At 37.0% G+C, this 144,179-nt stretch overlaps 4 protein-coding genes, 1 non-coding gene and 1 pseudogene across 13 annotated transcripts; 1 reads left to right on the forward strand and 5 right to left on the reverse strand.

The window, feature by feature from the left end:
- Nucleotides 1–804: 804 nt before the first annotated feature.
- Nucleotides 805–1,890, reverse strand: LOC122290978. The gene has a single exon (XM_043098635.1). It carries the CDS (start codon nt 1,888–1,890, stop codon nt 805–807), a length of 1,086 nt encoding a protein of 361 aa, XP_042954569.1.
- Nucleotides 1,891–31,711: 29,821 nt separating this feature from the next.
- LOC122290980 lies at nt 31,712–34,441 on the reverse strand. The gene is made up of 3 exons (XM_043098636.1): nt 32,727–34,441; nt 32,555–32,642; nt 31,712–32,461 (listed from the first exon to the last, which is right to left on the reverse strand). Exons 1-3 carry the CDS (start codon nt 34,439–34,441, stop codon nt 31,712–31,714), a joined length of 2,553 nt encoding a protein of 850 aa, XP_042954570.1.
- A 3-nt stretch (nt 34,442–34,444) lies between these two features.
- LOC122290981 lies at nt 34,445–35,299 on the reverse strand. The gene has a single exon (XM_043098637.1). It carries the CDS (start codon nt 35,297–35,299, stop codon nt 34,445–34,447), a length of 855 nt encoding a protein of 284 aa, XP_042954571.1.
- Nucleotides 35,300–55,611: 20,312 nt separating this feature from the next.
- Nucleotides 55,612–64,872, forward strand: LOC122290982 (annotated as a pseudogene).
- Nucleotides 64,873–72,207: 7,335 nt separating this feature from the next.
- Nucleotides 72,208–105,483, reverse strand: LOC122292158. 9 transcript variants are annotated; one of them, XM_043100385.1, is made up of 9 exons: nt 105,241–105,479; nt 102,639–102,685; nt 101,550–101,908; nt 91,609–92,121; nt 91,308–91,457; nt 90,689–90,775; nt 87,554–87,613; nt 86,968–87,452; nt 72,208–73,005 (listed from the first exon to the last, which is right to left on the reverse strand). In XM_043100385.1, exons 3-9 carry the CDS (start codon nt 101,899–101,901, stop codon nt 72,322–72,324), a joined length of 2,331 nt encoding a protein of 776 aa, XP_042956319.1. In that variant the 5' UTR covers nt 101,902–101,908; nt 102,639–102,685; nt 105,241–105,479; the 3' UTR covers nt 72,208–72,321. The 9 variants fall into 9 exon arrangements, with proteins under 9 accessions (XP_042956319.1, XP_042956316.1, XP_042956318.1 ...); XM_043100382.1 differs by having other exon boundaries at nt 102,596–102,685; XM_043100384.1 differs by having other exon boundaries at nt 102,639–102,688.
- A 6,601-nt stretch (nt 105,484–112,084) lies between these two features.
- On the reverse strand, nt 112,085–112,191 carry LOC122293099. The gene has a single exon (XR_006237156.1). It is a non-coding gene; the product is annotated as a small nucleolar RNA R71 (small nucleolar RNA).
- Nucleotides 112,192–144,179: the final 31,988 nt, after the last annotated feature.

The following is a 144,179-nucleotide window of genomic DNA, read 5'->3' on the forward strand; positions in this document are numbered from 1 at the left end:
CGGGAGCCAAACTTATATAATGATGATTATTTGAGTGTACATCATGTAAATTTGTGTGTATATATTATGAAATTTGTTATTTATAGTTAATATAATTATAGATGTAATTTCATTTCATATTTACTCAATATATGTATACCAAAGAATTATTATCAAATTAGACAATTGGTCATATTAAAATTTTCAATTTAAGTAGATAAGAAATTATCATCCTTTTCTCATTCATGTATTTTTTAATTGAGAAAAAAAGAAACCGATTGGAAATAATTAGGAGAAGATATAAGAATAACAAATAATAAGACTTTAAAAAGGACATTTTAAATTTAGAAAAATGAAGACTCTTGAGTTTTTTTTTTTTTTTTTGTATGCACATGTATAGATATTCATATTACGTATAGGCCAAAATCTTGGGGTTTTTTCAAACTAATTATCTGTTCCAATCTCATAGATTTTTGGGGTCTATTTTTTATTTTTTTAATTATATATATAATTTTATAGATTATGGAGGCAAATTTTTGGATTTTCAAAATAACGAACAAACTTTCTGCCTATCGTTATGGAACTCAATAATTAATTTAGATGGAAATGAAAAAGAGTTTACTTAATTTTTGGAACTCAATAACGAACAAACTTTCTGCATATCGTTATGGAACTCAATATATATATATATATATTTAAGGATTTTAAGAAATTTTAAACTTTTCTAACTAATTATAAAAACAAGTTCAATTTTTTTTTTTTTTTTGAATCAAATAGATCATATATTGATGTAAAAATGCAAAGACAGATAAAATACTGTCAACATTACATAGACTGTTCTAACTGTACAGTCGACATAACCTGCACTGGACCATCTTCCATCCAGATTTTCTCATTCTCATAGTCTAAAGCTAACTTTGCTAACTGGTGAGCAGCATAGTTGGCCTCTTTGTGAACAAAAACAACTTGCCATTGAGGCCAAGTTCTTAACATACTTCGAGCATCATAAACTAGAACCCCATAATCTGCACTAATCACCTCATCAGAGTTCACTGCCTGAACAATGATCTGAGCATCACCTTCAAACACCACCCTTCCCAAGCCCAAATCAGCACAAACTTCCATTGCCCTCCTTAAGGCCAGGCCTTCTGCCATCACAGGCTTTACAACTGGCTTGTGGCTTGCACACACACAAACCATTATATTCCCTTGCTCATCTCGGATAATAATGCCATAGCCTTCTCTATTGAGTTTAGTACTAACTGAAGCATCCCAGTTTGCCTTCAATGTTCTAAATTTTGGTTTTTTCCACCTTATGTCTCCTCTGTCACTCATACTATTAGAAGGTGCTGCATCTGTGCTTGTTAATGAACATAAAAACAGATTTCTATCTGCAGTAGCTGCTATCACCACCTGTTGAGGGCTTTCTAAATCTTTTCTATGCACAAAGTAGTTTCTCCTTAGCCAGATCCTTCGCATAATAAAACAGACCAGCTGAAGTGAATCCACATCCAGCTTAGAACATAAAGATAACCATAGAGTACTAAAGTCAGGGAAGAAATTAGGCCACTTGTGTGTGGGACAGCTTGGCATGGCCCAAACATCACTAGCTGCGAGACAACACCATATTACATGTAGTGCAGACTCAACTTCTCTCTTGCAGATAGAACACAAGTCAACATCAACAACCTTTTTGATTGCCAGATTTTGCAAAGTAGGAAGAGCATTGTGAACAGCTTTCCATACAAACAGCTTAATCTTCATAGGGACATTTAGAGACCATAAATGCTTCCAGTCTATCAAACCAGTTACAATACTCGAGCACTCCCCCTTCATCTGTCTGACCAGAGATTGTTGTAGGTAGTATGCACTTCTCACAGTGAAAGTCCCATTTGCAGTATACCCCCACATCAGTTTGTCCTGAGCCCCAGTTTTGCTTAAGGGAATCTGACAGATCTTCTCCACCTCTTCCTCATGAAATAACAGATCCAGCACTTCCTTCTTCTATCTGCATTCCCCTTCATCAATCAACTCAGAAACAGTTGGATCCCTGCTAGAACAAAAAATGGGAAGCTTGAGTTGTAACAGCACAGCATTCTTAACCCACTTATCATTCCAAATACTGATACTAGAACCCGACCCCACTCTCCAGAAACTTCCTGCCTTGATCAATTCAATGGATGACCATAGGCTCTGCCACACCAGAGATGAATTAGTCCCCTTCTTTGCATTCAGAATAGAGCCCCTCTTAAAGTACTTCTGTTTTAGGAGTTGTGCAACCAGGGAATTTGGATTATTGAGAACTCTCCATACTTGCTTAGCCAACATGGCTTTATTAAAAGATTCCAGGTCTCTAAAACCCAAACCCCCATCCTTCTTAGAAACTCCCATACTTGTCCAAGACTTCCATTGAACTTTCTGTTTGTTATTACTACTTCCCCACCAAAATTTTCCCATCATCGAATTGATTTCCTGCAGTAGCTTCTTAGGCAACTTAAAAATACTCATAGTATAGGTTGGGATTGCTTGAATTACTGCTTTTAGTAGTACTTCCTTTCCAGCTTGTGATAGGAAAGTATTCTGCCAACTTGAGATTCTGGTCCAAATCCTTTCTTTAATAGATCTGAAAGATTGGTATTTAGACCTTCCAACTGTAGTTGGTAGTCCTAAATACCTCCCATAGTTGTTATCTGCTGATACTCCTACTGCATTAACAATCTCCTGCTTTTTGTCTATACTAGTATTTAAGCTGAAGAAAACAACTGTTTTTTCTCGGTTCAAACACTGTCCAGATGCCCTCTCATACACTTGAAGCAATCCTTGGAGCTTTTGCCACTCCTCAATAGTTGCTCTACAAAAAAGCACACTATCATCAGCAAAAAAGAGATGACTAACCCTCATCCCTCCTCTAGCAGCTGCAACTCCTTTAATCTCCCCCTTATGCTCAGCCTGAGTTATCAAGGCACTTAAACCCTTAGCACATAATATAAATAGGTAAGGAGATAGTGGATCTCCTTGCCTAATCCCACGTTCAGGTTGAAAAGATGCCCCAATTTTTCCATTTATCAAAACTGAGTAGCTGACAGTAGTGATACATTCTATTATCAACTGCATCCATCTCTCTCCAAATCCCATTTTTGCCATAATAGCCTTTAGAAACTTCCATTCCACACGGTCATAGGCCTTAGACATATCTAACTTGATAGCCATCGAGCCTATTCTTCCCTTCTGCTTTATTTTCATAGAATGCAAAAGTTCATAGGCAATTATCACATTATCAGTGATAAGCCTATTAGGGATAAAGGCACTTTGGTTGCTTGAAACAATAAGATCCAGAACATGCTTCAACCTGTTAGCTAAGACTTTGGAAACCAATTTATACACAACATTACAAAGACTAATAGGTCTAAATTGGTTAACAATAGAAGGGTCTTTTACTTTGGGAATCAAAGCAATGACAGTAGAATTAATCCCCCTATCCATCCTACCCCCATTAAGAAAGTGTAAAACAGACTCACTAACCTCATCCCCAACAATATGCCAATAGGATTGAAAAAAGTGAGCATTAAACCCATCTAGTCCAGGGGCCTTCAGAGAGGACATTTGTTGTAGAGCTACTTCTACTTCCTCTCGAATGAAAGGTTTCTGTAATCTGTAATTCATATCCTCTGTCACCCTTTTGGTTATGCAGTTCAGACAGCAACTAAGATCTTCATAGTGGGCCTTGTAGAGCTAAAAATGTCTTTAAAATACTGAGTAAATGCCTCTGACATTTCTGAATGACTCTCCCATTTTCGACCTTGCATGTCATGGATAGCTCTAATCTGGTTCTTCTTATGCCTCTGAGTTGCACAGAGGTGAAAAAACCTGGTATTTTTATCACCAGCCTGATACCAGTTCACCTTAGCTCTTTGCCTCCATTTAATATCTTCTTGTTCTAACAAAATCTCCAGTTCTTTCTGCAAGTTTTTAACAACATCTATATTCAAAGGTCCTTCCACATCTTGCAATTTCCTGAGTCCTTCTGTTTTTTCCAGAATTTCCTTTGCATAGTCCACATTCTTTCCCTTATTCCATCTCGTGAGCACTTGAGCACAAGCCTTGAATTTTTTCTTAATCTTTCCCCACCCATCCTGCCCACATGTCACCTTTCTCCACTCTTTTCTAACAACATCCTCCCCTTCCACATCCTTAGTCCATTTAGCCTCAAACATGAACTTATGACTTTTAACCATGGTTGGGAAACCAGTTCTATAACAGGTCAACAGAATTGGTCTGTGATTTGATCTTCTTGCAGCTAATGTTCCACAACTGACCTCTTGAACATGTTCATCCATTGAGAATTGGCTATTACACGATCTAGTCTTTCCTTTGTGTAGTGAGGGCCTTGTTGTCTATTGCTCCAGGTAAACAAACTCCCTTTCCAGCCCAAATCATGTAGATTATTGCAATGCACTGCATGCCTAAATTCCTCCATCTGTTTTTCAGGTCTTTGTTTGCCACCCCATTTTTCATTTGAAGCCAATATCTCATTAAAGTCGCCCATGACACACCAAGCTTGGTTAAAGCTTGGTCGAATCATAGAGAGTAGATTCCAGGTACTGCTTCTTTTACTGGTTTCTGGATGACCATAAAATCTTGTGCAAAACCATTGCTGCTGATCCTCCTCCTCAGTAACTAGCATATGGATGTGATGCTGTTGAGTTAATGAATTACTCACTTCCTTTTTATTGAGTCAAGTTTTGATGTTCTTAGTTTTGTCTCTATGAGAAAAACTAAGTTGGGTTTCTTTTCTCTAGAATCTCAAGTTACTCCTCTCAACTCAAAACAACCTAATATTAGAAAATTAAAATCAAGACGAGGAAACTTTAGTGTAGAAGAGGACACTATACTAGTACGGCTTTACTCAATACTAGTTTGGACCCGATTAATGAGGTTGATCAATCTAAACATTTATTTTGTGTTAGAGGACATGAATACTATGAGGAAAACAAATAATCCACTTCTTATGAATGGAGTGCTAGCTCTCTCACAAATAGTTGGTCAATCATCCAACATGCCACAAACAAGTTTTGTGGGGCCTTAGCCCAAATCGAAGGAAGGTTGACAAGTGGGGTTACTGAGCATGATAAGGTGAACAAATAATACCATCTATGTCTCTAGTGATTAAATTGTATTAGACATTTTAACTAATCTCATTTAGTGATTTTTTAGATTGGGCAAGCAAATGAGCTTGTTGGGGGGGATTTTCCCCGAAACCTCAGGCCGAGTCTAGGTAACGAGAGCGCTTCTCCTAAACCACTAAAGGCCCGAGGAATCGAGCCCAACACTCCAAGGCCAGTGCCCGCCATGTGCCTCGGTGGCCCATCCAAGGACCCTTGACCCAGACAAGGCGGACATGGGCACCGAGTTGGGGACGAACAACAGCTTAGGAAGTACTAGAAGCTATTCAGATAAAGAAAGAGATAAACATGCCATCTCGATGGGACTACACATTTAGGCATCGCCAGGAAGCCATGTTGCATTAATTGTTTTACTAGAGGGCCACGCCACATTAAATAAGATCCACTAAGAGACACCCTCGCTCAGTTGCAGCTCATGGGTCTCTGACCCTGAATGCAAGTATAAAAGCATTCCCCAAGCACTGAAACAAGGGTTGGGCTCTCTAGACTCAACATACTATAACTATCTCTCTATTTCTTCCTTCGGACCCCATTGACTTAGACATCAGAGGCTCCTCCCGATCAGCACATCGGCCGCTGGGTTCATAAATTTTTTTGTGTGTGTAGGGCCCAGATCGAAGAATCGAGTTGCCTGGGGGTTAGGCCCAAAAGGGTATGAAACACATCCTTAATAGTTGCGCCATTTATGGTATTCAATAGGCTTTAATGTGTCATTCGTACGCTAGCGAAAACCTATCCTCAGAAGGCTCGGGGGTGGAGCAAGGCACTAAAATAGATAAACATGCAAGTGATGGCCACAGAAGCAACGTAATCGGAAGGAACACATGAGGCGACACATGGCAAAGTGGCCGACAAACTATAAGAGGCTAGAGGAGGAGCCTGAGCCACGCAGAAAAGGTAGGAGACATCAACTATCCTCCCACCCTCCCAGGAGTGCATCCCTGTAAAAGACATGACAAGGGATGAGTAATCACTCTGGAAAGCTGAGGCGAATGAACCTTTGGAGTTGGTTCTACTAAACCCAAGCCAATTGGAGGCAACTACTAGAATCGGCACTGGAATGACTGCCGAGATGAGGGAAGCTCTGCAATAACTAATTGTGGAGCATCGTGATATCTTTGCATGAAGTCACGAAGATATGCCAGAATTTGACCCCACGGTCATGCAACACCATTTGAGTGTAGATCCTAAGGCCAGAGGAGTGAGACAAAAGCATAGGAGCTTCAGCGCCAAAAAGAACGTCTCCATCACCTCAGAGGTCGACCGCCTACTCGCAGCAGGGTTCATACGGAAGGCACACTACCCAGATTGGCTATCTAACGTAGTACTCATGAAGAAACTAAACGGTAAGTGGATAATGTGTGTAGATTTCATGGATTTGAAAAAAGCTTTCCCGAATGATGTTTCCTTCTTCCCCGTATTGACCTCATCGTAGATTCGATGGCTGGCCATTGCATACTTAGCTTTATGGATGCTTACTCTAGGTACAATTAGATCCACATGAACCTGGATGACGAGGAAAAATATCGTTCATCATAGACTGAGGGCTATACTGCTACTCTGCCATGCCGTTTGGCTAAAAAAATGTAGGGGCCACATACCAACAACTCGTCAACTGAATGTTCAAAGACCAAATCAGAAGAAATGTGGAGGTCTATGTGGATGACCTATTTGAGACGATTCAAGATGAAGCTAAACCCCGCCAAATGCGCGTTTGGGGTGGGTTCAGGAAAATTTCTCGGATTCATGGTGTCGAAAAATGGGATTGAAGCCAATCTCAAAAACATGGAAGCCATCCTAAACATGCCTCCTCCTTCGAGCATTAATGACGTGCATAAACTTGCTCGCCGAGTGGCTACTCTTAACAGCTTTGTGTCACGATCAATGGATAGGTGCTTGCCCTTCTTCAAAGTGTTGAACAAGGCCCAAGACTGGAATGAAGAGTGTGATGAGGCATTTGCTGTGTTTAAGGAGTATTTAACTAGTCCTCTGTTGCTTAGCTAGCCTTAGTGCGGGGACACATTGATCTTGTATCTATCTGTCTCCCCGCAAGTGGTCCCCTTAGCCTTAGTGGGAGACGATGGTGGGGTTCAAAGGCTGGTTTACTATATCAGTCGAGCTTATAGAGGGGTGGAAGCCAGATACACCAGCATCGAGCAGCTTGCCTTTGCCTTAATAATCGCCAATCGGAAACTTAGACCCCATTTCCAAGCCCACCAAGTCAAAGTCCTCACGGAGACCCCCCTAAGAAAGATCTTGCAATGACCGGATGCCTCAAGCCGCCTTACCAGCTAGGCCATGGAACTGAGCAAGTTTGACATCGAGTATGCCATACACACCTCCTTGAAAAGGCAGATGTTGACAAATTTTGTGTCAGTGTTCACTAGCTTCACTAACGAAACGGGATATGCACAACCCGTGAAACCCTGACAAGTCTTTGTCGATGGCTCATCTTGCCAATCTAGAGGGGGAATGGGAGTGCATATCATCACACATGAAGGCGAAGAGCATGGCTATGCCATTAAGCTAGCATTCCAGACCACGAACAATGAAGTAGAGTACGAGGCATTATTCTTTGGCATAACTATCTCAAAGTCTCTGGGCTCCAAGGAAGTCGAGCTTCAAGCTGACTCCCAGGTAGTGGTTAGCCAAGTGTGAGGAGAGTTTGCGACAGAGAGTGAAAAATTGAAAAAGTACCTGGCATTGTTGCAGGCCTAGCGTGCTCATTTCAAACACTTCTAGATATAGCAAATTTCGAGGGCTAAGAAACACAAAGCAGACATATTGGCAAAAACAGCATCCAAACAAGAAGCCGCTCCAATACTGGAATCGGCCATTCTTAGAACCACAGAGATGCCAACCATAGGGATTGAACTACTGGAAATCAGGCCATCAGTGCCGGAATGGGCATTGGACATCCTTCGGTACCTAAATACCAATGAAGTCCTCAATGATAGGCAAAGAGCAAGGAAGGTCAGGTACCAAATGGCAAGGTACATCGTAGTTGATGGTATCCTATACCGGAGAGGATACAACACTCCCCTATTCAGGTGTATTTCAAGCGCACAGGTCCAACATGTGTTGGCAGAGATATGCGAGGGAATTTGTGGTGACCTCGTTGGAGGAAGGATATTAGCAGGCCGGGAGATGCAGGTGGGATGGCTGCACACCATGAAGGATACCGAAGAATATGTGCGAAGATGCAAAAAGTGCTAGGAGTACTCTTGAATCCTCCATCGCCCACTGGAAAACTTGACGCTAATATCCTTGCCCTGGCCCTTTGCCTAATGGGGGGTCGACCTTGTGGGCCCCTTCCCCTGGGCAAGTGCGGGGTAAAATTTGTAGTGATAGCGATAGATTACTTCACCAAGTGGGTCGAGGCCGAGGCATTCGTGACAATTACGGCTAATAATATCACTCGTTTCCTATGGAAGAACATCATCTACAGATCCTGTGTGCCCCACATCATCATTTCAGATAACAGGAGGCAATTTGACTCCGACCACTACCGAGATTGGTGCTAAGACCTAGGGATTAGGTTTTGGTACTCGTCCCCAGGACAACCCCAATCAAACGGCTAGGTAGAAGCGACCAACAAAACCTTGCTACGAATACTAAATAAAAAGTTGACCTTGCTACGAATACTAAATAAGAAACTGAGTGAACAAAAAGGAGCTTGGGCAGAAGAGCTTCTGGCAGTTCTATGGGCATACAAGGTGACCATGAGGATGCCGACAGGGGAAACCCCGTTTACTCTAGCGTATGGTCACGAAGCCATGCCCGGTCGATGTAGATATCTCAACCTACATGGTACAACATTACGAGCAACACTCCAACAACCGACATCTCAAGGAACAGCTTGACATGGTGGGAGAGAACCGAGAAGAGGCAAAACTGACAATGGTAGCTTACAAGAAAAAGGTAGAGTGCTACTTCAACTAGAGGGTGCACCAAGGTTGTTCAAAGTGGGGGATCTTGTGCTAAAGCAAACAGGAACAACCATGAGAGACGAAGGCAAACTAGGATTGCAGTGGGAAGGCCCCTATGTGTAGTCACCAACAACCGCCCCGGGGTTTATTAACTTCGGGACTTCTAAGGGAATGAGCTACAAAACCTATGGAATGCCAAACACTTGAGAATGTTCTACTAATGAAGGCTCTATGATATATATATATATATATTTATGAACAACTTTAGTAATCACTGTGTACTTACTATTGATGAAAGAATGTGAATATTTCAAGAATTAACATGTGCCAAAATGAGATTCTTGTCAACACGTGACCCACACCGATAAGATCCATAGCGGCAAAGTATCGTCCCTGCAATGTCAACGGGTGGGAGTAGGTACAATCGCAAAGTGCCCGAACAAACTACCTCCACATGTGGGTTAATAGGCGAGTCAGGCCTCGTGCTAACCCTACCTCCCTCTTGGGGGAGAGCGAGTCCAACCTTAAGGTTGCTCGAAAATTACCCCGTCTCCATCTTGGCTAAGAAGCAGATGGCCCCTCGGCCCTCAAACACTTGCCTCCCCATGGGGCACCAACGAGATGGGTGTAATGCCAAAGGGCTGCTTAATCTTTCCCGCGGCAGAGTGTGGGCCTGTCCTCAATAGCCCGAAACACTTTACCTTCCTCGTGGGTGTTGACTGTTTGGAGCGGGTCCAGTCTAAGACTACTCGAACAGATTACCTCCTTACGGGGTGCTAAATGGTGAGATGAGCCAGAGGCCATCTTGACCCTCCCGGAGGAGAGTGGGTCCAACTTAGAGGTTGGCTGAACATTACCACGTTCTACTACGACGAAGAGTGGGCATAACACTAGCCTGACCCTCACTCCCTTTGCCTGCAACGTCAACGGGCTGGAGTAAAGACAGTCACAAACTGCCTGAATAGACTAACTCCATGTGAGGGTCAACAGGCGGGATTAGTCTCGGGCTAGCCTGACCTGCCCCATGAAGGAGAGAGGGTCCAGCCCTAAGGTTGCTCGAACATTACTCTGTCCCCTCATAGTGAAGGGATGATTACCTCATCGGGGGCCCTAAAGGGGATGGTGTGGTTTGAGGCGCTCCTACCCGTCCCTAGCGGAGTGCGGGATAGTCCTAAGACTACCCAAACCAACTTCAAAAAGATTGTCTCCTCCAACAGATAACGTCTCAAATCCTCTCCACACATTGGCCAAGCAGATCAAGTTTGCAAACTTTAGTGACTATTTACATTGATTACTTTGACTTTTGCAGAATCAACAAATGGCCCCCCTCGCCAAGCGCAAGGGTCCACGAGGTGAGCCTGATCTTACACACAGCTCAACCTCCGTTAGAAAAATTGAGCGAGTTTAGTCGTACATACTGCTTGGCCCCCCTCGCCAAGCGTGAGGGTCAAAGAGGTGAGCCTGATCTTACATACTACTCGACCTCAGTCAGAGAATTCCTACAAATTCCCCACGACCTTTGGGGAGTTTCTAGACAAGATTAGCCTCAAGCGCCACCTGACATCACCAGGCGCAAAGGTCGGCCATCCAAGTTCGGCTTCAATAGGGTCCAGCTAACACAGGAGCAAATGGGCGAACAAGGTATTTGGCTCAGCGGGGTGCCACCCAACATGTGGAATGGCCCTCACAGCATAAGAAGTTATGCACTTGTAAGGATAAAAGAAAAGTATGAAGCCCCGACAAGAGATCAATGTACTACCACCCACGAGGGGCTCATGCGGAGCACATACATGCGAATCGTAAAGGGACGATAATATTGAAGGCATAAATAAAAAGACATTTTATTCATCAACCAACAGAATGCTTGCAAAAAGGAAGGATACAACACATTAGCAAGAAACATACAAAGGGAAAGAAGTCAAAATAATCCGTAGGTAGGGTCAAAGTCAATAGGGTACACAAAGGTATCGTCAGCAAAAAGAGTTGGCGTTAGAGGGTTGGTCGAAGGCGCACCACCCAAGGAGAGGCACAAAAATCCACTAACAGTCAGCAGAGCCACCTCCATTGCCACTAGTCGAAGACCCTAAAACCTCCAAACCCTCACTTCAACTCTTATTGGAGATGTACAGAAGCTCGAGCGTCCCTTCCTCCATGAGGACTCCTGACCCAGGTAGGCACGAGGTTGTGAACCCGGCCCAACTCGTCCCGCCTAATGGGTTGAGACGTTGTGAGAGACTGGGAACTACAAGACAAGTCCTAAGATAGGGAAATCCATTGAACGATGCGGCTACAGAGCTTGACTTGTGCCACCACTACAGTGCCTTTCCACATAACTAGGGACAACACATATCTTGACGAACCACCCCAGAAGCTCGTAGGCCACCCATAAGAAAAAGGGTGGGTTAAATTGACAATGCCTGACAGCTCAAAGCCAACGGATGGTGGCTCCCTCCCCTGAAGGAAAACCCTTCCTACATCCTTCAATTGCTTTGGCATCAATCCTCGATGAACCCTCCCTTAAAAGGCCCGACACGAAGTCGGAGAATCTACCAAGGTAGGGGCATTGCAAAAGCTTGGCTCACTCAAAGGGTAAAGAAGAAACCCAAATTTTGTACAAGTTAAAACGGAGATGTGACTAATTCCAGCCACTAGGAGGTACCTTATATAGGCAACCCGTGGAGTTGCACTCCCCTTCCCATGTCTGGGGAATGTGCGTAACCTGCCACCTGTCACGTCCAACACGACACCCGCCACATCATCATTAATACCCTAGGGCATGGATTAAGTCAGGAAGGGTACAACGGGGGGACCTCGACGCCCAACCACTTGGGCACATGGGAACCCAAGTGTGACATGCTAGTCACCACACTAACCCGGCGAATGATAAGACCCCTACTCTACAGACCTCAAACGATTCAAGCACAGGGGGAACACAAATGACACTAAGGTACAAAACAAAGCATAGAAATACAGCAACCCGTGAAAGCAAATAAATCCATTACAAACTAGAGGTGCAGGGCCCACCTAAGAAGTCGCAGGATCCTCCTTGGACTCAACAGGACCTGCCTCTGGGGAATCCAGAGCCGCCGGGGGCTCAATCTAAAATGCGCTAGGGGCCAGGTCCAACCCTACTTGAGCTCTCACCTCTAACGCCGTCGAGCTAGGTGTTACTAAGTCAAGGTCCAATGACGACAAGTCACCCTTGGGGTTCGAAACAAGTAGCTCTTCAGCATCTTGCTACCTGAGGAAAAGCCATGCTAACACGCATCATCCTGGACCTGCCACACCCGTGATAACTCCAACCGCAACTCTGAGAAATGGCTCCTACCTCGGCGTTTGCGCGTCTCTTGCTTGGCCCTTACAGCCTTAAGAGACTTCCACCTCTTTGAAAGAGACTAAGAAATCTCCAGGAACTTTCTCTCGATAAATCAGAGAGATGCATCGGCAGAGTTGCACTTCCTACTCAGCTCCAAATTTGCGACCTGAAGCCTCTCAAGCTCCTCTGATTAAAGATTGAACATCTCCTGAAGGCTTTCCCTCATGCTTGACTCGTGTCCAAGGTCTTGATAGTACAAGGAAACCTTAGCCTGGGATCTCTATAGGTCAGACTCCATGTAGTGTATACTTTGGCACAAGTTAGCGAGGGATCCCTCTAGCTCCTTCTTGAGTTCCCTCTCGACTCTAGCACTATCCAGGGCCACACGAGCCAAGGAGCAAGACTTCCCGTTCCTGGCTTCCAATCTCTCTTGGTCATCCACCGCGAAAGCCGACAGTCGGTCCGTGCCCAGTTACAAAAACATCTAGTAGAACTGTGAAATAAACATTAGGATGACAAAAGGTAAAAGGACACATATCCGAAGACGAACCTTGGCTAGGAGGGGCATCGAGGGCATCTACAAACTCCCCCGACTCTAAGGTCTCCTGAGTAGCGTCATCACCAATGCAAGTCCCCGCCGCCTGGCGCCCCGCACTCACTACTCCTGCCATCACCTCCTTAACCCACGACATGGCTTGCGCTACCCCTTCCTAAATCCTGGCCTAGACCTTTGAAGCAGGGCCTGCAGGGTGAGTAGCAGAAACACCAACTTCGGGTAGTCGAGAGGATGCACTTCGCGACTCTCGAGAAGAAAGGTGCTGAGGGGCCTTGGGAAACAAGGCCTCATGACTCTACCCCCCGGGTGAGAGCACAAAAGAACCTTCAATGCCAGGCTAGGCTGAGGAAGGAATGCTCGATGCAGCGCTCGAGAAGTCGACACCTGTTGGAGAAGGGACGTGACGGGCATGCAGAGAAGAGATCAGATCCTCGTGACCCCACGAGTAAGGAGGTGAAGCGCCACTACCCTCTGTTGGGGGTGGGACGGGCCAGCGAATTGATATCCCAACTGAAAATTTTCCATAGGGGGCTTGATGTCGTCGTCAAAATTTGACGCAATAGGAGAACTACCCCGAAGCCTTTTTCCTTTCCTTTCCGCTGGAGGGTTGGCAGAGCGCTTGCAAACCGGACAATTGGTCGGCTCTAGCAGGGTGGAGGTAGTGTGGCGCAATGCCGTATGGGCAGGCAGGTATTGTTGTAGGCTGTTAGCGCTCAACAGAGCGTTCGTCCAAACATCTTCTTGATGGGCAGTGGCCTAGTTCCATGCAATCTCCATTCGACGAAGCTCTTACGGGGTCACCAATGATCTCACGAGCCTCTCCTCCTACATGACCCCCGAGTTTGTGTGAGCCGGAAAGTCTTGCCGAGCAGCCTACCCTGGAGTGTACTCCCACCCGATGCCTGACATGAAGAAGAAGTGCTTGAACCACAAGGTCCTCTTGTTATATTTCTATTCTAGGTTAACAAAGGCTCGAGTGGAACCAAAACTGTAAGTTTTCCTGCTCCTCTTCAGGACATGATGGGTAAGTAAGAATTCTCGGTCTGTGAGATTCGGCTAAGCCTCCCTGGCTTTCTCCAATGCACATTGCCAGATAATGCAACACCCTACGAAGGTCCTCTAAGCGTTGGGGTGAAGCTGGGTTGGCACCACGCCCACCATGCCTAACACATCCCAAATCAGACAATAGAACAACAGTTGCAGACCATCCAAAAACATAGAGGGAAATAGTGCGACCTTGTAAGCATACCCATCAGGATCCACGACCCCCTTACCTGGTCGCAGAACCTCAAAAACTATACCCTTTGGCATGTCGTACCCTCACATCAGAGCATCCAAGTCCTAGGAAGTTGTCAATGATTGCCACAAAGGAGCTTACATACCTCTGCATTTCTATCGAGGTCTTCGAAGGTCCTGCCCTCGTCGGGCTGCGAGAAGGACTGGGGGGTCTAGCTTACCTAGAGACCTTTGAACCTTTTGGGGCCGCACAAGAGGGAGTTTTGGAAGCTATTGAAAGGAAGAAAGGAGGAGACAAGCACCGAAAATGAAAAAGTTTTAACAACACACGATGAGATGTGGTACGTTAACACGGAATGATCTGCACCCCATCCTCCCACCTTTTCCAATGATTATATACGCGCCCAGGGGAATGGTTCAGATTTTGGGATTATGGGAACCCCTATGCTATATTAAACCAACGGATTTGAAGCACTAGGAAAGGATGTGACAGGAGCCGCTGGAGATCATCAATGCAGAGATGACAGAGCAAGAACCATCAAGTGCATGGAGAAACTCGTTGGAACGTGCCATTACCAAAAGAAGGGGTACTGTCCAGCCGCATCAACAGGGACCAACCGTAACAGGACATGTGAGAGAATAGCTGAATTGGCACATTACGATACCAAAGATACAAGCAACCTCGATCAATCTATCGAAAGGTTAGAAAAATAAGAATCTGTAGAAATTCCCACCGAACTGTTTTGGTAGGAATTGACAGGGTAATTGTTTCGGGGTGATTTTTCTCGAAAGCTCAGGCCCAAGAATACAGGCCTAGTCCAGGTAATGGGAGCACTTCTCCTAAACCACTAAAGGCCAAGGAGTCAAGCCTAACACTCCAAGGCATGTGCCCGCCATGCGCCTCGGTGGCCCACTTGAGGACCCTCGACCCAAACAAGGCAGACACGGGCGTCGAGTCGGGGACGGACCGTGGCTTAGGAAGTACATGAAGCTGTTTAGATAAAGAAAGAGGGAGACATGCCATCTCGATGGGACTCCACACTTAAGCATCTCTAGGAAGCCATACCGTATTAATTGTTTCACTAGGGGGCCACATCGCATTAAATAAGATCTACCAACAAACATCCCTGCTCAGTCGTAGGTCATGGGTCTCTGACTCTAGACGTAGGTATAAACCCAACCTCCATGCACCGAAATAAGGGTTGGACTCTCTAGACTAAGCATACTATAACTATCTCTTTATTTCTTCCTTTGGACCCCACTGACTTAGGCATCGGAGGCTCCTCCAAGTCTCCACATCGGCTGCCAGGTTTGAGATTTGTTTTGTGTGTGTAGGGCCCAAATCGAAGACCCAAGTTGCTTGGGGGCCAGGTCCAAAAGCGTACGAAACACGTCATCAATAGAGCTGTACCGAAGTAATAACTCTACCACATTTAACTTCCTTCCTGTTGGACTATTTTAAGGCACCATCCAAAATAGAAACAAATTGTGGCTGAATGAAGGATGAAAAGTAAGAGAAGATTAGTACCCAAAGAAGATCATGTGTCCAAGTTTAGATTTATATTTGAAGACACCACGTCTCGATCCATACATGTGGATTTGGAGAGTCCCATTGGAAAGAAGGATGAAAACAAAAGCAAAAGAGACAAGATAATGCAACTTCCAATCTTATTGACTTGGTGAATACGATGAAATAATAGAGAAAAAGAGCAAATGGAGAAGATGAGAAAGAGATTATCTGCCTAAAAAAAGTGAGGCTTGAGTTGGACCAACAAAGAGAGGAGAAGGAAATTATGAGGATGGACACCTCACGTTTAGCTCCAATGTAGCAAGAGTATTTCCATTGCATCCAATTGAAAATACTTAATAAGCAAAGGTCTATAAAACCATGACTGGGTTTGGCATGGGCTGCAAATAGGGGTGAGTTCGGTCTGGTCTGGAGAGGTTTTGTGGACCGGACCGGACCTAGTCGGTCCAGGGTTTTCCCACCCTAGACCGGACCGAACTCCCTCAGGACCGGTCCGGTCTGGAAGGTCCATTCGGTCAACAATTGACTTTCTTTTTTAATTTTTTAATTTTTATTTTTATTTTTATCCAATGACATTTTGTTTAATACTTATGTAATTATATTGTGATATATTTAATATATAAACATATAGTATACTATTATATATATATTAGTAATACACTAATACTATTAGTCTATTAGTAATAATACTATAACTAATAACTATATGTAATAATAGTAATAGTGATAACTATATATGTAACTATATGTAATACTAATAACTAATACTATTAGTCTATTAGTACTAATAACTATACTAGTACTAATACTATAACTAATAACTATATGTAATGATAGTAATACTATATGTAATACTATATTAAATAATAGTAATAATAGTAATACTCTTATTACTAATACTCTATGTAGTTATAGTGATTTAATACTAACATATTACATATTAAGCTAACTATACTAATACTATTATAAATTTACAAATATATGATATATTATAATTTATACTATAACTTTTATAATATGTTAATACATTAATATATATACTAGTACTATATATATTTTTTTGATCGGTTATACTAATACTATATATTATAGTTAATAGTTATACATTAAAGAATATAGTAATACATTGATACTAAATATATATAGTTATAGACTTATAATGATTTAGTTATTATGAATTTATGATTAGTATAAATAATACTATATAATTGTATTAGCATTAGACTATTAGTAATTCAATTTGGCTATATTATATTAGTAATATTAGTTATGTTGAATCAGTTAGTTAGTATAACTATATTCTACACTATTAGTATTAATATAAATATTAGTATTAGTTATAACTATATAGCCTATATTAGAAATGAGAGTCTTAGACTATATAATAGACTAATAGTATTAGTACAACTATATAAGTATATTGTATAGCTATATATTAGTTTTAATTATAGTGATTAGTATAACTATATAATAGTAGACTATTAGTATAACTATATATTAGTATTAGTTATACTATTATGGTGATTTAGTATATTATAATTTATATATTATATTTATACTATAACTCTTATAATATATTAATATATACTAGTACTATATATTATAGTTATATATTAAAGAATATAATAATACATCCATACTAAATATATATAGTTATATTTCTAGTAAATTAGTTATTAACTTATTATGATTAGTATAACTATATAAATTATAATAGTATTAGACCATTAATATAGCTATATATTAGTAATACTAGTTATGGTGAATTAGTGCTTTAGTATAACTATATAAGTATTAACTATAATGATTTATATATATTAATTAAATATAAGTATAGTGATAATTAAATTATATTAATTATAGTGATAAATATACTATATAGCTATACATAGTATTAATTATAGTGATTAGTATAACTATATAAATTATATAATAGCATATTAGTATTAATAGTAGACTATTAGTATAGGTCACTATAGCTATTGTTGAAGTATTAGTTATAGTGATTTAGTATAACTATATTAGTATAAGTATAACTATAGTCTATATTAGACTATTAATATTTTTTTAATACCATATATAATTATATAATTAATTATATACAACTATTATATAAATAATATATATAAATAATAATTTTTTTTTAATTTCCATTTGGTCCGGTCTGGTCCGGTCAAAAAATGACCGGTCCGGTCGGTTTATCCAATTCGGATCGTCCGATTCTCAGCCCTAGCTGCAAATGAACATTTTTTGAAAGGCACAATACATCCAGGTCTTTTTTTATTCTTTTTTGTAAAGAAAACAAGCAAAATTGGCACAATAAACTATGAGTAGTTACTAACCATATGGAAGCTGCCACTTTATATTTGGATCATGAGTTATCTTTTTTGAAATTGTGAGGGTGGCACACTAAACTACCTTGTATGAATATTGTGGTGCATTTTGGATGTATGAATATTAATTGCCACGAATGAATATTGTGGATGTATGTATACAAATTGTGAGGCTTCTGTTGTATACAAATGAATGGGCAATATGTATGTATGGGCTATATATATGCAAATGAATAGAATGTATATAGGTTGTTGCATGTTTGACCACAATTTCTTAATATTGAATGGCATTCAGGTCTGTATATCCTTGTAGACGTGCAGGAATCCGAACTACTATATAATTGGCTATGTTAAATTGAAACTAAGTCTGAAATATGATTTATTTAATAAAATGACAAGTGGGCCGTACTTGAAGTTAAATAACACATCCATACTTAACTGCTCATATAAGTTATTGGAATTAAGGTTATATCTTGTACAAAACAAGAATATAATACTAAGCCAAGCATAGTGAAATGTAAAATACAAGTACTTAAGATTAATTGTATATTAGCCATAAATGTGTGATCATATTTGATTGGAGTTTAGAATGAAGTCCTCAATCTTGAATGTGATGGTGGTGTTGAATAAAGTTCACAAATTCATCTGTATGCTCATGGGACAAAGGATCTTGGGATGTTTAATCGTTTTGTTCATAAACAAAGTCTTCTACTTGAACATATGAATGTCGTTCATATGCTACGATCATATTATGCATGCCAACATAATTTCCTTTAGTGTTTGTTGATAAAAAAATCGTGCAGGTTAGCGTATAATTGCAAATCGAGCTTGAAGCACTCCAAATGTTCGTTCTACATCTTTTATTGCTGATTCTTAAGCTACAACAAAATATTTCTTTTTATTTCCATGCAGAACATGAATTGTTTTGACAAATATCGACCACGAAGGATATATATCATCATCAAGATAATATCCCATTGAGTAGTCATTTCTATTTATTGAGTAGTTGACCTTGGGAGCAGGTCATTCAGCAAGCTCTCTAAAAATAGAAGAATGTTCTATGACATTAATATCATTATGAGAGCTTTGTAATCCAAAAAATGTATGTCATATCTTGAGATTGTATGACATTACGACTTCTAAAATTATCGTTGGTTCATGAATGTGACCACAATACATTCATTTCCATGAACTTAGACAATTTTTCTATTTCCAATGTATGCAATTAATACTCCCTAACATCCTAGGAAACCCACTATTTTCTCCAATTGGGAACAATCTAGCAATGTCGTTGTCATTTGGTGATCTCAAGTACTTGTTAGAGAAGATGCTAATGACAGCCACAAATTTCTTCAAACACTCAGTTTCTGTATTTTTTGCAATCTTAAGTATTCATCCACAAAATCACCAGATACTCTACAAGCTAATATTCTCATGACAACAATTATTTTTTGAAGGGAGGAATGCCTAGCTAATTCTTCCAGCGGGATCTCTTCTTTGGACGAAGTATGGTTTATATGCTTCGACTGTGACTTGAATACACAATAAAAGAGGACGTTGCATTTGAAATCTCATACAAAATACATTTGAAGGATATATGGGTGATCCAGCAAAATAATCCAAGAAAAGGTGTTGGTCACCTTTAAAATAAATTATTCGAATGCATATATGGTGCGGGATAGATTTCGGACGCAATGTTGAGCCTCTTTCATTACCCAAGCGTTCTTCTTCCATAGCAAGACCTAAATTTAATGTCAACTCATCGTCAGACGATGAAGAGTCAAATAAGTCAAAGACAGGATCCATAAGAACTATATAGAAAGGAGAACTAGAACAATTGTGTAAATAAATGGAACTGAAGATGTTGGTGAAACTTTATGAATAAATGTGTTATTTATGGCTAAAATTATGAGCAAACCAAAGATATATTCTCAGAATATACTCAAGAATATATTGAGAATATTGTTTCACAATTATCAAAAATAGATATTCTTAGAATATGCCCAAGAATATCTTGAGAATATTATTTCACAATTATAAAAAATAAATATTCTCATAATATACTTTGAGAATATTTTTATTATATAATATATTCTTTTTATTTCTTGAATTTATATTTTGGTTTAGCTTATAAATCCAAATTATCTTAAAATGTGACATAATTTATATGAGATTGTATGGGGAGATATTGCAAATATCTTGAGGATATCATTGGTAGTTAGGGAAAATATTTGAAATGAATAAAAAATATTAAAAAATATAATATTTAAATGATATAAAGAAAAAATAGATAAGCTAATGTATGACATATTATAAAAGTTAGTACGTAAAATAAATAAATAAAAAGTAGATTTTGGTGATATATTTTAAATGATAGGACGAAGAAAGCCTTGAGAATGCTTGCATCCTTTCGAGAAAACACAATGGAGAAAAGAAGAAGAAGCAACAATGGGAGAGATTCATAGGGGTTCGATGTCGTTCTGTGTATATATTAGCTCGGTGGTGTCATAGTGGTCGGCGAAGAGGAAGGAGAGCCATCCTCTCATGAGAACTTGATCCCTCACTCCTGAGAACTCGATCGCTCACTCATCTCCTCCTATCCAAAATCCATCATCCCCAACTGATATTCCCTTGATTGCTCTAAACATCTCCTCTCAAATCAATGAAAAACTCACCCCTTCAACCTTTCTCCAATGGTGTGCCTAGTTTGAAGCTCTTTTAATTGGGTATAATCTCCTAGATTATGTCACCAGTGACAACCCTTTTCCTAACCACACTGGTACCTCCACATCCTCCATTCAAAAACCTCAATGGGTAAGGAAGGATAAACTCATTCTCAGTGCCATTCTGGCCTCTACCGCCACCACCATCACCCCCTTTATCTCCGTTGTGAAAACTTCTCAAGAAGCATGGAAAAACTTCAACACCATGTATGCTAGCAAATTTTGCATGAAAGCAATGCAAAACAAATGGCTGTTGCGAGATCATCTATTGAGACAGAGTATAGAGCCCTTGCAAATGCGGCATCTGAAACCATTTGGCTTGTTGCACTATTCACAGAACTCAGGTTTTCTCTTTCCTCATTACCAAAACTACTATGTGACAATTTGGGCGCCACACAACTCAGCTCCAATCCTGTCCAGCACTCTAGAATGAAGCACATTCAAATATATCTTCGTTTTGTTCGTGATATGGTTAAAAAAGGAACACTTCAAGTCCATCATGTCAATACTCAAGATCAACTTGCAGATCTTCTCACAAAATCTTTGTCACGGCAACGTACAGAGCTTCTTCGAAACAAGATTGACCTTGCCGATGGCAACTCTACAGGGGCATATAAAGGATGATTCCACAAATCAAGCCAAAGATGACACAACAGGAAATTAGCTGCAAATCAAGCTTGTAATAGTCACCAAATGATCACAAGAATTGATTTCTGTAAGAGTTAGCGTTTTACAGCCATGTTCTTTGCTTTCCTAGAATAGAATCTGTATAGGTTATATATATACTATACAAAACAACGTATCATGTGAGTTGCACAGTTGGTTGCTTTCGAACATAATACACATTTTGCAAACATTTAGATTCCATCATACCAATATTCACAAGCTGCTATAAATTAAAAATAACATTCTCGTCAAGTTCATGCAGGGATGAGTGTAGTTAAATATCTAGTTTTTTCTCTGTTTATAAGTTGAATCTGGATGTGTCACTTCCATTCACTTTATTTTAGGTTTACTTTAACTTGTATAAATCCACGACTTATTTTAATTTTGTATGAATTTTTTTTTCTCAATTTGTCATTTGTCATTTCTTTTAATTTTATTTCTCATATTTTTGCAACTGGGCACATTACGTGCATTGCACGTTGTGCCCTTACTAGTGTGTGTGTGTATATATATATATATACCAGCAAAACATTGCCAACAATATGAGTTGCTTAACAGAGTTGGGATAAATGTTTTTGTCAGCATCAACAACATGATGGCCTGCGTAAATTTGATTCATGATCTGGTCATCGGACATGGTTAACACGCTCAGATTACGTACCCTTGAAAGGTTGATCTGCTGTAACTAGCATCATCTCGTTGCTGGCCATGGTGCTATTGGCTGCTACAAAGCTAGAGCGATTTGAGGAAGAACAGAAAACTTGGGCAGTGCACATTGAACAATTGCGTGCATGGCATATTCATAGCTATAGGAACGGGTAAATGGTGCGAGTTGCAGCATTTGAACAATATATGGTCTGATCATTCCATGCAACATGTACATATTACTCTTATTCAAACTACTTTCCCGCCGTATCATCTCTACGAACGCTTTTGAAACCATTCGATTTGATATATGCGGTTCCAATAACTCCGTTGAGAACTGTTTGTCACAAAAGATATTTTTTTGGGATAAAATTACAATTTTCGTCCCAAATGATTTGTATTAGTGCGGTGCTTGTGATAATGAAATGGCATGCATCCGTGAGTGAGAGTACCGATAAAGAACTAAAACATGAATTTTCAATTTAATAAGTATATATATTTTTTCTTTTTAGAAAAGGAAATGATGTCAGACACTACAAGAAAAAGCGTTTTTTTCCCAAAGAGGTATGTTGTGGGCAAAACTATGCATTTCGTGGGAAAAATGCTATCCTCACAAAATTCTCCCGTGGGAAGTTCGTGGCATATAAGTTGCCGAAAAAGGTATTATATCCCACGAAAACTTTACTTCGTGGCAAATAGATACTTTTCTTCACGGTGCATTCCGTGACAAGAGCCTTCACGAACTCGTGGCAAAAGGCAATTCAATTTATTAATTGCTCATGGGAATTGGATACTTCCCATGAGAGAAGTTTGTGGTTATTAGTATTACCCACGAATACTATCCGTGGGTTATTTTTGGACCCTCACGTCTGTACTACATGTCGTATGTTTTTTCCCTACCAAAATTTGCCCGTGGAAAATGTGTAAAGGCCATGAATAAAACTCGTGGAAAATATGAATTAATATTTTCAGGTTTTCATTATTCGCCACTCACGATACTTGTGGAGAAAAATATAATCTCCATGAGCATGTGTACGTCGGGAATTTGGATATTATAAATATTTGCAGAAATTTTTGCGCATGAGAAGTAATTAATTTACATGAAGGTTCTTCGTGGGAAATAGCTTTAATTTATAATAAACAAGATTATCTTTTTCCACCAATGTTGTTCCCTGGGTAAAAGTGTAAACATTGTAGGTGCCACTAAGAGGCCCGGTCCCGTAGATAATGGAATTGAAAGCCTCATAACATTTCGCAACAATTTGTACATTACTTTAGGTAAAAACCTGTTTCCACTACTTCAATTGGGTGAGATTATGGCACATATACTACAAAATACAGTCAGATATATACAAATAACACAATCCCATAATTCAAGTTATGAATAAACATTCTTACTATTCCACTGTCCATTTACAACATGTTGGAAATACATTACAAAATGTTTACCAAATGGGAAGGACAAGAGGGCCGTGATCAGCATGGTTATACTACATTCCATACTAGAGAAACTTGAACCCATATTACAATGTTATTTACTTTCCCCCTCACACAACTTGGCTCAACATAATCTTCCATAATAGCATCATCAACATTCTGTGAACCTGATCTTCCCAGCTGAACAAATGACCTTGTTTCCTCTTGTCCACACATAAAAGATACTTGAGAAGAACCTGAATAAACATGTGTACAAATAGACTAGACTTAGCTATCAATAATCTTAGATTCACATTTCTTCAACAAATCTCAAAAAATGCAACCTAGCCATAGCTATTGTGGTGTATATATATATCTACATCTTAGTATAATATATACTACCCCGGGATTTACAATATTTGGACCTCATGCATGTATATGGTAATACATACATCAAGTTAAAGACTGGAAACCTACAATATTGAATGAATTTTCCATAACAACTCAGGGAAAATAAAACTGAGTTTATATTACCAACTCCATCCAATACATTTTTTCCATAGAAACTGTCACATTTCTATGATCCTGTTATGTCACTTCCTGTAAACATGGTATACATTAAAGTACAAAACCATGTAGATGCCATATATAAGCTAGACATTCAAATCTCTAACCCTCAATGTATGTGCATGTTGTGTAAAGGCCAGAGCGGAACATACCATACTCAACAATTAATTTTGACACAATGTTACAATTATACAAGTGCTCCTGATCATAAGCTCCACCCCATTGAAAACTTCATTCTTTTGGTATCTATCACAATACCAAAAGAAGCTTCCAATCCATTTTCAGATTTCACCAATAATTCTAAACATGTATTCTTGTCCTTTTTCTCACTCATATCCTATATACTTCTCATTTGAAAATATTTCATTAGATAAACACCCTGGTAACTGAAGTAACAAAAATCCTTCAGGCTTGGCTGTGTCTAACACCATTAGATTCGACTCCTGACCAGACATTTTCTTGTATATTAACAACTGAACAATTGTATCCCAACTCTCCAACAAATGGTGCCTGCAGTATTATTTTCCCTATTCTTTTCCTGTCCCACAATCTTGAAGGTACAGAACTCCAATGATTGCTAGAGTTATTAAATATATAACTTACAATCATCTACCATTGCCTAATCTAGGAGAATGCTGTATTTTCACCCTCAGTTATCAAAACTCCCTAGGTTCTGCACAATCCTCAGATTAACTTTAACAAAACCAGATTACCACCCGTTCATGATCAATTTTAATCTAAATTCATATCAGCACATTGACATCTTATTATAATCCAGATGTGAAGATGTATGATAGAAGAATTATGAAAAACATTGTTTGGAATTATACTGCCAGCCATGTGTATATTTTAATACACTTGGCGACAGCTATGATCAATAAAATTAGTGTGCCTTTGTTTGCATCCAGCTATTTATTCTCCCAAATTGCCCAGTCAAGTATGGATCTATTCACATATTATAAACAAACCTATATTATGCATGAAGAGATAGGTATAACAACATCTTGATATTAAGCTTATTCAATAAACACTAGTTATCAGAAAGAAACTATTTACCGGCACATAACCATTTTGCACATATCCAGTAATATGTTGATAAATTCCGTTTTTGGTCATTTCCATTTCAACTGTGACCCTTCAGCTGCCTTCCATCACATAACTGCAGTGTTTTTTAACCCTAATGGAGGCAGCTACCTTAATGCTCAACCATTGTAACCCTGCAACAAAAAAATACAAAGAAGTTCAACTTCCCGGATATGTTTCTTGAGTCCGATAATTAGCTTTTCAAAACTGCGCTACATACCAGTAGGTAATAAGATCAGATATGAAAGTGACTGACTCACATTCTCAAAAAAATTGGACAGTTGCGTGAGTATCACCAAACCTGTAAAAGCTACTTCCAACTAGATTTAATAGTTATATATAGAGTAAACACAAAATAATGCTGTTAAAATGCTATAAAACCCAACCCTTTCAATGCCAAAACACCCCAACCTTCCCATACAACCCATCAAAAAAGTTGGCATACTTAGTAAAACTGCCATCTCCCTATGGGGAACACAAAACAAAAAATATCCCAAAACTTTTGTGATCCAAAAAAGTTAGAACCAACTGAGAGATGCCTAAGCATCTCCTTGAGTCTCTTGTTGAGACTCCCTACTTGTCCCCAACTGTGATGATATCATATTCAGTTGTTTGTCATGCTTAGAAAAAGCATTTCTAAGAGCAACCATATCACCCAAAATTCTCTCTAGTTGTGTCTTGTAATTGTCTGCACTATTCTTGATCTTTTCATTCTCCTCGGCCAAACGTATAAATGCCTTGTTCTTTTTCAGCGAAGGGCTGGGATCTGGAATGACTGAGTGGCCTAGCCCTTGTGCATAGCCTGATTTGAATCCTAACACCTCTTTGAAAACCTCGGCTGCAGCTTCATCACCATCTTCTTCTGATTCTGCCTCATTCAACCGCTCTATCATAAGATTCTAAATTTCCAGAAACAAAATTATTCAAACATTTCAGTGTATGAGGAATCAAAGGATTAATTAACTGAAAATAACACAGGATAAGTTAACTCACATAATTATGTTCAGCTGCTGCATTGATCCATTTACCCTTCTCCCTTGACCAATGTGTTTCTTTGTAAAATGCTATCATATTCGGTGCCTCCCCACTCTTCATGAACAAAATATATGTTAATTTTAGCTCAAGTACGGATATACAAAATTACACAACCTATTTTAATGAAAGTTTGTCTTACTTTCTCTTCCAATATCCTGACAAAGGATTTCCTTCCCCCCGTATGCTTAACCTTCTGTTTTTTTCTATTATTAGTGTTTCTATTCGACTGTTCCTGAAATAATTCACAATAAATTAATTATTTCAGCTCTGACACAGCTTACAGTACATTAATCAACTCAAGCTATACAAAAACATCATTATGACAATCAGGTATTATAGGCAGATTTATTCTAAATACTCAAAATCCCCTACTTCCCCCCCATCAATACAACTCAGGTTGTACCTTGAATGAGCTACTGGCCCACCTTGAACATAGCCACTCCCAAACATGTGGCTCCACCGACGATTTTCGACCAGCTAGTGCCTCCTCGTGTGATCCATATTTCTTATAGTGCTTGTGTAGTTCATAATGGTATGCGTTGTACTTGTCAGCAAGTGCGTTTACCACAGCTTCGCGATGGTTTTCCTTGGTCCAATCCAAAATGAAATCTGCCTGCACATGCACCAACATCATATCACATGGTTGTCGCTACTCTAACAAACATACATTAAACAGAAAATTAACTCAAACTTTGTGAAACTGCACATTTTGGGTAACCCTTACTCTAACACGATTGATAAGCTCATGCTTGTGCTTGTCGGGAACCACACTCCAGCTAGCATTCTTCATATCTGCATGTACTTTCACTATCCAACTCACTCGACTACTGAATACATTGGCATGTTCGCATGATGGACCCCTGTGCCCATCCTTTATATTTACAGGGATCTTGCCCAACTTCCGTAGCTGTTCAAATGCTGTACCCTTTGCAGGCCCTCTGCCTCGTTTTTTTATGGGTGGACCTGTAATATAAGTGTTATTACATTGAAATTATCAACAAGCGTTAGGAATCTGGCATTATACAAAGCACGCTCAATTAAATCCCAAAGTCTTTCTTTCTACATATATAAGACTTGAAAATGCCAAACCTGTGATGTCTCCCCCCTCATTTCCGTCTTGTTGTACAACATTCCTTGCGTCCTCTACTGAAACTTCTGTTACTGCTTCTGGTGCAGCATCAACTATGGGATCCTCCTCATCCCTTAGGCCCCTTCTCGAAGGCAGCACATCTGAAACAGAGGCATTTTGGCTTGCTGCTATCCGAGGTGGCCCTCGGGGTAATCGTCCCCGACGTCCACTTTTTAGGGGTGGAACTGTAATCAAAGTGGCGAATTATTATGTACTGAGCAACAAGCATATTTGACATGCAATATTAAATAGCATAAACTTCGAATGTCAATCTTTCTGCTATATTATAGAAATGGGCCTAACCTCTGATGTCTCCCCCATCATTTCCAAACTAGTCTACAGGTTGCATTACCTCCTCTACACCCACTTGTGTTACCAAATCTGGTGTGGCATCAACTATGGGGGACAACACTGCTGGAACATTTTCAATTTGGCTTGATGAAGTCCTACATGGCCCTTGGGATCGTCCCCTCCGTAAGCTTTTTATGGGTGGACCTGTAATAAAACTCTTATTAATTTATTACAGGTTAACATTCATCATTGAGTATTCATTATAACTAGCAATAACTGGCTCAGGACTTTCTTGATAAATTAAGGCTACAAAATGCCAAACCTGTCACGTCTCCCCCCCCATTTCCTGACTGTTCTACAGTGTTGTTGACGTCCTCTACAGCCACTGGTTGCACTACTTTTGGTGCAGCATCAACTATGGGATCCTCCTTATCCCTTACTCCCCGTGTTGGACGCAGCACTGCTGGAACTTCTTCGGTTGGGCTGCATGCTATCCGAGGTGGCCCTCGGGGTAGTCGTGCCCGACGTGAATTTTTTACAATCCAAACCATTAGGTTAATTGACTGTAATTACAAAATCATTTCATCAATGCAAGCTGTCTCATAACCCATGGTTAGTGCAGTTTTCGCCACTATCAAACTTGTTATAGTTTAGTTTTTTCGTACTTTTATACACTTCTATTTGCAATGACCAACAATTACATACGATAACAGACCAATGACTGGGCAAAATCATTGTTTAAAAAAAAAAACCAAGTATTTATTGCACTTCAATATAGGAATGCTGAAACACTTTACCATAGCATATTAACAAATTTGAACAGCAAAATATCAACATATAGTTCAATATGGACAGTGATCCAAACAGATTATCTTATAAGGTATGACTAAATATGGTTGCAATATTTAGGAAAAACCTTAAACTGTTATTATTGGTGTCAAGTTTTACAAAGTTCAGCTTCATAAACACTTTTGTATCATCAGTTTCAACAGCTCCTGCTAAGCAAATGCTATACTCTTTGCCTTTATCAGAATGCTTGCAATGCATATTTGTTATTGAAGATGTCCTAACCTTTTGGCAAAGTAGATCTGTCATTCCTAAGTTAAGGGCCAGATTGGAAGGGAAATGCCATGATTTTGTTGAACACGGTTTCTACCACCCTACTCTATACCTTCTATCAACAAAATTTTTACAGTAGATAAAAGAAAGCTGCTGTCTTTTTCAAGTTCATTGTTATAAAATGGATACCCCAGCAGGAAAAGTTATTCCTGCATTAAATGTCAAATCTAGCTGAGTTTCCAGTTTGTGTAAATGTTTTTACATTCAGACTGACTCACAGATCTATGTATGTTTAGAAAAATCCCTTCTTTTAACACAGGAAAACTTACATAGCTATAAACAGGAAAATCAGGAATCAGCTGAACAAAATAAGGCTGGGCTGAGTGTAACTATGTACCTGTTCTTGGGTTCAGTTCTGGTAATCCTCTTGTCACACTGAATGAACACGATGTTAATTCTGTAGGTCTGAAAATCTGATCCCGTGCAAAACCAATGGCTTTTGGGATTGTGCTTTCAGACACTACCCTCTTCTCGGTGCTTCATTCTTCAGCCAAGACTGAAAGTTCTCAATAGGTTTTTATTTGACAACCCTCTGGTACCCACGAAGCTGTGATGTAACTGGGCAGCTGTCACTTCAGCAAAAAAGTGTGGCGCGGGTTTTGTTAATTTTTTTGGAAGCTGAATTCCCGCCTCTAGCAACTCATCAATTGGTTTGAGACTATGTAATAGTTTTATTTATTTCTAATTTATGTTAATGTGCTTCAGGATTTTCTCTTGGGCTATTTGTACATGTTTCTGTTAACAAACAAACCCATACGTGTAATGGAGAAAGTTTACCTTTGTAATTAATATCTTATTTGTAACCTAGCTAGTATGTAGGGGACACATGGGCCAAATACGTGTAGGTAATGCATGCCACATGCATCCCAGCCCTCAACATTTGCCATTCAAATGTTAAATTTTTTTGCATGCCAATTGTGGCCCACGTGTACAGACATTATGGGAATGTACTCTTGCATGGTCCATTTCACATTTGTACCATAGTAGAACCCAATTAACATGAATTGGGCCTATTGTTTTGGACACTATATGCATAATGGTAACAATAGTTTCCATTTTCTTCTGTGTTAAATACAGGCCTGAACACGAATAACATTCTAAACTCTTACCTGTGTTCTTGTTTACGCATGCCCCATTGATTATATAGTCTTGCCCTGTTATTTGCATATGGTTTGATTACGTTCATGATCTCTGTGTATACAATGTTAAAGGATTGATTACGTTGGCCATTCTCTTGTATACAGTGGAAACATATGCATTACCCCCAATGTTGAAATGGCAATGATGATTGGATCATTACCTCCAACGTTTACTGGGATATTATGTCCTTAAAAACAAGTACTTTTCTTGCCCAACATTCTGTACAAAGTTTACTGCCACTGCAATATTGTTTGTGGATGTAAGTTATTCATATCTTATTTGCATCACAAGCCAAACCAATGTGATCTCTTCATCGTACATGTATTGTTTTATGCATACTTAGTAACCTCCCTTTCATGCACTTTTACTAATGTTCAGCTTAGAATATTCATACTAGCCTCTTCACAATATTATATCACTCTGCCAAATTAATTGTTGCACAGTTCCAATTCAGCCTTATTCCATAAATCAGTACGTCATTTACAATTATGCTGAACCATTCTTGAATAAGTTTGATGCTCTGCTTTGGCGTTGGTGGTATATAATGTGCCATATATACCTTGCTTCATGCACTTTTAGTTATAATCATTTGGATTATATTCCATTCTGCAAAGCAGTGTTTGAATATGTCATACTTACAACAAATATGCCGTTAAGATATTTGCTGGTCCTTTATATATGTTTGATTGAGTGGCTGGTGTATGGTGAACTATATAGGATGATGATTAATAGGAGTCTCTTTCTTGTTAGTTGGGTGTTGATATGCTTTCTATCATTTTTGTATATGGCTGCTCCCCCATAAGCCATTCATGACACCATGGTAATCATATTCCAAGGTGTAAATTAAAGTGTTTGCCTAGTTACATCAGCTAGGGATTAATGTAACTAATCCCTTCTGCGTTGTATCACATTCATTAACTCAATGCTTGGGAGTATGATTCATATCATTTAGCTACCCCAACATATCCTCTGCCAATATTGCTAACTACTGGGACAAAGTTGGGCTATATTAAGGAGAATTGAAATACATGTATGTTAATTTACCTGTAACACCCATACCGATTGGTAAAATCCCTTCTTTTAATAGGGACATTTTAGGTGATATAACATCTTCCAAAATATACTCATGCACACTGCCACTACACACTACTTGACGACAACCTTATATCAACTAAATATCCTGGGCAGAAAGCCAAACAGTTTTCAATACATGAAATATACTGTTACATAAGTACCATAATTAGACTACAGATTCCTTATAGTTCAATATCAGGTACGTCATAAACAGGCAAATCATTACAAAACCAACCAAATGCATCACCACATAATATGCAAATCAGTGTAACATGAGCATTTAATATATCACAAAAGTCAGCCTTAAATGCATATTGTAAACCAACTGAATAACAAAATGACCTCACATGCTGAACCACATTATCATTTGTCTACTCCCTTGACACATGCATTGTTGAAGTGTGGAGATGGAAGGGCACAAGTAGGTAACCTCACGCATTGTCTGCAAGGATAATCATTTACACCAAGTCAGGCCACAATATAATTCATCCTAAGTTAATATATACATGTTTGGTTTTTATGGAAATACTTAATATTTAACATAATAAGAAAGTTGAATATGTGATAAGGTACTGCTTTAATCAACTGAAATACATGTCTGGTCGAGTTAAACTCTCTGAACTCTTTAACTTAATGAAAGCAATAATGATGTTAAGTGACCAACCACATTCACAAGAATTATATAGAATATAATTCTTTCCACAAGTGCATGCTGTTTATAACTAGAAATCAAGTGTCATATTTAGTACCATCATTATCCCCGTCATCTATGTTCTCCATCCAAAAAATCATTGTTTTGCACGTCATCATTATCAGTGTCCTCATCATCACCTATTGGGGATAATTGTGATCTAGATATGGTTGATGGATCAACTGGTAATTGCTCTTCCCCGACCCGGGTCAATGGATTGAGAAATCCATCATTTTCATCAACAGGATCATAGTTCCTAACATCAGTGTCACTATCGTCTTCTGCGTCAACAGTGGAGGAATCATCATCATCATCATCATGGAATTCTGATGATTTATGCCCAATATTGTAAACATTCCTAGTTGATATCTTGTGTACTGCATGCCAACTTCCCCCCAAAGTTGGGTCCTTAATGTAAAACACTTGCAATGCTTGGGAGGCTAGAGCGAAAGGCTCATCTTTATACCATTGCCTCAAAGTATTGACACTTGTGAAATGATCCCCAACTTGTATCCCTCTTCTCTTGTCGCCAATGTCCCACCAATCACATTTGAACAAGAAGCACTTACGCCAACCCATGTAGCGTAATTCTATGACCTCCGTCAACTGGCCGTAGTAGTCAACAGGGTTACCTTGATGGTTGCCATAAACAACAACCCCACTGTTTTGGGTGAGTCGACGCGTTTCGAGGTTCTTCGAGTGAAACCGAATTCCATTCATGATACAGCCATGGTATGATGCGACCAGTGGATCTGGTCCACATGCTAATGCATATATGTCATCTGTCACCTCGGGAGGAGTCATTGCATGCAACTCCGCAATCTACATTGAAATTAGACAAATGACTTCAGAATCATGTTCATGCTCCTTTTCCATTAAAGGGTATTGTTTATATTTAAATAAGGGAAATCTTACGCGTGCTCTAAACCATGATGGGAATTGACTTTGGTGCCTATGCTCGAAGTTACTCAAGCCCTCTTCCTTCATCTTGTTATAATGGTCACTACAAAAACCAGAATCGATATTAAGTTATAAACTTACAATAAAAGACAATTCCAAGTTAATAACATCACGAGGGTGCACTTACTCTATATAGTGCTCAATCTCCGGGCAATTATTAAGCACGTACCACTCAGCCTTGGACAACACGGTACCAGGCAATTCAGATATTTTTGCCCCACCTAATGGGCGAACCTTTTGGGAGAAAACAGATAAACTTGGCTGTTGGGAGCATAAACCAACATCAATGTTCCTTTCCTCTCGGTTATGTCTAGTCTCAATATCATTAAGGTACATAGAGCAAAATGTCAAGCACTCTACGTGAACATATGCTTCAGCAATGGATCCTTCTGGACGAGCTCTATTGCGAACGTACCTCTTAAACTTACCCATATACCTCTCAAAGGGGTACATCCACCTGTACTGAACAGGTCCTGCTAGCAACGCTTCGTCTAGTAGATGAATAGCAAGGTGCACCATGATATCGAAAAATGCAGGTGGGAATATCATTTCCAGTTTGCAGAGAATGATGGGGATATTTTTTTGAAGCCGTTCCAACACTGTTTTATCTAGTGTTCGAGAACATAATTCTTTGAAAAACAAGCACAACTCTATTAGGGCTCGACGCACATTAGCAGGTAGGAACCCACCAATTACAACCGGCAACAAGTATTGCATGAATATATGACAATCATGGCTCTTCATTCCCATTATTTTCCCGTCACTAACGTTGACACACCGGGCAATATTTGAGGCAAAACCATTAGGGAATTTGACGTCTGCCAACCGAGCACAAAGACTCCTTCGCTCAGTTGCATTTAACACGTAACATGCACACTGCATAGAAGTACGATCACCATCATGTTGTAGATGTAACTCTTTCCTTAGTCCAAGATGTTCCAAATCCCTACGCGCATTGGCAGTGTCCTTACTTTTGCCATCAATATCCATCAAAGTTCCCAACACATTATCACAAATGTTTTTCTCAATGTGCATGACGTCCAAGTTATGTCTTAATCCCAAGTCTAACCAGTATGGAAGCTCAAAGAAGATACTTCTTTTTGTCCAATTAAGTTCATTGGGCAAACGTTTCCTCTTCTTTGAAGTAGATTTACCAAACTGCACATCTGAGACCTCATTTAATTGTTCCAATAAAGCATGTCCTGTGATCAATTTAGGTTGGAGACGGTTTTCCTCCTTACCATTAAAAGCATTTTTTTTCCGTCTCCAACTATGATCTACCTCCAACCAACGACGATGGCCCATATAACAGTGTTTTTGGCCATGAACCAACCACAATGAATCTGTTTCAGCATTACAAGTAGGGCAGGCCATCTTACCCTTTGTGCTCCAGCCGGAGAGATTAGCATATGCAGGGAAGTCATTAATAGTCCAGAGCAATGCCGCCCTCAATACAAAGAATTCTCGTTTGTATGCATCATATGTACGAACTCCCTCTTCCCATAATTCTACCAACTCATCTATTAGTGGATGCATGAACACGTCAATATCATTTCCCGGTGCCTTTGGTCCAGGGATTAACAAAGACATCATCAAGTATGGATCCTTCATGCATAACCAAGGAGGCAAGTTGTAAGGCACAAGTAGCACCGGCCAAATACTATACGGCTTGCTCATGTTATTGAATGGGTTGAACTCATCACTCGCTAAACCAAGTCTGACATTACGAGGATCTTCAGCAAATGAGGCATGCTTCCTATCAAAGTCTTTCCAGACCTGTGAATCTGCCGGATGTCTCATGTGGGTGGTATCATCAACACGCTCTGTTTTATGCCACCTCATGACTTAGGTAGTCTTCTTTGACACAAACAATCGTTGCAACTGCGGCTTCAAAGGGAAATATCGGAGGACTTTTTTGGGTAACCTATGTTGGGTAGATGTGCTTGAGGCCCACCTAGATGCATTACATTTAGGGCACTCATCCTTCTCAGCATTCTCTTTCCAAAATAAGGCACAATCATTTGGATATACATGTATCTTTTTGTAACTAAAGCCCAAACCACGTTGTAATTGGCGAACCTCGTTATATGAGGTAGGGAAATGTGCTTGAGGAAATGCAGCTTGCAACAGCTTGATAACCATGTCAAACGACTTCACAGTCCAACCACCAACAGTCTTTATATGAAGCAACTTGACTATGAATGATAGCTTTGAGAACTTAGAACAATTTGGATAGAGTGGCATTTTGGCATCATCTAGCAACTCATCGAAGTTAGGGGGTATTGGAGTATGAGCGGTGTGTCCTTGGGGAACTCGGTCTGCTTCACCTTCTGGACTAGAGGAATTGTCCATGAAGGATCCAACACGGATGTCATCTAACATCTCGTCGACATCATCAATGTAGTCATTGTAGGAATAGTCATCAATACCCTCTTCATCCGACAATGTGGTGTATTGCAAAGTTTCCTCCTCGCCATGGAATATCCATTCTGTATAAGATGTATCTATCCCGACAATGAACAAATGATCCTCAACCATAGAGATAGGATGGAAAGATCGATTTCGGCATCGCTTACATGGACACCTAATGCAGTCTCTCCCCGGTGCACGGGCCTTCGCCATATCTATGAATTTTTTTACGCCCTCAGCATATTCGTTGGAACGCATCCTATCTTCAATATGCATCCAAGCCCTATCCATCTGGTAACGACACAAGAAATTGTACAAGTTCAGAAGGATATGAAAGAATTCTTGGTAGACTAGAGAAAGTAGGAACGATTATAATGGTTTGGGGGAGGGAAAACTCTTTCATCTCAGAAAGAGTGGCAGAAGTTAGATGCTGACTATTCAGATCACATGAAAGCCTCATATAGTTTAGTAGATGAGGTCCAATTGACTTTACCTAAGAGAATTGGTTCAGGTAAACTCAGGCTAATGAATATAGGTTTGCTTCTATGGTCATTTATTCACGGTCTAAGTTGGACAGTTTTTTAAAATTGTGTGATCACATTAGCTAGGAAGTTCTATGGTGTTAAGTTAGCTAACGTGCTTACTTCTGGGCCGTCCAAATGTTTTTTTCCAATTTACATTTGAAGGTAGCACACAGAATGTCTACCATACAAAAACATTTAATTGCGAGAGTTTGAGGAACCATATGAACTGAAATACGCATTAATTTCTGGTATAAAAAGATGGTGAACGGCTTATTGCTTCCACTTAGTTCCAAGAATTGGCCCTCTAAGCTATTGGGTTTGCAAAAAATGTTTTTACTGGCTTTTTTGTATACATAGATGTATTGATGGTGTTATGACGGACTTGCATGGGGAACAAAATTTCTGTAAGGTATGACTTGTATTGTTAAACTTATGTATGAATAATCCCAATTAGAGTGTAGTGGTAATCAATTGTTGTTGTAAGGGAGAGCAGGTATTTGATTTAAATAGATTTCATATACAATGATCAGTTTATTGTACCAACATGTCATAATAGTATCAAATACAAACTTCGAATTAAAAATGGTTAGTGTAATTGTTCAAATGGAAAAAATTAATAAAAAACTATATTAAGGGAAAATAATAACATTACACAACATTATGGTTTTGTCTAATCCAATGTGGAGTGATGAATAGGGAGGTATTAACATTTTAATTGAAAACATGTATCTATCAACAAAATTCTGAAGATGGCTTTGAATAAACCCCATAATTAGTATGATATCATGTGAGTATATAGAGACCCAAAATTCTGAGAGCCATTCTTGGGAAACTTACACATAACTGGTGTTCTGATTAATAAAAGTATCAGAAATCTGATTATTTAAAAAGATAACCAGGTTTTTTTATATAAGCAAAATAGAGGGGTGGTTATTACATTCTACCAATGGAAGGCATCATCCCCCTCATTTCCAAACCACAAGGCCGTGAATATGTAATAAACACACGCCGATCGATTTATATATGGGGGATACATTATTAATTTAATCTAATGTCCAGAATCAGTCCATTATATGATTAAGACAAGACTGTTAAAGCAGAGAGAGGTTTGTATCACAAAAATAAAATTTCGTTGATAATTTATTAACCTTGACACCAGTGATTTTGACATTGGATTGGGTACCAACTGAAAAAGCAACTTCAGTACTGCTCTTTCCATGCATCAAGGTTAATAAGTACTACAAGTTCAACATCCTGTTTTGTGGCAAATAATTGTGGCATTTAACCTATTTATTTGGAAACATCCAAACATGCTCAATCATTTGCCATATCCTATCAATAAAATACTTGATAATTTGGGGTTGCTATCATCTAGATTGGTGGTTTTTATATGGGAGTGTGGCTATCATCTATCACCCATGAACGGCTATGAGCACAAAAACTCAAGAAATCTAATGATTTCTAGCACTAACAGGGCAGATCTCCCTGTCCTGAGATATATAATCATGTAATTCCAAGTGTAAAACATTCATAAGCCTGATTCACATACCAAATAGCCTAAAGGGATAAACAATCGATCACATAAAAACTACTTGTCCTGCGTGATGCCACAAAACCACCAATCCAATTCAATTAAAGAAGCTGCAAGTGGGATTTTCACAATACGAAAAGTGCACAAAAATCGTACTAGGCCTCAAGAACCAGAGATACACAAGCATAGAAATCTCTTCCTATAGGCGATAGAATTACCAGGGGAGAGAGAGAGAGGGAAATTTGAGAAGAGAAATTAACAATAGGCAAATGTTCTTAAGAGAGAGATTAACCTTTTTCCGTAGCTATTCAGCAATCAATAGCGTAGCCGTGAGTTGCGGCAACCATCCTACAGTGAGGTTCCACGGGGCGGCGAAACGAGAAACCACCACCGGCGTATTTGGTGAGATTATGCGGTGTTGAACGGGTCAATTTGGGCTAGGGATCTCTTGGGCGCAGATTTAAGAGAGAGATGGAGATTTATTCCAGAAATTGCAGCAAAAACAAAGCCGGTGTGATTCTCTTGCCCGTTTGTGTCCTCAACTGGCGGTAGTGATTCTCTCCGAGGCCGTGAAAAGAGAAATTTCGGCCGGATTTTCCCTCAGATTATCCAGTGTTGAAGGGCACGATTTGGGCGTTAGGGTTCTCTTGGGCGCAAGTTGAAGGCATCGATTTCTGGTGTGTTTAGTTTATATTGTTATCGGCAAAAATTAAAATAGACTAGAGGTAACAACGGCAAACTTATTAACACGAACACTATCTCCTCGCTTTAATAGGTTAAAGGCCATGACTTTTCATCCGTCACACGTTTTTTGGTGATAAACGTCAAAACCTATTGCAACGGAAGGGATTTGTCCCATTATCTAGTATTTCCCACAAGCGTTAGTCACGAAAAATAAAATCATCAGAAAAAACGCTTTTTCTTGTAGTGTCATGCGTATTGACTTTGAGGGACATTCATAAAAGAAAATTAACATTAAGCTTTCCAACTTGTAGCTTGAATGCATCCCACAGCCCGTTTAATTACAAACTTTCATGAATTAAGCAAAAAATAGAGATCAAAGAAAGAAAAATTATAACAACGCAAGCAATCCAATAGTACTCTTAGAATTATTAATTACATACGTACACAAGCTGACAAGCAGCTTCACTCTAGTACTTGAATATGGGAATGACAGTACATACAGTTTGTATGAGAGTGAGAATCAACAAGACAATAGCAGCAACGGTACCAGCACCCATCCAAGGCGTGCGAAAGTAATCCTCTCTCAAGCTACTCTTCAGAATTACATACCAATGTTTTCTACGGAAATCCACCAATTGCCTACATAGATCATAAAAATCATCACTGACGTCCCTATATTTGATACCTGGGCACCAATTGTTCACATTGATTTTCTCTTGAGCAAGTATATCCACATCTTTGCGTGTATTGAATCTATTGATAAGCAAATCTAACATGACACATATGCTTCATCTGGACAGTGACATTGCTCCCAGGCCACAAGGTTCCGAGCATAAATCTCCGCGCCGGCATAGTCTGATGTAAAAATTGGGATTTCCAGCACTCCCTCATTAAATTTTAGGTCAAGTAAGGATCTGTTTGAACTTGGCTTAAACTTCAATCCTGCCTCAGCCAGCAGGGAGGCACAATACATTTCCGTAACTACTTTAAAATTTCTTTTTGGGAGACTTGTGTGAGGAGGCAAGTAAGAGTATCTAACCAAATCAACAAAGTGCCTTATTTCTTCTGGATCATCAGGAAGTTTTCCTTGATAGTTGAAAATTCCAAAGAATCGAAAGGAAAGCTCAAGGAAGCTGGGCATCGGTGGGACCAGTGGAAGCAGCTCATATAATTTCTTTATTATAAAGAAAGGAAGTTGATTCTCAAGTAATATCAAGTCTAATCTCATCCTAGAAGTTACCCATGGTTTTTGCAGCATAAAGTCGTCATCTGTCCATAATTCTAATGAGCAACATCTCAAGAAAAACTCAATGATGAAGCTCGCATCCATCAGGATAATTTGCTTCAATGTATCACGATCAAATGAAATGGCCTCTACATAACTTTCACGTACGCTTTCTTCCGAATCTTCTATTATGCTTGCTAACTGCTCCCTCTTCTCGATTCGTGACATGAAAATCCTCAGAAATTTCAGTTTATAATTTTCCATGGATTGCAATTTTTGCGAACTATAGTGAAAAGGCCCTATCGAAATAAGCTGAGGAGCGTAAGCTTCTCTAATCTGTTCCCGATTCGTATCCGGAACCCTGTAAATAGTTCGACGTGATCGGCGATTAAGCGATATTCTTGCAGTAGGCTCGCTTTTATCTAATAACCGTGACAGCCACTTATATTCATTTTTCGTTGCAGCACTTTCGGAGTGTTCATAGCTGCTGAATTTCCTGACGAAAAAAACAGGAGCCACCGGCCTTCAAAATAAATTGGAAGGAAATATAGTTCCATGACTTTGCAATTAAATCTCATTTTAAAATGTAAAACTAAAAAAGCCAAGAAATTATTATATAACGTGAATTACACATTGTGTACACAAACGTGGGTTTTTCTATTAAATGCATGCTGACACATGGTCTACCATTCGGGAGGAATGGTAGTTGATACTAACACGGTGAGATTTGACAAATCTCAACAAGTTAAAAAAGAAAAGAAAAAAAAAAAAAAAAAAAAAAAAAGCCTTACTAGAGACCAAAAGCTATTTTGATTATGACAAAAACGACCCACTTAAAAAATTATGAACAATATACACCCTTTAATTTTTTATGAGAGAGTGGGTATATTATAAACTTTCAAAATTGTCATAAATTAGAAAGAAAAACATGCAACTAAATTACAAGAAGGAAAAAAAGCCTAATCTCGGTGAAGTTCCGGATAAAAATACAACCTTAGAATTTAATGCCATTCACTTGAAACAACAGAAAGTAATTAATATAATCTCCATCAACTATATATATGATCCAGCTTTTATCACAAGTAGTAAATGTTTATGTTAAAAATTGTAAAAAATGATCAGTGTCTATATCACTGCTGAGGGAAGGAAATATCGGATCACTGGCCTGGTAATTTCGAAGTAGTACTCTGATGAGCTTTTATGTGCTACTGATGAACAAGAGGTGGCTGTTGATCACCCTTTCGGAAACTTGGCAGCAATGGTACGCGGGGAGTATATAAACTTAACAATGAAATGTTGATCTAGAGTGGCCGTGCTACTCTCAAGCATTACAACGATGGTTATATATAGAGAAATAGAGCCACATTTTGCTATCTCTCTCACTTATTATTCGTCTTGTAAAGTAGACCTAGCATTTTAAATGAATTCAAGTCAATTTATAAATTTATTTTTGTAAAATCTCTTTATACTTGTAGCAATTTTCTTGAATGTTTAAATAATACTATTTGAGAACATTGTTAAAATTAAATTAATACAAACTTGTAGGGGTGTAGATCCAAATATGAATCCGGATACCTCAAATATTGTATTATTTGACAAAGTTCCTCAAATAATGCTTCTCAAATAATGAATACCTAAAAAATGAATTAGTTTTGACAAAGTCCCAAAACAAATTCATTTTTTTCTACTTTATCCTAGAAAGGTGAATTAGTTTAAACTGTTTAATACTTATTCTTCTTCTTCTTCTTTTTTATTTTTTATTTATTTTTATTTTTATTTTTCTTTTTTTAAGCAAGTAATTTCATATATAAACTATGCGGCTATATGATACAAAATTTCATGGGATGGAAGTCCCCAACAATCATCTCAAAACAAACAAATGCAATACCAGTGGAATACAAAAAGATGGATCCGGAGCCAAAAATTGGCTCCCTCCCATTTCCCACCAAGGGAAAGCCGCTTGAAGTGGTTTTAGAATAGTCTGATAAATAGACTATTAGACTGTGACTAAAAGTCATTATGATACATCGTTTTTACATGTATTTTTATTGAATGAGTTTTTAATTTAATTAAAATATTGGTTCTTTTATTTTAAATTTATCAAGCTTTATTTGGATTTATTTAGTTGTGAAATTTATTTAGGTATACACCAGTTTTGTATTTTTCAAAACTGATTATGCACCAATTACTCTCCTAAACCGGTATTCTAGTTTTACCAATTTCTAGTCCGGTTCGGTTCGGTTCTTAGTTTTAATATACTATATTATATAATATAGTATATTATAATATATAATACTATAGTGATAATATATTGTAGTATATTATAATATATAGCGATATATATAGTATTAGTATAACTATTAACACAATAAACTATAATGATATAAGATTTTAAAATTTAATATTATACTATTTAGTAATTTATCATATAATACAAAACTATTTTATATATAATTATATATTATATAAAAATATTATATACAATATAATTAATTAAAATATATATATAAATTGGGCTGGTCCGCTTTTAGAAAAAGAAAAATGAGAACCAGACCGATTTTGATTGGTTTTAAGAAAAATAAAACCGGTACTAGACCGAACCAAATTGGGTATCGAACCGGTTTGGTCCGGTCCAATCTGGTTTACTTGTTCATCGGTTTTTTTACACCCCTAGTTGATACATCGGCGAATGACCTTTACTGTCTGTGGTGGCACATGAGGGACACGCGCCGCTCAAGGAAAAAAGGTAGTGGTCAGAATTGAGAGATTTGAAGCTACTGATCTTAGTAGTGTCATGTGTGACAGTGGCAAAGCCTATCTAACGCGATGGTGCATGAAATTCTTGCGTTGTATGGGACACACGTGAGACTTGTGCGCTATTTTTTTGGGCAGTTTTCTTTGAACAGCTGACATATCGGTGGCTGGAGATCAATTTGGTGGCATGGTGCAGGAGGCCGATAGGCAATAAATCAGCGCATCTTAATGCTATAGATGGAAAATAACGAAAGAACTACTACAAAGGAATATTATAAACAGTTCCAACTTTGACAGTTGAATAAAGAGAAAAGGGTGCAGGAGAGAAGGGTGACCAAAAAGTCCCTGTTAGTGGATACTGAACAATTGTTAACTGTTTAATGCTTCAATCGGACCATAAGTCTCCCCATCCAAATTCCCGTCTTTTTTTTTCCTCCCTTTTCATAAGTCTTTGTGAAAGTAATTAACAACACGCGTTTAAGGTTTCAATTGAGTAATGATAGGCACGCAATCTTTTACACAAGTAATACTTTCTATAACTATATTTTAAAAAGACGATATATTTTTATAAATTAGTTTATAAAAATCTTTAATTTAAAATATGGTCATGGAAAAGCCTTGTGGCTTGAATTCTTTATGACGAGAGCAAAGAATTAAAGAGAATGCAGGTAATCCAATTAAACGCCATAAAATCATATAAAAAGACATACAAAATATTTAAGCTTGTTTTATAGTGGGATATTTAAGCCACCGTTTCATTTCAAAGTTCGTCTCAACTTATTTAATCTCATCTTATTTAATTATTATATTTTTTTAAATTCACACACAAAATATAATAAACAATTTAATTTTTTTTAATTTAAAAATAATAATATTATTAAAAAATAATATTTTAAAAATATTTTACTTAACTTTCATATTAACTCATTTAATCTTAATTCACTATTCAAAATACATAATTCTTTATATTCCTTTATTTTATTTCTCTTCTCTTTCTAATCTCTTCAAAATCTGAACTGGTTGGAAGTAGAAAATACATAATGATGGGCCCCGAAAAACGTGATCCGAATTAAGGATGAAAGGATGTCATGGCATCGTGACATCGTTTTTATCTTACGCACCCTATTCTTTCTTTTCGTCTTTCTATATTCGAAGCGTACGTTCCTGTTTGTGATGCGATGCTTTGAACAAAGAAAGTCCAATTAGACACCACGTCAAGAATTAAGAAAGAGAGATGATATTCATCATTTAACACTATATATTTTATGCCAAGAGCATGTGGCTCAGATGGCATAAGACTCAGCCTCTATAAGAGAGGTCTTGGGTTCGATCCCTCCCCAATCCCCAATATCAAAAAAAAAAAAACACTATATATTTTATATATTTTAATATTATTATTTTATTTTATTTTATTATTATTAAACTAATTAAGTTGTTCTACTTATCATCCATACACCACGTATTTGTTATAAAAAAAATAAAAAATAAATATGATGTGTGAAAATAATAAGTATAATTATTCAAAAAAAAAATGCTTCGAATAAACTGAAAGAACACATCTTTACCCATAGGGCAAGAATGAAGTTTCGAATAAATAACTAGAAGAAAAGTCTAGCACTAATGGCAACAATTAGGGATCGTTTGGAAAATAGTTTTATCTTAGGTACGCTATTCTTTCTTTTGGTCTTTCTTTATTTGAAGCGTATGCGATGCTTTGAACAACGAAAGTCCAAGACACCATGCATGCCAAGAATTAAAAAATGCTTGGAATTAGGGGCGCAGTGGAGGCCCGCACACCACTACCCTGCCTCATCCGCCCCACCCTCGCATTAGTCGCATGCCTGGGTGGGCTACCCCGCTCTGCCCATGCCGAGGTGGGGGCAAAGAGAATGCCCAGCCGGGCAAGGGTAGGATAACCCCAGCGGGGCCTCGCCCCACCCCCCGCTTTGCTCCACCATATATATAAAAAAAATATATATTTTTATATATATTTATGTAAATAAATATTTTGTATATAGATATATACAATTTGTTAAAGATTTGATGTTGTATTTAAGTTATTTGATTGCCATGGCCTCCTAAACCAATCTTTATATAGGAGATCAAGGCAATACAATAACCATGGTTAAGCAATCTAAGACTTATTATTAAGTCTTAGATTGCTTAAGTATAGTTATTGTATTGCCGTAGCCTTCTATATAAAGGTTAGCTCAGGAGACCAAGACAATTCAAAATATAATTCTTTCTTTTTATATAATTTGGGCCCAAGAAATATTTTTGAACTCAAAAATAATTTTTTAAATCCAATGGATTGGCCTAGGCGTGGGGCGGGGCGGATGACCTTTTTTACCTCGCCACTTGCCGGGGCGGGGTTTTCAACCCTTTCCCTATATGCTGCGGGGCGGGGTGGGGGAAGGGGCGGCCTCCCCGCCCTACACCATGCGGGTAGCACCCCTACTTCGAATAAAGTGAAAGAACACGTCTTTATCCATAGGGCAAGAATCAAGTTTCCAATAAATTAACTAGAAGAAAAGTCCAGCACTAATGGCAACAATTAGGGGTTGTTTGGAAGATGGTTTTATCTTACATACACTATTCTTTCTTTTGGTCTTTCTTTATTCGAAGCGTACGTTTCAGTTTGTGATGCGATGCTCTGAACAAAGAAAGCCCAAGACACCACGGCAAGAATTAAAAAATGCTTCGAATAAATTGAAAGAACACATATTTACAAGAATCAAGTTTCAAATAAATTAACTAGAAGAAAAGCCAGCACTAATGGCAACAATTAGGGGTTGTTTGGAAGTTGGTTTTATCTTATGTACGTTATTCTTTCTTTTGGTCTTTATTTATTCGAAGCATACGTTTCAGTTCGTGATGCGATGCTCTGAACAAAGAAGGGCCAAGACACCACGCCAAGAATTAAAAAATGCTTCGAATAAATGCCAAGAATCAAGTACTTTCGAATAAATTAACTAGAAGAAAAGTCCAACACTAACGGCAACAATTAGGAGTTATTTGGAAGATGGTTTTATCCCAATCCATCTCATATCATCTCATTTTATTTCTTTTTTAAATATCGTTCAAATATAAATACTTTTCAATTTCAAATATTTAAGATTTCATCTAATCACTATCTAATCATTACAATTTTTTCAAATTTTCAAACAAAACACAAAAAACAATTCAATAACTCTCAAAACAAAAATAATATTAAAAAGTAATATTATAATAATATTTTAACTTTATAATATTTTTATTGAACTTTTTGTATGCCAAGAATTTAGAAATGCTTCAAATAAACTGAAAGAATTCGTCTGATCCAAGACTTAAGTGGCTTATGTGTCACACTTTAGTAAATATATTATATTTATATATATTAATTTAAAAGCGTTTTTACTAGTATTAGATTCTGGATAATTAAAATAAAGATAAATATTCATTGGGGATCTTGATAGAAGAAAATAATGCTTTAAAAATTGTGAATAAGGGTCTTGGCCAATCTATATAAAAGCATGTGATTATCTATCAATCGCAACTGTAAAAATTTAGGTAGGCTAAAAACCTCTATCTAACACTCTCCATGTTGAAAACCTGTGAGGGTTCAAAATTAAAAAATAATTTTTTCTACAAATACTTGATCAACGATTGTTAGATCTAAGCATTCTAATGATTATTTAATTATTTGATTTTCTCCAAAATGTTACATTAATGGTATTAGAGCCAACTCTTGTGCTATGTTGTTCAGTATGTATATCAATTTTGATATGAATTTTTGTTGTATATATTTGTTTCATAACTCGAATATATTTTTGACATGTGAGTTGTTGTCGTTTGAGTTTATCTTTCTGATTCAAAAATATATTGAACCCTCACAAAGGTTTTTATTAAAATATATTACAATTAGAAATTTGATAAAGTTGTAATAATTAAGTAATGATTAGAATAAAAAGTTGAAGATTTGAAATTGAAAAGTGTTTGTGGCGCCCTCGACCCCCACTTGTGTTTTGGTGGAAGTCGTGACATCAGGATGCTGGCCACTCGGGTCATGAACCCTTAGCGCATTGTGATAACAAAGAGTGTGCGTACATGCAACAAAATGGTGTGTAGTTAATTCGTAGTGAAAAAATAAAACATCACCTTCCAAATAATCCATAAGTCTCCAAGCTCCAACCATAGACACGAAAATTATTACTATCATCCCACAAAAATAAAAGAACAAGAAATACACTTAACCGATGGGGAAAGATCCCAATCTTCACTCCTCTAGAAGAGTCGGATGTCCATACTCGCAGATGAGGACGCTACAATGAGATTTTGCAAAATCTCAATAAGTGAAACCAAGTCTAACACTCAAAATACAAGTATATGGTGAAATATGAAATTATGCAAACAAGAAATTACAGAGAATTATGATGTTTACATTTTATCAAACTCAAGTATGCACCCATTTATCACACAAGACACTACGCACCTGAAAATCACGCTTTTAATTTTGAAAACATCAATTTGATTAACGTATGCGCCATGGTCTTTCCTATGGACCACTCACACCACGGGTAAAGACTATGCATGTGACTTCATAACAAGCGATGTCCAACTCTGTGCTTGGTGTGTACTCAACAAGGCATTCTCTAGCCTCCACCAGCAGAGAGGCAACAGACTCGACACGAGAGAGTTATGTCTAGTGCAAACCCGTTATTGCCTAGTGAAAAATCCAAGAGATGTCACTTAGTTTTACATGGTATAGGAGGACCAGAGGAGCTCCATCGAGGTAATGTCTCATCTCGGCTTGAGGTCGTTATACTGACACACCCGACAAAAAATCCATAAAATCATTTTATTAATGTATTCACCATGGTCTCTACTATGGACCATCCATACACTCTGGCTCTCTTTGTCACACCACAGGTAGTGATCGTTCGTGTGACTAGGTTACAAGCGATGCCTAGCTTTGAGTCGAGCGTATATGTGACTAGGCATTCTTTCGCCTCCACCAACAGAAAGGCAATAGAGTTGACCTAAGAGAGTTATCGTCTTGCCCAAGCCTATTGTTGTCCGTTGGCAATCCACGAAACATCGATCACTCAGTTTTATGTGCTTCCGAATGACCAAAGTAGCTCTATTGAGATAATACCCATCTCATCTTGGGTTCGTCATATGCACTCACCCTAAAAAAATCCTTTAACTAAGAAACAAACAATTTTACAAATTTTAGCTTATACCCACAAAAAATCAGAATTTAATGAGATAATTGTCGACAATAGCTATCAATTATAAAGCAACAGAAAATACAACAATTTATAAGTGAATGATATAACAACAACAATATTTATTAAGATAAAAAAAGAATATATTTCAACAACACATACAATCCCAACGTACATCACAACCAACAACAAATTTCAGACTTGACACTTCATAAGGGCTCTCGACCACCACACAAATTCACAACCAAATTATAGTTTCCATCCCAACTGTTCACAGAGGCTCTCGGCCACCACACAAGTTCACAACCAGATTGCATGATACACAATTTCAAAATTTTCGACAACAACTAATTTCAATGTTAGTTCCAAGGATTACTTACAACATGGTAACGAAATGTGGTGGACAAAGATGGAAATGCTCACACTGAAGCCAAAACAGAGAAGGTTAAAGAAAGAGGAAAGAGAGCGTAAGAAAGGGAGGGAGAACTAAGAGAGAGAGAGAGATGTTGTGGGTGGCGCAATACCACAGAGTGGCAATGACAGTGACTAGGGTTTCCAAACCCTAACAACCTAGCCCCCTCTAGGATGGAAAAGAGAGTGTGGGTGTGTGTTGTGGTCAGAGGGTGAGCTAGAGGTGGGTATCTACATTGGTGTGTGCGTGTGTCATATCGTGGTGACATAACCCTATGAGAGAGAAACAGAGAGAGAGAGAGAGAGATCTACGAGAGGGAGGGAAGAGAGGTGGATGGAGAAGCTTACCAGCGTGAGGGGGCATAGCAATGGCTAGGATTGCTTGGTTTGGCAACAGATCCAAAAAACCAAGAGAGAGAGAGCCAAAAAGGAACCGATGGGCTTACCAGTCTAGACTAGATGTTAGATGCTAGCGGATGCTAGCATAGAGAAGAGAGATGAGAAAGCGAGAGCAACACGGTGACGGAGAAAGGAAGAGATAGTTAAGAAGATTTACCGATGGCTTTGTGCGATGTCGACAATGACGATGGGGCAAAGCTTGGGCCTCAAGGTACAAAGAAAGGTGGAGAGTATGAAGAGTGCGCTTTTGATATATATTTAGAATAAATACATATTTTATAAGTATATTTTTACACATTTTTTGTGGTTACTAGGATGGGGCAACATACAAAAGCACGTTTGTTTAGTTGGGTGAAAATGTTTTTTACAAAAATTATATGGTTTTGTCAAAAAATGAATAATTTAATGCATAAAAAACAAAATTTAGCAAAAATCTCTAGATAATGATAGGTTAGTGAAGTATAATAATTACATGTTTGGATAGATTAGAACAAAAAGATTAGATCAAATATGTTTTTTTACAAAAAATTGATTAATGAACAATTTAATGCATAGGGAAAAAAATAAATTTTAAAAAATATTTTTGCATAATGATAGCTAAGTGGAGTATAATAATTACAAGTTTGCATAGACAAGAAAACAAAAAGATTAGTTCAAAATACACTGTAGTCTAATGCAAGTTTAGTAAATTGATCCTTTTACTAACTTGTTTAATACAAGTTTAACAAAAAGACTAGTTCAAAAAATTGGTTTGCTGGCTTGTGGCATAATTGATCATTTTGTATCATCTTGTATAAGATCAATTGAGAGGCCATTAAAGTTTTTGTGTTATTGTTGGTTGTGTCGATCAGGATCTACACCATCAACTCCATACCAAAAAGTGCAAATTCCCTGCAGAAACAAACCAACAAAGCAGATTAGCTAAATTGAGGAAAAAAAATGATGACATGCAAACAAAAAAGAAATAAACCTCAAAGCATCATCAATCCCAAACCATACCGTGCAAAATACTTTTGTGTAGTATTTTCTTGAACAAAAGTACTACATAGAATTCTTCATTAAAAGAACCTTTTTCAATTTTTGGTATAAAATAAAATAACAAAAGCAAAATATTAAACTTTTTTTCTCTTTTTATTCCATTTTACTAAGTACTTTGATACAGTTCACGAGAAGAAAATTTCTAACAAAAGAATTTTAACCTCAACATACTTTAACCTATCGCTAAACTGTGATAGATACAAAAACCGTACGTAAACTCATAATATAAGATGAACAACGAGCAGCCATCTTAAACCTTATGCCTAAAAAACAAATAAAAAAATTAGAATCCAGCTTGTTCTGCCATTAATTTCCAACCAAAAAGAAACAATTTTTAACCAAAAAGTAAAGAGCAAGAAGATAAATAGTACGGTAGTTGAACCTCACTAATTGATCTCTACTATGCTTATTGTATCAATTCACAAAAAGATAGACACATGATAAATTGAATCTTATAGTATATTAAAAATTTAATGTTTTATGAAAGATTTAGATGTGTCACAATAAATCTTGTGTAGTCCACTTTATGTTTATCTCTCCGGCCCTCTCACTACTCTGAGCATTAGATTTTGAGCAAATATTCTTGAGAATATTCTTGGTTAATGGTAATTACTATGGTAGTAATTCATTGATAAACTTCTTTAATGCATGGTATCTAAATTATATCAGGAAATCATGATACATTCATAACTCTTTAAAATTGTTTTACAACTTATTACATGATCATCCAATGCAAATATGCCACTTCATTAAAAATTAAATCTAATTTAATAAAATTATTCTTGATTTAATACAGAATTCTGAAAGAATCGTAAGCCAGTCATAAGTTAATCATTTTTCAATTATTTTTTCTAAGAAAACACAATATTCGAATTCCATGCTTATTTATGTGCTACATCTTTAACGTGAAAATGAGAAAAATAAAAGGATAAAATCCGAAGTGTAAGCTGAAAAATACATAAATAACTTTACACCGCTTTGCAACCACAAATTATTTATTTTGTACCTTGATAGTTTTGAATTCACTTTCTAAACAAACAATAGATTTTACTTTGCATGTATCTTTTATTTAAATATGACTTTTAAGATTGTGTCACATAACCAAGTTATATTATTTTAAGATAAATAATATTTGCAGTCTTAGTTGGGTGTTCAAATCATGTGCTTTGAAAAAAGTAGATAAATTTGAGACCCATATGAAAAAGTGATTTTTTAATAGTAGATCTCAATTTTTTTCAAAATGAGCTTGATTTACATACTCTAAAACTATATCTAGTATTACTCTTATTTTAATGCTTAACTATTGATATAAAATTCAAATAATAAAATAATTTAGTATTTAAAATAAGAAACAGGTGATAATTTATAAATAAGAAAGCTTAATTAAGAAATATCCAACTTTAACAAACGAGAAAGATGAGAACACAAAATACAGCTAGAACTTCAATGCTCATTCTGCTAAAAGCAATACATAAAACTCGTGAAGAAGTTTGGATACTGAGTTGAGTTGAGATAAGATGAGATGAGAGTTAAAAGTTGAAAATATTATTAGTAGAATATAACTTTTTAATATTATTTTTATTTTAGAATTTAAAAATTTTGAATTGTTTATTATATTTTGTTTGAAAGTTTAAGAAAATTATAATAATTAGATGAGATGAAATAAATCTAACATGTAGCTGACCTCGAGTGACTCTCTCTCAAACAAAAAACAAATCTATAGCAACATGTTTTGTTTGTGAGTGAAAGACAGGATTGACAGAGAGGTAAGTGGCCCCAATGCTATCACACCACAAAGTGGGAGGTTGATGGAGGAATATACCAATTTCTCATAGAAGATCTTGAAACCAAATTATTTCCACAATAGTATTTGCCAAAGCACGATATTTTGCTTTAGTACTCGAGCGAGCAACTGTTTGTTGTTTGTGAGAACTCCAGGAAACAAGATTGGTGCCACAAAAAATGAGATACCCACTAGTAGAACAACGATCATGATCTGGGCATCCTACCCAATTTGCATTTGAGTAGGCTTGCAGGGCATATGAAGTTGTTGGAGTTAGAAGTAGACCATGCTGAGGAGTAGCCTTAAGATAGCGAAGAATCCTTTTAATTGCAGTCCAGTGATTTGTAGTGGGGCGATGCATGCAATTGACAAACCCGATTCACAGCATATGATAAATCAGGTTGTGTCAATAAAATATATTGAAGAGCCCCAACTGTACTTCTATACAAGGTAGGATTGTGGAATGGATCACTATCAAACTATTGAAGACTATGGGCAAAGGACATTGGAGTAGCTACTGGTTTGGCTTGAGTCATGTTGGTTTGATGGAGTAAGTCGAGGATGTAGTTTTGTTGAGAGAGAAGCAGCCCGATTGATTTGAAATGAGCCTCAACTCCCAGGAAGTAATGAAGGGTGCCCAAATCTTTGATAGGTAAACTAACCCGTAGAAGTTTTATCAATTCATCGATGGCAGTTTTGGAGGAACCAATGACTAGTATGTCATCGACATATATTTAAACAAATAGCTGCGAATGAGAAGTTTGAAGTATGAACAAAGATGCATCAGCCATTGAAGCAATAAATCCAATTTCAAGAAGCCGTGAACTAAGCTTGGAAAACCAAGATCGAGGTGCTTGCTTGAAACCATAAATTGCCTTCTGAAGCTTGCAGGCATGGTTTGGACACTGGGGGTGAACGAAAACTGGAGGCTAAGTCATGTATATGGCTTTGAGAGATCAACATGTAAGAAAGTATTATGAACATCAAGTTGGCAGACTAAACATTTGCAACTAACAGCATTGGAAAGGAGGAGTGGTCTGAGTTTCACAATAGGACTGTATGTTTCAATGTAATGAAGGCCAAGCTGTTGGTGAAAGCCTTTAGCTACCAGGCGTGCTTTGTGCTATTCAATACTAACATTAGCTTTCCGTTTCAATCGAAAAACTCACTTGTACCCGATGATATTTATCAGATGTGTGACTAGAACCAGGGACCATGTGTTGTTGCGCAATAGAGCATCAAACTCCTCATTCATGGCGCAATGCCATTCGGGGTGTTTAGATGCTGTAGCGAAGCAGGTGAGTTCCTTTTGAGCAGAGATAGCAACAAGGGCAAGTGTAGGTGGATAAGGTACAGTTCCATCAGTGTGAACTTTAGGTCTTTGAATGTTATTCTGAAGACAAGTTCACATTATAGGCATTGAGGAAGAAGTTTCTGAGTTGGCAGAGTAGGGAAGGTCATTAGTGGAGGCAATAGCAGACTGCATGGAAGCCTCTGATTCATGTGAAGAAGATAAAGCATGATCTTGCTGGATGGGAGTCGAAAGTGAGCCAACAGTGGATGTTGAAGTTGGGTTAGGAGTTGGTACCTGTAAACACAATGGTAAAATAGTTGATGATTGGGCCATAATAGAAGTGGAGCCGGATTGAGCCCACATTTGAGATATAGGCCCGCCCACATTTGAGCCGGATTGAGCCCACATTTGAGATATAGGCTATCAAAGCGAGTTTCCTCAAATATTTCATGGCGTGATATATAGGCCCGCCCACATTTGAGATCCAAACATTGATAGCCTTTGTGAGATGAGCTATAGCCCATGAAAACACATAATGTTGACCAACAATCCATTTTGTGAGCATTTTACGGTCTTAAATTGGGCCAACATGTTGAACCAAAGGTTTTCAAGAAAGTGTAATCCAGTTTTTGATGAAAAAGACACTCTAGAGGAGACTGATTTTGAATGACTAGTGAAGGGAGGAGATTAATAAAGAAACAAGCAGTTTGAACACATGACTCCAATATTTTTTTGGTATGGAAGCATGAGCTAAAAGAGAAAGACCGGTTTCCACAATATGCCTGGGTTTTCGTTCAATGGAACTATTATGTTCTTCAATGTGTGGACAAGTCAAATGATGAATAATGCCTTGATTGTAAAAATAAGCGTTAGGACACGGATATTCCCCTCCCCAATCTGCTTGGATGGCCTTAATTTTGCACCCAAATTGACGTTCAACCAAATTTTGAAATTGATAAAAGATGGACTCAACTTCAGATTTCTCTCGTAAAGGATAAAACCATGTAAATTTACTAAAATCATCCATAAATGTTACATAGTAATGAAACCCTTCAATTGAAGGAATGGGATAAGGCCCCCAGACAATAAAAGAACGCAAATGGGACAAATGAAAGGGTAGATTGTGACTTTTGCCACATTGAGAAGAGTTGCAAACGTTTAATGTCTTATTTTTTTATGACAGGAAGCTTATTAGAAAAGACAATGGAGTTGACTAAACGCATAGAAGGATGACCAAATCTGCTATGCTAGATGTCCAATGAAGCTCGTTCACCAACAAAAGCAATTTTAAAAGAGGAACTGGTTGATAGAGGAGTGAAGAATGCATAAAGTCCATCTTTAGTTGGTCCTTGGAGAAGGATGTTCCCCGTATTGAGATCCTTCACACAAAAGCAATTAGGATGAAATTCGAAGAAAACATGATTATCTTTTGTGAATTGATGAATAGATAAGAGATTTTTCTCAATGGAAGGAACATGTAAAAGTTTATTTAAGAACAAAGAGTTTGTAGGGGAAGGAAACTTGGATGAACCAATATGATGAATTGGCAAACCTGTACCATTACCCACATAGATTTGTTCCTTGCCAACATATTCATCATAATGGATGGTCAAATTGTTGATGTTTGGAGTGAGATATTGGTGAGTGGCAGTTGTATCTAGGTACCAACTTTGATCTTGATTTTGCATTATGGTCACGTGGGCCTGAGGATTGTTTGATGATTCAGTCTAATATGAGAAATCAAACATTTGGTAACATTTTAGGGCCATGTGACCTGGCTTGTTGCAAACTTGATACGCAGGTCGAGAGTTGCTCAAGTTGGATGATTGGCTAGATGATGAACCACATCCACGCCCCCTTCCTCTTGAGCATGAGTTTGAATGATTAAAAGACTGATTGTTGAAGTGGTGCCGTGAAACGTCCTGTATTGGCAGAGTTAAGGGCAGTAGTGTTAGTCGTGGCATTAGCAAGATTAGAGTGATTTTGCTGTTGAAACTGTAACTCATAATGTAGAAGATGGCCATAAAATTCTTGACCATTCAAGGGGTCAAGTCGTGTAGTTAAAAAAGAGTAAAAAATCATGAGTTCTGGCTAGTAGGCCAAATATTGGACAATGAACGAAGGAACACCTAAACTTTGAAGGAACACCTAAACATTGTATTGAACAATGAACAAAAGTAAAACAAGGGCTTCATTCTCCTATCAAAGATGCTCGATCTGTAGGTATAAGCAAGCATGTCAACAAGAAGGTGGAACTGCATCAATACAAACAGAGTAGCGGGTACACAGAGTAAATGACAGTAAATGCAGATATGGAAATATCTCAACCACTTACAACAGATTTAAGGAACTCTAGTAATAGTATGCCACAAATGGCCAAAGCGATCTTGCCTTAAATTAAGACTTCTTTGACAACTAATTTTCAACTTTTGCTATTTTCATTTATTTTCTCTTTAAAAATCTCTAGAATTTGGAAGATGCAATAAGTAAAGACAGTCTCCTCCCCCCTCAGCTTGTTCAGCCTTAGTTTCCTAGGTGTTTTCTGGTTTTTCTTTTAGTTTTCCGGCGATAGTACCTAGATGTTCCGATCTGCTATTTTTAGGCTAGCTTCAACTGCCACGTGCCTCTCCATTGGACTCCTCAGCCACCGATCCATCGAATGGTCGAAGAAATCTATCCAAATGTGTGGCGTGTGTGGCTCATGCACAGTTTCCAATGTGCATGGGCCCCACATGACACTACGCCTATGGGAGTTTCCTGCCGCCACGGGTAGCACCTTCGGAGCCAGCAACTTTGGATCTCTCAAGTTTGCGTGCTTCTTTGAGCCTTAGTGTGGCACATGTCCCACCATGGTTGGTGGTCTTTTGCTGTTGTATCGGGTCATCTTCAAGTTGCTATTCCCCTATGTTACTGCTTTCCCAAACCCGTGATCCTGATAGTCTCCTGTAGTTGGACTGGATTAGCAAAATGCAGTGCACCCCTTTCGACTGCGGCTTTCAGTCATAGGTTTATAGTCTAGTTTTTAGACTATGTTAAAACTGCTTTTAAGCGGCTTCCCCATGTGCGAATGGGTTGGAGCCAATCTTTTAGCGAGAATGGGTTGGAGCCAACCTTTCGAGCCAATGCTTTGTTTGTTTTTTGTGCTGCTTTTGCTTATTTTGGGAAGACTGTTGGGGACTCTCTCCTCTTGAATATTGTATCATTGTAACTGCTTAATTTTATCTATGAACTTGCCTTCTAAGAAAAAAGTACCGAGAAACATGAAGTGTGAGAGCTAACCTTAAACCAATGTAGTTCTATTTGCATCCTTAAACCATTGTAGTTCTCTTTGCATTTGTGGAGCTACACCTGGGAAGCTGGGATGTGATCAAGTGGAGTGCATTCTGTTAACATTGCTACCATATGTAATATGTTATTACCGAATATGTCTCTGTGAGCTGCCCACTTGCTCACCTGACAGGAGTGGAATGTAGCATAAAAGATATCAGCATGGCGATGTAGGGCAACCAACATAACGATGCCTCTGTTTTTCGCATCACGTATACGCAAAAGGTTTGGATTTGCTTTCATTATTTCAACAACAATCTCAAGTATCCCTTCCTTCAAAGCCCAGAATATTGCTGAATAAACACCACCATTTATCATGTCTTGATGATCTAAAGTTGATATAGCTTTGCACATGCAAGACACGAGTTCATAGGATTTGACATGGACCAACTGCATCTCATATAAATGCTTGAATACTTTGTCAATATGGAAGCAGTGTCAATTTTTCTGCATGAATCTATTAATAAACGACAAAATCAAACTAAGAATAATGAAAAGTTCAAGAAATTAACCAATAAATTATATTAATCAAAAGGATGCACCGTACCCAAGAGGTTAAGGATACTTGAAACCAGTTGGAGCAATATAGCTCGCATTGCAAAGTAAAAGCAAATTTGCTCATCACAAATATACAACAGAAAATTAATACCAAAAACTAAAATAATTAAGTGATTTTTATTCAGATACACGAGAAATTTAAGCATATTCTTGTTACTAAGGTCTCTTGCTCGGTAAGTAATAAGAAACTTCTTTGTAGAATCAGATAAATCTGCAAACTAGTCAATTTTACCAAAGACAATATGGCATTCATGAGAAAGAAGACCACTACCCATTCATCATCGTTTATGGCAATTAATCAGTGAAGCTCTAAGACACATTGCTACAGGGCAGGTGGGTATGAATCAAAATTTCTTCTTTACTCTTTTTGTTTTCCGAGAAAACTAATGAACTCCTAGTGTTTTATTTTCTTTTCATGTTTATGGGGTTTGAATTGTTTTCAAACAAAATTAACACAAACAACTAAATTTCAACATTCTTTTCTTTTATTTCATCCTGTTTAGTCGAAACCGAACGGAGGGTAAGGTTTTTCTTCGTCATTTTATTTAATGGAAACATATTACTCTTTCTGGTTTCTTCATGGGCCATTTAAATCCTCGTTTAATTTCTGCATTTTGGATTCTTTGTGTTGATTTTTGTTGGCTTAGGAACTACTACCATAAGTTTCTATTTCTGGTGACTGTTTGAATTACAAATATGGAAGTACTTTTGTTGTATGTACTTCGATCCGCTAAAAATACTTGATTCTAGATACTAATTAATTGGTGCCTAAAAGAGTTTTGACATTTGTACCCCTATCTATACTCTCATTCTCCTGTGTTTTGCCGGTGTGAGTTCTGTGAAAGACATGCATCTTATAATGATGAATCTGATCACCCTTCATGGATAAGTAGCGTGGAAATCATTATTGAGAATTGATTCATGTATTGACATCCTTTGTCAATCCCTACTTTAGAGATAATGTGTTGTTCGGTTTTTGTTAATTTGTTTCAATTTGCTTGTATGCATTGTGCAGACATATGATAGAGCTTTCATTCAGAAATGGCTAAAAGCAGGCAACCAGACATTCCCTGTAGCCCAACATGTTCTCTCGCACATCATTCTTACCCCAAACTACTTGATACGAGGGATGAATTCTCAATGGTGCAAAAGCGGTGGTATTGAATTGTCGGATCCTGTTTACCATGTTTATGAGGAAGTGGTAACAGAATCAGATTGTGAACATTTTCTTTCTTTGCTGGAGAAGATGTCTTCGACACTCTCTAAACAAAAACAAGCGGCCAGGGAGCTTCGGCTGTTGACAAAGAGGATGCCATCGTTCCGATTATTCTTTGGTGAGTCTTTTGATGCAATTCCACTATTGCTCAATCCACTTTCTGAAAGCAGGCTTCAAAATGGTATTCACTCATATGATCTCCAAGAAGATGTGAAATTCCCTATGTACCCCTGTGAAACCATAAAATTATGTACCAATTTACTTGAACAAATTGGTTAGATTTCAATCTTGTGACAATTTAATCAATCAAATACTTAAAGTAAATTAATAAACTTACATAACACAATGATTGGTTACAAATGGAAACCTTTTAAAGAACTCTTTAAAGGTAAAAAACCCTACAGGCAGCCAAACTCAAGAAAGTCAATCTTATTATTTGAAAATCAATTATAAGTAATCATCAATTACAAAACCTTTGCAACTTTACTCTTTTACTTGTCCAGATAAACAACCTATTTGTCTTCTATCGCAGTAGCATCCAGAACCTCTGGTGATTTTCAAATATTGCCTTTCCTCTTGAAACTCCAATGGCTGGAATCCAATCAATAATCTTCCAAACTTGGAGCACGATCACACTCAATGTGACATAAAAAAAAAATATGAAAATTCTGTAAGGAATTTTCTCACCAAAATATACAATAGAAAGTGCTATAGAAAACTAGATATGAATCTCTACAAATCATAATCAATAGGATCCCTTAAATAAACAATATGGAAAGAGTTCCAGTTTCAGTAGGATTATGCTCACGGGGCGAGTCTCTCACGAGACATTTGCTAACAGATTGCTGACATTTCGAGATAACTCTTCTTTGCAGTAATTGATTTTTGAACTTCTGTTCTGGAAAAGTGCAGATCCTAATGGACTCAAGTTTTCACATAAATGACTTATCTAAACAACCTCTAAGACTACTAGATAAACTCAATACTATTATAGATAAAGTCAATAAATATTTTACATTCAGCCAAAATTACAAATACAATGATAGGATAAACATTATCATTTTAGTCACCTAGTCCTACCCAAACTTATCAACTAAGTCACCTTGTCCTAGCCAACTCTTGCATCTACGAGATGTTACCACAACAATCTTGAGTCTTTCAATTCATGACAACAACAAAAAGCTTCTTTCTAAAATCCCAACGGTGATTTCTCTACTCATGGAAGCATTGAGATTAGGAAGCATTGAGATCAGGAACCATTGAGATAAGGACCAACACTACATCAGCCCTTTTCACTTTGTCAGCTCTTGATTCAAACAATGTGCTTATTGGAACATCTGGTGCCTTGAAACCACTCATTGACCTCGTAGAAGAAAGACATCCGAAAGCTGTGAAAGATGTTACTTTAGCAATCTTTACCCTATGCATGATTAGTAAGAACAAGGCAATAGCTATGTGGATGGTGTAGTGAGAATGATTCTAAAGAAGATCACAGACCGTATGCTTGTGGATGAGTTGTTAGCCACCCCTGCGATGCTCTCAATTCATCAAGAGGCCATTGAAGAAAAGGGAGAACTTGGAGCTGTTCCTTGCTTGCTTAGCATAATTAGAGAGAACACTTGTGCACGTAACAAGGAGAATTGCATTTCAATCCTCCACAGTATCTGTTTGAATGATTGAACCAAGTGGAAGGAAATGAGAGAAGAGGAGAACACCCATATAACTATAAGAGAGTCGAACATAGTTGTGTGATACTGGAAAAACTATCACACCTTGTATTTCATGAGTGATGACTATATATACAAAACTAATGTTTACATAAAAGGAATAACCACATTAATGTTACTTTGCTATATAGAATATTAAAAGAACCTAAAATAAGCAAGTAAACAGATTTGACTCCATAAATGTTGCTCAGTTGAGATCACGAAATATTTTTTTTTGTATGATTTATGTTATCACCTATTACGCCCTACTGATTGTGAATAGACACATAGGCTACTTGTAGAATTCCTCTACTAACGTAGTCCCTCACGAAGTGTAAATCAATGGCAATGTGTTTCATCTCTTAATGGAGCACAGGATTGAGACTTAACTAAGTGGCACTGATGTTATCACAGAGAATTTTTGGTGGTGACTTCATAGTGACCCCAAGTTCACGGAAGAGGGATTGAAGCCATGCAAGTTCAGAAGTGGTACCGACTAGTGCTCTATATTCTGCTTACTGGCTAGTGCCCTACATTCTGCTTTTGTGGATGAATGTGCCAATGTTTGTTGTTTTCGAGTGCACCAAGAGATAGGATTAGGTCTAAGAAAAATAATCTAGGCTAAGGTATATGTTCTATCATCAATGCTCCCTGTCCAGTCAGTGTCGAAGTATGCTACAAGTTGAGGTGCAGCTGATTGATGAAGTTGAATGCTATGGTAAATGGTAAGTTTGAGATAGCGTAGGAGCCTCTTGACTGCTGTCTAGTGAACTTTAGATGGAGAGTGCATGAACTGAGCCAGCTTATTGACGGGGAATGCAATGTTCGGTTGAGTTAGAGCAAGATATTAACGTGCACCAATTACACTTCTGTAGGTTGTGCTAACTGCTGGGCTTGAACTGTCATTAAGCTGAAGTCAATTTGAGGTGGCCAAGGGTGTGGTGACATCTTTGGCACCTTTCATTCCTGTTTTATACAGGAGATCACACACATATTTGTGTCGTGTAAGAAACAAGCTGTCTAAGGTTGGAATAACTTCAACCCCCAAAAAGAAGTGAAGTGGAATAACTTTTGTTTCACATCGTTGTGCCGCCGTAGCATCCTCGCTTCCAGCTGCCAGTTTCCTTCTTCTCTGTAAGCAGCTGCACCAACTTTTTATTCTAGTTTTTGTCTTGTTTTGTGTTATGGTGCTTAGGTCTTTAGGTTTGTGAAAGTGTAGGTTATAATTACATGTTTACCATTAAAGTTCACTGTAAAACTCAATGTTTTATTCATGTTTCGGTGCAAACTGTATGTTTTGAGTGGATTTGTTTTAAGTAAGTAAATTTCAAGGATTCCCTTTAAACCTTGCAGTATAACCCCTTTCCATATGGCATCTTGAAGTATTTTATGTGCTTTTTACGTTAGTCCTTTACGTGTGGTAAGGAGGATTAGTTTTCCAAAATTAAAATTTTGTCCTCAGTTTTAAAACATGGTGTTTTAAGGATTTATTCCAGCAGGTTTGCTTTTACTTGGTTCTATTTTATATATATATTTAGTGTATTACGTTATGTGATTTTGAAGTAAATTATTTTTTGGGTTGAGTTCGTGTTGTAAATTATTTTGGGTTAGATAATATTAATATTTTTATTTCAGCGACTCTTCATTTTGGGTTGGGTTTTATTTTCTTTTAATAGACTTGTGAATGAGTGGGAATTAGGTTAAGTAAATATTAAGTAGACATTGATGAATTTTGGGAAGTGAAGATATTTTAGGGTTAAGAGAATTTTTAGGTTTTTGAGGAATTAAAATAGTTATTTTAGGTGTAAATATGAGGTAACTGTTCATTTGGAGATTTATTCAAGTTACATGAATTTTTCCATAGGTGAAGATTGATTTTCGTTTAGTACTGTTGTGGAGAATTTCTGAAAAGCTAAGAAGTTCAGATAAGCGGAGTTCCTATGATAGATTTTGTATAAAAAGAAAATGAAACAAGGTTGACATATGAAATATGCATCTTTTGATTTTTGAATAGAAATTTGAAAAACAATCTCAATTATTTATTTTAGCATTTCTCATGAACTCTGTATAAAAGGAAAAGTATTTTTTGTCATGATTGGTGTAGATATGAGCTTACTTTCTGGCATTTTGTTTCTAAACTGTGCAAAAGAGAGTGAATATGAAATTTTGTGCATAAATTATATTTTTGTGATATGATTTTGTTCTGTTCTGAACTCTGATATGATAAGATGTGATTTTTGAAAACTTTTGGCATGATATTCTGAATTTGGGATGTGGTTTATGGATGATGATATGTTTGACCTACCACATGTGCTAATAGTGGCTTCTGTTTGGGTTGGTACCAACCGTTTTGTTTTTGGTGCACCTACTTTGGAAACAAAGTGGTTTTCTGGTGGTCTTTCCTGTGTGCACACTCGAGGCTCCAAGAATAATAAGGGGAATATTTACATTCTGTTTCTGCTCGGCTAGCTACTAGGGTTTGCACAACCCTACCATGGGGGCTAAACATGGCCTCTGATGTGATATAATGTTCTGGTATGATGGTGGTCAGTTATGCTATGCCAAGACAATTTTGAATAAGAATATTTCCTAAAACTTTCTCTCTGATATTTTTGATAACATGTTATGATTCTGCATTCTGAAAGTAAAAGTATTTTTGTTCTGCATTCTGAATTCTGTAAATACTCGTGTTTGCACACTAGTATATATTCTCTGCTTACTAAGTTGTTGATAACTCACCCCTTATCTCCACAATATATTTCAGATGATTTTGGAATAGCTCAAGTAAGGGTCAGGATGACGGAGCATGGGTGAGATGATTATTTCAGCATAAAGGGTTACTCAAAGAAGATCTCTGAGGATTGGTGGATTTTATTAAGATATTTTTTTTGTATTCTCATGATTTTAAATTTTGGAGTCTAGAAATATTTTGATGAAGTGTGAGTTTTCAATTCTAGGAAGTAACTCTCCGACCCCTACGGGACCGGGGCATTACATGCTTCACAACAGGTGAGAATGTTTCCGTGTAATCAAGTACGGGGCGCTAATGAAATCCCTTCATGACAAGATGCACTTTATAGCGATCAATTGAGCTATCTGGTTTGTGTTTGTTTTGAAATACCCATTTGGAGCCAACTAAATTCTGTCGTGGGTTGGGAGGAACCAACTTGCAGGTACCATGTCGAATAAGAGCAGTGAACTCCTCACTCATGGCTTGGTGCCAATAAGGATCCTTAAGGGCTTGATGGATACCAGTGGACTCCAATGTTGGTGGTATTGGATGCTTGGTAGCCAAGTAGAGCCTCTTGGGTTTATGGATATTGTTCATGGAGTTTGTGACCTAGCGAGTTGGTTGAGGAGGCCTTGTGTCAACAACTTGTTTAGTAGCTGAGAGTGAAGAAGCAATGCTTGGGTGAGCACTATCTGAGGAAAACATCCTAGGGTTAGTACTAGTGCAAGGTTGTGACTGCATTTGTTGCCCAGTATTTTCCAGCATGGGACCCAAAACAGTTGGACCAGTTGGACATGGTTTGTATATAGTTGGCATAGAAGGGTCAAGTATCATGATTTGTGAGGGTGTGAACACATGTTGAAGTGGTGGAGAAGCTTGTGACTTTGGAGTGTGAGGGAAGACAGAATCATCAAAATGAACATGTCATGAGAGGAAGATCCGATTGGTGGTGGGATCTAGACACTTGTATGCAATTTGTGAGCTGGAGTAACCAACACAAATACATGGTCGGGAGTCAGGGTCCTGTTTGTATTGAGAATAAGGTTTGAGCCATGGAAAACATAGGCATCCAAACACCCGAAGTTTGAGATAATTTGGATGGGACTGGAATACAATTTCGAAGGGGATTTTAGAGAATGCAGAAATGTTGGCATTCTATTGATTAGATAAACTGTGGCCTGAAAGGCCAAGCTCTAGTAGGCAAGTGGAAGTTGTGCTTGATGGAAAGTCATCCCTATTTCCATGATATGCCGATGGCGGCGTTCAACCACTCCATTATGTTCAAGAGTGTGTGGAGCAGTTGTTAGACGACCTTTTCCATGTAGGCTAAGGTAGCCTTTAAGCACAACAAACTCACCTCCATTATCGGAGCAAAGGTGTTTGATGGGGAGAGAAAATTGTTTTTCAAGTATTGCTTTGAGTTGGGGAAATTTTTTTTAAACCTCAGATTTTAATTTCATGGGAAAGTACCAACAATATTTTGTAATAAAACATAGTATCGATATCCTTTTAGAGAGATGTGAGGTGCAATACCCCAAACAACAGTGAACAAATATTCAAGAGGCAAGGAACTTGAAATATTAGAAGCATGAAATGGTAATTCCTGACTTTTATTAATAGAGCATGAGGAACATAAGGAAGTAAAGATGTGATTATTTGTTTGCAATTGAAAAGCTTTGATAAAATGTGTTACAAGTTGCCGAGAGGGAGTACACAAAAGGTTATGCCAAATTTTAGAAGAGACATGTTTAGTGGTGAAGGCTGCCTTCGAATTTCCAACATGACAGGAAGGTGCTGGTAGTGTGTATATGCCTTTGTCACATGGCCCTTCCATTAGTGTCGTCCTCGATGTCGGATCATTCACAAAGAAGTGATAAGGGTAAAATTCAAAAAGAAGATTATTTGTTTTGGTAAATTCATGAACTGAGATCAGGTTTTTATGAATTTCAGGGACACAAAGCATATTGGTTAGAGCAACACTTCGAGTAGGGAACTGAAATTTGACAGTGCCAACATGTGAAATTTTCAAACCTAATCCATCACCTATTATGACCTCATCTGTTCCATCATACTCTAAATGTATAGAAAGTTTGGACATATCAGACGTGATATGGTGGGATGTTCCAGAGTCAACTACCCAAGACTTTTCTGCAGAGGATCAAGTAGCAGCATAATTTGCAGTTGGAGAAGATGGGTTCCAAAATTTTCTACATTGGGGAGCCATGTGACCTGTTGCAGCACAGAACTGACATACTATAGATGACTTGTTGGAAGATGAGTTTGAGTTCTGTTGTCGCTATGAGACCACGCGTTGTTATTGCTTCTATTGGGTTTGCCTCGATGAGATGAAGAAGAAGGAGCTTTCTTCTGGTGATAGTTGGTAATGGCAACAGTGATTTGCTATAGCAACTCAAGACGATGAAGGTAGGTCTCATGACTAACGAGCAAGTCATTCAGCTCTTCAAATGAGAGGGAATTTTCACGTGTGTGAATTGATCCTACAATGTCACAGTATTCAGATCCCAAGCCATTTAGAATGTAAAGCGTGAGATCATCATTAGTGAGAGGTGAATCCACTAATGCTAGTTCATCAGCAATGGATTTCACTTGCTGGAGGTAGTCTGTGATGCTTTTGGCACCACAGTTCAAGGACATGAGCGTGTCCTTGAGTTGCATGACCCTTGTTCTGGAATGATTGGTGTAGAGACGGGTCAATTTTAGCCAAGCTTCTCTTGATGTGCTGGGAGCAGCAATTAGAGGCATGATACTTTCAGAAACTGAAGAGAAAATGCTATTGAGGAGAAGTTTGTCTTAGCGAATCCAGCAATTGCGAGCAGCAATGATCTCTGTTGTGGGGTTACTCCCTAGCATGGGACATGGGCTGGAACCATTGATGATTGTAGGTCATACCCAATGACAAGGCTGTCAAATTGAGCATGCCATGCAATAAGTTAGAGGAGGTCAGCTTGTAGGGAAGTTGGGAATTTACGTTAATGGCAATGATGTTGGTTTCGGTAGGAGGAATGGAACTGTTGGAGTTGGTGATAAATGGAGATGTTTGAGCCATAGCGGAAGAGAATAACAGAGGATCAACTCGTTTAAGAGGAGAGGGCTCTTTGATACCATATAAAAGAGTCGAACACAGTTGTGTGATATTGGAAAAACTGTCACACCTTGTATTTCATGAGTGATGACTATATATACACAGCTAATGTTTACATAAAAGGAATAAACACATTAATGTTGCTTTGCTATATAGAATATAACAAGAACCTAGAATAAGCAAGTGAACATAATTGACTCCATGAATGTTGCTCAGCTGAGATCGTAGAAGATTTGTTTTGCTCAATTTCTATTATCACCTATTAAGAACTATCTCAGAGTTTGCTGAGATTGGAACTTCAAGAGCAAAAAGGAAAGCTAGCAGCATTCTTGAGAGGCTAAACAGGATTGTTAATATCGTGCATGCTTCATGATGATATTTGCTTGTGCATGACTATTCACTGCAGAATTCAATGCCCTGTAAAATCTGCGCCTATTTCTAGCTCTCATGGTCTCCAATGCACCCCCTGGCCTCATTTGTGGTTATTCTGAATTACCTTTTTGTACATTCTCATTCTCTATGGAGACCTTATTTCAGGTTCATGAGGTTGTTACAGTGATTCTGCCATTTCTGAATAAATACAAAAGAAACTTTATCTATATAATCTTCTTTTCTTTTCTTTTGGTTGTGCTCTCTCTTGTTTTGTTTAATTGTTTGTCTTGTTTTGCCATTTGTCTTCCTTTTTTTTGTTCGTGGTTGTTGAGGGCAAAATGAGTTGATTGACATATTCTTGTGAAAACCTGTATAAAATAGTGTTGTAACAAGTGTTGAAGCGATATACCATGAAAAGGATTGAAGTGTGCTCATCATGGGTCAAGCAGAGCTTAAAATAGAGAGTTCGCTCAACTAGTGCTCAAGCGAGACCATACAGAGTGGGTCGACTGGCGCTCAAGCAAGCCCGTACAAATTGTGTGATGCCCCCAGATTTCCGTTTGGGATCGGACGGACATCCGAAGCGTCGGGACAATCAACACAATGTTACCTACCCCTATTCTTTACATATAAGATGCAATGTTCCTAACATGCATCTAGCATTATGTAATATTCGCAGCGGATAATTTTTTTTAGCAATACTATGCACCAAACTTATAATATCCCAAATAGTTAAATCGTAATCCAAGCATACTTAACAAAATAAACATCTACGAGTACAAGTCTCAGAAGACTGAAATTTCAAAAACATGGGAGACTAGACTCCATATTTACATTACCAAAATACACTACTGAGAAAATTCGTCGAGTAACTCTTGTAACTCAACTAACGAGGCCATAATACTGTCCAAAAACTAACTATGGAAGCTGTAAGCTTCGCGTCTCGTCTTGTCTCCCCAGTCTACCAGTGTCTGCTCCTTGCTTTGATCCTGACACATCGCCTACCATTCGGGGGGAATGGTAGTTGGGACTACCACGGTGAGATTTGATTACAAATCTCAGTAAGTTAACAGGAAACTCTCACACAGGTTAATGATGCATGCATGACAGTAAAAGTATGAATGCATAATTAAAGTCATAAGTAAGCATAACATAACTTGATATATAGCATGGCATAACTGACATAATCTGAACTAAAATGTGAACCGAACTTGACTTGACATGATATGAACTTGAACTAAAAACATAACATGGACTAGAAACATAACAAGAACGTGAACTTGAAATATAACATGGACTTGAAACATAACATGAACGTGAACATACATAACATAAACATGAACTTGAACTTAACATAAATCTGAGCATAACATGACATAAACGTGAACTTGAGACATAATGTGAACGTGAACATAACATAACATGAATGTGAACTTGAACATAACATGTACATGAACATAACATGACATGAACGTAAACTTGAAACATAACGTGAACATGAACATAACATAACATGAACATGAGCTTGAACATAACATAAATGTGAACATAACATGATATGAACATGAACTTGAAACTTAACGTGAACATGAATATAACATAACATAAACGTGAGCTTGAACATAACATAAACATGAACATAACATGATATGAACATGAACATGAACTTGAAACTTAACGTAAACATGAACATAACATGTATGTGAACATAAAATAACATAACATAACGGCAGATTATACTCTGTCACCATAGTACTCGGCAGCACATAGCCTTGACCGCAGTACCAGGCAGCGTGTAACATCCTTCTGTAGTACGACAGATTATTCTTCTTCACCATAGTACTTGGCAGTGCATAGCCTTGACCATAGTACCGGACAGCATATATTATCCTTGACCGTAACATAACTTAACATACGGTAGATTATACTCCTTCACCGTAGTACTCAGCAGCGCATAGCCTTGACCACAGTACCAGGCAGTGCATATTATCCTTGACCGTAACATAACTTAACTGATTTAACCATCTGTAGTACAGTAGATTATACTCCTTCACCATAGTACTTGGCAGTGCATAGCCTTGACCACAGTACCAGGCAGCATGTATTATCCTTGACCGTAACATAACTTAACATGCGGTAAATTATACTCCTTCACTGTAGTACTCGGTAGCGCATAGCCTTGACCACAGTACCAGGTAGCGCATATTATTCTTGACCGTAACATAACTTAATTGATTTAACGATCTGTAGTACAGTAGATTATACTCCTTCACCTTAGTACTTGGCAGCGCATAGCCTTGACTGCAATACCAGGCAGCGCGTATCATCCTTGACCGTAGTACAAATTAACTGATAACTGAAACTTAACTGTTCTCAAAATACACAACTGTATTTGAGATGAAACATGACTGGAATATGAAAGAACAGAAGTCCTGATGTTACATAACATGACTTAAACGTAACTTGAGAGACATGACTTACTTGAGATAGAAATATTTTGTAGTATGACATAACATGTAACAGACAACATTTCATAACATGACATAACATGTAATAGTAAATATTACGTGACATGGCATACATGTAATAGATGGCATAACATAATATGACATACTTGTAACATATAGCAATACGTGACATAATAGATTGTGTAACAGATAAGCATTCGTGACAGAATAAATCATGCGTAACAGATAAACATGTAATAACGTGGCATGACATGGAATATGTGATAACATACATACAGAAATTGTAGTTTCCTTACCCATCATACATACATAGTAAACAGATAGTAAGTTAGAAGCTAATTTACCTCGTTTGTTGCGTTCTATAAAAATAAAGTGCGAAACACGAGAAACTGTAAGAAAATATTCTAATAGTTAAAAATTTAATTACTAAAAATTAGAAATGTGTATTACCATTTTACCATCAACATGGGGGAAAATGACCATTTTACCCCTAACTTAAGAATTTCACATCCTAACTCCAAAAAATTTCAAAATTTACATTCCTCATGTAAATTTTGTTCTAAACTCAAATATCAACTCAGAAAAATTTAAAACAAATCACAACTATGGAAAACACACTATGGCCGAAACATCCATAGGCCATTTCTCTTGATTTTTGTTGCAATTCCTTCCAACTTCAAAACTCATGCTTAAACCAAAATTTTGCAACAAAGATCTTCCTATCCTAAGTTTAAAACCATACTTAAAACATCCATTTAGAAAAAGCTAATAATCAACACCAACTTTTTTGTAAAAAGATTCAAACTCTTGAATCACAAGCTTTGACCCTAAATCAAAACATCTTGAAAAATTCCAAAAAAAACAAATCTTACTTCTAACATATTCATAACATCATCTTAAGATCAAACATGCTTTAAATCATCAAACTAAACTCACCAAAATCACAAAATAACACTTGGAGTTTTTGGTTTTACACTTAGTCCAAAAACAGAAACTTTTTTTTCTCAACTAACTTTGATAAATCTCTTTATTCATGGCTTAAAAGGATGCGATCTTCAAACTAAAACATCAGATGGTTTAAAAATGTATCCTATAGAAGATCCAACCATCAAACTTAATAAAACATGGATCTAACCCAAAAATATCAAATCTTAGGCCTAACTGAAATTCTCTTGCATAGAAAAATCATCTCTTTAAAAATAATACTAAATATCCTAACATGAAAATAAGAGACTTGGGATCATCACATAAAAATATCAAAGCCTTTAGAGTAAGATCAAACCACAAAATATTCAAACTTTCTCCAAACAAAAACTGTTTTTCCACTTCCAGTTTTCAAGTTTCTAGATCTAAGAAAATCTATCATCAAAAACCTTATTCATGCAACAAAACCTCAATGGTAACTCATAAAAATATGCTAACAACACTCCATAAATTTTTTGGACCAAGATATGTCCATTAACTTGGTCAAAAACTCCAAAACATAACATACTCTCATGTTTCACGCCTAGAATGACCTTCCCATGGTTAAAAATATTTTTTACCGACCAAATGAACATGGAATGATACAAATAATATATCTACAGAAACTATACTCAAAGAGGAACAAATTTTATGAGTAGTGATCGTGTGAAAATACATAGAAAGGGTTGAAAATCTCCACGAAAAAAGACCCAGAAATGTGCCCGAGAGAGCTCTTTTGGGTTTCTCTCTAAGAATGGGGTGAAAAAGTGATTAAAGGGAAATAAGTGTGTCTTGAACGACTCTAGACTTCTATAGGGGGAAGATATGGGCTTTAATGACCCTTGATTGGAGGTGGCTATGTGACATAAAGTGGAGAATAGTGAGGGGAAAGGACTACCTGCAGAAGCTGTAAGTTATGAAGATTGATAAGGTGGGTTTCTCCATCACATCAAGGCATTATTGGGTGCAGACAAGGGCAGTGGATGGTCTGCCATATGGGGGAGGAAACTTCTTCAAGAAGCTTTGCAAGGTGGCCAAATTCGTGGGCCTTGGTGGGCCTCAACTAAGTGGGCTTCAATTTGGGGTTTAAAAGGGGTTTGGTTAGGGTTTGAGATGCTATCAAGTCCGAATCCAATTTTTCTTAATCCAATCAAATTTTCAAGGTTTAAAATATTGGATAATGATGTCATAACAAGGATTTGAGAAATTAATAGCATGTGGAAGTCATTTAATCAAGTGATTAAACACAATACTAGAAATTGGATCAAAAAGGGTTTGAAAGCCAACTTTGGGGTTTGTGGAAACCGTTTAGGGTTTCGGTTTCAACCAAGATTTTGAAATTTCAATTGGATTCCAACCATTTAGGGTTTCACTAGGGTTGAAACCCTCTTTGATCTGGCTCAATTTGGTTGATCAGATGAAAAAAAATTTTCTTAGGTGGCTTGATCTCACACCTTGATTTCCTTCACAAATCCATCTAATGGTTCCTCTTTGTGCCAAGTGTCTAATATTATTCACTATGTGTAGCTAAGATCTTGCCAAACATCCAAATAAAATTCTCTAACCTAATTTGGACATTCCACATTGCACTTAGTACGCTTATCGAGATTATTATTCTTGGTTATTATTCACTCCAAAAAAATGCATAATAAACTTAGTACTAAAAAATCATAAATATTCATATTAACTTACAGTGAAAATCGTTTACCAAAACTCAACCCCGAAGTGCCCCTAAAAATAATTTCACAGTTTCGAATAGGCATTTCATCTGAAATTATGAAAATGAGTTATTGCGTCATAAAATCCTAAATATTCAACTAAGTCTAGTGGCGCGGATCATAACTTATTTTGACACTTCTAACTATCTCAAACAATTAAAATCACATTTCTGGCATCATAGTGAGTGATAACACTGACTATGTTGACAAACTAAAACCTTTGCGATTAGTCGATTTGTGAAAACTTATTTTCACGATCTTCCTAAAGTCTATAGAAATTCTACCATTGAGTTTATAGCGGGCTGTTACAGATTGGGTCGTTCGATGTGCGCTCGACATGGTGCTCAAGCGAGACCCATCCAGATTGGGTCGCTCGATGTGCGCTCGAGCGACTTCTAAAAGACGGCTTGTGCTCTACTCTCACTCGACACTTCGCTCAAGCCAATGTTCCAAATCACTTAAAATTTAGGGTTTTGAGCGCCTCTTTCACTGGGGACTATAAATAGAACAGCTCTCTTATGTTCTTTGGTGTGGAGAATCAGAGCAAAAACCTTAAGGGCATCCAAGAACTTTTTAGAGCAACCTCTCTCCCAATTGGTTGATTCTCTCTTGGATAAATACATATCCACCACACTACACTCAAGATCAAACTTTATATAAGTCCATTGAAGTGGACGTGTTCATTGGTCGGAAGAGTCCGGAGCTACTGTTGATGCAGAGATCAAGAGGTTCTCGTGAGAAGCTATAAAAAGGTCGGAGTTCCGGCACTACATGCGTGTAAAGATAGAGTGGGTCACTCGTGATGTTGCAAGCCAAGTTTAGCTACTACAAAGGTTTTATAAGTGTCTTTAAATTGGTTGTAACGAACTAAAATTTCTATAATGGATTTGAGGTGGTATCTTACACACGGAGTGGTTTTAAATTTTGAAGACGTTTTTCGAATGAGTTTCCACTCCTTGATCAAAATCATTTTTTGATTATTTGTATTATTTGATTCCTTTATTAACTGTTGTTTCACTGATGTTGAAAAGACCATAAAAATTAGATTACACCTATTCACTCCCTCTAGGTGTAGTGATTGGTAGAACCACTATTTTTTCAGTGGTGACTACAAATAGTTCATCCCCCACCCCCGGCCTAGAAAAGTTAATGCATCAAAGAATTGTCCAAGAAACAGAGCATACGATTCACCACTCGGGTGGTTGTAATTTTTGTTGGGCACTTGGGTGCTTGTAATTGTATGTTGGTTTTCTAGCAGGTACTCTTTCTTATTTTTTCTCTTCCTTTTTTCCCATGAGAAATATTGTTAAAGAGCAGACAAGGATTCTTGCAGCCTACCACCTCAACTTGCAGCTTCAAAAGTTAAGATTCCTCTTTTTCTCACGTGTGGGTCCCATATGTTTGAAATAGAGAGGTGTAAAAGCAATAACGTTGAATGTAGAATTAAAACATCCCTAGTCTATAGATTAATAATCAGCCCTTTTTTTATTTTTTATTTTTTCAATCTGAACTTTTGAAATGTGGTGGTTGATGACGTGATAAAGGGCGACCGATTGTCGGTAAAGACTAAAAAATAAATAAATTGAAGTGCGTTTAAAATGAAAGGTAAAGGGACGATAAAGGGGGAGGGAATCAATTACGTTATAAGTAATCTACTCGAACTGAAGTAGTTAAACCCTCTGTTAAACACAGTAGATAAAAGATATTGTTTAGTGCAGTCACACATGGGATTTTAAAGGTCATTATTTGTTTCGAAGAATCCTTAAATCAAGTAATAATTAATGATTACCTTAATTAACAGGGGAGAAATCATGGAAAGAGCAGTTCTAAAAAATATATATATATATATATGTATTTTTGTGTATATGATTTATAATGAATAAAAATAAGAAATAGCAACCTCAATTTCGACTATTGGAATTCTGACTGGCGAGGAATGTCAAACCAAGCCCATAGATTCAATACATTCTAGCGTTTACTTGAATTTAATCATGCACGCTCTACTTTGTAATTACATTCTTAAATCATTTGTGCTTGTTTTACATATATATTGTGTTTTGACAGTTCATTACGTAAATAGGAAATCTGGACAGTTTGACGGTGCGAAACATAAATATTTCTTCAGAAAAAATAAATGAAGAGAAAACTATAAAGGATGTGAGAAAAGAAAAGAAAAGTCACAAAATATGCCACAAAAGCAAGCTGAAAATTCATCAATAATCCGTCCAAAAAAAGGGGCATCATACGTCCAGGCTAGTATGCCACATTAATAGAATACGCATACATTGTACATATATAACGTCAAATTGAGGTAGTAAGCCAAGGCTTTTTCATTCGGAAGAAAAATTTCCAATGCTTCATTTTCCGGTACTTAAAGGTGCCTTGCTTCATTTTCCGGTACTTAAAGGTGCCTGATCCGTAAGTTGAAGCAATCATGTCAACAAGAAGGCTGGACTGCATCATTACAAACAAGGAAACAGGAATGCAGGCTAAACCGATGATAGGAATGACCATCGACACTTTTTCACGGAAGATAATTAAAAGAGTAGCTGAAAAGGTTATCATCATGGTTGCAATAGAGAAGAATAGGGTGGAAAGACCTATTATCATTTTTTTGGGTAAGGATTTGATAAAATCTTCCTCTGCATAACGCGATGTGAGGATTCCCAAAAACATCAATACTGAGGTCGAGGAAGAAAAGAGAGATAGGGAATCAGCAATTATGAAGATTTTAAACAATTTTTTATGTATGAAAACCGGAAAACCTTTGTCTTGTTTGGTACCACCTGGGATGGTAAATACTGCAGCGAACATAATTGTGACAATTAGAGCGCCTACCACCGTACAAGAACGTGCGGTGTCCTTCATCCATTTCTCTCCATGTTTCATCAAGTCTTCGTGGGTTTTCGAGAACACTTGTTTAGGAGTCAAACCGTCTTTGTTTAATTCGTTCTTAAACATGGGGTTGCACAAGCGCTCTACCTCCTACATGTGGTATACAGAATCTTAGAAAGAAAGACAACAAAATATCACAAAGGGAAATTACACATTGATATTTGAAAGATTGAGAATTTGATCGAATATTTTGCATAGACGATACTTAGTGCTTCCTGATCAGGAAAAGCAAGTCTTCAACACTAATATTCCCCATACCTTGTAAGTCTTATTAATATTACCATCGCCAGCTCCTATTAGAATATGTAGTTAAAATATATACATGGAAATAAATAGATCTAAGACCAGTCCTTATCCAACCTCAAAAATCGAATATTATATTATAATCACAAACAATCTCTAACACTTTTTTTTTTCTTTTTTTTTCCAGTTTCTTTAAATTTTATATTTTATGTTTTCATTAGTTCACTTTTGTTATTAGGCCCTAGCCCATCTAAACTACTTTGTGGTGTTTGGATTTATTTTAATTCAAAGTTTCAATAAGTGGTATAACAGTAGAGTGGGGTGCTCCAAAGAAACGCCCATTATAGTACTTGCAGCATTTGACAGAAAAGTAAAAAAAGATTATAGACTAAAGGTTTGGGCAGTTGTTCTTTGGCAATAAAAGCAACTATTTTGATACTTTCGTTAGAAGTTTTTTCTTCTACTATCGATAAAAAAATGGGTTTATAAGAGCAAATTTGAGGTTAATTTAGAGACTAAGCAAACTGAAGTTAGTTCTATTACGACCTCTCAGGAAACCAGCTTGTGTTGGATAATGCATGGTGGCCCGACCCCAGTTAGTCCAACCCATGCTGTAGTCCCTATCACCGAGATTAGTTCAAGGTATCAACATATGTGACTCTAATGTAAATAATGCTACTCAGCAAACCACTGCATGCACAGCACAGCATACCATTGCACCTTTAGAAGAATCGAAACAAAATGGAAATAAGCACTACAGAGTACAGTTGTGGATAAAGTTCTCTAATATGCTGTAACAAACTTTCATTCTTTGATTCCTTCTTTGATTCCCTTGTAAAGTCTATATATAGACCACTATTTTACATAATGAGATACGATGGAAGAATTTTCTTCAAATCTGTTTCTCTAACATGATATCAGAGCCCTTTGACTTAGCTAGTCTCTTTGATCTATGGCCACTTCCTCTTCTCCCTCCCCACCCTCTATTCCATCTTCCTTCTCCCATATAGTCACCACAAAACTCACTATACAGAATTATCTTCTCTAGAAGGTCCAAACATCGGCTTATTATGTTGATGGCACTCTACCAAGTCCTCCCAAGTTTATATCTGATAATCCTGAGCAACCCCACAAACCCAATCCTGCCTTTTCTTTCTGGAAATGCACAAACCAACTGGTCTTAAGTGTGTTGTTTTCCTCTCTCTGAGATTCCATTTTGGGTCATGTAATGTCTTCCACCACTGCCCAAGATCTATGGAACTCCTTGGCCTCCATGTTCTCCTCTCATTCCCAGGCCAAAGAATTTCAGCTTAGGTTTCAAGTTACAAATCTCTCTAGAGATGAACAATCTATCTCGGATTATTTTGGAAAAGTATGCCTGCTTGCCGACTCTCTGGCAGCCACTGGTAATGCCATCTTCGAGAAGGAACTTGTCTCTTACCTTCTCAATGGTTTAAGTCCTTCCTATGAGTCTTTTATCACCTTTGTCACCACGAGCAAAACCATTGACCTCTCCCATAATGTCAAAATCAATGCATCTTCACCTGATTTTTCTACTACTATCAGCTCAGCAAACTCTTATCATGGTCATGGCTCTTCTTGTAATGGCAAACTTGACCGTGGATGAGGAAGAGCAACATCCAATACTCGATCCTTCACTCCTAACAATTGCACCCAGCAAACTAGCACGCAACAACCTACTTGTCAAGTATGTAACAAGTATGGCCACTTTGCACTTCAATGTAGGCACATGTTTAATCACTCCTATCAGTTTGAGTCATCTGCTCATTCCACTGCTTTGAATAATTTCTCTGCTAATTACAAAGGCCCAAGTTCACCTTTAGATAATATCTGGTACCCTAACTCAGCAGCAACACACCACATCACCAACGATTTTTCTAACTTGAATTTGTCCTCAGAGCTATATACTATTGGTGAGACCATTCGCGTTGGAGATGGCACGAGTCTTCCTATTCACAATCACAGTGAATCCTCTCTATCTACTTCCTCCTCCCCATTTCTTCTTCAAAATTTGCTTCATGTCCCTTCCATTACAAAAAACCTCATATCTATTCATCGTTTTTGTATCGATAACAATTGCTTTTTTGAATTTCACTCCTCTCACTTCTCTATGAAGGATTCACTGACCAAGAAAACCCTCCTAACTGGTCCAACTTGTAATGGCCTCTATATGTTTCCAGCCACTAGCAATTCCTCTTCCATTGCAAATGTAAGCAAGACCACCTTACTTGATCAATGGCATCACCGGATGGGTCACCCTTCCTTAGCTCTCGTCAATCGTATTTGGCACAACCAATGTTTGTCCTTTTGCCCCACCCAAGATGTCTTCAAATGTCCAGACTGTCCACTAGCAAAGTCTCACCAATTACCTTTTTCTCCTAGTCAGGCCATCTACAATATGCACTTAGCTCTAGTTTGTTCTGATCTCTGGGGTCCAGCCCCTTATGTATCTCGGTTGGGCTTCAAATATTATATTTCTTTTGTTGATCATTTCACCCGATATACTTGGTTATTTCCAATTAACCAAAATTTGATGCCATCCATATATTCTCTAAATTTTTACCATTTGTTGAAAGACTATTTAAGCTCAAGTTACTTAATCTTCAAACCGATGGAGGTGGTGAGTTCAAACCCATCACCTCCATGTGTCAAAAACTTGGAGTTAACCATTGTCTCTCATATCCACACACTCATCAACAAAACGGGTTTGTCAAAAGAAACCACCGTCATATAAATGAAAATGGGCTTGCCCTCTTGGCCCAAGCATCGCTTCCCTTCACATATTGGGCTGATGCCTTTGAGACTGCCATTTATCTCATAAACAAGCTTCCCACCCCAACTCTCCAAAATCAATCTCCATTTTCCATGGTTTACAAAAGTGATCCTGATTATAATTTCTTAAAATTTTTTGGCTGTCAATGTTGGCCCAACTTAAGACCATATCTCTCCCATAAATTAAAATTTCGGTCCACACCCTATTTATTTCTTGGATACAATTCATCACATAAGGGTTACAAATGTTTAGATCTAGCTACAAATTGAATGTTTATCTCATAGGATGTCACATTTCATGAGTCCTTTTTTCCTCTTGCATAGACACGGCCCACCATTCCCTCTCACCCTCCCACTCAACTTCAAACGGTGTTTCCTATTTTTCCAACATCTCTTTTTGGCTTGCTTCCCACTTCTACATCCAATCCAAACCCATCTTCACCCACACACTCCCTCCTCGGCCCAGGCCCATAGTCTCCTTCACAAATATCTTCTACGCCCCCTTCTTCAACCTCCCGACAATAAAATTCATCAAACACTTCATCTGCTTCTCCTCAAACTTCATCTCCACCCATACTCATTCCACCTAGGTCCCCTATAATCACCAGAGCCAAAACTAATTCATCTCATCCCAAATTCTTCACCGATGGAACTATGATCTATCCACCTAGGCAATGTCTCACTACTAGTGTAACTACTCCAGATGACCCATCAAGCTATTCAGTTGCCTACAAATTTTCTGATTGGCATCATGCCATGCAAACTGAATATAAAGCCTTACTTCATAATAATACCTAGACTTTGGTCTCTCCTCCACCCAATTCCAACATCCTTGGTTGTCGGTGGGTTTATCGTATCAAAACTAATGAAAATGGCTATTTTCAAAGAAGGAAAGCCAGATTAGTTGCCAAAGGCTTTCATCAACAGCCTGGCATAGACTACCACAAGAACTTATGCCCCATGGTCAAACCAACAACGATTCAACTTATTCTGTCCATTGCAGTCTCTCATGGTTGGCCTCTGCACTAGCTAGACATTGAAAATGCCTTCTTACATTGTACTCTAGCTGATGAAGTTTTCATGCAGCAGCCTCAAGGTTTTGTAAGTTCTATTCCGAATTTGTGTGCAAACTTAACAAGGCTATCTACAGCCTCAAGCAGAAGCCAAGAGCTTCATTTGCTAGCTCGGCTCATGGTTAACTGAGTATGGTTTCTTAACCTCTAAAGCTGATCCTTCTCTCTTTATACTCAGTCATGGTGATACTCGTGTGTTTCTTCTTGTTTGTTTCGATGACATTGTCATCACTGCTTCAAAATCTTCTGTCATAAATACCTTAATTCATGATTTGAGCATTACCTTTCTAGTTCATGACTTAGGTAAACTCTATTTTTTTCTGGGTTTCAAAATTGATTATAACTTAGATGGTCTATTACTTTCTCTAAGAAAATACATCAACATATGTGACTCTAATGTAAATAATGCCACTCAACAAACCACTGCATGCATAGCACAACATACCATTACACCTTTAGAAGAATCGAAACAGAATGGAAATAAGCACTTATGAGCACAGTTGTAGATAAAGTTCTCAACTATGTTGCAAGAAACTTTTATTCTTTGATTCCCTTGTAAAGTCTATATATAGACCACTAGTTTATATAATGAGATACGATGGAAGAATTTCCTTCAAATTTGTTTCTCTAACACAAGGGACAATCCTTCTGCTCCTCTGGTTGATTCAGGGGACACTCAGTTTTGCTGAACCAATTGAGAATATATAGGTTGTTACTTGTTACTATCCAACAACCTCTTATAATGTTTTGCCAATGTGGGATATAGCCGATTTTAGTTTATTTTCTATGTTGGCTAGTTATCTTAACTTGGATTCTAGCATAGCTATCCCTGAAGATGATATGAAAGCATTGAAAGCTCACTTGTTAGATTTTGAAATTGTGGTGTCTGTAGCCAAGAAGACAAGTAAACTCATTACCCACATTACATGTATTGTTCCTAACACAAAAATCCAGATTATATTTTAATGAACTTTGTTTTGATTTGATATGTATGAGGCATTGCCAATCATGGCACATTGCTTCATTAAACATTTGCTTCATACCTATAAGCTGCCTTTAATTGCTTTGCTTGAGCCTATGGTTCCTCTCTTTAAACCTACTATGATTGGTAAAAGATTGGGCTTGCCTCAAGTTTTCTTATAAGTATAGTGGCAGCAAAATTTGGAGTTGTGCTAAAGTTGATTTCTCTATTTTTGTCATCCTTTCCTCTAAGTAGCATCTTACTTCCTCTGCAAATTGGTGTGGTATTAATGCTATTTTCTCTATTGTGTATGTGAAGTGTAATTACCTACTTCGAAGGTCTTCTTGGGATTCCCTTGTGACTTTGAAACCTTCTGCTAGCCCTTGGTTAGTGGGAGGGGTCTTCAATATTATTAAGTTTGATGATAAAAAGCTTGTTGGCGCTCCTATTCCTTACTCTGCTAAATCAGATTTCATTAATTTTATTAATAATAACTCCCATTATGATATTCCTTTCTGGGGTTCTAAGTTCACTTGGTCTTGTAAGAGAGATGACACTTACGCCTTGGAGCAACTTGACCGTGCGTTTGTTAACTAGCTATCTTTGGCCCCTTTGGCCTTCAATTCCCTCAGGTTATCCACACTGCCATCTTGAGAAAAACCACTCCGACTACTCCACCTATTAATTGAGAACAATTATGCCTCCAAATTTGAGCCCTCCTCTTTTAAGTTCCAAAGGATGTTGACCAAATGCCCTTATCTCCTTGACTTTTGTCTTTTAATTGGAGTGAACCTTGCCATCATAGTGGCCTTAACAAACTCAATTTCAAACTTAAGCACCTGAAAATTGCTTTAAAAGATTGATTTTGCTTTTGTAACATATTCTAAAAGCTAGTTGATTTATGTGACAAAATTTAGGTTTTTGAAATTCTTTTCAACTCGGATCAAAATATTTTGCAAAATATTGAAAAAGAATATGAAACATTTTGCTCCAAGAAGAAGTGTTCTTATAAACAAAAGTCAAGAATTCAATAGTTAGTAGAGGGTGATGAAAGTACTAAAATTTTCCATCAAATAGTTGCCCATAAGAGGAGAAAAGTTTTGTTGTGAAACGTATGGCAATTATGATGAATAGTATGGAAAATCAAATAGAGAGAAAGCAAGAAAAACACACAGATTTAATGTGGTTAGGCCTACATCCACAGGAGCGAGCGGCGGCTAAAATTCACTATTGAAAAAGTAGGGTTACATCATATGCAATTAGACTCACCCTAGCCATACAAGATATTAGAAAATTTCTGAAATACCCCTGTATCGAACCAAAACGACGACATCTACCTACTTTCTCTATATACGTGTTCTACTCAATATGAGCCACATACTATAAAAATCTCCACCTTGGTGAATATCCACCTCTTAGGAGAATAAAGAAAAACATAACCTGGAACTCCACCTAGGACAATAGGTTGGGACATCTCGCATCTAGCACCTAGAGACATTAATCAAGTCCAAGCAATGCTTGAACTTATCTGTGGTAATAGGCTTTATCAACATGTCTGCTGCATTCTCAGAAGTGTGAACTTTCTCAAACAAAAATTCACCAAAAGAAACCAATTCCCTGATCCTGTGAAACCTCACATCTATGTGCTTGGTCCTTGCATGATACACCTGATTCTTTGACAAATAAATGGCACTTTGACTATCACAATGCAACTGAACTCCACCTTGTTGAACACTCAGCTTCTTGACCAACCTTGTAAGCCACAATGCTTCCTTGGCAACCTTAACCACTATCATATACTCTAACTCAGTAGTAGATAGTGCAAATAGAGATTGAACTACGGACCTCCAACATGAGTGAATACATAACCTGTGGTCGACCACCTATCATCCAAGTCCCCTGCATAGTTTGCATCCACATATCCCACAATTGAAGGATCACCTTGTTGTCTGCCAAACATGATGCCATAGTCTAAGTACCCCTCAAGTATCTGAAAATCCACTTGATTGTATCCCAATGTTGTCATCTTGGATTTGATAGAAATTTGCTCACCACACTGACAGCTTGTGCCAAATTTGGTCTTGTACAAATCATAGCATACATCAAGCACCCCACTGCACTGGTATATGGAACCTTTGACATGTCTTAAACTTCAATATCTATCTTTGGGCACTGAGCGGTAGACAATCTAAAGTGATTTGTCAAAGGTGTACTCACTGGTTTTGCATTATCCATGCTAAACCTCTCTAACACCCTCTCAACATAGCCATGCTGAGATAACCATAATCTCCTGGAAGCTCTGTCCTTGCAAATCTCCATTCCATAAATCTTCTTGGCAACACCCAAATCCTTTATGTCAAATTCTTGACTCAACAAAGTCTTCAACTTGTTGACCTCACTCATACTCTTCGCAGCAATCAATATATCATCCACATAAAGTAATAGAAAAATAAATGAATCATCATCAAGGCTTTTCACATAAACACAAAAATCATACTCACATCTCCTATAGCCAATCCGGATCATGTAGGAGTCAAATCGCTTGTACCACTACCTCGAAGACTACTTTAGCCCATAAAGTGATTTCTTCAATTTACAGACCAAGTGTTCCTATTCAGGCTAACTGAACCCTTCTGGCTATACCATGTAAATCTATTCCTCCAAATCAATAAAGAAAATCTATCTTTACATCCATCTGCTCTAATTGCATATCAAAATGCACTATCAAACCCAATACTACCCTAATGGAAGTGTGTCTGACCACAGGAGAAAATATCTCATCATAGTCAACCCCTTTCCTCTATGAGAACTCTTTGCTACAAGATGAGCCTTGAACTTTTCTCCCTCTTTTTTTGATATTGCTTCTTTCTTCTTATACACCTATTTGCATCTTATCACTCTCTTCGCCTCTGGAAGCTCCACTAACTCCCTTGTCTGGTTCTTATGTAGAGACTCCATCTTCTCCACCATAGCACCCATCCATCTACTTTCTCCGGGCTGTGTACTGCCTCTTGAAAAGTAGTAGGATCCTTGCTACTAGTAATGAGTGCATAAGAAACCAAATCTTCAAAACCATACCTGGTAGGTGGCCTGATAGTGTGTATAGGCCTATCTGTAGCAATAGTGTGATGTTGCTGATCTCTTGAGCTAGAATTCTCTGCATTCTGAACATTGTTATCTCTACCATGGTTCTCTAGCTCCACCTGCACCACATGCTCATTGTTGCTACAATTTCTGGTATATGTTTCTCTTCTTCCTTAGTACGCTACAACATGGCTTTCTCATCAAAAACCACGTCTCTACTGATCACCACCTTGTTTGCCTTCAAATCCTAGAGCTTGAAGTCTTTTACCCCTTTCTAATACTCCAGAAAGATAAATTGTCTGGACTTCGCATCAAGCTTCAATCTCTCATCACTAGAAACATGCACGTAGGCTGGACGTCCAAACACTCTCAAACCAGAGTAGTCTACCGCATTGCCTATCCACACCTCATTTGCTACTTTCTCATCTAATGCTTTCCCTAGGTGATCTATTAATTAAGAAACATGCCATTTTCACTACTTCTGCCTTGAAGTTCTTTGCAAGTCCTGCATTCAATCTGAGACACCGAACTCTTTCAGCTATTATTATGTTCATCATTTCCACTACATTGTTCTGTTGTGGTGTCTTGCATATTGTGAAGTGTCTTTTTATCCCATGCTACTAACACAACTCCATGAATGTTGAATCTGTGTACTCAATACCATTATCAGACCTGAAGCATTTGATCTTCATCCCTGTCTGGTTTTCTACTTCAGCTTTCCACAACTTGAACTTGACAAACGTTTCTGACTTGTGCTGTATGAAGTACACCCATACCTTTTGAGAGTAGTCATCAATAAAACTCATGAAATACATATGTCCCCCTCATGACGCTACCCTTACTGCCCCCCAAACAGCTGTATAAATATAGTCAAGAATTCCCTCTGTCTTGTGTATGCCTATCTTGAACTGTACCCTATTCTGTTTTCCAAGAACATACCTGTAGAAATCAAGCTTGTATGTTTTGACACCCTTCAATAGATTTCTCTTATGAAGCTCCATCATCCCAAGCTTACCCATATGACTTAACCGCATATGCCACAAGATTGTACAATCTAACTCAGACTCTGCAGCTACAACTCTACCTACAACTATGGTACCTTGCAGTGTATAAATATTTCCAGATAGTTTATGCCCCTTCATCACTGTTAAGACACCTTTACTCACCTTCATTACTCCACTTGCATACTTATAACTATACCCATTACAATTTAAAGTGCCCAATGAAATCAGATTCTTCCTTAGATCTGGTATATGTCTAACATCACACAATGTTCTAATAACATCATTAAACATTTTAATTCTAATATTTCCTATTCCAACAACTTTGTATGATGCATCATTACCCATTAGAATAGAACCAGAATTTACGAACCTGTAGGTGTAAAACCAATCTTTATTGGTTGTCATGTGATAAGAGCATGTTGAATCCAGAATCCAAGAATTTGGGAGATGATCTGAACTGGATAAAATAGAAAGCATATCCCCACCACCGCTCTCTGAGTCTTCTTCTTACACTACATTCGTAGAGTTTGATGGACCCTTTTTATTCTATGTATTCCCCTTCTTTTTCTCTGGACAATCTTATTTTATATGCCCATTTTTCCCGCACTTAAAACATTGTATGTCCTTTCTCTTCCTGGATTTAGACTGAGCTTTATTGTTACTCAATCCGCTCCGGGACTTGTTTCTCCCACATTCATTGTTACCCCTCACCACAAGCCCTTCACCTTGTGAATTCTCATCATTGACTTTCTTCCTCTGATGAAAACCTAATTGAGCACTTGTAATCTCATCCAATTCAAAAGGTTTTTTCCCCCACATCAGAGTTATAACCAAATTTTCGTACGTAGGAGAAGTAGGTAGGGAATTCAGTAACATCAACACCTTGTCTTTGTCTTCGAAATTCACATCAACTCGCTTCAAATCACCAATAATCTGATTGAACACATCGATATGCTGGTTCAGATCTGAACCCTCGATCGTCTTAAGACCATACAATTTCTTCTTAAGATAAAGCTTGTTCATCAATGACTTGGACAAATACCAACTTTCCAATTTCAACCAAATTGCTGCCGGTGATTCCTCAACCATGACATGATACATAGCGTCATCAGCCAGACAAAGCCTGATAGTTGCCACAGCCTTTGCTTCCAGTTCCTTTCAATCTATGTCATCCATGCCTTCTAGTTGCTTTTTGTATAATGCCTTCACCATGCCCTACTATACTGACAAATCCTTGACCCTCCTCTGCCATAATCCAAAATTTTCAGGTCCAACGAACTTGACCATGTTGAACTTCACAGAAGAGATCCCAGACATCATGACCTGAGCTCTTCAAACATCCACACAGATTTAACGTGTGGCAATTATGATGAATAGAATGAAAAATCAAAGAGAAAGAAAGCAAGAAAAACACACAAATTTAACGTGATTCAGCAGTATACCTACATCCACAAGAGCGAGTGGCAGCTAAAATTCACTATCGAAAAAGTAGGGTTACATCATATTTATTTAAACTAATCCTAGCCATACAGAGGTATTAGAAAATTCTTGAAATACCTCCGTACCATACCGGAATGGCAGCATCTGCCTGCTTTCTTTGTATACGTATTCCACTCAATATGAGCCACATGCTACAACAAGCTTTTATCACTTCTCTCACTCTTCCTTATGGTTCTTCTTCCTCCGAATTAACACTTCTTTATCATAACGCAGCTATGGAGTACTTCTGAGCCCAACTAATAGTCGAGCTTGTTCATGATGCCTCTCCTTTGCTTGACTTCATTCCCAACCTTTTCTCGGATACCGAGAATGGCGTCTTAGTTAACCCCCTACCTTTGCTTAACCCCCAACCTTTGCTTAACCCCCAACCTTTGCTTAACCCCCAACTCATTGGAGGAAGTTAAGCAAGTTGTTTCTAGCATCCCCATGGACTCACCCCCAAGTTCGAACGGTTTCTTGTCTTCGTTTTATTTGGCTTGTTGATCTATTATTCACCTTGATCTTTATGAGGCTATTATTGATTTTTTTTTTTTCATAGGGGTACTCTTCCACCCCCTTTTAAGCACTCCTTCATCACTTTGATTTCCAAAATTGACTAACCCTCTTCTATATCTAATTTGAGACCAATATATGCTTGTGCCCAATCTCTTAAAAAATAATTTCCAAGATTTTGGCCTTTGTTTAGGCATATCTCAGCCTTTTTGAATGCATTTGTTGCAGGATGTACCATTTCTAATTGCATTTTCATGACTCATGGACTGACTCACAACCTTTTGAGGCAAGTTAGGGGTAACAATGTCCTCCTTAAGGTTGACATGACCAAAGTTTAGCAGAGATGTGATTTTGTTAATTCAGCATTGCTTCAGTAATCCTACCTTTTCTATGTGTCTTAATGGTACTCACAATATTTTACTTACAATGGGGGCCTTCACTAAGGCGGTTCCTTATCCCTCTGCTCTTCATTCTTAGTGAAGAGCTTTTAAGTAGAGGTCTCAACCATATCATGGAGGTTAGCCATACAACTCCTTATGCCATTCCTTGTGATCGTACCTATATCTCTCACATTCTATTTTTCAATAATCTTTTAATTTTCACTAATGGTTCCAAGAATAGCCTTCACACTCTTATGGAGTTTATTAATCATTATGAGGCTATATCTTGGAAGACATGAAAACCTTCTAGAAGTGTGTTCATATTGCATAAGAATGTGTCCCATGCCAGAAAGCACATCATTGAGGCCACTACTGGCTTTAGAGAAGGCAAGTTTCCCCCCACATACCTTGGAGCTCCCTTGTCTTATTGCAAAATTCTTATATTTGCTTATGATTCCATCATTTCCAAAATTAATAAGAAAGTTGCCGGTTGGAAAAGGCGCCTTTTGTCCTCTTAGGGTAAACTCACTTTACTCAAATTTGTGCTTTCTTCTATTCCTAGCCATATTCTCTCGGTCTTTAACCCTCCAAAAAAAAGTGATCAATTCCATTCATAAACCTTTTACTAATTTTTTCCGGAGGGAAGTTGATGGTCATTCTAAGAAACATTGGGCATCTTGGACTCATATTCTCCGCCCATCTTCTGAAGGTGATTTGGGTATTCAAAATTTACATGATACTCTAAAAGCTCTTCATAGTAAACTTGCTTGGGATTTTCTGAGGTCTGATTCCATTTGAGCTAGTTTCTTATATCATATATATGTGCAAAATGCACATTCTCTTAACCACATCAAGGCTAGACCTTGTCATTCTAGCTCCCGGAAAAATATTTGTAAATTCATGCATGTCATTCCAAAGAGAGCTAATAGAAAATCCGTGAAGGAGAGCCTTAAGTTTTTGACATGATAACTGGTCTCTATTGGTTCTCTCCCATAAAGGCTCCCGTGTTTTTATTCCCACCCTGCAATTAAAGGGTGTATGTTCCTCTTCAGGTTGGATTTGGGATTAAGTTTCTAGGCTTGGGGATCTCTCTCTTCCAGGAGCTTAGAAAATTTCCCATTACTCTCAAATATGGTTATAATATTAGAATTTGGAAGCAATTCTTGGATGGTCACTTTTCCACTAATTCAGCATAGAACTTACTTAGAGACCATTCCCCCACTTTTCCTTTTGCTTTTGCCTGTGAAAATCTCCATTTTTATTTGGAAACTTTGGCTTAATGGTACCCCTCTTGATGACAAGATTCAGATGTGTGGAATCTCTATAGCTTCTAATTAAGTGCAATTGTTGTGTTGTTGGCTCTAAGGAAAGTGCTAATCATCTCTTTTTCGATTATACCGTCAGTGGCACAGTTTGGCATTACTTATATTGAATTTTTGGCTACACTCCTCCTTCCTCTTATAATTGGAAAACTAGAGCTATCCGTTATGGTGGTTTACGTTTTAGGGCTCTGATCAATTGCACTTGACTGCTTCTCTTTTACCCATCCTCATTTGTTAGGAGATTTGGCTTGCCAGGAATAAAGCCCTTTTTGAGAATATCCAATTAAGTTAGCTCTTAATTCTATTGTTCACAAAGTTAAAACTTGGTTGAGATATCTTAACCCTATTTTCAAACCTAAACTGCTTGCATCTAGATTTAATATGTCTACCTTGGACTCTCTACATATTCCCTCCTGTTCTCACTGTTAGGTCTAAAAGGCATTTTTTTGGTCAAATGGATCCCCTCATTTTGGCTCTCTTAAGATGAATACTGATGGCGTTTCTTATTGTGGAGAGTTTTACATTCCTACGATGGTTCTTTAAAGAATTTTATTGCTGGGTTTTGTTCATTTTTGAGAGTTGTTACTAATATTTTTGCTGAATTGTTGGATTTGAAGATGAGTCTTACTTTATGTTATCAACTTAGCACTACTAACCTTGATATGGAGACTAATTCTCTTCTTATTGTTAATTGGCTAAATAATAGTTGCCCTCCCCCTTGGTCTTATTCTAACATTTGGGATGATATTCTTCAGTTTAAACTATTTTTCCCTTTTAGTATCTTTCATGCATGTCTATAGAGAAGGTAATGCCTTGGCTGAATACGGTCAGTTTCTCTTCTCTCATTGAGATTATTCCTAAGCATATGATTGGTCTTTTCTCGATGGAACGTGAAGATATTCTCTCGTTTTGTCATTAATATTTAACACTTTGAAATCTTGGTTTGAATGTATTTAGTTTGGACTTATTAAATTTTAGGAGCCTATTGCTGAGTACTCATTCTATAACGCTTTCCTCTTCTTTGTATGAGGTATTCATCCACCATAAGTGTGGGCTTATAAATCAATAAAATAGAGATATCGTTTTTTTATTATTATTTTAAAAAATAGTTTATAATGGAAAGAGTAAAGAAATCTAAATAGGCTAATTAATGAATTAAAGTATACCGGTACCCAAGAAATATAAAGTCGGAGAACTGACCTTAAACCATTGTAATTCTCTTTGCATCTGTAAAGCTGCACCTCTTATGTAATCAAGTGGAGTGGAAGCTGTTAACATCCCTGCTATATGTAATATGTTGTTGCTGAAGTTATCTCGAGCTGATATTATTATTTTGATCTCTTTCGGTCCCAACCCGTATATAAGGCGAAAGATTTCAGGTCGTCGATGTTGGACGGCAGACATAAATATGTTTCTTCTTTCACTATCACGGATCGACAAAAGCTCTGGATTTTCTTTCATTACAAGATAAACAAACTCAAAGATGCCTGCCCTAATAGCACTGAAGATCGCTTGCGAAAGGCCACTTTCTGCCCCGAGTTGGGCAAGGAACGGTTTGTTAAGCTCCTTATACTCGAAGAACATATTATGCAGAAGTTGTTGGGATTGGAGGTGGAGAAACTTAATTTCATATAGATGCTTAAATCCTTTGACAATACCGAAGGTCAGAAACATCGTCAATTTAACTGGATGAAAATATTATAAATAGCTAGAAGACAAAACATAAAGAAGAATAAAAAAGTTTCAGAAATCATATTAATGGAATGGAATTAATATACGTACGTACCCAAGAGGCCGGTTAGGAGTCTTGTAATTGTATCTGGTTGGCCCGGTGGTATAATTGACACTGTAAAGTAAATAATAATTTACTTTTCACGCTTAAGACATTATAAAATCATTATAGAAAAGAGAAAATAAATTGGCGTATATAATGAATGCAGTGTACGTACATAAGTTTGAGCATATTTGCATAACTAAAATCTCTTGTTTTGCAGGTAAAAATGAATTATATCCCTGTAGAATATGCTAAATCTAACATTAACTTGTCAGCATGATCATGATCTAAAATATATATGGTACGATGCAGATTCCGTACCCTCAAAATTATAAGAACTACATTAATTTTCATTTCGTCATTGTAGCGATATATGCAACTAGTGTAGTAGTTAATCTCTTAGATCTCTACGTAGTTCCAATATTTTTTTTTACTTCATTTTGTCATCGGTCATAAATCTGAAAACTAAACCTATCCATATCGTCCCGATTAACAAATAATCCAACTAATCAACACCATTCATTACTTGGTATGCTAAAAAGAAAATTAAGTAAATGATAAAATTAGATTCCTGATCAGTTAACTTAATTAGTTGATTACAAGATTAAATACTTCCTTAATTTTGAAAGTTACCAATTAAAGAAAAATAAGACGTTCGCGAAAACTTTTGTCCATTACTTCTGTGAGAGTACTGCTAACCACAAGTTGATGTTGGGGAGGTTAGCCAGCTATCCCGGCCCTATATATATATGGATTTTTCAAGTACTTGTAATTGTACGTACCAGGATGAATATGCATTAACCTGATCAGTGATCTACATATGAAAAAACTTTCTCGATAAAGCTTTAGTACTTCGAGTCATCCTGCTAGGCTGTTAGCTTTACTGGTCAAGTGGTAATTAGGTGCATGTGGCGCAATAAGATTGAAAAAATATATATATAGTTTAGGAAAACGGTTCAGATAGGTGGTTAGAGCGACGCACCGAAAATTCTTGTTTCAGTCTAATTCGAATCCAATTCTAAGAAAGTATTATTTTTGTACTTGTATGTATCATTATTGTTGGGGTTTGTTCCTTTTTGTCCCACATGGGTTGGGAGTGAAGGAAGAACAAGGCCCCGAGGCCTATAAAAGGAGGCTAATCCTCTTTGATAAAGTGCACCAGTCAAATGTTTTGTTGCTAACTTTTAACTCTAGTTAAATTCTTCTGTTGTCTATTTTTGTAAAGTGAGAAGAGGTGCGAGTTAAAGTTTTGCAAGTGGAGAAATTGTGTGATTATAACAATTTTCACATAATGGATTTTCTTCTCTAGATCTGGTGGTTTTTCTCGGGTTTAGGAGTTTCTATGTAAAATCTTATGTTGTTATTATTTCTCTATTTTTCTTGTTATTTTTGCAAAAGATTGATCCTGTGGGTGAATTTGAGAGGACCAAATTTCCAACAAATAGTATTAGAGCCAGGTTAGGTCCTTTTGGTAGGGGTGGAGCTTTAGTGTGGTCGTGTGGATATGTACTGTCTAAGGAGGTTCTGTCTAGGAGATTAGAAATTTTAAGTTGTCCATTGTGACCCTCCAATCTTTCCTGGGAACTTAATTAGTAAGGTATTATTCATTTCTACGGTAAAATTCATCAAGAAAATGTCAGGAAGTAGGACTTCAAATCCTATTAGATTTGAAATGAAGAAATTTGATGGGAGAATCAATTTTGGCTTGTGGCAATATACATAAGGCGTTGAAGGGCACACCAACGCCAAACCAACCCCTAAAGTCAGCAGTGATACTTGACTTGGGAAATGGCTAATAGCATGAGTAGATTCGGTAAGTGGCTCCAAGTCATAACTAAATAGAGATACTGGTATTAATGCTAACGTTGTGTCTCTCTCCATGAAAAAATAGACATGTATATCCTTATGGCATACTGCTAATTCTCAAAGTTGTCATGATAGAATATGTGTTAATGTTAGTGGGTCCACAAGTTTGCAGACAGGCATTGGTTTGTCATTAATGCAGGGTGTGTGGTGGAAATTCATATTGATGACTACTGAATTTCTAGGTAAGCCAAAAGTTGAAGTTATACTATGATTTTTAGCAAGGTTGTTTTCGATATGAACTGAAGTGAAATGCTTGGAATTTGTTTATTCTGAGTGGGTATGCTTTTTATGATGGAGCATGATAGCGGAAGTTATGAAGATCTTCATTAAAGTGGAGTGTGGCTGTAAGATCAGCCAAAGTCGCAAGGTGGAGATTATTGGGGTTTACTTCTTTTTGTCCCACATGGGTTGAGAGTGAAGGAAGAGTAAGGCCTCAAGGCCTATAAAAGGAGGCTAATCTTCATTGGTCAAGTGCATTAGTTAAATGCTTAACTACTAATTTTTTACTTTAGTTAAATTCATCTGTTGTTCATTTTTGTAAACTGGGAAGAGGTATGAGTTAAAGTTTTGAAGATGGGAAAGTTTTGTGGGTGTGTTTGAGGTGAGGAGAGAAATTATGTGATTATAATAAATTTTTTATAGTAGATTTTCTTCTCTGGGTCTAGTACTTTTTTTCCGATTTATGAGTTTCCATGTAAAATCTTGTATTGTTATTATTTCTCTATTTTTCTTGTTATTCCTACAAATAGTAGATCGTGTGGGGTGAATTTGGGAGAACCAAATTCCCAAAAATTATTGTCAAATATCAAGATAAAAAAATATTTAAAGTAAATGAATATATAAATATTCATAATTATATAACCATATAGGAAGAGATGAAATCCTAAAATATAAAATGGCAATGAATTAAACAAAAACTTTTTAGTGCTGTAATATTAAAAATAATTGCACTATATCTATTAACTCGATCAAGCTAGACCTATATACGCATGAACAACAATTCATGGTGGGTAGAAAGTTTATTTTGAAGACTTTCGTTAAAATAATAATAATAATAATTTTTTTTCTTCATGTCAAACTATGTCGTATTTAATCTGCAAAATGAAAAATCGGCTTCCATTACTTTTTTGTTGGTGCAAAATGGATTCATCATGCCTCCCTTGTTTTGATTTTAGGACACACATCGCCCTAAATTGATATATATGGTTCACTTTGTTAATTACCCGCCAAAGTCCAAACAGTACTGTACATTAGGAGAAGAAAGTTTAGGCAACAACGTACTTGGTCCGCTAGTTTCTTCTCCATCGTTTTCAATGTTCGGACTGGCTTCATAATCAATGCTCACAGTCGACTTATCAATGTGAATACCTGCTCCGCCCCCCAACAATAAAAAATAAAAAATAAAAAATAAAAAGCCAATAACTATCGAGTGACATGCAAGCTGTGATCATGATTTTGAAGCATATATAAGTTTACAAGAATAATCTATGGCTGTATAAATACTAGATCGAGTGATAATATATAGAGATTATTTATATTATATACTCTGTTAAATGAGGTTATATCATCCAATTTAACTTAACATTCTTATCTAGCTGAGGGATTAATTAATACTTGTAACAAAAAATAAATAAATAAAAAAACGAAGAATTTGGGATGACTCTTACGTGTTTGAGGGATTTATAATCTCCAACCGGTGAAATATAAATAACAAAGGGATTCGTTAATTAAAGTTGTTAAAAGTTAAAACCGTATTATCTAGCTACAAGCTAGCTGGCCTATAATTAATAAAAGAAAAGTAAAAGTCAGATGTGTGGTGTCAAGCTAAGTGACTCTTTTGTGTGGCAATCCATTAATATTGGATGATGCTAAATGCAATTTATGCATAAGTGGTACTTACAGGAGTAGATGCATCGTGTCCAAAACGGTTGCCGATTACCACTCGGGAATACGTAACTCATACCAGCCAAAAGGGACATGGGGGAGATGTTGTCTGCGTCTAGAGAAGTTGACAAACTTGGACATTTCCGAATTAAATCCAAAGCGATATCTTTGTGTTGCACCATATACAAGCAAACAAAATACAATGCCCCCGAAAAGGAAGAATTATATATATATATATATATATAATATATTGCGAACGAATCAAATAACAGGAATTATTAACGGCTAGTTTGAATGGTTAGGCGATGACTTCTTACCAAAATTTCCAGTATTTATAGCTTTGGTTACAACTGTAGCACCATTGGAGCCTTCCTCGGGCAGTAACGCTTCCAACGGAGTGTGATGATAGAGAAAGTGAGCCAATTGTCTTCTCTCAAAGCGAAGAGCCAGAACTACTGGAATATTTAATCCCCAATTATTTCCGATGGTAATCAAACGATTTGGGTTCCCATCTATCATGCATCTGGCCATCCGCAGGGAACCTCGAATTGCTGTCTGAGCCAGAGCTGTCAGACCTTCATCATCTTGTATTTCCAAGTCTTCTGGCGACATCATCTCCACCAACCTCTCCACTATATCGACCTGTTGAAAAACAACAGCAACGTGAAGAGCCGTCTGGCCCAATGGTGTGATTTTTGCGGTCAGGGAATTGCCGCCACGCTTTAGAATGAAATCACGTGCATCGTCCCATTGACCCTCTCGCACAGCCTCGTACAAGATCGCATACTCGGTAAAGCCAGGGTTCTGGATTTTGCGCCTCTGGAAACTCCCTGCCATGTTTTTCTTAATTGTTCTTACGAATGAAATAAACTAGGGACAAAATTACCATTCTGATATCTACATGCCAAGTACAGATCAGTGATCATCTTCTATGTTGATCTTAAATTTTGAGGATTCATATTCAAATAGGACGGACAAGATGCATGCCTTGTAATCAGTTAACGGTTTCAATAGTAAGGCTGTTAATAGACAAGATTAATTCTCAACAAGTAGTTCAAGATCAGCGTGGATAAATTTGAGTTTAACTCAATTTGTTTATTAAATAACTCATTAATACAAAACTATAATTGATTACTAAATAACACAATACATATATATAAAACTAGGTTCAAGTACTCGTATAGAACTCAAATCATTTTATATTTACAATTTTTATAATATTATCTCTAACTTCATAATTATGAAATCTTAAGTAGTTATAAAAAATAGAGGAAAACAGGTTTCTAATATTATGTATAGAATAATTCTACTTATCATTCCCATACACAACATGCCATACCTATCTTATTTTTTATTTTTTTCATTTTTCCTATAACAAATATGTGATGTATAGATGATAAATAGAACAATTCAATTAGTTTAACAAGAATAAAACAAAATAAAAGATAATATTAAAATATGTAAAATATGTAGTATGGTATGATGAGTAAGATCCCTCGTATATATATTATGTAAACTCTTATGAGTATAATTATTAATATGTGTGTGTGTATATATATATATATATATATAAATTTAAACTAGGAAAAAAATTCTTCTAAAATTTGCCCAAACTTGAATAACTTATTAAGCAGGAGAGAGAGAAATATATAAAATAGACTATACATCATATATTGTTGCTCGTATGAAACAATAAATATTGTATGATCCACTTTATATGTTTACCTGTCCCACTTGGAGTTACTAAAGTCCCAGCAAAACCTTGAGGGAATGTTTATCTTCTCAGTTATATAGGCACACATCTAAAAAACCTTAAAATTTGTTTGCTAAGATCTGTAGATAAAGTTATAAATATAATATAAATCACCTGTTTTGTTAAGATAAGGATCGAGCTCGTGAACAAGCACAAATCACTCGAATAATAAATGAGTTGTTGATCATGAAGTACATAAAATGCTACTCTATAATACGCTTAAGCCTAATTTTTTTTCAAATGTAAATTAATTAATGAACAAGGCTTGACTATCCATTAATTGCTTACTTTCATTTACCCCCTAACTAGTTACGTGCATGCTATTAACCTAAACCAAGATGAGGTTACTCACAGAAACAAGAAGCAGCAAAAGCCACCTCAGCAAAATTAGAAGATTCCAGAGTCACTACTTTTTATTCTAGAATGATACAGTTGTAACAACTTTTATTGTACTGCATCTTTCGTCCTATTGTACTGCATACTACATTGCTGGGTCTATATAATGTGCACAGAGGCACTATGTAATAGGCCTGCAACCCGAGCTGATTAAGCCGGGTTTGTGACCGACCCAACCCGAATCATCCATATCAAACCAACAACCCGATCCAAACCGATCCGCCAAAACAAAATCGGGTCGAACCCGTATGACCCGCCTGATATTATTATTGAAAAAAAAAAAAAAACTGAAAATGGTAAACTCGTCTTCTTCATCGGATCCAACCAGTGCTGCATCGAGTCAACCCACTCCCAAATCAACCGAGTCTCGACCCACACCCTCTAGTCCAACCACTGCTGTTTCGCCCGTATCGACCATTTGGTCCTTGGTCCCATGTCATCAACGGCAATGGTGAAGAAAGAACAAGATGCAAGAAATGAATAGAAACAGAAACAAGAAATAGGAAATGAGCAAGAAATGAACGAGGTGCAAGACAGCATCACAGTAAGAACCAAACCTCATATAACCCACTTGTTCTTGAAGATAAAAGAGAATCCAAATAAATAGGGAAAAATAGAGGAATTTTTTTTTTTTTTATTAGTAGAAAAGAGGAAAATAGAACAAGAAAATTTTACCTTGGCTGTTTTGGGGCGATTTTATACTGAATATTTTCCTCTAATCTCCTTTAGGAGCCCTCCCTTTGTAGAAAACATGCTCTTGAGCTCGTCGAGCATAGCAGAAGAGCAGGTTGGATTTGCCAACCACATGTTGGGGCTTTTCTTCTTTCAAGATTTGAGAAGGGGAAGTGACATCTAAGATTTGGATTGACACGAGAAGGTTGGATAGCAGGAGAACGGCGATGAAGCTAGGGTTTTGAGGAGAACAGTTTGATTCAAAAAGTGTTCGATTTCTTCGGTTTCGATCGAATATAGGTGTAGTCAATCTGTTATTTAACTTGATCCGATGAACCCAACAAAAATCGGGTCGACCATTTTCGGATCATGCGGACGGATCGGCCCAGGGCTTTTTTTGCACAGGCTTACTATGTAAGCATGTTGATCAATGAAATGAATATTTAGGAAATACATTGCTCTCATTCTGTTATGGTATCAGAGCTGCTAGACTAGCAGTCTCTCTAATCCTTCACCATGGCAACGCCCTCTTCCTCATCACCACCTACCTCTCTTTCATCTTCTTTCTCTCATTTAGTAATTGTCAAGTTAAATATCGATAATTATATGCTGTGGAAAGTTCAACCCATAGCCTATCTTCAAGGACAAGATCTGTTCTCTTTTGTTGATGAAACCCAAAGACCTCCACCCAAATTGCTACCTACTGAAAGCAATTCCAACCCCAAAATAAATCCTGACTTCCTATCATGGTAGAAAACGACCAACTAATCATACTGAGCATTCTTTTTTTGTCTATAACTGAATCTATTGTTGCTCATGTCATATATGCAAGAACTTCACGAGAGCTGTGGACAGCCCTTGAGTCCATGTATAGCTCTCACTCTTAGGCAAAGGAGTTCCAAATAAGGTTTTAGCTCACCAACCTGGCTAGAGGAGATCAATCGATTACTGATTACCTCAGCAAGGTGAAATTGCTTTCGGACACACTTGCAGCCACTAGAACACCCCTCTTCGACAAAGAATACATAACTTACCTGCTCAATGGACTTAGACCAACCTATGAATCTTTCATCACCTCTATTACTACCCGTTCCGAACCCATTCACTCCCAAGAACTTTACCACCTCCTTCTTATCCATGAAAACAGATTATCTCATAACTCTTGTAACCCACCACCCTCTCCCTTTGAGCCATCAGCCAATCTCACTACCAATAACTCCAAAGACAACAGAGGTAAAGGATTTTATCGAGGTGGCAGAAATGGTCATGGCCAAGGCAGATATTCCTCAAAGAGAGGACGTAACTCACCCAACTGCGATCCTTCCTATCAAAATAACCCCAGTTCTACGAGACCCACTTGCCAAATTTGTAACAAGCCTGGCCATATTGCATTACAATGCCATTTTCATTTTGACCATGCCTACCAATATGACCGACCCAAATCTTTTTCAGCCAACTATACCTCCCCATCTGCCATCACTGATCCCTCTTGGTACCCTGATACTGCAGACAATCACCACATAACCCATAACCTCTCTCACCTTAATTAATGTCTCATCTGAACCATACAGTGGGCACGAGAAAATTTGCGTTCAAAATGGAACAGGTCTCAAATTCACAATATCGGTGACTCTTCTTTTTATATTAATTCTTCCTCTTTCAAACTTCACAATTTGCTTCATGTACCTTCTATTATGAAAAATCTAGTCTCTGTCTTACAATTTTGTACTGACAACTCTTGCTTCTTTGAATTTCATGCTACCCATTTCTACATGAAGGACAAACTGTCCATCTTGGTGAGAAAGCTTCCATCGACTGCTGGCATTGTAGACTTGGCCACCATTCTCTTGCCGTTATGTCTCAAGTTCTGCGTACCCATTGTTTGTCAAAATCTCCCAGTCAATTTCCTTTTGTTTGTCCTGAGTGTCCTATGGCTAAGGCCCATCAATTTCTGTTTTCCTCTTTAAGTTCCACAAACACTGTTAAGCCATTAGAAATATTGTAGGCCGATGTATGGGGCCCAGTACCTTTTATTTCAAGAAATGGTTACAAGTATTATCTGTCTATAGTTAATCACTTTACAAGATTTACTTGGTATTATCCTCTCAAAAATAAATCTGATGTCCTTTCCGTTTTTACCACTTGCATTACATTTGCAAAACAATTTTTTAACAGTAAAATAATCACAATCCAAACTGATGTAGGGGGAGAGTTTCTTCCTCTAACTTTTCACTTTGTAAAAATCTCATCTATCATCTCTCTTGTCGACACACACACACACATCAACAAAACGGTCTTGTAGAACGTAAGTACTAGCACATCGTTGAAATCAGGCTTATATTACTAGCCCAAGCCTTCCTCCCTTTTTCTTTTTGGGTAACGCTTTCGAAACCGCCACTTATCTTATCAATCTTCTTCCTACACCAATTTTGAATAATCGCTCTCCTTATTTCATGGTTTATCATAAACCACCCGATTACACATTCCTTAAAACTTTTGGATGTAAATGTTGGCCCAATCTTCGACCCTACAACTGTCACAAATTAAATTTCCATTCCACTTCTTGTTTATTTCTTGTCTAAAGTCCCTCTCACAAAGGGTACAAATGTCTTCACTTAAACAAAAATCATCTCTACATTTCTCGTGATGTCATTTTTAATGAGACAAACTTCCCTTGCAAAAAGCCCAACATTGGCTCCTCTATCTCTTAGCCCATTTTTCCCATTGCCATCCTTCAACATTTTCCTTAGTCTATACTGGGCCCAATTCCCTCCAACCTTGCTCTGGCACAACCTTCATCCACTACCAGCACTCAACAGAATCAACTGCCCATTAACTCATCTTTGCCCATGCCTAGCCCACTTCATAATCCTTCCTTCTCTCAAGCCCATCCTATGCCTACTACAACCTCGCCACCAACGATTTCCCAAACTCCTCCTTTGTCTTCTTCTCCAGCAATCCCTAATTCCCCCTCTGTTCTTGATCAAACTTCATCTGCTCATCCTCTCACCGCCTTAAATCCACCAAGAACTCCTATAATTACTCGTTCTTTCACCAACTCCTCTCGAACCGGTACACTCACCGATGGTACCATCCCCTATCCATCTTGGCACTGCTATGTCTCCATAACAATGGTTCCTGATGAGCCCACTTCTTTCACCACTGCCTCCAAGTGTCCCGTATGGAAAGAAGCCATGTCTCGAGAATATCAAGCCCTTGTCCAAACCAACACCTGGACCCTAGTTTCTCCTTCCTCTGCTTCTAACCTAATTGGCTGCAGGTGGGTGTTTCGAACCAAATTAAAACCCGATGGCTCTATTGAACGACAAAAGGCGAGGCTTGTGGCTAAGGGATTTCATCAACAGATTGGTATTGACTATACCGAGACATTTAGCCCTATGGTAAAGCCCTCAACCATTTGGTTAGTCCTCTCTATTGCAACTGTTTGTGGCTGGTGTCTTAGACAAATAGACATCCAGAATGCTTTCCTTCATGGTAAGCTTTCTGCAACAATTTTTATGTAACAATTACAAGGGTTTGTTGATCAATCGAAACCTCATTTTGTTTGTAAATTAAACAAAGCCATTTACGGAGCATGGTTCTCGAAGCTCAGTTATTGGTTGCTTCGCTATGGTTTTTCTGCATCAAAGGGTGATCCTTCCTTTTTCATTATGCACACGACCTCTGCTTGTATGTTTGTTCTTGTGTATGTTGATGATATGATCATTACTTCTTCATCATCTCTTGCTGTTGATCATCTCATCGCATCCCTTAGTCAAGCCTTCCAGTAAAAGATTTAAGCATATTGTCGTATTTTCTTGAATTGGAACTTGAATATCTTTCAAGTGGTATAATTGTCAGCTAACGAAAATATATCTCAAATTTGTTAAAAAAGACCAATATGAGTGCTACCAATCTCATCTCCTCACCCATGTCAGCTTCTACTAAGTTGTCAAAATTCGATTCTCCACCCTTCAAACATGTCACATTATTCAGAAGTACTGTTGGGAGTTTGCAGTACCTATCATTAACAAGACTTGATGTATCCTTTGTTGTAAATAAGGTCTGCCAATTTATACCCAAACTCACTCATTGGACTGCAAATAAAAGAATCATTCGTTACTTAAAGTCCACCATTAATCATGATCTTTTTTTGTCAAACCAATCCTCTTTCACATTACATGCATACTCTGATGCAAACTGGGCAGGCTATCCAGACGACAGAAGGTCTACTAGTGGCTTCTGTATTTTTCTGGGTAATCATCATATTTCATGGAGTTCAAGAGAGCAACATATTGTTGCAAGATCCAGCATTGAGGCCGAATACAAATACTTAGCCAATACCACCACTGAACTCATCTAGCTGCAAACTTTAATAAAAGAGCTTGGTTTCTCTCTTTCAAAGCCCCATATTTTGTGGTGTAACACTCTAGGGGCTACATATCTCACTTCAAATCCTGTGTATCACTCTCGCACAAAGCACATGGATATAAATTTTCACTTTGTAATAGATAGAGTGGTTGCCAAAACTCTACAAGTCCAATTCTGCAGTAGCAAAGATCAACTTGCATATGTGTTTACTAAGCCATTGGTGTTAGATAAATTTTCAAGTCTCAAAACGAGTCTCCATGTGCTTACACCCTACATGACTCGAGAGAGCGTGTTAACCTAAATCAAAATGAGGCTACTCACGGAAACAAGAAGCAACAAAAGCCACCTCAGCAAAATTAAAAGATTCTAGAGTTACTACTTTTTATTCTAGAATGATTCAGTTGTAACTTTGATTGTACTGCATCTTTTATTCTATTGTACTACATACTGCATTGCTGGGTCTATATAATGTGCATAGAGACACTATGTAAGCATGTTGATCAATGAAATGAACATTAGGGAATACATGCTCGATCTCATTCTGTTACATGCTAGCTTGATCATGTTCTACGTACGTACATAATCATCGGCAATAAATATTGTACTGTAACAACAGTACTGTTACAGTACTTGAGCTAGAAAACAAATATGAATAGGCTGGTTTTCAATTCCATTGTATCTATATCTCTATATATACACGGTATAATTTTTAGAACGTAAACTTTGCTCTATAATTGAAGCCACATCATCAACTAATAATATCACTATATTATTATTGAATAGCAATTAATATTATAAAGCCATGCCATCTACTCTTCATTTGTGTTATTATTATATAATATATAATTAATTTAAAAATATAAAATAAAAAACATATCCAATAAAATTAAAAGTTTAATGTAACAAAACATATTAAAAATTTTCCAAAAAATTATAATTTTTCTCCTACGAAGGCATATCCTCATTATGCCACTATAAATCAGTCGATCAGTTGAATTATTGTCAGAAGAAAATATTCAATTACATTTCTACTGGTATTTGAAAGTAGCTAGAATTATGAAATAAAAATTTTTCTATTTAATTAAAGGATAATGATACACCTACAATTCAATCTTTTACAACAATTTTACTATTAATTCCAAATCAATTATTGTAATTGTACTACTTCATTTTACTAAGAGAGAATGAAAGTTTTGAAGACGCATGATGATTCCATAGTGCATGGGAAAACTATATTAATCACAACTATATATTTGCAAGACGTGGTATTTAATAATGCTAATTCTGGTTTGCCAGTCTGGTCCTTGCTACGATGAATCATCATTTAATTTAAGAATAATATTAGATATATTCTTAAGGTGTGCAGGTTGATAAGGATATAAATAATTATATCTATTTCTTTATATCAACTTAAGTTTTTTAAACAAATGATGATTTCATATGGTATCATGATAGAGATCTTGGATTTGAATCCTATAACCCTATATTTCACCCAATTAATTAAATATTTCACGTGTTAGCTAGGTTAACTTATTAAAATTAAGTTTGGTCTATATGTGTGGAAGAGTATTAAATATATAAATAATTAAATCTAACTCTTTCTATATACTTGTCTCGTTTGTTCTCACAATACATCTCATTTCATCTTATCTCATCTAATTTAATCATTAAAACTTTTCCAAATTCACACATAAAATTAAAAAAAAAAATCTAACTTTTTCAAATCATAAAATAATAATAATATTAAAAAAAATATTCTAACAATATTTTATTCAATTTTCAACATTTATCTCAATTCATCTCATTTCATCTTATCTCTGAAAATAAACTTGCACAATTTTTTTGATAAAAAAAGTGCATACCATAAAACATTATTTTTTGTGGATCCCAAGTGCGTCCTGCATTTTGTTTCGAATAGGCTACGCTAAATTTATATATTTACAAATATTTTATTTTAATTTAATTGTGACATAGACCTGACTTTAAGTTGAAATCATGCTTATCTATATTCAAATCCGATCTAATCATATATTGAGGAATAAATTTCACATTATCTGTAGACAAAATTTTGAGCATGTTTATAAATAGAGCAAACCTCTCTTGTAAAACTGGTTTATGAGATTAATTAGACTTATAAATTTCTTCAAGGTATCAAATCCTGCCACAGGACGAATAGAGACCCATACTTCTTATCCAGTGACAAAAATTAGGAAAAATATTTACCTGCACATGAGAGAGGATGTTGACAAATAAATCTCACATTGCCTATAGAGAAAGTTTTGGGTATGTTTATAAACAATGAAAAAACCTCTCGTATAAAATCGATTTTATGATATAAGTTAAACCAATGAATTTCTTCGCCACGCAAACAAGTCCATTAGCAAGTCTATGCAAACATCTAGCTTCTACGACCCTAATTTGGTTCCCTGAATAAGTATTGGGATATATATAATCCCTTTGTCAGACTTTGTAGCCTAGCTAGGAAGTGGTGTTAACTTAAGTACCACATGCATATATACGATGGACAAATTAGACCTTAACTTCAATCGAAATAGATAATATTCATTTAATATATAACACATGGTATTTTAATTATTTAATTCACTAGTTAATTATCGACATGATGTAAAATGATTAAAATATCCATTATTTTATATTAAATGGATACTATTTATTTCAATTTAAATGAAGAGCTATCCCGATATTATCTCGAAGCTTGACAGCTAGAAAAAGAATTTGCACTTACAAACAAAAAATAAATAAAAAATAAAAATTACGAAAGAGTTAGATATTTTTGTGACACAAAATCAAACTATCTTATCTCATATAATTATTATAATTTTTTCAAACTTTCACACAAAATATAATAAATTATTCAACTTTTTAAATTTTAAAATATAAATAATATTAAAAAAATTATAATATAATAATATTTTATTCAATTTTTAAAAAATTATAATAATACAATAATATTAAAAAATTATAATAATACAATAATATTAAAAAATTATAATATAATGATCTCATCTTATCTAGTCTAAACTGCATAACCAAAAGATGCCTTACCTGCTGCTGATGATGAAATTCCTGCCACTCGATTAGCTTCTTCTGGTAGTCGGTGTTCTTTATACATATTAGCCAATGTATCCCAAACAGTTTTGGCAAAAGTAACATCCTTGATCTGAGATAGTATTTCCCTCCCACATGATATTAGAATTGCATGTACAGCCGCAGCATTTTTCTTCCTCCATGCCTTATATTCTACGTTATTTTCTGGTTTGGGTGGTTCCGGGGTTGTATCGATAATATCCCAAAGATCATGAGCCAACAAATAGTTTCTTATGCAATCACTCCAGTCCGTATAATCTTCTTTAATAGCTTGAAGAACAATTGTGCTTGGAAGAACATTTGTTGCCATGCCTAATCTGTTAAATTATGAATTATGTAGGTTAGGCGAAAATTTGGAAAATAACAGATACAGTGTGTCTAATCTCTCTAATCTTCTAGCCAATTACAGATACACTGTTAGAGCACATTGGCTAGAAGGCCAGAGATTGAACTCCGACTCCGACCTTGAAAACTTCGATTATGATCATAAAAGTTCGCTCAATGTGCTGGCAGCGTTTGTCAAGCATAGCAGCAAACACTTTCTCTTTACTTTTTGGTGGCTTAAAAAGTGTATGTATCTTCATTAGGGGCAAAGAACGTACAGGCTCGTCATCGGTACAACTAAAGTTTGAAATCTTTACATGCCATGGTTTAACCTCTGCGGCTATCGAATTCATTATGAAAAGTAAGCAAAAGCCCTATTTGGAAGATTGGCCATGAAAAGACAGGAAGGCAAGCATGCATTTATCACAATATATAGAAGCCCAAAACCATTGTGCAGCTCTTATCATGGACAAGAACACCACGAGCAGTTTCTGTCATGGTTTGACAGGGGAAGGGAAGTGGAAGAACTGTATAAATATTCAGCATTGCGGAAGAATAAGTCTAGAAAGGTTCGGTTTCCACCTATTAATCTATGATGTAATGAAACATTTAAATGATACAGAAATGTTCATGGCTGTTGAGATAAACCATATAGTCTAATCCAGCAAACTAATACGTACTTCTCAGTTCTCATCACATTTCACAAGCCTCATTCCTCCTTACCGTAGAAGTTGAACTTCACCGCATGCACATCAATGAAAACGAAAAATCTGCTGCAAAACGAAGCAATTACTTACAGTATGCTCTTCGAACGGACTTTCTTTTATCGCAATTAGCTTTCTTCTAAAAGTTATTTATGCCTTCTTTTGGATCAAGCCGATCTTAAAAAATTGTGTGGTAATTGTTGCGATAAAATGTAGCAAACTTAGGACAAGGGAAAAAATAAAGTCAAAAGTGGGTGACATGATAGATCTAAGGAGACATAAAGTTGGTGTTGTGACAAATACAAAGTGGGTCACGAGATATTATAAAATCATCATCATCATCATATATATATATATATATACACATGAATTTCATCATCAAAAGATCTATAAATATAAACTCGATGTCCAACCACATAAATCTAAACCTCTTTCTTTAATTATATTATCTTTTAAAATCACATATGAGCATCCAAAAGTTGTACGACAGTCCAAATACCACCGTGAGGCATTCATTCGTAGTGTTAACATTAATCGGCCTCGATCGAAAAATTAATCTGCAAAACTTTTAACTAAATAGTGCATACGTGCACATTTACATATAGCATTAATGCTGCTATATGCTTCCCACTGGGGGTTCCGTTGTGAGCTCTGGCCTGTTGGGATTTTTTTAAATTTAATTTTTACTTTATGATTTAAAAACACTACAAAGAATATGCCCTGTTCCAGCTCTTGAATTCTTCGGAATTCACCCCATAAAACGCAGCATCTGGCCTGTACCAAGAATTCTGGGTTCGTCGCACAATGGACGCCTTAGTTTCGTTGCAACTGCTGGAATTCAGCAGATGCCGTGAATCGTTGGGAAAACAGATATTTTCCATCGTTTTATACTCATGGGAAAAACAGAGGAAGCCGTTGCAACTGCAGTTACGAGTACCATTTGTAATCGCTGCAGCAAATTTTTTGGGTCGATTAGTAACGTTGCAGTACCGCAAAGATGCCGCTGCAATATATCAGGTTTGGAAACCACTGACAAATTTTTTTCGCTGTAAGTTCTACTGCACATCGGTAGCCCGTCAACCACAAGTTCTTTTTCGTTCCCCAAACTCTGTCCTTTATCAACGACTAAGCAAAAATGGGTTTCTGGGTTTGTGGGCAAAAATGGGTTTCTGGGTTCATGGGCAAAAATGGGTTTCTGGGCGGCATTGAAGGGGAGGCGGTGGAGCTGCGCCGTGGAGGAAGGCAGCGCAGGGCTTGTACGCACGGCTTGAGCGAGATCCGTGTGGGGGAGAGTAGATCGACAGGGAGAGAGACGGAGAGCTTGGATCGGGACTATGGACCTTTCGTAGCTGGAGGTGGTGCGGCGGCTGAGGAGGCGGTGGAGCTGGGAACCCGAGAGAGAAATGATTCGGGGGTGAAGAGAGAGGGAGATATGTGGGACAGAGAGAAGCCGCGAGAGAGGGGTTTGGTTGGGTTGGCCAGCGACCGTGGAGGTGGACGGTGACGGTGGGTCGACGGTGGCGTGAAGTGGCAGCTACGTGGAGGCCGGCGTGAAGAGTAGAGATTGAGGGAGATCGAGAACCCAGAAAGGCAGTACGGGGGGGAAAAAATGAGGGGAGGGAAAAAAGTGGGAAAATTGTGGGAAAATTGGGAGTATAAGAAAACGCAGCGTTTTTATGACTAAATTGTAATAGCCACAAAAGGGTTTCTGGGTTTGTACCGATTATTGCAGTGACTGTTTTGTTGCAACAAGTAAAAAATTGCATCAACAAATTAATTTGAATATTGCAGCAAACTGCAACTATTGTAAAAAGTGGGAAATTGCTGCAAAAGATCAATTTCGAATTTTGATGTAAAAAACTTTGCATCAAAATAAAAATGGTTGCAAATAAAGGTCTTTTGCAGCAATTTTATTTCTGTTAAATTTCAAATTGCTAGAAAAAGACCTTATTCTTGTAGTGAAAATATTTTGTAATGATATTATGAATTTAAAAAATATATAGATTTAAATTTTAAAAAATATTTAAAATTACTAAAAAAACACATGTAAAAAAAGAAAAGAAAAACCCATGAAATGGTACTAGCGGAAGCTCCGGCCATAGGTGAGAGTAGCACCACCCTTACATATATAGCAATAATTTACCAGATCCTCGTTTCGACATTTTTTTAAAAAGATCGATCGTCTATGAAACTTAAAAATGAAAACCTTGCTAGCGGCCATCTCATGAGTATTATATATAACTCTTAGACAGCATCATCCAAAATTAATAACAAAGAAAATACAATATATATATATATATATATATAAAGATGGAAATCTCTCCACTAATATATTTTAATTTTTTTAATGGTTAATGATATTTAAAAAATAATTAAAAAGAAAAAAACCATACATAAATATTTGGAGTCCATTGTCCGTATAAGATTTTAACAATCTCATCCGATTTTTGGTTTGTACAAAATTTCGAGAAAAGTATTGCGGGTTGCTTAATTATACACAGTGTCTGGTTAAAAGATGAAGTTTGCAACACATTGATGCAGACGAATTAAGAAAACTGATGCCAAAACGAAAGACATTAATTAATTTTTAATAATATATAAATATATAATAATATACTTACGTTACGAGGGAAAGATGGATGGTTTGTCTTCCAAAATTTCCGCTACTTTGATTGACTGCAAATCCCGCCGGCTGGGCAGTGGAAAATGATGGAACTGCCGGCGTTTTCCAAAACCGCTCTATGGATCTCACTGTGAAGAGGAAATCACTCTCTGATATATGGACGGACTTGATGGACGAAATTCATAATCAGACAGACACCCTCCCGCGCGTGTCGTTTATCCACTGCTCATTAATTACTCAGACTGCATATATTTATTTCTTAGCAACCACTTCCCAACTGTCAAAATGTCTGTTATAATGAGATATATGTTGCTGGTGACGTGGATCTTTAATTAATTAATTATTTTGTATTTAATTTTCTTCAACATACTTATTATAAGACATGGTTTAAAAATTAAATAATTTAAGATTTTACATTTTTAAAATTTAAACGTAATTTATTGGTAATGGAGGTCATGTGAATTTTGTATTGTTTGTTTTGTATTTGAGATTGTTTATTATTAGGAAAATTTATTTATAAGTCTTATATTTTTTTACATTCAGAACTGATGTGAAAAACTTCTATACTACAAAATTATTAGTGTTTTTAATTTTTTTTTAAAATTATAATAGATCCTATTATAAGTGATATGTTAACACACTTATGTGTAACAAAACTTATATATTATATCAATATTAATATATATTGTACTATCATCTATATTGTATTTCATTAAAATTTAATAAAATAATTTTATTATTCTATAATAAGATAAAAAATTCTAATAGCAATATTTCAAAATTAGATATATAGAGAATACCTTCTCCGAAAAAAAAAAAGTTGAGAATACCTTCCTGAGCAAATTTTTAAGTTTCTTTTTTTTTTTTATTAAAGAAAGTTAAGTTCCTATTTTCATATGATTCAGTTCGAGATGCAACAAATCCAATTAAATGAAAGTCTCTTTCCTTGCTGAGAAATCAAGGGATGTTTGGTTATTTCTTTATCTAAGAAATTCTCAATCTTTTGGCTTTTAGTTCAATCATTTACTTAGCTAATTATGAAATATAAAAATCATAGAAACCAAAACAAGTTTATGTTATTTAACACATTAGAAAAAGATTACTTTAAAAAGATTTTTTTCAAACAGTTTTTAAACTTTCTTATCTATTTAACACTATATATATATATATATATATATGCGCGCGCATATGGCAGATAAATAAAGTCATAAAAACAAAGATAATATGTAATTTGTATAATATATCCCAATTTATATATTAATTTATACAACTAGCTCATTGTACAAAAGGATAAACTGGGATGCTTTGAAAATAGAGTCATTCTTTCTTAACTTTGAAAACAATGAGATTTTAAACAATAATAATAACAATAGTTTATGTTTCCTACTTGAATGATTTTAGCATAAGAATTGATGAAATCTATTAGATATTATTTGTGACCACCTTGTATTGACACAATATGTAACATAATATGCATATATATATATATATAACATAATATGTGAAGACGGCCTCTCTACCACTAACTTTTAATTTTCATTTAAAAGAATTGGATCAATTCCTCCATCTCTTTCCTTTCTTTTTTGACTTTAATGCATTTCAAGCCGAATTCGATATTCTTTACCCCAAGTTTTTCTTTATTTTTAAAATTTTTATTTCTGTCTATCAACTTTTGTGGCTCCAGCTGGGCATGAAGGGCAGGAATAGCAACTAGTGTCGCACGTCTGGCAGCATTGAATGCACCCACCAATCTGGTTGGGTTATATGGTGAAGGGAAGTACTGTTTTTAATTGAGAATGACATTCACAATTTTTTATTTTTATTTTTAACACAATACATTTTTGATCGGTGAGATTTATAATTTTTTTAGTTTTTTATAAATATATTTAAATTTATCTAAATTTATTTTAAATAAATTTTATAAAATTTACTCCACCATCTCAACTCATTATTATTATTTATAAAAAATTCAATCCATCTCAACTTAACTTAACTCAACATTAAAATGAGACTAGACCCAATTTGGATAGTGAGTTAAGTTAAGATAAAAATTTAAATATTATTTTTTTAATATTATTATTATTTTAAGATTTAAAAAAATTAAATTTGAATTTAAAAAATTTGAATTATTTATTATATTTTATGTTAGAAATTAAAATAATTGTAATAATTAAATAAGATGAATTAAATTAAATTGAGTTAGATTACCTAATCAAAAGGCACATGTTTTGGTGATTTTTATTTTTTAAATATTTAAGGAGGTTTAAGAATTATTTGAAATAAATTTATACGGTAGCTTTTAACGATGGATCTAGCATCAACTTATAGAGAAATGATGGTCTATTGAGTATTTGCACATTAATAAATGCACTGAGTTGAATTTTTTTCTTAATTTCTTAATATTTAAGAAAAAAGAGGTGGCACCAATCGGTAGACTTATCAGTCTCCGTACTTTTTTGAGTAGTGCTATTCTGACCGAGCACAAATAAAAGGTATGGCGTGTTCAATTTGACAGCCTTCTCATGAGGTTTGACCTACAGTTATCAATGGTTCCAGCCCATGTGACCATGTCCCATGCGCACGATTCCGAATCATGCGCTACCGTCTTCAAAACGCCAAAGAGATACTCATTTTCTCCGGACAATCATACACCACCAATCACATTATAATTTATTTATTATTTATGTGTATGTTAAATTTTTTTATTTTTATTTTATTTTTTTTAAAGTATTTTTTTAATATTCTTAATTATTAAGAAAAAATTTAAAAAAAATATAATTTTATTAATATTCACTTTCTTAATTATTAAGTAAAATAAAAAATTAAAAAAAAAATTCAAATACAAAAAAAGTTATAGATAAGTTATAATTGGACAGTAATAATATTATTTTTTTTTTTTTCCGTGTAAAACGTAGAAGAGGCAGGTGGTATTTTTCTTTTTGTCTTTAGCTGGGTCCCGCATGTTTTTTTTCTTTTGAGCCGCAGCATGTTGCTCAGCTCCACCGACAACATTTACTTTTTATTTCCTTTATTTTATACATGGGTCCCACGTGCTCATCAACGTGTGCATGTGTTTGAAACTTTCCTAACGTGCTTTACATGTGCCGCTGCCAGCAATCATTGCCACTTGCGGTCTACCAATCTGCCAACTAGGCGCCTTTTCTCAGCGTATTGTTCTATCATTTGAAAAGAGCCTTGACACACTTTCCACCTTTTCCGTAACCACTGCACGTGATTCCGCTCAGCAATGATTGTACACAGGGGCAGCTCACCGACAAGCATCTTGCTTATTTAAAAGCTTAAAAATGACACAATAAAAATTCAAAACAAATTAAAAGAAAAGAAACATCATAAATGTGACGTGAATGTATGAATAAATATTAAATAATTAAATCAAAGATTATAAAAATAAACATAAATTATGATATTAATTAATTTAAATTATAACTCGAATTTATACCTATTAATTATTTTTTATTTAAAATTAATAATAATATCATAAAATAATTAAAATATATTGATTCTAGATATATAAAATATGTAATATTTTAACTCAATCAAAAATTATATATGTTGAGGATGTGTTTCGTATTCCCGCAAAAGATCTCTGACAACATGCAACCAAAAAGATAAGTGAAGTTCGGTGTAATGAGGGACACCTCTGATGCCTAAATTAGTAAAAATCTAGTATATGGAAATGTTTTAGTTTTCAAATTGTAAGTTACCTCTGGTGTGTGCTTTGACCTCCATTTTTATACACTAAGTGTTCAATTGGTAAGGTTTGCCTTACTGCCGGATCCACCTAATCCTTGCTTGACTGTGGACCATTATGGCTTCAAGTTTGCTTGTATGGCAGATACCATGCTGAGAGGAATTAATATATTGAGCAAATATCATGGGTGAGTATCGCACGGAAGATTATTACCTTTTGTTTATTTTGTCATTAAATCACTATTAATGACAGTTGGATTCCAAATCTACATCAGCGCTTCTTGGCAATCGTGGCCTTGGTTTCTACGAGGTAGGCTTATGGCTTTGGGTTCATGGGCCTTTATGGTATGGGGTTTGGCCCAATTTCTTTAAGGGAATACTCGATTCGCCAGTTACTTTGCAAATTCTTATCACAGGGTTGTAATATTGGGAGTTTTAACTCCGATCTTCATCATTTCAATGACCTTTTTCCCATTGCATTTCTCTCTTCTTGACCAAACATATTCTCACATCTAGGGTAGTGTGTGCCTGGTTACTTTCCACATCCTTTTGTGCAGCATGGATCACGGGATCTCCTCATTTTGCCTCCTTGTTAGGAGCCATCTAACCGTTGCTGTTCCTTTTTAAATCCCTCTCTTCCTCGCATTTTTGCTTTCTGCCCTTGTACTCTCCTTCAAACTCTGCCTTTGTGCTCCCCTTCAAACCCTAGTCTTTTGTCCTTCAGTTTTTACTTTTACCCTTTGCTCCCTTCATCTCTGATGGCTCCCCGTAATACTTCTCCTTCAACTTCCACGGTTCTCGTTCCTCACTTTCCGACCATGGTTCCACCAACAAGTTTAGGGGTGCTAGCTTTCAGCATTCGAACGAATTCGAGGGCTACCATTAGTCTGCGACTACCTCTCAGGCAGATTTGGATTCAGTGAGGAATAGGTACGGGGTTCTAGATTTAGTGGTTTTGATTTTCCTAGGACCTGCCATGGGGTTGTCAATTCGAAAAGGTTTGTTGAAAGAATTTTTTTTTTAGATGAGTATGTTTCTCTGATGGGGCTCCGACTCCCCATTTAACACATTTTTTCACGACGTTTTGGATTTTATGGATCTAGTATCTTCACAGCTTCTTTCTAACACTTGGAGGATTTTGTTGTCGTGCTACGTGGCGTCAAGTTTTGGAGCCTACCGATGAGGAATATCATGATCTTACTGCCATGATGACTTGCAAAATTTCATATTGCAGAATTCACAAGATTGCTCGAGCGGAGGCTTTTGGCCGCTCGAGCGAATTCAGGCAGATTCAAACGCTCGACTTCCGCTCGACAGGGTGCTCGAGCGGGCTGTTGGAAAACAAGGTTCGCTCGAGCGGAGACATTGGCCGCTCGAGCGAAATCAGGCAGAGTCGAACGCTCGACGTGCGCTCGGTAGGACGCTCGAGCGAAATCAGGTAGAGTCGAACGCTCGATGTGCGCTCGACACCCCGCTCGAGCGAACATCGTATTTTGACAGAATTAGGGTCTTCCGCCGTCAGACCATATAAAATCAATTTTTCACTCTAGGGCCCCGACTTTTGACGGGAGAACACTTTTTGGGAGAGAAAAACATAGCTAGAGGGATTCAATTCATCCGTTTAGGAGAGGGAATTCCAATTTATTGCACGTACGTTGGAATCATACACGATCACGGACGGGAGAAAAGCGTTGAATCGTTCCCTTGAGCTTTTGACGACGAGTTGCGGCTGCAAGGAGGATTTTTTAGTGTTTATTCTTCCAATCTTCTCAGAACAATTATGGTGAATTCGTTTATGTTGAATTTCATTTCTAGCATGAGCTAAATTTTCTTCATTCTAGGAAAACGATGTAACCTATTTCTGAACTATGCTTGATTGTCTATGCTAATTTAATGCAATTCTCTCTTTGTTTATCTGATTTATTCTGAGTTTATTGCTTCTAATTAACTGGCCATTGATTAGATGATAAGTAATCTTGTGATTTGCTATTGAAAGAGGGAATCATAGGGTAGATCTTGAATATTTCAGCATAGGTAAGTATAGAGATCGAAAGACTTGTATGAACCTATGTAGTAATTAAATCATTGATCTTATTGCTTTCTTGATTATTTAATTTGCATACTCTTGTGTGAATTGATAAACTAGAATCACTTCCAATTGACTATCGAAAGAGGCTTTTGGATGAATTAGAGATTTGCTAATAGATAAAAGAGAATTAAATTAAGTTAGCTGGATGAGAAAAGCATAGTGAAGAATTAGGTGAAATCGATTTCCTAGAAGTTTTCTTCCCATTAATTTGATCTTCGAACATCAGTTTTATTTCCTTTGCGTATTTCTCTTTGAGTTGATCTAGTTTAATTTGCAACTACAAAAATCTTAGTGATTTCTCTAGATAAAATCAAGTTTAGTATAATTTTGGTAATTGGCAAAAGTAAGGTACCAATCCCTGAGGACGATACTCTTCTTACCACTTTATTATAGAACTACGATACTGTGCACTTGCAGTTTTGCACCGGTCAAGTTTTTGGCGCCGTTGCCGGGGATTGATTTATTCTTATTCTTTTTGTCAAATATCGATACAAAGTAATCTTGGTTTTAATTTAGAATTTTGTTTTAATTTGTTCTACAGGTGTGTTTTTGACATTGGATGCGCCGTGCTAGATCTCGTGATATTATTCCTGTTGATCCGGAGATTGAAAGAACTCTCAGATCACTAAGAAGAAATAAGATACTAGCCATGGCTGAAGAAGATCGTGAGGTACTACCACGCACCTTGAAGGACTATGTACGGCTAGTTGTGAATGGAAATTACTCGAGCATAATGCGTCAGCCAATTAATGCCAACAACTTTGAGCTCAAACCAGCTTTGATTAGCATGGTGCAGCAGGCTCAATTCAGCGGATTGCCACTCGATGATCCCAATATTCATTTGGCAATGTTCTTGGAGATCTGCGACACTGTGAAGATCAATGGTGTTACTGAAGACACCATTAGACTGAGATTGTTTCCTTTTTCTTTGAGGGACAAGGCTAGAGGTTGGCTATAATCTCTACAACCGGGAAGCATCGTTAGTTGGCAGGACATGGCTGAGAGGTTTCTTGCTAAATTCTTTCCTCCTGCAAAAACAGCTCAACTCAGGAGTGAGATTGGCCAGTTCAAGCAAAATGATTTTGAGTCACTCTATGAAGCATGGGAAAGGTATAAGGACTTGGTTCGACGTTGCCCACAACATGGATTGCCAGATTGGTTGCAAGTTCAGATGTTCTATAATGGGTTAAATGGGCAAACTCGAACTATAGTTGATGCTGCTTCTGGTGGAACTTTGATGTCGAAGACAGCTGGAGGTGCTACTGCACTTTTGGAAGAAATGGCCTCAAACAACTATCAATGGCCAACTGAGAGGACTTTGGCTAAGAAGGTTGCTGGAATTCATGACTTGGAGCCGATAGCAGCCCTTTCAGCTCAAGTAGCTACTCTATCTCATCAGATTTCAGCCTTGACAACACAAATGATACCACAAAGTACAGAATATGTTGCATCTACAAGTATGATAGTTCCAAGCAATGAGGCAGCTCAATTACTACATCCATATATACATATATATTTATACACACACGTACACACACATATATATACACTAGACCACGCGGTCTAATGTCATGATCATCGATCCCACGTAAAGTTAAAGAAAAGTGGGAATGAATGAGCTTAATTAATAATTACTATAATCCAAATTATAATGAGGGTAAGAAAGAACCCTGCTACGGCCACCGCTGGGGGCTCCCGCTAGGCAAAAAAAAATTCATTTTTTTTTTTTGTTTTTTTTTTACATCATTTTTTTAATACTTTTAAATATTTTAAAAAATATAAAAAATTTACAATAATATTAAATAATTTTTTCTTAACTACTAATAAAAAGAAAAAGAAAATAAAAAAATAAAAAGGATCCCCCCGCGGGGGATCTAGTATTATTCGGGTAAGAAAAGATTGCTTAGGATCCAAACCTGATTATATATATATATTTTAAGTTGAGAGGTAAAAGCTGGTGGACTCACATGATTTTTATTCCAAGTATTTATTCTCTCTCTCTCTCTCTCTCTCTCTCTCATATGATCGTGAAGTGTAATCTGGTGATTCACAGCAGCTAGGGGACCGAGATATAAGCAATGAGCAAATCTCTCTTATAGAATAGATTTTATAAGATAAATTAGACCGATGAATTTCTTCACCATGCAACCTAGTCCATTAGCAAGTCTATGCAAACATCTAGCTTCTAAGACCCTTATTTGGTTCCCTGAATACGTATTGGGATATATATATATATATATATATAATCCTTGTGTCAGACTGTGTAGCCTAGCTAGGAAGTGGTGTAAACTTTTTTATTTTATTTTTTTATTTTATAGAAATGATAATTTCATTAATTAATGGAAAACGATTACTGACAATTATCAAACCATAAGGCTTGACAAATACAGTTTGGAATACAATCCCACCATAAACTAATACTTTCAAGCATGAAAGCATTCCTATGAAACTTATGAGCTACTATATTACCCTTTCTGTATATATGTGAAAAGCTACAAGTACCAAAACTAGATGATAAGGTCTTAATTTCATGATACAGCATGCTTAGTATAGAATTACTCATACTGTCATCCTGTAAGGCTTCAACAATAAGCAACTATCGCTTTCCACCACAAGCTTTGAAATTTCCATTGTAGCACATAATTGCATATCTCGAAAAATGGCTAACAGTTCAATAGTGAAAAAGCAGTGGTTCTACACAACACTACACCTAGAGGGGGGGTAAATAGGTGTAATCTAATTTTTATGGCTTTTTGAAAATTAATCAAACAAGCAGTTAATAAATGAATCAAATAACACAAATAATCAACACATGATTTTGTTCACGGAGTGGAAACTCATTTGAAAAACATCTTCAAAATCTAAAACCACTCCGGGTGTAAGACACCACCTCAAATCCACTATAGAAATTTTAGTTTGTTACAACCAATTTAGAGACACTCACAAAACCTTTGTAGTAGCTAAACTTGGCTTGCAACACCACGAGTGACCCACTCGATCTCTACACGCATGTAGTGTCGGAACTCCGACCTTCCTATAGCTTCCCACGAGAACCTCTCGATCTCTGCATCAACGGCAGCTCCGGACTCTTCCGGCCAACAAAAATGTCCACTTCAATGGACTCAAGTAAGAGTTGATTTTGTGTATGTTGTGGTGGAGAAATGTTTATCCAAGAGAGAATCAACCAAATGGGGGAGAGGTTGCTCTAAGAAGTTCTTGGAGGCCCTTAGGGTTTTTGCTCTGATTCTCCACACTAGAACAGAAGCTAAGCTGTTCTATTTATAGTTCTCATCAAATGAGGCGTTCAAAACCCTACATTGTAAGTGATCTGGAACATTGGCTCGAGCGAAGGTCGAGCGCCGAAATCTGCCTGAGTTCGCTCGAGCTCAGTGTCGAGCGAGGGTCGAGCGGTTGAATCTGCCTGAGTTCGCTCGAGCGCTCTGTCGAGCGAGGGTCGAGCGAAGTTGCTTCTTTTGACCAATAATGAGCACACTTCAAGCACACTTCAAGCCTTCCGCAACAACACTTGTTACAACACTATTTTACACAGGTTTTCTCAAGAATATGCCAATACGCTCATTTTTCCCTCAACAATCTCCCCCTTTGGCATTTCTGTGACAAAACCTCTAACCTATACATATGAACTAATCCTAGCACACCCAACTAGATCCATATTATTGAATATGTTGAAATATTTCTGCACACGCTTAGCAAACGGTTAAACATACCCATTCACATATGCACAAAAACGTATTTGCAATTCTCAAATCATAATTCTCAAATCAAATCATAATTAGAAAAGAAATACTTCATTAAGCAACAAATCAGAGATTGAGTTCAAGAAACATTAGTCAAACAACAACAGCTAACAAGAGATATAATCCAACAGACATAACCAAAAGCTGCTGTTCCCCCAAAAAAATGTGTTAGTACAAGTAACACTCCCCCTGAGTTAATACTACTGTACTACTCCCCCTCAACAATATCTCCCCCTTTTTGTCACAAGAGGCCAAGGGTCTCAATCATCACCATCGGCATCCTCATTATCCTCATTAAGCTGCCTTTCAATGTCGTCGAAGCGTTGAGTCACAAGTTGCTGCAGGTTATCAACTTTCACATCAAGGCTGTCGAACCGGGTGTCAAGGCGAGCTAGATACTCAAGTACCTGCTGAAGACTGGGCTCCGACGAACCGGGGGCTGAGGAAGATGGCTGAGAGCTGGATGGGGCCGAGGTAGACGGCTGAGAACTAAATGGTCGGGAGCTCGAAGGTTGAGAGGAGGGAGCGGGAGGGTGCTCAACACGGATAGGCTGTGGAGTTGTGTGAGCACGACTGAGCTGGACCGTCCTACGACCAATAGAAGCCTTAAGTGCAATTCTAGGCTCCTGAGGAAGGAAAGCAACAGACTGGGAAAGTGCCAGTCGGGTGATTAGACACGGTAAGGGCAAACTAGTCCGTGTTTTGGAGGACCGATACGCCTCAATGATAACCCGACATAGAAGACTTCCCAGATCAATGGTGACACCATTGATCAAGGCATACAGCAGAGTGGCACGGTCAAGACCCACATCACTATTATGACCAGTAGGATCTAAATTCGTAAGAACAATCCTACTGAGAATGAGGTGATCAAGTGTAAAACGAGCAGTTGAAATAGGGGTTGTCCCTTCCCAACTACTAGGCCGACCACAAAGACACCTAGCAATGACTTGTGAACTGGGAGGAGATGTCCGTGAGTAGGGAAACTCGGGATAGGACACACGAGGGGCATTTAGCAGAGTCGCTATCATGCCCGGAGTTACTCGGAAAACAACGTTCCGAAGACTGACTTCAAACGAGTCATCAATAGACACGTCATGTATGTTGGAGTAAAACTCCCTAACCAACTCCACAGAAGGAGTGGGATGACCAGTGGTCAATGCCTGCCACTGACGAGACTCAAAGATGCGGGGAATGATAGTCTCGGTAAGCTCACCTAAAACCACTTCACGCTCGACTATGGGAGTACAATGCGAGAAGTTTTGAGAATATAACTCCTGAGCTCGGGCACTATGGAAGTGAGCTTGAGCGGGTGCAGGGGGGTTTTGGCGAGGACAAACACGTCGAGACATGGTTTCGGCTGTAGACATAGTCAAAGACGTTAGACAAGGCTAAGGCAATGCAAAGACGTGATGAATGCATGCATGCTGACACAACAATGTCAACCGACAATGTAAGACTCGGTGCATGCCCTATATCACTCTTCATTTTTCAAAACAATGATAAAGGTCCCATATGCATGCCTCTTATGCAATGACAATGCCAAGCCATTTGCAAGCCAATACCAACCCATTGGCAAGTGAAAGCCAACCCATATGCATGACCCATGTGCTAACCAATGCAACTTCTAAACCAAAACACCTTCAAACCCAATGCAATCCTAGTTAAACGATGTCCCAAACCTAGGATAGACATGAAATAGATATGTGGACAATGCTATGCCAATGCATGATGAAAAAGAGAATACAAACTTCATTTAGGCATTTTATCGAACACTTGGAGTGCATCCAAGTGGGAAACTCGGGCATAAGCCCATGAGAGTTCCAAAAACTGCCTAAATACACTCAAAAACCAACAATGGCTCCACAATAGCCTCAATAAACCAAAAGAATTAGAAAACAATCGAAGAAAAAACTCAAAAACCGAATTCGAAACCCATATTCGCACAACACTCGGAAAACGCCCAAAATAAATACACCAAATCATGAAAATACTAAAGAGAAAGGGCTTTACCTTGATTTGGAGATGATTTCGGAAGGAAAACACTCGATTAAACGAAGAAATTTGAGAAAAGAGGGAAGAAAATCGCACGGGAGGAGGAAAAAGCACGAAACAGAGCAGTCTGCTCGAGCGGCTCGAGCGGCGCTCAAGTTTTATAGCAGGAGTTCGCTTGAGCGAACTTAAAACCCTCGAGCGGCTGTCGAGCGGGTTTCGCTAGAGTGGGGTCGAGCGATGGTCGAGCGAGACCACCAGAAAAGCACATTTTGCCCAGATTTGAAGCACACAACACTCACATGACTTGGACAAATACTAGGAATGTCAATTTTCACACCAAGAGTACATATCAAATGTAGAGGAGCATCATATTCCCATAAAACACGCAGTTAAAAACAAAGTATCACAAGTAATATAGACGTGCGTGTTTAAAGTGGTCCTTGCTCAATCAAGAAATTTCAACCGTAAGGCGTGAGCGGGGTTGGGCTGAACATGAAACCATAAGTGCTTGGGAAGCTTATTCAAGACACAAAAAGTCAAACCCAATGCTGTTAGGACCTGAATCTTTCTGTTTAAATACTTGTCTCAGTATGTTCAAGAAAACAGAAAACTTATTCTGTTTTTCACCCTCCTTTTTCTTTTTCTCCCCTTTTTATATATATATATATATAAATAATAACTTTACTTTTTCTTTTCCTTTTGAGATATCATATTTTTGCACAAGCGAACCATGATGAGGTCATCTAGCCCGTGGTCAATTCTGTATGAAGGTAGAGCTTCCTACCACCTTTGATTGCCTCCCCAATAAACTCACAAGTGGTGAAATGTCAACTGACCGAGTTTGGAGTGAAGTGTGTGATGCTAGTCACAGATTACAAGAGATAGTCATGTTTCAAACCTTTGTAAAATATAGGTATATGATACAAATCTCAAAAGACACATGCACTTAGATTTTAGAATTAACAACCCCACTATTATATAGCGCAATCATGGAGTGCATGTACGAGCAGCAAACAACGACAAAGAAACTAGACAACAACAAAAACAAACAACAACAAAATAAAACAAAAATGCATGTAATGTATGTAATGCATGTAATGCATACCTGTCAGTCTACAGCACCAAAACCATGTGTGGCTCGCGTCTTTCCCTTTTGGATGATCCACCTTGGTATCCATTTTCTTGAGAAGGGCTTTTCAATTCTCTTGGTGTGCCTCTTAAGCTCAAAACAGTTTGGTCGGATGTGACCAATCTTACCACAATGATGACACACGGGGCTTGCTTTGTGAGCTCTTTGTCTCAAGAAGGTTGAGACATTCTTAGAGTCATTCATGTAATTCTTACCCCTTCCAGAAGGATAAGCAGTTCTACTATTAACAAATGCAGGAGCATGCACAAAGTAACTCATTAATTTAAAACAGTTTGGTCTAATATGGCCTAGCTTCCCACAATGATGACATATGGGGCTCATGTTGCGAGCTCCTTGTCTTTTGGGAGGAGGAACAGACTTTTGCACTTGCACAGGCTTCTTACCATTTTCAGATGGATGAGCCTTCCTTTTCTCAGTCATTTCAGGAACAAACACTGTGGTTCTCACATTTTTACCAAAGGCTTTTGAGCTTGAAGGAGCATCAGGATTCTCTTCAAAATAGCCTAAACCACTTTTATCACTAGAGGACTTTCCTAAACTTAGGAGTTTGTCAAGCTGGTTTATCCCAATGGAGAATTTCTGCAACTTAGTATTTAACAAAGTTAGCTCATTTTCATGAGTTGTCACTTTATCTTCCAAAGTCACATTCCTCTTTTGCAACTCATCTGTTAGACCAATGGCTTCTCTTAGTTTGCCCTGAAGTCCTTCATTTTCTCTTTTGCATAAATCTATTTCCTCAATATGTGCTTTATTGAGTTTCCTCAATTTCACACATTCCTTATACAACTTCTCATAGATTTCCTGCAAGTCATCTTCATCCCCGGATTCATTTTCAGAAACACTCTCAATTTCAACCACAGATTCACTGCTATGACTTTTTCCTGCAACAGAGGAAGTGAAAGCCATGTAGTTGAAATTTTTCCTCATGGGAGAACTCTCTTGTGAGTCACTTGACTCAAACTCACTATCAGTCAAGGAAGCAGCATTAGCTTTCTCTTTGGCCTTTTTGTAGTTCGCACACTCAAGTCGAATGTGACCAAAACCATGACATTCATGGCACTGAATATTGTCATTGACAGCTCTAGTTTCTCGCTTATACCTCCCTTCTCGGTTTTCTGAACTAGAACCTCCATTGAAACCCTTGAACCTTCTCTTCTCTTGTCTTGGGTTTTTCTGGGCAAACATCTTCCTGAATTTTTTAGCATAAAATGCTATCTCCTTGTCACTCATGGCAAGTTCGTCAGAAGATTCATCAGACTCTTCTCTAATAGCATTGAGGGCTATGGACTTGTTTTTCTTATCCATAGGAAGAGTATGTTCGTAGGTTTGTAAGGAACCCACCAACTCTTCAATTCTCATGTTGTCCAAGTCTTTGCTTTCTTCTATAGCAGTGACTTTGGGACTAAACCTCTCAGGAAGAGATCTAAGGACTTTTCTCACAATTCTGTCCTCAAGAATTCTATCCCCTAAATTAAAACGAGAATTGACAATATCATTAAGTTTGCTATAGAAGCCATCAAAAGTTTCATCATCCTTCATCCTAAGTTCTTCAAAGTTGGTGGTCAGCATTTGAAGTTTAGAATTCTTTACAGCCTTGGTACCTTCATGGGTAACCTCAAGAATGTCCCATGCCTCTTTGCAATTTTCACACATGGAGATTCTCTTGAACTCCTCCTGGGACACGGCCATGAATATCGCATTCAGGCCTCTGCTATTCCAACTACACTCGTTGACTTCATCCCTAGAGTAATTTTCCACACCCTTGGGGGTTTCGACTCCCTCAATGAATACAACCGGTTGTTTCCATCCCTTTGTTACGGAAGCCCACACTCGTTCATCCACAGACTTAAGGAAAGCTCTCATTCGAACCTTCCAATACGCATAGTTACTTCCATCAAAAAATGGTGGAGATATGAGTGATTGAGACCTATCCATTTAAACCACTACAGCAGGATCACACTCAGGAACTAAATCCTAGCAGAGTGAACCCGCTCTGATACCAATTGAAAAAGCAGTGGTTCTACGCAACACTACACCTAGAGGGGGGGTGAATAGGTGTAATCTAATTTTTATGGCCTTTTGAAAATTAATCAAACAAGCAGTTAATAAATAAATCAAATAACACAAATAATCAACACATGATTTTGTTCACGGAGTGGAAACTCATTTGAAGAACATCTTCAAAATCTAAAACCACTCCGGGTGTAAGACACCACCTCAAATCCACTATAGAAATTTTAGTTTGTTACAACCAATTTAGAGACACTCACAAAACCTTTGTAGTAGCTAAACTTGGCTTGCAACACCACGAGTGACCCACTCGATCTCTACACGCATGTAGTGTCGGAACTCCGACCTTCCTATAGCTTCCCACGAGAACCTCTCGATCTCTGCATCAACGGCAGCTCCGGACTCTTCCGGCCAACAAAAATGTCCACTTCAATGGACTCAAGTAAGAGTTGATTTTGTGTATGTTGTGGTGGAGAAATGTTTATCCAAGAGAGAATCAACCAAATGGGGAAGAGGTTGCTCTAAGAAGTTCTTGGAGGCCCTTAGGGTTTTTGCTCTGATTCTCCACACTAGAACAGAAGCTAAGCTGTTCTATTTATAGTTCTCATCAAATGAGGCGTTCAAAACCCTACATTGTAAGTGATCTGGAACATTGGCTCGAGCGAAGTGTCGAGCGAAGGTCGAGCGCCGAAATCTGCCTGAGTTCACTCGAGCGCCATGTCGAGCGAGTATCGAGCGGTTGACTCTGCCTGAGTTCACTCGAGCTCAGTGTCGAGCGAGGGTCGAGCGGTTGAATCTGCCTGAATTCGCTCAAGCTGTATGTCGAGCGAGGGTCGAGCGGTTGAATCTGCCTGAGTTCGCTCGAGCGCTCTGTCGAGCGAGGGTCGAGCGAAGTTGCTTCTTTTGACCAATAATGAGCACACTTCAAGCACACTTCAAGCCTTCCGCAACAACACTTGTTATAACACTATTTTACACAGATTTTCTCAAGAATATGCCAATACACTCATTTTTCCCTCAACAAATAGCTTTTGTATCATCAACTTCACATTCAGATTTATTGGTAGCCATAATAACAGTACCTAACACATCCCTTAATACAGTACCAATACTAGCTTTCCCCAGCTCAGCAAATACTGCACCATCTACATTTAATTTCAACCAATCTACAAAAGGATGTTGCCATCTATAATGGTTCTTCAGTTGTATCCAAGTTTTCTGTTTCACCTTGTCAGAATTGTGTAGCGTAGTCGGTGCATTATCAGCTACTTGCTTTGGAGATAGCATTACTTTCTCATGCACATACTTGTTTCTTCGAAACCAGAGGCTCCACATCAGCATAAAGAAAATAGCCAACTGATCATATAGTTTCATGTCACAAAGCTGCAAGGCCACCTCCATAATTTACATGTTATGAGCAATAGAAGCAGTAGGTAAATACAATTCCCACATTTTATGGATAGCGTTACAACTCATCAGAGCATGTGCAAGAGGTTCAAGTTCACTGAGACATATATTGCAAGTGCCATCTTTACAGGCACGCCAAGTGAAAATTTTGACCTTATTGGGAACTTTCATCTTAGACAAGTGTTTCCAAAAGATGTGTTGGGTCTATACATTTGATGCCTCTGCAAACTAGGTACCAATCTAAGCAAGAATGTACCTATAATAGCTTCGAACACTAAATTGGCCATTCCTCTCATGAGGCCAAATCATTCTATCTTCCATTTCAGTTGGGCACAAAAACACCTTAAGAATGCCATCCACTATATTTGGATTGAAGATATCTCAGCTTGTTAATATCCCACACCTTCTCATGAGCCACAAAGAGGGAAGCTATTGTGTCAGACCTTGAATCTACCATGATCACAGCCCCTTTTGCCAGTAGAGAAAGGTGACCTGGTATCCATTGATCTTGCCAAATATTGACTGACCTACCATCACCAATTCACCACTTACACCCAACCATTAACCATTTTTGAGCCTCCCAAATTCTCCTCCAAATATAGGAAGGGTTTCTACCCAGTCCAACTTACATAAAACTATTATGGGGAAAATATTTTGCCTTGAACAGTTTATTCATTACGGAATTTTCATCTTGAGGCAACTTCTATCCTTGTTTTGCTAGTAAGGCTAGATTAAAACTTCTAAGGTCCTTAAAACCCATCACCCCAAGAGACTTTCTTTGGCACATCTTCTCTCAAGTTACCCAATGTATCTTCCTTTCATCACCCTTTGATCCCACCAAAATCTTGACATCATACTTTCTTACTCCTTACACAAACTAGAAGGAAGTAGGAAACAGCTCATGGTAGAAGTTGGGATCGAAAGAGCTACAGCTTTTAACAATACCTCCTTTGTTTTATTGACTGAAAAGCTATAGTCTTCGATGTCCCAACAACAAGTGGGAGCCTAAGATATTTCTCATATTGTTGGATCTCACCATTATGCCACAAATTTTTTTATCTCAACCTTTGTTTCTACACTCACATTACCACTGAACACCATCGTAATCTTTTCCTTGTTAATTTTCTGACCAGAAACAGTTTCATACTTAGCCAAAAAATCTTGTACTCTCTTATTCTCCTACACTTCAGCTCTACAAAAGATAATACTATCATTCACAAAAAGCAAATGATTTATGTTGGGAGCCCCTTTGCAGATTTTCAGGCCTGAAATATCCTTCCTCAACCTAGCAGCTCTCAGAAGAGAGATCAACCCTTCAGTACAAAGAAGAAACAGGTAAGGGGACAATGGGTCCCCTTGTCTTAGATCCCTAGATGGTACTATTGGACCTTTAAACTCTCCATTTATCAAAACAGAAAAAGACATAGACATGACACAACACATAATCAATGTAATCAAATGCTAATGGAAACCCATCACCTCCATAATAAATATGAACCCCCACTCAACTCTATCGTAAGCCTTACTCATATCTAATTTTAAAGACATGAAACCATTTTTCCCTTTTCTCTTTTGGTTGAGATAATGCACCAATTCATATGCAATTAGTACATTATCCGAAATAAGATGCCCCGAAACAAAAGCACTTTGACTCTCACTAATAACATTGGATAAGACTATTTTCAACCTATTAGAGAGAGCCTTAGCAATATGTTTGTAAACCACATCACACAAACTTATTGGCCTATAATCACTCACTTTAATAGGACACTTCTTTTTGGGAATAAGTGTAATATGTGTATGGTTTAGAGAGTTAGGGAAAACACCTGAATTTAAAGCTTGAAGAACTTCTGAAAAAAGACCGGTGACATCTCATCAGGGCCTGGTGCCTTTGTTGGATTCATCAGCTGTGGTGCTACCTTCACCTCTTTAGCATGAAACTCTTCAATTAACTCCATATTCATCTGAGCGGAAACTTTGCCAGTTAAAGGTTCCAAAAATTCCAAGGAATCGTTTGGATTAGAACTTGTGAATAGGGCCTAAAAATAATTCATAATGACCCTATCCTTCTCCCCCCCTTCCTACCATTGATCACTGTCATCCTGAAACTTCGCAATCGTTTTTTTCTTCCATCTTTGAGCAGCTTTCATATGAAAATCCCTAGTATTATTGTCCCCCACTTTAAGCCACAACGCCTTAGATCGTTGATGCCACATTACTTCATTTCTTTCCAACCAAACCTAAACCTACTCTCTTGCCAGAGTCAAAGCATCTCTACTGACCCCTGCAGGATCTTCCTCATGCAAATTCCTCAATCTGGTCTGAGCTTCATTAAGCCGTCTCTGAACATGCCCCAATCCATGCCTATTCCAATTCCCCAGTTGTTTAGCACAATCCTGAATTAATGCCTCAACTTTTGCCATAGTAGAATGGCTAGAACATCCATCCCAAACTCCCTTGATAATATTTTCACAGGCATGTTCACCCACCCACATAGCCTCAAAATGAAAAGTTTTTTTGACTCTAGGAAGCTCACCTACCCCTTCCAAAGTTACCTAAATTTACCCAAGTTCATCATGGGGCTTACCCACATAGCCCCATGATGAACTTTGAAATTAGGAAAGCAGGTCCACCCTCTAAAATTTGCTAAAAATCGATCCAGTCTTTCACTAATGCATTGGCTACCCTCTCTCCTATTACACCAAGTATACTTACTACTTGAGAACCCCAAATCTCTCAAATCACGTTCTTCAATGAACTCACGAAAATCAAACAATTGCCTCTCAGGCCTAGGTTTTCCTCCTTGCTTTTCATGATGAAAAAGTAACTCATTAAAATCTCCCCTAACCAGCCATATCTCTCCATGCACATGGCTAAGTGATCTAAGTAAACTCCATGTGCGATGTTTCAGGTGTGTTTCAGGGAAAGAATACACAGCAATTAAAAACCATTGCCCCACAAATAGATTAACATCTTTAATAACAACATCAATATGATTAGAGGAGTAATTGATTATAGACAAATCAACATCACAGTGCCATAAAGGAGAAATTCCACCTTTCCTACAATTCGAACTAACAACCAAACAATTTTTAAAGCCTATCTTATAATTAGACTCAAATTCTTGAGTAGATAAACGAGTCTCCTGCAAGAACAAGACGTAGTGCCATTCCCTCTTGACTAGATCACAGAGTGTCCGAATGCCCTATGGGTTCCCAAACCCACGGACATTCCAGCTTAACAACTTCATGGCTGCCGGTGGTGCTAGACCTCAACCACTGCCGATACGTCCGAATCATCCTTTGAAGTCGTACCCCTTTGGCCATGCGAAATCTGAACACATTTTGTAGCTATTCCATACGAAACCCTTCAAGATTCACCCCTTTCTTTTCTTAGAATCCCCCTAGAACTAAAGCGCAGGACTCTACTCAGGCAAAGAAAGAGATGTCGTCGTTTTATTAAAAAACGACATACACTTCCATTTTCTGCTCAGGTAAAAAATGAGATGTCGTCGAGCTTTGTTTTTGCTGGCCCATTATGAACGCCCTTCTTTGTTTTCACTACCAATTCTAGGAGCCCATCAGGCCCAACAACTGCAAGTTGTGGCACAGAAGATTGGCACTAATTAGCATAGTTTGGAAATCCTGATTGTTGTCAACGATCCCTAAACTTATGCCCTCAGTGAATTCTCCATCCCCACACCCTAAAAATTAGCAACCGTAGTCTCCTTACTTTCCTTGAAACTGCCTTCCTGCAAATCAAGCGTATCATCCTAATCCGTCACAATTCGAATAGTTGGTTGACCAGCCTCATCACTTGCCACCACCTCCACTTCTCCTTTGGATAGTTGTCCTCCTTGCAACTCTGATGCATGCAACCCACTTGAAGCAATCGGAACATGTGTGGCTGGAACTTTGTCTCTCTATTTGCCTGCTAAACCTCAATCACCATACCAAGCAAAATGAAGCCACATACCATATGGAAAAACTGTCTTGATTGCAAAATCAACAGAATGCTGAAAACTTGAGCACTCCTTGTCACTATGCCCCAACCGACCACACCAATAGCAAAAATTAGGGAGTCTCTCGTAGGAGAAACGGACCCAAACTAACTCAACATTACCAATAGTGAACTTTAAGCCCCTGAGCAACAGATTGGAAACCAACAACTTAACCCAAACCGTCAAAAACTCGGCCCACTAAATTTCACTGTCATCTACATCGACTGCTTCAACAGTCCCAACCTTCTCCCCCAGTAACTGATCCACATAAGCATTCCTAGCCATCAAAGGTAAATCATGAAGCCGAATCCAGAAGCTAGCTGACGATAGCTGGATCTGCTGGACCTGCTTACGACCATCAACCTCCTTTATAAGGACCAGACGCTTATCATATGACCCAGGGCCCTATCAAAGGACTTTCTCCTTATCCCTACTATCTTCAAATTCAGCAAGAAGAAGTGAAAAATTAATATCACAAAATTTTACCCCTCTCACCAGGTGCCATGCTTTCCTCATAGTATTCTTGAAAACATCCCTATTGAAATGCCGATCAGTAAACAGCTTCAGAATTAAACATTTGCCCTCACACATAAGGGTTTCTGCCAACTTCTAAGAGGAAGGAAAAGACAACTGCACCGGGGCATTAAGATCGCCTCTACGTAGGAAACCCTAGAGAGGAAAAATCATTCCAAATCCTAATTAACTCACATAATTGGTGTTAACTTAAGTACTACATGCATACGATGGCCCAAATTATACCTTAAATTCAATCGAAATAGATCGTATTCAATTAATATATAACATGGTATTTTAATTATTTAATTCACTTAATTATCGACATGATTTAAAATGATTAAAATATCCATTATTTTATATTAAATGGACACTATTTATTTCAAGTGAAATAAAGAGCTATCCTATTTCGTATAGGATATTATCTCGAAGCTTGCCACCTAGAAATAAAGAATTTGCACTTATAAAGAAAAAAAAAACGAAAGAGTTGGGATTTTTTGTGAGACAAAATAAGACTATTTTATCTCATATAATTATTATAACTTTTCCAAACTCTCACATAAAATATAATAAATAATTCAACTTTTTAAGTTTTAAAATATAAATAATATTATAAAATTATAATATAATAGTATTTTATTCAACTTTCAACAAAATATGATCTCATGTTATCTAGTCTGAACTGTGTAACCAAAGGATCATGCCTAATTACCTGCTGTTGATGATGAAATTCCTGCCACTTGATTAGCTTCTTCTTGTAGTTCATGGTCTTTATACATTGTAGCCAATGTATCCCAAACAGTGTTGGCAGAAGTAGCATCCTCGATCTGAGATAGTATTTCCCTCCCACATGATATTAGAATTGCATGTACAGCCGCAACATTTTTCTTCTTCCATGCCTTGAATTTAGCTACGTTATTTTCTAGTTTAGGTTTTCCCATGCATGGCTATCTCGATAATATCCCAAAGATCACGCACTACAAGAAATAAAGTCATTTGCAGTGCTTAAAATCATTGCAAAAAAGCATATAAACTACTGTATATAGTCATTTCCAGTGATTTTAACTTCCTTGTACATTCGCCGCAATTATCGCATCTCTTTTGCTCAAAGCAGCGATAAAAAAAATTTTGCTACTAAAAATACATTTGCCAGGGTTTTTTTCTTTGCTAACACTCCCAACATCGTTGTAACTATCCTCATGCCCATAAATATATATCGCTGAGAAATCTCAATTACAGCATTTTAAATCCTTGCAAATACTCTATAAATCGCTCGAATTGATATCCGGTATTTCCAGCGAAAATTTAAAAAATCGTTGCAAATAATATTTTACAACGTAATAGGGATGCTGAATATAGGACCAAAAGAGCTGCAAATAGAAAAAAAAAACAGTTGCAAATGTGGGCATCGATGTCTGGAAAATCGTTGTTAAAGTATAATTGCAGCATTTAAAATTGTTGCAAAAGCTATGTAAATCGCTGCAATTACTGTGATCTATTTACAACGATTTATTTAAAAATTGTTGCAAATTCCCTTGATAATATTTTCATAGGCATGTTCACCCACCCACATAGCCTCAAAATGAAAAGTTTTTTTGACTCTAGGAGGCTCACCTACCCCTTCCAAATTTACCTAAATTTACCCAAGTTCATCTTGGGGCTCACCCACATAGCCCCATGATGAACTTTGAAACTAGGAAAGCAAGTCTACCAGCTAGAATTTGCTAAAAATCGATCCAGTCTTTCACTAATGCATTGGCTACCCTCTCTCCTATTACACCAAGTATACTTACTACTTGAGAACCCCAAATCTCTCAAATCACGTTCTTCAATGAACTCACGAAAATCAAACAATTGCCTCTCAGGCCTAGGTTTTCCTCCTTGCTTCTCATGATGAAAAAGTAACTCATTAAAATCTCCCCTAACCAGCGATGTCTCTCCATGCACATGGCTAAGTGATATAAGTAAACTCCATGTGCGATGTTTCAGGTGTGTTTTAGGGAAAGCATACACAGCAATTAAAAACCATTGCCCCACAAATAGATTAACATCTTTAATAACAACATCAATATGATTAGAGGAGTAATTGATTATAGACAAATCAACATCACAGTGCCATAAAGGAGAAATTCCACCTTTCCTACCAATCGAACTAACAACCAAACAATTTTTAAAGCCTCTCTTATACTTATTGGACTCAAATTCTTGAGCAAATAAACGAGTCTACTACAAGAACAAGACGTCGGGCCCTTCCATCTTGACTAGATCACAGAGTGTCCGAATGCCCTATGAGTTCCCAAGCCCACGGGCATTCCAGATTAACAACTTCATGACTGCCCAACCATTGCCGATACCTCCGAATCATGCTTTGAAGTCTCACCCCATTGGCCATGCAAAATCTGAACACATTTTGCAGCTATTCCATACGAAAACCCTTCAAGACTCACCCCTTTCTTTTCTTAGATTCCCCCTAGAACTAAAGCGCAGGACTCTACTCAGGTAAAGAAAGAGATGTCGTCGTTTTATTAAAAAATGACATGCACTTCCATTTTCTACTTAGGTAAAAGACGAGATGTCGTCGAGCTTTGTTTTTGCTGGCCCATTATGAACTCCCTCCTTTGTTTTCACTACCAGTTCTAGGAGCCCACTAGGCCCATCAACTATCAAGTTGTGGCCCAGAAGACTGGCACTAATTAGCATAGTTTGGAAATCCTGACTGTTGTCAACGATCCCTAAACTTACGCCCTCAGTGAATTCCCCATCCCCACACCCTGAAAATTAGCAATCGTAGTCTCCTTACTTTCCTTGAAACTGCCTTCCTACAAATCAGGCGTATCATCCTCATCCATCACAATTCGAATAGTTGGTTGACTAGCCTCATCACTTGCCACCGCCTGCACTTCTCCTTTGGATGTTGTCCTTCTTGCAACTCTAATGCATGCAACCCACTTGAAGCAACTGGAACATGTGTGGCTGGAACTTTGTCTCTCTATTTGCCTGCTGAACCTCGATCACTATACCCACTAGAACGAGGTTTAGCTTGCTTGCAAAATCAACAGAATGATGAAAACTTGAGCACTCCTTGTCACTATGCCCCAACCAACCACACCAATAGCAAAAATTAGGGAGTCTCTCGTAGGAGAAACGGACCCAAACTAACTCAACATTACCAATAGTGAACTTTAAGCCCCTGAGCAATGGATTGGAAACCAACAACTTAACCCAAACCCTCAAAAACTCAGCCCACACAATTTCACTGTCATCTACATCGACTGCTTCAACAGTCCCAACCTTCTCCCCCAATAACCGATCCACATAAGCATTCCTAGCCATCAAAGGTAAATCACGAAGCCGAATCCAGAAGCTAGCTGACGATAGCTGGATCTGCTGGACCTGCTTACGACCATCAACCTCCTCCATAAGGACCAGATGCTTATCATATGACCCAGGGCCCTCTCGAAGGACTTTCTCCTTATCCCTACTATCTTCAAATTCAGCAAGAAGAAGTGAAAAATTAAGATCACAAAATTTTGCCCCTTTCACCAAGCGCCATGCTTTCCTCATAGTATTCTTGAAAACATCCCTATTGAAATGCCAATCAGTAAACAGCTTTAGAATTAAACATTTGCCCTCACACATAAGGGTTTCTGCCAACTTCTAAGAGGAAGGAAAAGACAACTGCACCGAGGCATTAAGATCGCCTCTACGTAGGAAACCCTAAAGAGGAAAAATCATTCCAAATCCTAATTAACTCACATAATTGGTGTTAACTTAAGTACCACATGCATACGATGGCCCAAATTAGACCTTAAATTCAATCGAAATAGATCGTATTCAATTAATATATAACATGGTATTTTAATTATTTAATTCACTTAATTATCGACATGATTTAAAATGATTAAAATATCCATTATGTTATATTAAATGGATACTATTTATTTCAAGTGAAATAAAGAGCTATCCTATTTCGTATAGGATATTATCTCGAAGCTTGCCATCTAGAAATAAAGAATTTGCACTTATAAAAGAAAAAAAAATACGAAAGAGTTGGGATTTTTTGTGAGACAAAATAAGACTATTTTATCTCATATAATTATTATAACTTTTCCAAACTCCCACATAAAATATAATAAATAATTAAACTTTTTAAGTTTTAAAATATAAATAATATTATAAAATTATAATTTAATAGTATTTTATTCAACTTTCAACAAAATATGATCTCATCTTATCTAGTCTGAACTGTGTAACCAAAGGATCATGCCTAATTACTTGCTGTTGATGATGAAATTCCTGCCACTCGATTAGCTTCTTCTTGTAGTTCACGGTCTTTATACATTGTAGCCAATGTATCCCAAACAGTGTTGGCAGAAGTAGCATCCTCGATCTGAGATACTATTTCCCTCCCACATGTTATTAGAATTGCATGTATAGCCGCAGCATTTTTCTTCTTCCATGCCTTGAATTTAGCTACGTTATTTTCTGGTTTAGGTTTTCCCATGGCTGTCTTGATAATATGCCAAAGATCACGCACTACAAGAAAGAAGGTCATTTGCAATGCTTAAAATCGTTGCAAAAAAGCATATAAACTGCTCTATATACTCATTTCCAGTGATTTTAATTGCCTTGCATGTTCGCCGCAATTATCACGTCTTTTTTGCTCAAAGCAGCTGTAAAAAAAATTTCGCTGCTAAAAATACATTTACCAGCGATTTTTTTTCCTTGCTAATACTCCCCACATCGCTATAACTGTTCTCATGCCCATAAAGATATATCGCTAAGAAATCTCAATTATAGCATTTTAAGTCCTTGCAAATACTCTATAAATCGCTGGAATTGATATCCGGTATTTCTAGCAAAAATTTAAAATTTTTTTGCAAATTGTATTTTATAGCGTAATAGGGACGCTGAATATAGGACCAAAAGCGCTGCAAATAGAAAAAAACTGTTGCGAATGTGGGCATCGATGTCTGGAAAATCGTTGTTAAAGTATAATTGCAACATTTAAAATCGTTGCAAAAGCTATGTAAATCGATGCAATTACTATGATCTATTTCCAGCGATTTATTTAAAAATTGTTGCAAAGGAAGGCAGCACGGGGCGGGGTGGCGCTGCGCAGAGAGAGGTGATGCGAGGTGGCACTGGTTAGGGAGGAAGTGGTCTTCGTAGGATGCCGATTCGAAATGGGTGGGTTAGTTTGCAGGTTTGATGAAAATGGAGAAGAAGAAGTTGGGGAAGAAATATGTATCGAGGATTACAGGCTAAAATCAAATTTCAGCGGGGAGGGGGGAAGGCATTTTCGTTTAGGCGCCCGAGTGATAAAACACCAATTCCATCGTATTAGTTATGTTGCAATAATTTTTGTAATTATTATAGCAAATTTATTCGCCGTAAAAAATAAAAAAGTGCTGCAAAAGGATTGTTTTTAAGTTTTTAAATATTACGACGAAAAAAATCGTCGTAAAAGGTGAGAAAGTCGCTGCAAAAGAGTAGTTTTAAAACTTGATGTTAAAAGTCCGCAATGAGATTAAAATCGTTGAAATTAATGACTTATTGCAGCGATTTTATTTCCAACAATATAAAAATTGCTGCAATAGATGATTTTTCTTATAGTGATGAGCCAACAAATAGTTTCTTATGCAATTACTCCAGTCCTGATAATCTTCGTTAATAGCTTGAAGAACAATTGTTCTTAGAAGAACATTTGTTGCCATGCCTAATCTGTTAAATTATGAATTATGTAGGTTAGGCGAAAATTTGGAAAATAACATATACAGTGTGTGTCTAATATCACTGGTCTTCTAGCCAATTTCATATACACTGTTAGAGCACATTGCCTAAAAGGCCAGAGATTGAACTCCGACTCCGACCTTGAAAACTTCGATTATGATCATAAAGGTTCGCTCAATGTGCTGGCAGTGGCAACTTTTGCTTGAGCGAACATTAGTGAGTTCAGCATTACTCTCCCGTCAAGCATAGCAACAAACACTTTTCTTCACTTTTGGTGGCTTAAAAAGTGTATGTATCTTCATTAGGGGTAAAGAACGTACAGGCTCGTCAACGGTACACCTAAAGTCTGAAATCTTGACATGCCGTGGTTTAACCTCTGCGGCTATCGAATTCATGATTATGAAAAGTAAGCAAAAGCCCTTTTCGGAAGATTATTGGCTATGCAAAGACAGGAAGGCAAGCATGCATTTATCACAATATATAGAAGCCCATAACCATTGTGTAGCTCTTATCATGGACAAGAACAGCACGAGCAGTTTCTGTCATGGTTTGACAGAGGAAGGGAAGCGGAAGAAATGTATAAATATTCAGCATTGCGGAATTGAAGAATAAGTCCATGAAGGTTCGGTTTCCACCTATTGATCTATAATGTAATGAAACATTGAAAATGATACAGAAATGTTCATGGCTGTTGAGATAAACCATATGGTCTAATCCAGCAAACTAATACGTACTTCTCAGTTGTCATCACATTTCACAAGCCTCATTCCTTACCTTGGAAGTTGAACTTCACCACATGCACATCAATGAAAACGAAAAATCTGCTGCAAAACGAAGCGATTACTTACAGTATGCCCTTCGAACGGAGTGACCTCATTATATTTTGTGAAGCAATTACTTACAGTTACAGTAGAGAAATCAAGGAAAAATTCCCATAATGATCTCAATAACATTTTCACGGACTTTCTTTAATAAAGGACCGACACAAGCAGTCCCCACTTGAGATTAAAATTACCAAATCCTTGTTTTGACCTTGTTTTTAAAAAGATCGATCGTCTATTAAACTTAAAAATGAAAACCTTGCTTGCGGCCATCTCATTAGTATTATATGTAACTCTTAGACAGTATCATCCAAAATTAATAACAAAGAAAATACAATATATATATATATATATAAAAGATGGAAAATTCTATTGATTTTTAAATGGATCACTTATATATTTTAATTTTTTAATTTTTTAATGATTAATGATATTTAAAAAATAATTAAAAAGAAAAAAAACCATACATAAGTATTTGGAGTGCATTGTCCATATAAGACTTTAATTAACAATCTCATCCGATCTAAGTTATAAAAAAAAATAAAAAAATAAAAACAATCTCATCCGATCTTTGGTTCGTACAAAATTTGGAGTGAAAAGAAAAGTGGTGTGTGTTGCTTGTACACAATGTGTCTACATAAAAGATGAGCTTTGCAACACATTGTTGCATGAATTAGAAAAGGAAAAACATGGTTGTAAGCAATTCTGCACATAAATACATATATTGATATGTAAATTAGTACGTAAATTTGTTTGTATATAATAAAACTAATTAAAAAATTGATGCAAAAATGACAGATATAAATTAATTTTTAATAATATATAATATACTAACGGCGTAACCGTCCACCGGTAATAGAGGGTCGCTATTTTCATTATTCTGGTGTTTGCGCAAACGCCAGTATTTGTAAATCTCATTAGTGGCATGTGTATACAATTTAGCGACATTTATTGAAACGCCGCCACAATACCTAATATTAATAGCGTTTCTCAAAATGCCGCCACTTTATCGTTGCCATCCCCTGGCATATACTAGCGGTGTTACTTTAAATGCCACTACTATTACATTACCGACGCATCAGTTAAATTGGCGGCATTTATTTAAATGCCACTAATAGTACGTTGGCGGCGGCACATTGAATTTGATAACGGCGTTTATTCTATCACCGCCACTTTTTTAAATAATGGTGTTATGATAAATGCCGCTACTAGTAATTTGCCGACTCATCATATAAATTGGCGGTATTTATTTAAATGTCACTAATAGTATTTGGCGGCGTCACATTCAATCATTTAATGGCGTTTATCTAAACGCCACCAATGACCTAATTTCGCAGCAATTATCTAAACGCCGCCACAAGTAAACTGCCCGCTCGTCATATAATTTGGCGGCATTTCTTTAAATGCCACTAATAGTACTTTGGCAAATTTATTAACGGCATTTATCTAAACAACGCCAATTTTTAAAATAATGGTGTTAACATAAACGTCGTCAGATTACGTTGCCAGCACATCATATAAATTAGCGGTATGTATTTAAATGCCACTAATAATACGTTAGCAGCAAATTGAATTTATTAACGGCATTTATCTAAACACCACCATGAGTTTTTTTTTTTTTTTTTTTTTTTTTTTTTTTTTTTTTTTTTCTGTATTGCAGTTTATTGTAAATGCCGGCACATTTTTTAAATTAATGACATTAATATAAACACCACTACAAATATGTTACCGGTGCTTTGCATTAATTAACGAAATTTAGGACACACCAATAATATGATATCCCACAATAAAATATATATATATATATATAATATATTAATTAATAATAAATATGATATAATGGGCCATTATTCATATAATAAAAAAATTACAAATCAAAGCACATGAAAGTTCTCCATGGATAATTCTTCTTCTTCATGTTGTGTTTGTCATTTGCTTTAGGAGCATTTCTTTCATGGGTAGTTCTTCACATTTATGCAATAGTTCTTTGAAATTGTTATGCAATTGTTGAGCTTGGAAAATATCAAAAAGTTATACTAAATTAATAGAGAGAATAATATATGTTAAAGAAATAAAGCATAGCAAGTTATATATATAAAGAGATGGTACATTTTCTAAAAAAGGAAAAAAAAATCATTGCACATACCAAATTATTCAAAACTTAGTGATCTATGATAACTTGATACAGTCATAAGCATCATAAGAAAGAAGCTCAAATATGTGTGTATAGTTTGAGAAGCCTATATGGACTAGAGTGCATATTAGATACCTTCTATCTTTTCATTTTGAAACAAGATGTGATAATCATGGGAGTAATATTTTTAACCTTCATGTTACTCGATAACTACACAATGAGTTATGTAATCTTGCTTTTACATTTTTTCAATGACCTGATAGTAGGTCAAATTGAAATAAGAATATACACAGCTAGCTACTCATAAGAAAATTACCATAGAAAATAGGATACTAATCATTTAAATGCATTGTTCTGTTCTGGATCAAGAACCTCCAGTAGAGCTGAAGCCAGATCCCCATGCACATTAGAACTTGTTTTGTCAATCTCATCCAGCAGCATGATCGGATTACAAACTGCTACTCTCTAAAACAAATTCATGAGTAAGAATAATTTCTATTTAAGTCAATCTCATTAAATTGAGATTATTAAATAAAAGAAGGAAAATAAAAAACTGAATATTTGATCAAGACTGATCAGTGAGATGAATTTTTCCAAAATTATTTTTCCATAGCTTCTTTCGAATTTGCGATCTCAACTTGCAAGAAAAGCTGAATCTCATTTCTCCTGGATATTGACCTTGAGCCTGTAGAAGGCCTCCACAAATAGGTAGGAAAGCACTTGTAGTAAGCCCCTCTCCAGATACATATGTCAACTTCCCATTTGGAAACTGTAAATGTACAAACGACTAGATAGAGAAGAAAAATTGTGTCAATATCCGCCCCAAGAAGTTGGCAGCTCACTCATATTTTCATAATTTATTATGAGCAAACTGCTACCCCAACTCAAGATGGTTCAACTTGAGAACATGATAATAGAAATTGATTTTCAAATGAAATGAGGACTCAACTCATTTTTTTTTTCAGTTTATATCCTCAGACTCAGTGCACTATAGAATTTCACTAAACTATAACCGGGTAATAAATATTGCTCACACTTCTTTTTTAATCACACCACTTATTACTTGATTCTACAATCTAGAGTATGTTGTTTTTTTGTAATCATGCTGAGTTAGCTCAAGTGGTAAATGGGAGGGGTATGGTTGGGATATTGGGAAAGGCAACATAGTAGTAGAGGAAATGGGAAGTCACTAAATCCATTAATGTCATAATTTAATTCATCACAAAAGTTGTTGAAGATGAGGCAGCTTACACATAATGCATGCAAAGTCAGTGTTAAAAAGTGCATTGTGTTCATTTAAGAGTACTAAAAACATCATTTAAAAGACTTATTTCTAGGTGAAATACAAGTGCAGAGAAAAGTTGCCAAAACTTGTTGCTTATATATGCATTTGCCTTTGCCAAAATTAGTTTTGCACTCTTTATGTCTGTTATAATATCACACACACCCACACAGCATCTTTAACCTACAACAGAGATTCACTTAAAATAATTACATGCTATAGAAAAATAATAGCAAAACTATTAGAGAGTTAATTGAAGTAATTTTCAATTAATTCTGTTAGTTAAGTTTGTTACTGTAATTTTACCATTATAGCCTTAGTTACTTACTTGTATAAAAGCAGAGTTGATTTTCCTACGTATGGTGATTTGTCTGGGTGGAGTACGAATAGTCATTTAGCATGTTCTATTTGTATGGGCAACACATGATCTAGATGGCTGAAACATGGAAAAAAGTTTTCCTATATGGGGCATAGACGATTCTTGCCAAGTAATCATAGGTGGAGAATGATGGCAAAAACATTTGATGGTACATGAGAAATTGATCATTCACCTACTATGCCAACACCTGATGAAATCTTGGAACAATTAGATGATTTAAATTGCGATGATAGAACAGATCGTAAAAGAAAAAGAATTGTGGGGTCGACTAATGTTAAGAAACACTCATGGAAGAAATGTAGTATTTTCTTTAGTTTACCTTACTGGAAAGATAATTTATTGCATCATAATCTTGATGTGATGCACATTGAAAAAAATGTGATGGATAATATTGTTGGCACACTGTTAAATATTGATACAAAATCAAAAGATGGCATAAAGGCACGCCTTGACTTACAAGAGATGGGTTTGAGACCACAACTTCATCCGGTTATAACAAATGCAAACAAGACATATTTGCCTCCTGCTATTTTCACAATGATTAACAAAGAAAAAGAAGACTTGTTGAAGGTTATACAAAATGTAAAAGTACCGGACGGTTTTTATTCAAATGTTTCACGTTGTGTCAAGCTTCAACACCGTACTATAGTGGGCATGAAGAGTCATAATTGTCATATACTGATGCAACAGCTCCTGTCAATTGCATTACGTGGGTCATTACCTAAGAAGGTAATAGAACCATTAATCGAGCTATCTGGATTCTTCAGGAGAATTTGTTCCAAAACGTTGCGGCTTGAAGATTTGGACCGATTGGAATCTAGAATACCTTACATCTTGTGCCAATTAGATATTATATTTCCGCCATCATTTTTCACGGTTATGGTTCACTTAACTATACATTTAGTTGCAGAATGTAAGCTTGGAGGACCCGTTCATTATCGATAGATGTATCCCGTTGAAAGGTATGCTATAGTTATTGAATTAAAAACACATAAATCTATTAAAGTAAGAACATATTTTTTTTAAAAATAATAAAAGTCATCTAATGATTTATGTGGTAGGTACCTACACCGACTTAAGTTTCATGTGCGTAACAAAGCTGCGCCAAAAGGTTCCATTGCTGAAGGATATTTGTTGGAAGAATTATTGACGTTTTGTTCTCGTTATTTAGAATCCGCTCGAACGGTTTTCAATAGACCATCTAGAAACCCGGATGATTCTAAAGGGAAAGTTGTTGACGTTTGCCTCGATTTTACGTCGTGGACCCAAGCACATCACTATATTCTCTTCAACTCTAACGATTTCACTCCATTCCACATGTGAATTGCAATGCTTGATACGTACGAATTAAATTATATTTAATTTATATTTGTGTAATTGTAACAGACATTTGTGATGTCGTGAACATATAATAGGATGCACTTGGAAATAATGAGGAATATAGTTGATATGATATTTATTGAATGATGAACTACAGAAGAGGCACGAAGACCAATTTTGTAATTGGTTCCAAGATTATGTATGGATTACACCCCATTCAATATTGTATCACAATATTAATTTTCATGCCTCTGTAGCTAGTTTTTTGTCATTTTAATCAATGCTAATAATCCAATCTTTCAGGTAATGAAAATGGATGACAATGGAAGAAGCAAATTGGGCCATAAAGTCGTAATGCATTCTAAAGGTCCCATGCGAGTTACCAAAGAATTTAAGCCAATTGTTATCAATGGCACAAATTGCACTAGGAATCACAAAAATGGGAAAAAAAATTCAGAATTGTGGTGTTAGTGTGTGTACTGATCAAGATGGTCCTGCTTGGTATGGCCAATTAACACGCATAATTGAGGTTATGTATTATGATGGGTCCCGATATGTGTTATTCAAATGTGATTGGGCAGACGTTGCTCGGGGTAGAGGTTTCAAGGAGGACGAGTTTGGCTTTATTATTATAAATTTTTTCTCATCTAGTACATACTGGTAGTCGGATAACTGATGATCCCCTTTTTTTTTTTATCTTTCCAAGTATCTCAAGTATTTTATGTGGCAGATGAAATATGCCCAAATTGGGTCGTCGTCGTTAAGACAAAACCAAGAGACTTGTATGACACTGGTGAAGAGGAAATGACTGACGATGATGAGGATGAATATTTGGTCAATGAATATTGTATTAACACTTCCAATGATGAAGCTATTAAACCTGGTATTGACGATGTTGTGTGGATGCGAAATGACATAGATGGAATGACAATCGATACTTGCTAATAGTGTTGAGGTTTCGTTTATATTTCTATCAGCTTGTTTACATCAATTTTCTTTTATATAGGCCTGTTTAGTGGTACTGTTTTTGCTATAGCGTTTTGTTGGTACTTGGGTTTTTTAATTTTGTTCTATATTTTTGTAAAATCCAAGTACTTTGATTGTTACTACGGTATTCCTCCGCCACAAGTGAGGGTTTATTAATAAATTCGGGCGGGGGTCACTAATGGACATATGACTGCTCTCTCTTTAATTTTTTTTTTTAAAATACATGATATCTCTTATCACATAAATCTATCTCATATCATGCTCAAAATATTATTATTTCTATTGATTTGCATATATGCAATTTTTTATTTATTTTTTTAATTTTTTTTTTGTATAGGTACAATGGGTCCAAAAAAGAAGGCAAAGACTACCATACCACACTTGCGAAGACAATCTACAAGACTACAAGCTGTCCATAGTGAGACACAATCTAATAGGATGGCCCATTCATTACCCTCTGTCAATGGGCTACCCCTTTCCGTTAATAGGATGGTGGAGTCATCACCTTCTATAGATTGTCCTTCACAACCATCATTATCTTCATAGGAAGAGACCCAACCTTCTACATCTAGCCAAATGAGCAGAGAGACCGAGCCATGCACATTTGTACCAATAGCACCTAATTCAGAAGCAGAAAATGTCGACTCGTGTTCAAACATTGGAGATCGCTTTGTCGTCGTCGTAGGTATGTTTCTGTTCTTCTTACTTATTATTTATTTAACTATGAATAAAGATTTACAAAATGCTAACAATGTAACTCAATCCATTTTTGCAGATAGTAATGGTGATCGAGTAAAGAGACTATTGCACTCGATTCCTGACATTTAGCATCTTCTAGAAGGGGAGTGAATTGAAATGGAGCTCAATCTTCTTAATCACCCTATAAAAAAGCAAGACTCAAAGGTGGTAAGGTTTGGTGGTCTGATAGCGAGAAGTAATAAGTTGGTTCCAATAATTTACAAAAATTGGAGGTTGGTGCCTAAAACCGTGAAGGAGGAAGCTTGGGGTCTTATAAATGTATGATTTTTTATAAAATCATATTAAAACATTATTATTAATTAATAGGTATATTTTGAAATTTGTTTTTAGAAAGCTACTCACACACTTGTGTAAATTTATTTTGACTGTAGGGCAAGTTTAAAGTTCTTGATGACAAATTGGATGTATTCAAAAAATAGATGCTAAAGGACTTGGGGAAGAAATGGAAAGACTACAAGCATGAGTTGAAGAAAAATTTACTTAATGAAAGAGACACCTCTTCAGCACAAGTTGTGGCAAGGGCAAGTCCCGATATAGTGGACTTAGAGCAACTAGCAGAGTTGGCCAATCTTTGGTTCGATCCAGAATATATGGTAACAGCGTGCACATTTTTGTTATAGATTTATAAATTCAACCAACTAGTTATTTTCATAATTCTCATAATCTTTGTGATGTTGTAGTCAAAATATAATAAAAACAAGGAGTGTCGTAAGAAGCAGGTGATTGTTCACAGCGGAGGATCGAAAAGTTTAGCAAGATATGCCCATGATATGGTATTTATTTAATTAATATTTATTTATTGTTGAATATTTGTTAGTTCTTTGTTTTCGATATATGTGTTTAATCTAAAATATTGGAAGCAGAAAAAATCAACTGGGGCATTGCCAAGTCGAGCCCAGTTGTTTGTCAAGACCCATAAGAAAAAGGATGGCACACATACAATGATGAAACGAGAAAGAAAGTGGTATGTTTATTTTCAAATTTATTACTTTTTAATTTTAATGGATTTATAAGATGGAGAATAATGTGTATTTTTTATTGTCTATTACATGTTGAGATGAAGGAACTTTTAACACAAGACACAAATCCTATAGAAATGGGGTCTGGAGGAACCATGACTTGGAAATTAGATGATGTTTATTCAAAAGTTATGGGCCTAGAATGGTCTGGACGTGTGCGCGGTTTGGGGTTTGGGACAACCCCTATAAGGCAAATTTGTCAACATTCACTACCAACTTCAAACCAAGAAGATGGTATATCAAATGAAGAGTTTGATAAAATGTGGAACAAATTAACTGAATTGCGGAACTTAATAAACACATTCGTGCATGCACAGGTGAGCACCCCACATATGTTTAGTTGATATCAGTCAACCTTATTTTGGAATTTTTGGACCCTCATTTGAATTCATATTCTGGCTTCAGGACAAAATCAAAATGAGAATGAAGAGGAAGAGAAAGATGAAGAAGAGGAAGAAGATCAAGAGGAAGAGAACGATGAGGATAATGATTGATGGTCAGGATTATAAGTTAGACTATAATTGAGACTATATTTATAGTATTTGTCATATATCGACGTTTGCTCTGTTTAATGGTATTTGCAACTTTCCTTAATTAAGACTAAATTTATGGTTATACCATATATCGACGTTTGCTTTGTTTTGCTAAGTTGGAATTAGGATGGATTATAAAAGGATAAGTGCTGGATTATGCATTAGTTTTACTACTCTTTTTGGAAGTTGTGAATCTTAGTATGATGTTTAACATATTTTGTCATATAATTCGCAAACGCCACATTCTTTTTAAAAAAAGAATAAATATGAGATTCATATTAAAAGATTAAATTTTTAATAATAGACTATTTTTTTCAAAATGAATATTGTACGACACTTGCACAATTTTTAAAAGGAATGCACAATACTTACATTATTGTATTGTACATTATTTATTAAATATTAAAGGAAAGAAATTAAACAACATCACATTAAGATCTTGACGTGTGAACTCTCGTTTTTAGTTCTATTTAACCTCCCTCCCTCCAAAACTAGAATGCGGTATATGACATTTATAGGTATGGCATCCTAGAAATTCAACTAAGATTTTGTGGGTATTTTCGTATCATTTAAATATTTTTTTTTTGGTATTTTTATTATTTATTATACTATCAATAAATTTATAATAGCCTTCATCCTTAACGCTATATATTATTACCGGCGTCACGATAAATATTTCGACGCATTTATCAATTACCGGCGTTTCATTGATCAATTTTCAGCATTTTGGTGAACGCCACCAATGCTATATAATTATTACCTACGTAATAATATAAACGCCAGAAAACTACTTATTTACTAGCATAAAATTAATCAATGACCGGCATTTGTTCAAACGATATAAACACCGAAAAACTCAATACTTTATCGGCGTAAACTATATCAATTGTCGGCGTTTTGTGAAATGCTGCTGATGCTATATATTATTACCGGCGGTAGATTAAAAATGCCGACAAACATGGTTAATATAACGGTGTATAATTAATAATGTATTGCCGTTTGTTTAAACGCCACAAAAAACATACATTATTACCGGCGTAACAATCTAAATGCCAGGAAACTACTAATTTTCCGGCGCATAATTGCTATCTTGCCGCCAAACCTATATATTATTACAGGCGTAAAAATTTAAACGCCGGGAATCTCAATAATTTACCAACGGAAATATTAAACACCGGTAAATTTATATATCTACTGGCGCATAAACAAATGCCGTGGATGTAAACGCCGCCAAATTTGCTTCTTTTTTTTTAGTGAATTATGGTGAGAGAGAGATTTACCAACCAAAAACAGAGTATAGATGCGGATGAAATGAGTTTGGTGAGAAACCAGAGGAATGAGTTCTAGATTGCTTAGCAATGTTAGCATTGGCGGCATTATATATAACCCAAAACCCAGTGGGAAAATATTGTCAAATTTATATATATATAATGCAATTTTGTTTTATTTTTTATTTAATAGAAATCACCCCTTTTCCTTTTGATTAAGTTTATATTTATTAGATATTATAATTTCTATTATAATTTTTTTTATTTCCTCCATAATAATTAGATGATAATCTGTTGAATGCGTTATAATCTGTTAGCAATTAATACTTGTGGTATTAGAAGAACAAGGGGCAAAAACGTAAAATTAAAAGTAGAGTTTTTTATTAGTTTAAAAGTAAAAGCAACTCAGGGGTAAAAATGTAACTACACAACAAAAAAAGAAAATTACTGTTCATTACTGTTCATGTGGGATAGACACTTATTATAATAGATATATATACACATGCATGCATATACATAAATTCAACTTTGGTATACAAATTCAAATTTGGTATTAATATTTGAGTGATTTTCTTTTTTTTTTTTTTTGATAAATAATATTTTAGTGATCGTATTTACAACTTTGGTATATAAATTCAAATCTTTTGATATTTAGGATTTTACTCAATTTTAAACTGATTTTAAGTGATAAAAAAATATTGATGTGATTTATCAATTTCAATTTAAAGTTTTACAATTTTAACTTATTTTTCAATTAATTTATATTATTATAAAAATTATATATAATATAAAAATATTATATATAATATTAAAAAAATAATTTAAAATAGATATTATATAGAATCAGTCCAGTTCAATCTGGGCCTAAAAAGCCTAGAACCAGAAACAGATTGATTCCAGCTGGTTTTGCCATTACGAAAACCGATCGGTGTCCCCTTTTATTTTTACACTCTTAGATGATGGTGGTTTTTTAACAAATATTAAAGGACATAGCTAACCTGATATACCAAGTTACTAACAAAGCTTAGGCTCTAATTTATTATTATTATTATTTTTTTTTTTGTAGAATATTAAAGCTAAAATTTGCTTTTTTTAAGTGAGCATATTACAATATGAATATATATATATATATAATAGTTATAAGATACTATAGTCAAATAGATTAGAGGTCCCAACAATAATTCCTGTTAACAATGTGTTTCGTATAGCTTTGGGCTGAGCTCTCAGTAGTTTGGGTCTTTTGATTATGGGACCTGCAACAAGGAAGAGAGAATTGGGAAGAGTGGCCTTGGGGTGGCTCGAGTAACCTCTGATGCCTAAGTGAGTAATAGATTTCTAAGAAGTAAGAGAAGAGAGTGAATGCAGAGTTTTAGCGGAAAGATTCGATTAGAGAGAAAGCCAATCCCTTTATCTGAAGGTCAAGGGACCTTATATACCCAGCCCAAAGGGTCAGATGGCCATATCCTGTGGCCTAGGGGGAAGGGAAGTCCTCTTGGAGCTCCCTCTGCCATACTATCTTTAATACAGTGTGGCCCTCTCGGATCAGTTATTAATGCAGAGTAATTGTCTGGTGAACTCATTTAATGCAGCGTGATCTTTTGATGCTGCTTTGAGTCTAGTCTCTTCCTCTTGGTGTGCTTCCTTATCCTTCCTTCGACTTGACTCACCGCGCTTCCCCTATAACGTCTCATCTTGGTTCGGATAGTTATACCCAATTTATATGGGTTACGAGTTCTTCTCGAGCCATTGGGAGGCTCCTATGGGTTTGGGCTGAGCCCTTTTGAGCTATATGGAATATGAGGAACTTGCATGATGTTGGGCTTGGGCTGGCCCCCATGGGCCTCAGGCCCTTGACAAAAATACCCCAAACAATTCCAATTTAGCTAATACAACGTAAAAATTAGAAATAAAAATGTGGGATTTTGGGCTACTTGGAGCACTTTTGATACAATTCATTACTTACAAAGGAGATCCACTTGGAGCACTTTTGATACAACTCAGATGTCAAAACATGATACCATGATCAAATGTCGTGATGGATTGGTGTGTGCTGCAGTTTGTTGGTATGG

Source organism: Carya illinoinensis, chromosome 13 (assembly GCF_018687715.1).
Source record: "Carya illinoinensis cultivar Pawnee chromosome 13, C.illinoinensisPawnee_v1, whole genome shotgun sequence".
Lineage (NCBI taxonomy): Eukaryota > Viridiplantae > Streptophyta > Magnoliopsida > Fagales > Juglandaceae > Carya > Carya illinoinensis.

Bases quoted from the DNA above. Each gene is read 5' to 3' on its own strand.
- LOC122290978 (XM_043098635.1), bottom strand. From the start codon at position 1,890: ATGTGGGGGTATACTGCAAATGGGACTTTCACTGTGAGAAGTGCATAC.
- LOC122290980 (XM_043098636.1), bottom strand. From the start codon at position 34,441: ATGAGGTGGCATAAAACAGAGCGTGTTGATGATACCACCCACATGAGA. The intron at 32,643-32,726 runs GTAAGTGCACCC...TGGTTTTTGTAG, and splicing joins GAGATTGAGCACTATATAGA to TGACCATTATAACAAGATGA. The intron at 32,462-32,554 runs GTAAGATTTCCC...ATTTCAATGTAG, and splicing joins CATCATGGTTTAGAGCACGC to ATTGCGGAGTTGCATGCAAT.
- LOC122290981 (XM_043098637.1), bottom strand. From the start codon at position 35,299: ATGGATAGGGCTTGGATGCATATTGAAGATAGGATGCGTTCCAACGAA.
- LOC122292158 (XM_043100382.1), bottom strand. The intron at 90,776-91,307 runs GTAAGTACCACT...GGGGCGGAGCAG, and splicing joins GACACGATGCATCTACTCCT to GTATTCACATTGATAAGTCG. The intron at 73,006-86,967 runs GTCAGTTCTCCG...TACCACATGTAG, and splicing joins GAGAATTACAATGGTTTAAG to GAGGTAGAGCGCTTGTGCAA.